The sequence below is a fragment of the Pleurodeles waltl genome, chromosome 1_2 (assembly GCF_031143425.1).
Source record: "Pleurodeles waltl isolate 20211129_DDA chromosome 1_2, aPleWal1.hap1.20221129, whole genome shotgun sequence".
In the NCBI taxonomy this organism is placed as follows: Eukaryota; Metazoa; Chordata; class Amphibia; order Caudata; family Salamandridae; genus Pleurodeles; species Pleurodeles waltl.
Window position 1 is genome coordinate 828,578,601 of NC_090437.1, and position 144,179 is coordinate 828,722,779.

Here is a 144,179-nt window from a genome sequence, read left to right on the forward strand (position 1 = left end):
GTTGGCGTCTCCTTGCGACATTTTACAAAAAAAAATTTTGGGGGAGGTTTTTTTTTGGGCATCTGTTGATCGTTGCGTGTGAGGCAACTGCGCGCGATCCTGTTTCGTGACACAGTTGTCTGCCTTCTTCCGATGCACTCGTGTTGCCTAGCAACCTCCTGGAAGCACTGTAGAGTCTCCGCATTCAACTGCTTGAAACTTTATTCCTGTTACCACAGGAACTGGAAGAGGAAACTAGACTGCTGACCTCTGTGAGCTTCTTTATTATTGGAATTTGTTAGGGATTTTAGTGACTGTTACAATGATGAGTGCAACCACGATGTCTCAACCTCCTCCTTTTCTCTCTGATAAAGGTGAGCCCATTTTACCCTCGAAGTGTTGGAAAAATCTTTTTGACTCATATTTAATAGCAATAGGTGGGTAAAAATTTTCCCCAGCTAGGAAACAAGCTGTTCTTTTACACAATTTGGGCATTGAAGGGAGGAACATCTATGACAGTCTTGAAACATTACCCATTGGAGGGGTGGAAGGTGAACCAAGAGATATTTATGACATGTCTATAACTATGTTGGCAGCTCATTTTGAATCCAAACATGGGGCCAGATGTAGCAAAGGGTTTGCGCCTCGCAAACGGTGAAAAACGCCGTTTGCGAGGCGCAAAAGCCTCTTTGCTATGCAGAAATGCATTTTGCGAGTCGGATCCGACTCGCAAAATGCATTTCCGACTCGCAAATAGGAAGGGGTGTTCCCTTCCTATTTGCGACTCGCAATGCTATGCAATTTCATTTGCGCCCGCGAAAGCGGTCGCAAATGAAATCGCTGTTACCATCCACTTGAAGTGGATGGTAACCCATTCGCAAACGGGAAGGGGTCCCCACGGGACCCCTTCCCCTTTGTGAATGATCACAAAAACTATTTTTCAGAGCAGGTAGTGGTCCTATGGACCACTACCTGCTCTGAAAAATACCGAAACAAAAGGTTTCGTTTTTTTTTCTAAGTGCAGCTCGTTTTCCTTTAAGGAAAACGGGCTGCAGATAGAAAAAAAAAAACTGCTTTATTAAAAAGCAGTCACGGACATGGTGGTCTGCTGTCTCCAGCAGGCCACCATCCCCGTGAGTGCCCATCCTCGCAATGGGGTCGCAAACTGCGACCCACCTCATAAATATTTATGAGGTGGGTCTTTGCGACCCCATTGCGAGTTGCAGAAGGTGTCTGAGACACCTTTCTGCATAGCAAATTGCGACTTGCAATTTGCGAGTCGCACGGACTCGCAAATTGCAAGTCGCAATTTGCTTTTTTCCTACATCTGGCCCTTAATGTGGTGTTAGAGAGACACAAATTCTTTGCGAGATCTCAAGGTAAATTGGAGAGTGTTGGAAATTTTGTTGCTGCCTTACGTACTCTAGCACGTACCTGTGACTTTGGAGACATCTCTGATTCTCTTATCCGCGACCAATTAGTCCGCTGTACTAACAGCAAACGGGTTCAGGAAAAGCTTTTAACAAAGAATCCCAATTTGCGAGAAGCTATTTCAATTGTAGAAGGTATGGAGAGCACCAATAGCTGGATCAAAGAAATGAAAAATCACAAAGGAGATAATTTGTGCATAGCAAAAGCGACACGAGTTCAGGAGGAGATTTCAAGAGTTGGTTTTGATGACAAGGTTACTGTACCATCCCAGGAGAAGAAGAAACATTCAGGACTACGGTGTTATCGATGTGGCAATACTGGGCACACAGCGAATATCCCAAACTGTTTTGCATGCAACTCAACGTGTAGGAAATGTGGAAAAAAGGGCCATTATGCGAGAATTTGTAATAGTGACAAACAAAGTACGGTGGATGCTGTTACTGAAAATATCAACAAGATGGTCCTATGTGTCGAGCCAAATATTAATCATGAAGGAATTAGCACTGGTATGGTTGATGATGGGCCCATTATTTTGCCTGAATGCACCATTCGCCTTGATGGCAAGGTTATTAAAGTTTTAGCAGACTCAGGTTCCCCGTACACCATGGTAGGCGACAAGAATTGGCAAGCAGTATTTGGTGAGAACTGTAATTCCTTAATTGAACCGGGCATTAACCCCGTCAGTTATGGTGGTACGAAAATAGATGTAATTGGTTATAAGGTTATAGAAATCCAGTTTCAGAATAAATCCACTATGGGTAAAGTTTATGTAGCCAAGCGAGGGAATAATCTTCTGGGTTGGCGTCACCAGCGTGACATGGGAATTAGATTGGATCCCAACTCTGATTCTCAAGTTTCAGTGGTGAGTGATGATAATACTGACCTAGAGATTTTTAAAGAATTTCCTGAAGTTTTCAGTGACATGTTAGGGTGTTTAACCAATTTCGAGCACATAATAATACTCAAAAGGGGTGCAGTTCCATCAGTGCACAAGGCAAGGAGGGTTCCGAGACTGATGATGGAGCCTCTCAAGGCTGAATTGAATAAGTTGTTGGACGCGGGAATAATTGAGGAGATAGAATCTTCAGCATGGCTTGCCCCTGTGGTTTTGGCTCCCAAGGATAATGGAAAACAGATTCGCATGTGCGTAGATCTTAGAGATCTAAACAGGCATATTTGGGTAGATCGTCAACCTCTTCCGAACATATCTGAAGAATTATCGCGGTTGGGAGGGTCGAAAATCTTCAGTGTGTTAGACTTATCCTCTGTTTATCATCAGATTGTCTTACATCCCGAATCTAGGCATCTCACCTCCTTTGTAAACCAGTGGGAGCATATCAATTCTTAAGAATGCCATTTGGGTTGGCTTCAGCAGCTGCATGTTTTCAGAGGGTTATGAAGAAAACCCTTGAAGGGATCTCTGGGATTTTATTTTTCCAAGACGACATTTTGATCCATGGTAAGACTGTAAGTGATCATGATGAAATCCTCAGGAAGGTGTTGAGAAAGCTTGCCCAGTCAGGTCTCACTGTTAAAAAAGAGACGTGCAAATTCAGGGTCACTTCAGTAGCTTACCTTGGTCACACTATATCGGGTGAAGGAATTAAGCCCAAGTTAGAATTAGTTGATTCCATCATCCGAGCACCTGAGCCCAGGGATAAAGATGGCGACAGATCCATTTTTGGGGTTAGCAGAATATTACTCCAAGTTCATTGCTAACTTTTCTAGTGTAACTCAACCCCTAAGATCACTTCTGAAGAAAGGGTGTGAGTTTACTTGGACTGCTGATTGCATTTCTGCTTTCACGTCTGTCAAAGATAGTATCAGTAAAATGCCCACTTTGGGGCATTTTAATGCCTTCACAAAAACTTTCTTGTACACGGATGCAAGTGTCAAGGGTTTAGGAGCTGTTTTGATTCAAAGGATAGACCAGGAAGAAAAGGTCATTGCCTTTGCGTCTCGCTCTCTTAAAGAAGCTGAACAACACTATTCGGTTATAGAGAGAGAGGCACTAGCGTGTATGTGGGCAATCAAACATTTTAGGTTTTGCTTATGGGGTTTACCTTTTGTGGTCAGATCAGATCATAGACCCATTGTCCAAATTTTTTCTGCAAAAAAAGGAGATGACCTCACACCTAGGATAAGAAGATGGGTGGAAGGGCTGATGGAATATAATGTTTTGGTGGAATATATACCAGGACCAAAGAATGTGGTAGCAGATTTCTTGTCCCGTGCTTCTGTCAACTGTAATGATGATTCCATTGATGATTCTTCTGATGTATCGATGGTGATCAATTGGGTGAGAGAAATGGCTATAACTCAAGATGAGTGGAAGTTTGTCAGTAGAGCAGGATTCTGACAGGAAATCTCTTGTAGAGTTCATTGTGAAAGGTTGGCCAGAGTATAAAGATATCTCTGATTCTTTGAGGAAATATTGGAATGTAAGAGATGAGCTGAGTTTGAGTGAAGGTGGATTATCTAGGGGTTCTAAGTCCATACCTCCAGTTGCTTTGAGAGGTAAAATAATTAACTTAGCTCATGAAAGACACCTGGGCAGAAGTTTGACCAAATCTAGACTGAGAGCTGTGTACTGGTGGCCTGGGCTTGACCGCGATGCAGAGGCTGTTGTGAAGGATTGTGTATCTTGCGCATGCAGTGACAAAAGTAAGGTTATAATGAAAGCTCCACTGTACCCTGTAAAACCCCCCGAGAAGCCTTGGTTGAAATTGGGTCTTGATTTCATGGGACCATTTCATCTTTTGCCTGCCATTGAACGGTATGTATTGTTGTTGGTTGATTATGCGTCGAAATGGGTGGTAACGAAGTGTGTGTGTTCGATAGACACCAGAACGGTTATTGAGTTTCTGAGGGAAGAATTCTCTCGGGAAGGTGTGCCAAGTCATTTGGTCACGGACAATGGGGTGCAGCTGACATCTCAAGAAATGAAACTTTTCTTGGAATCTTTGGCTGTGGTACATTTAAGTACAGCTCTCTATTTACCTCAGGCTAACGGTCTTGCAGAGCGTATGAATAGGATGGTTAAATCATGTGTACAAGAGGCTGTTGTGACCAGAGCTTCATTGGCTGGTTTACTCAGAGACTTGTGGTGGGCACATCGGAATACCCCTAATAGTATCACCAAGATTGCTCCTTTCGAGTATATGAGAGGCAGGTCAGGGTGCACCAAAATGTTTCCAGCTTGGATGAAAAACAGATTGGGGCTGGAGGATTTTGATCATTTTGACCTTAAGAGGGTTAATAAGACGTATGACCGTAAGAGAAACTATCAGTGTAAATACAAATTGCGTTATGACTCAAAATGGGGCGTTTCCAATGTTAAATGGAAGATTGGTGACATGGTGTTGGTAAAAGATCCTACTTTTGTAACAAAGGGAAGATCAAGTTTCAAGGGTCCTTACAGTATTAAGGAAGTAATTTTTTTCCCCGTTGTTTTGGATAATGGAGATGTATGGAGTATGTCCAGGATTGTGAAGGATTCCACTTCTCCAGAGAACCGACGAATGAAAAATAGTCATGAGTCCGAGGCCGGGGTTCAGACCAAGGTTTCTTCCAGGTTACGCTCTGAACCGAAATGGTTAAAAGACTTTGGTGGTCATTCCAACAGGCTGGCGGTGCTTCAGTGCCCATTCTGACCGCGGCGGTAAAGCCGCGGTCAGAAAAGGGGAGCCGGCGGTTTCCCGCCGGATTTCCCCTGGCTGGGCTGAACCTCCATGGCGGCGCTGGGATTACGACCACCTTCCCGCCAGCCTGTTTCTGGCGGTTTTGACCGCCATGAACAGGATGGCGGGAACGGGTGTTGTGGGGCCCCTGGGGGCCCCTGCACTGCCCATGCCAATGCCACTGGCATGGGCAGTGCAGGGGCCCCCTAACAGGGCCCCAGCATGATTTTCACTGTCTGCATAGCAAACAGTGAAAATCGCGACGGGTGCAACTGCACCCGTCGCACCCCTGCAACACCGCCGGCTCCATTCGGAGCCGGCCTCTGTGTTGCAGGGCCTTTCCCGCTGGGCCGGCGGGCGCTCCCTTGGCGGGCGCCCGCCGGCCCAGCGGGAAAGTCAGAATGGCCTCCGCGGTCTTCTGACCGCGGAGCGGCTATTAGGCGGTTCCCGCCAGGGGGGCGGCGTCTGCCGCCCGCCCGGGTCAGAATGACCCCCTTTGTGTATCAAAATGTATTGGTACTGTGCTTAACACATGGTGCCTTGCATATAATCGCAACATAGTATAATCTGTATGGTAACATGTAGTAGGTTTGCATATTTTTGCATCACAGTGGAAACCTGTTTAGCAATATGTAGTAAGTAATTTTTCTTCCTAGTATGTAAATATTATTTTCCTTTCTTCTTAAAACTGGTTCCCTATCTTTTCTTTTAGTGTTTGATTTTGGGTAAGGGGGATGTGTTATGTTTACCTGGTTATAATTCTGTCAATGTTAAGGCACATATTAGAACCCTCACTTCATCAGGGTTCCTTGTGCGAGTGATGAGCAAAGGAGGTTCTTTGGCAGTTGGACAGAGTGAGCGTCGAGTGTATCCGCTCTGTCCTGGGTTGGTGGCAATAAAATAAAGCTGTGGTTATATCTTACCTGTTTCCGCATCTTAACACACATCTGTCGGAGGGCCTGGCAATGGACATCATACATACCACAGCACCCAAATACATCCATCAAAGTAGTACTAAACAGTGTTGGTACTCACTCCCTTGTGGCTGCTGTGCTTCCTTCAAGCGCCTATCCAAATCCAGCTAGGCTACCGCCAGAATGGGGGCCATTGGGGGTGGGTCAGGGTCTGACGGGCACACCTTCCTCATTGAGAGGCCTTCCCCAGCTGGGCTTCGCAGATCTTCATGGCCCAGCGCCTCAGGTCCTCCCACCGCTTCCTGCAGTGGGTGCTCTGCCGGTTGCAGGCCCACAGGGTCCGCATCTCCTTGGCGATGGCTCGCCACAGTCCTCTCTTCTGATGGGCGCTGACCTGTATGGGACACACAGAGCAGAAAAACAGGCGTCAGGATGTGGGCATCTTATACAGATGACATGTCGTCCCCTGTATAACGGACATTTCCAAAAGACATGTAACCAACTCACAAACAGTACATGCCACACAATCTACAGCTGTGCAGTTACAAATCAAACACACATTCATACAGTCATCATCCACCATCACAGACATCCAAGCAAGGCATCCACCAACTCATCTGCTCCTCTGGTCACCTATCTAACTTGGCATACAGGGATAGGACCCCGTCCACCAGCTTCTCGAGCTCCTCCGTGGTGAAGGCCAGGGCCCGTTCCCCTGTGACTTGTCCCATCGGAGTAACCAGAGTCAGGACACAGCAGCACATGCAGTGGAGTACTTGCTTGCACAGGAATCAGGAGTCAAGTGTCATGGGTGTGACGACATGGCGTACGTTCCCCGGCGGTGTGTACCGTCACTGCCGACGGCTATCATGATAGGCCCAGGTTCCCCATTGACAACCATGTAATCCAATGAGTGGGTGCACAGCGGTGAACACCGCTTTCCACCATGACGGCTACCGCCAGCGGAATGATGCCACTTCCACTCCCTCAGACCTGGTTGGCAGGAGGCTGCCATCTTGCTAGCACCACGTACATATATCCTGACCAGGGTCCCCGTTCAGGGCATCCAAATCTCAGCCCTAGTCGCTTGCTCACATGAGTGACTGATCCTCACATGCACCCATCTTATGAAATGTGTCCACACTGGGATGCCATTACAACAGACTTGACCCTGCACACATGTGCCTAACGTTGTACATAATCCATAGCGTCTGTCTGTGTAACCTACTTATTGCACATCCATCAATACGTTTACAACCTGTTTGGACCATGTATGTGTGGCCCTCATATGGGTTCATTCGGCGCCCATAGGTACAGACCAATATGGCGAGGGAGGGTCCCATCTGTGTACCGACCTCTTGTCGATTTGGAAACCATGGATGAATGTCACATCATTGTCACCTACAGACTGAATTCTGCTACAATCCATGACCTATGTGCCTTACTGGATCCTGTACTTAGACTGTCTAATCGGAATCAGCATGTCTTCCCTACTACAGTGCAAGTGCTATCTGCACTCCATTTTTTTGGCTACAGACTCATTTCAGGTGACAGTGGGCATGGGTGCAGGGTTCTCACAGCCAATGTTCAGCCTCATCTTGTTGAAATTCCTGGATACATTCGTCCAACGTCTGCAGGCATATGTCCAGTTTCCCCAAATGGCTGAGCTACCTGCTATCAAGTCTGGATTTTATGCCTTTGCTAACATTCCCATGTGATAGGTGCCATTGATGGAACCCACATTGCTCTCATCCCCCCAAGACAGAATGAACAGGTGTACAGGAATCAAAAGAACTTCCACTCCATGAACATACAATTGGTGTGTACTGCTGACCAGTACATATCACATGTAAATGCCAGGTTTCCAGGATCAGTCCATGATTCCTTTGCCCTGAGGAACAGCAGTGTGCCACACATGATGGAACAACTACAAGGCAACAGAGGTTGGCTCATAGGTGAGTGTGTATGACACTGGATCTGTACATAGCTGACAGCCAGGCTCTATGCAAGTAATGGCAGTTTGTTAAAGTCCTCTTTCGCCCACTTTTGCAGGTTATTCTGGCTACCTCAACTTGCAATGGCTCCTGACACCAATGGGGAATCCCAGGACAGATGCAGAGAGGAATTATAATGAGGCCCTTGGACATACTAGGAGGGTGATTGAGTGCACTATAGGTCTCCTGAAGGCTAGATGTTGTTGCCTCCATCTCTTTGGGGGATCCCTGTGCTATGGACCTGAGAAGGTGTGTAGAATAATGGTGGCCTGGTGCATACTGCACAACTTGGCTATGAGGAAGGCTATCCCCCTTCTAGAGGAGGAGGGTGCTGATCAACCAGACCTGCAACCTCTGAGAGGGGATGAGAGTAATGGTGAGGATGAAGAGGACCCAGCTGATCCACCTATACTTTCAGTGACTATGAGGTACTGTTCACTGATGCTGTTGTCTTCACTGTATAGTGTAGGTCTGACTCATGTGATTGGTGTTGTGGTGTCTGTAGTCATTGACAATGTTAACTGAAGATTGAAGTGGCATGTGCCAAGGAACTCGAAATGGTGCACATACTAACTTACTTCAGACACTACAGTGTGTGGGATTTCCTTCCTGCGATAAAGGTATGATTATCAAATTGACTGGCTAATGCACACACAGTCACAATTATATACTCATAATGACAGAGGACATACGATTTGGTGTAGATGTGTTTTATTAAGTGTCACAAATTTGTAATTTTGAGGTACAGTGATATGGAGTGGTGCATATCCATACTCTGGTGCATGGGCTCAGCTGTTGGTGGCAGTGGGTATTGGTCCATTTGTCCCTTGGTAGATAATGTATTGGTATTTGCTGGTCAACATGGTGGCATAGTGTCACACTTGGGCGACAGTTCAGGGCAGAGTCACTCCTTAGCGGGGGTCTTGGTCTTGGCAGGTGTTCCAGTGCCATATCTGGGTCTGAGGTCATGTTTGAGTGACTGGTGCTGGGCTGCAGGGCTAGGGGTGCTGGTCTCCTGTGTGTCCTCTGGCAGTGCCACCAGTCCAGAGCTGCTGCAGATGTAGATGGCAGGGCAGTAGGTGAAGGTCTCAGGCTGGCTAGCACCCCTGCAATATTGGCCATGGTGGCATTGAGTTGTTTCCATTGATCCATGGCCTCTTGGTGTTGTGCTATCTGCAGCCTTTGATTCTGGTCCAGGGTGGCCAGGATCTGGCCCATCCTGTCCTGGGTATGGTGGTATGCTCCATCCTTTGGCCTCCCACCTGGGCCACTGATGCCCTCCCACTGGCCCTTGTCCCCTGTGCCTGTGTACCCTGCACAGTTCTGGCAGTCCCACTTGCACTGGGGCCATCATCATCCTGCCTGTTGGTGGGTGGACACTCTGGCCTCTGTACATGTGGTCCATCAGTCTGGGGCCTGGAGACACTGGTGTTGGGTTGTTTGGCCTGAGCTGATGGTGTTGGTTGGATGGTAGGGCTGTCAGTGGTATCCTGGGTGGGGCTGCTGGAGGGAGACAGTTCAGGACTGTGTGACGGGCCAGGGTATTCCTCACTGTCCATACATCCCTCTCCAGTCTCCTGAGTGGGGCCTCTATCTCCATGTGGGGTGCTGGCATTCCTTGGCCTTTCCGTCCGGGTGGTATGGGTGGTGGTGCCTGGGGGGGGATGGAAATGTATGTTACATGTACTAATTCTGAAATAGATGCACAGCTCTGCCCTATTTTGTGTTTTTATTCCCCTGTCGGGCCATGCAGGGTCCTTTTGTGAAATCATCCTTTCATTTTGCATGGGGGTGTAGGTGCATTGTGGGTGCAGCAGTGCCATTGTGAATCATTGCAGGGGTAGGTGACTGTGCACAGGGGGAGGGATGTGGGCCTCTTAGTGGGTTTGTGGGCATGCAGGGTGACTAGATGTAGATGTTGTGGACTGGGTGGGGATGTGGTCCTGGTGGTGTTGGGAGGGTTGGGGTGGTACATGCATTACAGGTGTAGTGGATATGTAGTAATTGGAGTTGACTTACCCGAGTCCAGTCCTTCAGTGAGTCCAGTGAGGCCCTCCCGGTGCAGGATAGCCAGTACCTTCTCCTCCCAGTTGGTACAGTCAGGGGTGTAGGTGGGGGTTCTCCCCCAATCTTCTGTACCCAATGTTGTGCCTGGATGCCATTGACCTCACCCTCCCGCGTAGGTCGTTCCATCTCTTGCGGATGTCGTCCCTTGTGCGTGGATGGTTTCCCACTGCGTTGACCTTGTTGACAATCATCTGCCATAACTCCATTTTCCTGACGATGGTTGTCTGCTGCACCTCTGCCCTGAAAGGTTGTGGCTCAACCTTCAGTATTCCATCCACCATTGCCCTTAGCTCCCTATTTCTGAAGCGGGGGTGCCATGGTGTGTGTTATGGGTGTGGTGTTTTGGGTGTATTGGTGAGAGTGCTGTTGTGTATTTGTGCGTGTGAGTTTTGTTGTGTTGAGTTCAGTGAATGCATGTTATGTTGTCACTCTCATTCATGCAATTGGCTTTGCAAAGGATTACTGGGGTGTGTTTTATAGTGTTGTGGATGTGTGTCAGGTGTGTGGGTTTCAAACTTGCCAATGTGTGGATTTCTTGTTGTTGGGTCCCATTGCTGGCTGTGGGGGTCCGTACCACCAATGGACGTTCGACATCACCTATCCGATGCAGTGATTTGTGCATCAATATTTGGTGGGCGGAGGATCTGTCTGCATGGTGGTGGCGGGTGGAGTGTTCAGCCTTTCTGCCATCATGGGCCCTGGTGGTGGCTGGAGGTTGCAGGATATTTGGAGGTTTTAGTTTTTGGCATCATTTGGTGGTGTGCTGTTCACCGCCACTGGCGGACTTCTGGCCTTCCAACAACAGTATGGTGAGTGCCCTAGGTGGGCAGCAGGACACCCACCTTTAAGTGTGAGGGCTCCATTGTATGGGGTTCCTGAGGCCGCATGACCCTCTCCCCCTGAAAGTCATGCTGAACCTCAGGGATGACATCCCTGGGGCTGAATTCAGCCTGGGGATGGGGGCTGTGTGCCCCCTCCCCCTAAAAGCCATGCTGGACCCTGTTGGACGAAGTCTCCAGGAACAAAATCAGCTTGGAGAGAGGGGATGAAAGCCCCTCACCACCTGAAAATGATACCGGGCCCTGGGGGATTTAGTCCTGGGGGCCAAAAGTGGCCTGGGGAGAGGGGCCACGTGTGCCCCCTTCCTATTTTTTTTTCCAAGAGTTACCCTGGGTGATGTGGTCCCCAGGGCCTAATAAGGCTTTTGGGAAGGGGGTCACATGTCCCCCTCCCCTGTTTTTAAGTAGTGGCCCTCGGGGATGGGTTCCTCAGGACCTAACAAAGCTCTAGTAAGGGACGGTCCTTGAAGATGGGTCCACAAGGCCTAATAAGGCTTCGGCAGAGGGGCCATGCTGAACCCCCTCTGTTTATTTTAAGCAGTGGCCCTACTGAATGGAACCCAATTATGCCATCAGTGATGTCACTGACTTTGTTATGAGTGATATAATATGTGATGTCATAAACAGTGCATTACAGGGGGGGCAAGTTATAGTTAACTCAGGTAACTATAACTGCTGAATTTCTCTGGTTTTGTGGAAATAAATTCAGGACCTAACTATAACGTGCCTGTAACCTTTGGTGTTTTCAGTGAATTTCTACGTTTTTTAAACTCTATTTCCTAACTATAACGTCCCTGTAACCTTTCATTTTTTTCAGTGAATTTCTATGTTTCTTTTTAACGTATAGTAATTTTCATTATTATATATCAATCCAACTATATATATATAACCCACTGGCTATAGTTAGGACCTAGTTTCCATAGGAAATGTTTTGACATTTAACAAATCTTCACACAATTCTGAAACTGGTATGTCTGCCACTTTAGCAGTTTAAGGGTGATTCATCAAGCAGGAGCCGAGAAAAGGGGGCGGGTGTCCCAAAACATGTATCTCCCTGTGTAATTTCCCAAAGGGATAGTGGACACAACTACAGTCTGAACCACTGAATGGAATCATGCCATATTTGGCGGAAAGCTAGTTCTTGGTCCAGAAAGAGCTCGTTTTGTTTTTTGGTGTAAATCTATCTAGTAGTTTTCGAGTTATTAAAGGAAAATGAAATGTATATATATATATAGGAACCCTTCACAGATCCACTCTCAAATGATCTATGGATCATTGGGAAAAGCAAAGCCCTGAACCCTGATTGGGTGGCCGCACACTGAGAGGAAAGTTGCGGCCACCATTTTCTTTCTTGTATCGAGCCAGGGAGAGGACAAAACACTAAACTCAGTGTCCCCCCCCATGTAAACTCACAAAGGATCCATGTATCCAAAAAACAATGGGATAAAAACCTTCTCACACACCAACACATGCTGCGCACAGCCATAGGCTATGTGCAGAGCAGGATAGGGAGCAAGCAAGGGGAAAGAGGTCTGGGCGCAGCAGTGGTTTTATTAATATGTGATAGTTAGATATTACTTTACATTACAAAAACATAGAAACATAGAAATTCACTGACGTTATAGTTAGATTGAAGTTCCACCATGCAAAGTTCAACAGTTAAGTTATACTTGTTGTTATATTTATCTGAAGAAAAAATAACTTCTGTCGTTAAGTAGCTTTAGGCCACAAGTTATAGTTCATAAGTATAACTTTAAGTATTACTGTAACTGCTGAATTTCTATGGTTTTGTATGTAACCCTTGTTAATTTCAGTGAATATATTCAAATATATTTATATTTATCCAACCAAACAGTTTCACACTTATGTCTGTAGACATTAATTCATTTTAAAACGTATTTATTCAACACAATTGAGAGACATAAAAGAATACTATAAGAAAATTACGCATGTACAATACACTTGTATCAACATCCCACTAAATACAACAACTGAAAAGCTGATAGTCAGGGAAATTCAGTAAAATATCATCATATATTATACCAGTAAAAGATGTTTCCGAATTTTCTTAACTTGGCAAAAATGAAAGGAAACCATAATTTCTTGCAAATAGGTAAGAGCATGTGTACATTGTACAAACACTTTATTTGTTAACAATGGTATAACATATGAGACCTTTGGTGATTGGTAAACACTACAGAAAAACATTAGATGTAGTGTATTCTGCTCTGAAAAATTATGACATTTGCACCATGGTAAATGACCCTCTTCTGTATCTTTATAATTAAAACCACCAACTTGGGAACTTTTTGCATTCTGAATCTGCTAAACAGAAAATGATGTGAGGCGCAGTCGCTGCTCGCAGCTCTTAAAAGGGGTAGGTGGGTGCGGAGCAACAGGGAGGGGAAGGGGGAAAGGAGGAGAGCAGAGGGATACATTAAATTATTTAAATAAACAAAATAAGAAAAACTTACCTGAATGCAGGCCGCACCGCTCCTCTGTCTCTGCTGCCTTCCGCTGCAGGCGCAGGCTTCCAGCCTGCCCTGTGCCAATCTTGACGCTGTTCAAAGGAGCATCAGGATTGGCTGGGAGCACCCTGTTCAGGCGCCCTGTGCAGGCAACTGTGTTGCCGGGCTGGAGACAGCCTACTGCGCTTGTGTGTTTGGCCGGCCCAGGACGGCCAGCCAAACACACATGTGTTCTAAGGGGGAGTGCCGAGCACTCTCCCTTAGTGCACGTCACACCGGTGGCCCCGCCACTTTCAGAACGAAAGGATAATAAACATAGTTTATTATCCTTTCGTTCTGAATGGTTTGCAGCTTCTGCTGCTAGCGGGGGGCACGCTCCTCTGCCCTTATGGAGGAGGCGACCCTAGTTAGGCATTCGTCACCAAGTTTGAATGCCCGGTTTGATGAGCTGAACACTTCACAACTAAAACAACTTATATCAATATGTTGGCTCCTTCCAACTGATGTCCACCACAGCTTCTGGTTCAGATAAATATTGCACTTGCACTACCTTACAACAAACCCTCTTAATAATAGCTAACCACTGAATATTGGACCCCCCCTGCAGTGACAAACAGTCCAATATAAATTCCCTGTTTACCAAATTTTCCGGCTTTGTCCAGACTGCATGTCGCTATAGCAGTGGTGCTGCATGTAAATAATCTTCAAGAAAAAGCTCTTCTAGCTCCTCATGACAGACAACATTAGAACAACCAGGAAGAACTTCTTACAGTTTCTCCAAGAACCTTTTTTCAACTATTTGCAAAGACTTACATTTTGTGTACATCATACACCCACCCCATAACTCACTCCTGCTATACGCTTACCATTATACATCATCAAGAGTTCATTTAAGGTTTGCTACTTAATTTTGCAACAACACTATCCACTGCTTGGATATTTTTTTTTAAATATAATTTCCTATGCTGTACTAAGGGCACCCACGTATTTAATGAGTTGAATAACAGTCCCAAGTAGAAAAAGGTATTTATGTATAAAATCTTTTCTTATTTCAGGAACAATGAGTGTGGCTTCCTCTTGCCCGTGCCCAGCATAATAATAAAAGTCTTCCCTCGATTGGCTTTCAAGCCTAATTTATCTATAAAAATTGCTAAATTATCAAGGAGACACTGTAATACATTCCCTGTCTGAGCCATTAAAACAACATCATCTGCATATAATAGAGTTGCAACTGGGCAACCTCTGACACAAAGTAAATCTGTAGCCCACTTAATAGAAAAGTTCTCAATTTCACTCATATAAAATATACAAAAGGTGACCAGAATGCATCCCTGTCTCACCGCTCTTCAAAACCCTAAAGTGCTTCATGTATTCTACCTGTAGCTATAGCAAACCGAGGCTTCTGTATCTGAACACAATTGTTGAATAAAATAAATTAAACCCTTATCCACTCCCATGTTTGATTAAATGTCCCATAAATGGGAGCACTTGACACAATCAAAGGCAATGGAGAGACCCATAAAAGATATGTTAAAATACTTCTCCCTTTTTGCCTAAGTATAATTAGCGATTAATTGATGATGATGATTAATAAATTAAGATTCAAGCATTGTTTGACTGTCAATACGTTTTCAAAAACCATATTGCACATCATTAATTACTGTGTTCTTCTCAACCCATACTTCTAACTGTGATAAATTTCTTACTGCAACCTTTAAGACAAATCTATGAATCTAAAAGAGAAATTGGCCTATAACAGCTAGGGTCTACCTTATTCCCTTTTTAAAAATAGGAACAATCATTGAGATCCTCCAAATATTAGGCAGCCCTAGATTTGCCACAGCATTTAAACCATTCGTTAATATGGGCACCCATAACTCCATGTTATGCAAAAAAGGAGTTTTCATTTTCTGAGAGCACTCCAGCACTAACACCAAGTCCCCTAATTCCATTATCTTAGACCTGGCTTCCTTGACATAGTTTCTCTTAACTTTTCTACCTTCTGAACTCCTGTTTGGCTGACCTCCTTTCTACTGTCTTTAGGACTCTGCGTTCTTTATCAATGATAACCAGTGCTAAAGTGCTTGTGCTGTCTGCTTAAAACGTGGTAACATTGGTTTAGCCACAATTGGCATATCTAATTTACTTATAAGTCCCTAGTAACGTGCATTACCTGTGCCCAGGGCCTGTAAATTAAATGCTGCTGGTGGGCCTGCACTTGTGCCGCCCACTTCAGTAGCCATTTGAACATGACTCATGCCTACCACTGAAGAGCCTGTGTGTGCAGTTTTAAACTGCCATGTCAACCTGCAAGCTAATCCTCTTGCCAGGCCCAAACCTTCCTTTTTATTACATATACGTCACCCCTAATGTAGGCCCTGGACAGCCCCAAAGGCAGAGTGCAGTGTATTTAAAAAGTTGGAGATGTACTTTTTGGTTTTACATGTCCAGGTAGTGATAAACTCTTAAATGTGTTTTTCCTACTGGAAGGCCTCTCTCTCCCATAGGCTTATATTTGGATTGCCTTATTACATTTTGTAAGTGTAGTTTCCACCTGGGAAGAAAAGGGACCCTCAAGTCTGGTGTCTATGGAATCATAATTTAAAATCACGCCCAATAGTAAAGTTAGATTTTAAATTGTATTCTGAAAATGCCACTTTTAGAAAGTTGCCCCTTTTTTATTTTAATTCATCTAGTGCCTTCCGCCTGTCTCTGAGTGCTGATCTGTGTTGGTGATAGCTGGGCTCTCATGTATTCCCTCCAGACAACCACACACAAAGTGAGTTTAGGTGTGACTGATGGATCATCAACATCCTGATGGCCCATCCTGGGCAGGATGGAAGGGAGGAGCTGACACACCTGAATGGGCTGTGACCTGATCCCACCACAAAGGGCTACATAAATCCCTGTAGTGAGTCTGGAGACAGAGCAGGAAGGGTAGGGGCCAGGAGTTTATAAATGTAAAAACTGTGTGGCATCTAAAAACACCCCAAACATACAGACCTTTTGCATCCCTAACAAAAGCAAGGATTTCCACATTTCAAAAAGATTATCTTGCAATTCAGATTATTGTGTATATGGCCCTATGTGTCCTTGTGAGAGAATGTACAGTGACAGTGCAATTCATCCGTCAAGAAAAGAATCATGGAACAAATAAGAGCAACTGAAAAACATGATACCCAGTAATCTGTAGCCAGACATTTCTTCTAACCTCATGGTCAGAATGCAGATTTGCTGAGATTGTTCCCATTTGACAGAGTCCCGTAAGAATGAGAGATGGAAACGGTGCATTAGAATAGCGCAGAATTGAACTGAAATATACCAGATATGATACCCCAATCCCCAAAGGGTTGAAGTCAGATAAAGAAATGTCTGTACATCTAGGTTAATAATGATGAGTTATGAGAACTGAGTAAAAACATTTACTGCTTTTTGATTGTTTCTTCTAAATTGGAAGATTAAGATGTAGCATTTTAATTGGTTTTATTTTTTTATCTACACTGGTGCACAGGTTGATTCAGCAGAACAAAGATCAGGCAGTCAGCCAGTACACAGCTATGACTAAATAATGTGTTTGTCATTTAAGCCTTAGTTGTACAGTCATAAATTGAAAATTTGTGGTGACACATCTTTTGAACAGGACAGAACAATTATAAAAAGTGACTGTATCTATACAATGGTTTTTGTATATTTCATAGAGATGTTTCATAAGCTTTGTTATGAATTAATATGAGCCACCTCTAGTATGAAACGGTAGATCCATTACCAGCCGCCTTACATGGGGCTCATATGTGTCAATAGATCTGAGCATTGGTAATATTTTGTGCTTTCACACATTGTAAAAGGATAAGATTTGTTCAACATATTAGAAGACTTTTTAGTTGCTGATGGCCAATAAATACTGGTAATGTTATATGGTAAACTTATTTTGACTTTGATGTTGAAATTTAACATTCTAAGATGGCTGCTGTTTAAATGTGGGCTGGATAACTCCCAGATGAAGTCCTTTTTATTTGTTTATATCACTAAAAGAGTATGTAAATGTTATGTGATGCCTGCCTTCTTAGGTGCTTTAATATTTATTTATCTTAAATACTTACATCATGAGTGGTAAAGGCTTTTTCCCCTTTCTTGCTTTGGGTGCTTCAAGCACCCACTAAAGAGGAAACTGTATATCCATTATTTACCTTACATTTACTTACCATGCTTGGTACAAGCTGTTCCTGTTTATTGGGTGATTCACGAAAAGCTCTGGTATGTGGTACCAGAATATCATGTTTGAAATATCATGCGACAGAAATATAGGCTCCTAAATATAATTTACAAACATTTCACCCTATTGGAGTATTGTGGTAGATTGGACCCTGAATGAATGTGTAGCCAGACAGGTTAGGGTTAATGATGGGTGTTTTATTTTTATTTTATTTTTTGAATGTCACATAAGTGTCCTTATTATTTCTCATCATCTACATCCTCTTCGGAATACATGTAGGAATTTTCCTCTTTTCCTCTTATCTCCTTAGGCTAGGAGGTGTAGTCTGGGGTCCCCGCTTTACTCCCGCCACTCCAACTCGGAGGAAGAGCGAGAGTCAACAAAGAGCCTGGTTCAGGTAAGTGCTTCAAGGCTTAGGGATATGGGGTGGGAAACTGGGAAGTGTTCGTGAGGGACAGGTGGGGTCTTCAACTTCCTGTGTGGTGAACAATCATGTGGTTGCACCGTGCCTGAGTGACTTTGAAGGGTGCCCTCCACCGGAACCCAAATTGCCACCCTTAAGGTCTGGTCTCCTGCCCCTTTCTCTTCACCAGACTCCCCCGCCAATTTTATAGTTGTGTCTCTGTGCCAAAAAGACCCTACCTTGTCCAGCCACGCTCCTCCAGGAACGTGGCGTGGTTGTCGGGTCTGAATTCCTCCTCCATCGCTTTTCCAGCCCGGCTCACACACTGTTACTCCTTCATCCTTGTCATTGGCCTTGTTAGGCTCATCTTCTTCCCCGTCTCAGGTCCTGCGTCTTCTCTGTTGCTCGTCCCGGATTCCGCTGATTCTGGTCCCGCATCTTCTTTGCTGGGCAACCTTGGTCCTGCTGCCTCTGGTCCCACGTCTTCTTTTCCATCTCACTGTACACCATCATCTCTCTCCTCTTTCCCAGGCTGCCCATTTTCTTGACCACGTCGACTCCGGAAGCAATTCTTGTTTCCGACTCTCCAAGGTCTCCCCGGGGCACCAAGAGGGGATACAAAACAGATAGAAAACAGCAAAGAATTCTGGGATTAGTGTCTTTATTATGTAAAAGCCGTGTTAAAGGTGCTTGATCAGCGAGTACAGTGAAGGATCGTCCCGACAAATAGTATTGAAGAGCTTCCACCGCCCATTCGGTACCTCAACATTCCTTTTCTATGACCAGATAACACTGTTCTCGGGGCAACAGTTTACATCTTATATACACTACTGGGTGGAGTTAATTTTGGTTGCCTGGCTGTAGTAGAACAGCTCCCAATCCTAGATTAGAAGCATCAGTCTGTCGGATAAAAGGCTCAAAAAAGTCAGGACAGCATAGAACTGGGTTAGTACAGAGAATATCCCTAAGAATGTCAAAACCATCCTTTTGCTGGGACATCAGGGCTAATATTTTGTTGGGGCTTTCGACTTGCAGTAGATCGGGGGGATGGGCCACCTTTTCAGCAAAATGAGGAATTAATCTTCAGTAGTACCTGACCAATCCTAAAAATTATCAAATCTGTCTTTTTGTATTGGGGTATGGGATTTCATGAATGGCCTTTACTTTAGCCACTTGGGGACTGATAGTACCCTGTCTGATATTATATTCTAAGTATTATAGAGATTCCAGGGCACTCTGCACTTGCTGTGATTTGCAGTCAGATTAGCTTCCCTGAGGGTCCATACAACTGCCTCTAGGTGTATCAGAGGTGAGTCGCATGATGGACTGTAGAGGATAATGTCATTGAGATAAGCAGCGACATGGGCTTTATGGTTTCTAAAAAGATTATCCATTAATCTCTGGAATGTAGCAGGGGCTCTGTGTAACCCGAAAGGCATTACTTTGAAATGATAAAGACCAAATGGGGCAGAAAAAGCAGTCTTTTCTTGATCTTCTGGGAATAAAGGTGTTTGCCAATACCCCTCTGTGAGATCTAAGGTGGTGAGGTACCTCCCCGATCCTAATTGTTCAATCATTTCATTCACTCTGGGCATGGGATATGTATCAAAGGTGGATATGGAAGTTAACTGATGGGAGTCTATGCAGAACTGGATAGCACCATCCGGCTTAGGGACCAGTACGATCAGGGAACACCAGGGACTTGTGGAAGGTTTGATGATATTCCTTTCTAACATTTTGTTTACCTCATCCTCCACTGTTTTTCTGCGAGCCTCGGGAATGCGATAGTGTCTTAAGTGAATATGTTTTCCCTCTTTGATGTGGATACGATGTTGTGCGAGTGGTGTTCACCCTGACTTTGTAGAGAAAACATCCATATGACGGTTTATTAAGTATACTACTTGTGTCTTTTGCTCCTGTAAGATAATCATTTATGTCAGGTAAGAGTTCTTTCACTTCCAGAACTTTTAGGGGAAATTGTATGTCAAGAGAATCATTGTTGTTTACTAGGGACACCAGGGTATGTACACTACTAGTTGTCTCTCTCTCCTTCCATTCTTTAATAACTTGATGTGGTATATCTGTTAATTTTTCCGTACATGGTGTACCCCTACTTTGTACATGACAGGGGACACTCTTTCTATCACGGTATAGAGTCCCTGCCACTTCGCAAGGAGTTTATCTGAGGAGGGGCGCAATATGAATACTTTACTCCCGACACAGAGTTCCCGTAATTTGCCGTTCTGGTCATAATATTGTTTTTGTCTGTTTTGGGTTGTCTCCATCTGATTATGGACCTCTGCCCATAAAGAGTGTAGATTTTCTTTAAGGTTATAGGCATATTCCAGTAGGTTCCTGCCCTCATCCTTCTCCTCTTCCCACTATTCTGAAGCCATGTCTAAGAGAGTTCTAGGTTGTTGTCCGAAGACCAGTTCGAAAGGACTGTGGCCGGAGGAGGACTGAATATGTGTGCAAATAGCATATAGGACGAGAGGTCGTCTTTTGTCCCAATCTCTACCAGCATCAGTAATGGTCTTCTTTAGGAGTGATGTAATTGTGTGATTACATCTCTCTACAAGGCCATCAGTCTCGGGGTGATATACGGTGGATTTTTAGTTGTTTAATTACTAGCAGGACACATATCTGGTCCATTCGTTTTGACATGACGGGACTACCTTGATCAGTCAGTAATTCCTTAGGAAAACCGATTCTAGAAAAGAATTCAATCATGGCTTGAGCCACCAGATGAGCAGTCATGCTCTTAAGTGGAAGAGCCTCCAGGTATCTGGTTTTGTAATCGACGACTAGCAATACATAACAGTATCCGTGGGAGGAGGTGGCTCATGGACCTACAATATCCACACCAACCCTGGAAAATGGGATATCAATAATAGGTAGGGGGTGCAATGGGGCTTTGGGGAGTTGTGGAGTATTGGTGAGTTGACATCGTGAGCAGGAGGCACAAAATCTGCGGATATCAGAATAGACTCCTGGCCAATAGAAACGGCTGAGAAGATATGTCTCTGTTTTTTCCATACCATAGTGATCCCCCTGTTTGACTATGGGCTAAGTGTAGGACTTGGGATCTAAAAGGAGCTGGCACTACCATTTGGGTTTGTGATTTATTGGAGCTTTTTAAATTCTGGTACAGCAACCCCTTTTTGGTCGTAAAGAAGATTCCTACTGTGTCCGGCACCTCTGAGATTACCTGCACCCATGCATTTTGGAGTGGGGGATCTTCCCTCTGACATGCCCGAAAGCTCCCCGCATGTGTCTCTCCACTGGGTACTGTGAGGGAGAATGAAAGTACATGTGGTAGAGCTGAAGTAGAGTATTTCTTCCTATTTTCCCCTTTCTCCCTATGACTCATTTTCCTCCTTTCCCTACTGCTCTCTAGAGTTTCACCATCAAAGGGTGCCTTGGATAACCATCTTGAGGCTGTTTCCTGACTGACTGCTTTACTCAAAAGGAGTGAGAAATCACTATAATCGGTTCCTATGATAAGGTCTTCTATCAAGTCAGGAATGCCCCATACGTTGAGTAACTCCATGAATCCTTTCCATTCTAACTCCACCTAGGTATGGGGTATATTCGGGACTCCCCATGCACGCATGCAATGACTGTTTTGTTTTCTGTCCTCCATTGGTGAGGAGACACACTCTCTGCCTTGATAACTGACTGTCGACACCCAGAATCTATCAGAACCTGGGTGGGTTGACCATTTATCTTCATTTCATGAACATATTTGGAGGCTCTATCAGTGGTACATAGTTACATAGTACTCACCCTTTTGGCAGTCCTACTTCCATTGGTTCCGGATTATGGACCCGCTGGGGACTATTCTGGGCTATGTGTACCACTCTACACAGTTATAACACTGGGGCTGTTGTACTACTTCTATTCCCTGAGGTTGGGGAAGCCTAGGGGTCTCTAGGAGTCCTCTCTGATTGGTTTTTCCAGTAGGGGTCTTTTCTCCTGCATAGGGGGCAAGGGTATCCTCTGTTCTCCGTTGTCCGATAATATGCACTAGCTAATTCAATAGCATCAGGCACTGTTGCATTTGGATATTGTCTGATCCAGTGCCTGGTAGAACTGGGGGGAGCCTCCAAGTACTGTTCCAATTATATTTTGTTTACCAATTCTTCCTTGTTGTATTCCTCCAGTTTTAACCACCGTAGGCCGAGGTCCTAAATTCTTACAAACAGTGCCCTTGGGTTTTCGTGATTGCCCCATTTCTCCCTTTGGAAATTCAGTTGATAATGTTTACTGTCATAACCAAGTCGTTCTAATATTGCCCTTTTTATTTCATCATAGGGAGTGGTCACTCCTGGATTGGTGGCCTGATAAGTTGTCTGCATCTCTCCCGATAACAAAGATGCTCTATATTGGTCCCATTGTTCCTTAGGCAAGGTGGCCGAAGTGGCTACCGTCTCAAAGTTAGTAAAGAAGGAATCAAGATCTTCCCCTGTCTGATACCTCTGTAGTGCAGAGCTTGGTACTTTGGAGTCATCCCTAGAACTCACAATGGTCTCAGTTAACTTTTGTAGCGCTGTTTCGTGAACGAGTTGGTTATTGGCTGTTATGGTCATCTGGATCTATAGGACTTCCTGTAAATGTTCTCGATCTCTTTGCGATGTTTTTGCTTGTTCTTCTATCAGCAACTGCAGGTGACTCTGTTTCTCTGCCAATTGGCATATCATCTCATCCATCGTAGTGTCGGTCTCCAGGAACATGGCGTGGTTGTCAGGTCTGAATTCCTCCTCCATAGGTTTTCCACCCTGGCTTGCACACCGTTGGCCTTGTTAGGCTCCTCTTCTTCCTATGTCTCGGATCCCATGTCTTCTCTGTTGCATGTCCTGGATTCCGCTGGTTGGGTCCAGAGTCTTCTTCGGTGGTCGTCCTTGGTCCTGCTGCTTCAGGTCCCGCATCTTCTTTTCCGTCTCGCTGTCCACCTTCATCCCCCTCCTCTTCTTCGGCCTGCCTGTTTTCTTGACCGCATCGACTCCAGAAGCAGTTCTTGTTTATGGAGGTTCGGCTCTCCAAGGTTCCCCCGGGCCACCAAGAGGGGTTATAGCCGGACCATGCCGGAGCCACACCTGGAAACCCATCACAAGTGTATAATAGAACATTTTCACTCATTAGGACATGGGGTAAATTTTGTGTTTGGCAGACAGTATACTCCATCACAAAACTCAGAGTATCCTGTCATCCAAAATGACGGTCCTCATGGGAGGAATGTTAGCTTTATGTCAATGTAGCCTCAGTTGATTTCTTCGATGGATAGCTTCATCCTAATGCCGAAGAGAGTAGAGGCCATCGGAAGAAGGGGAATTCACCCCTCTTCCTATAGGAGGGACAGTGCAATGTCCTTTTTTCTGCCTTGTGAGGGATAATAATAACACACTAATACAGGGTAAAACAAATTGGGTGTGTGGGCTGCGAGGTTGGGGATCATTTGTTTTTTTGCTTTTCATAACTAGCCCCCATTCAAATATTTTGTTCTTGAAAAACAAAAACGTTGTTATAGTTTGGTGGACAGGTATCAAATCCAGCAGTGGCCATGCACCAAATTTGTTATACTTTGACAGGAACTGCCATGACTGCAGTTCCTCCATTTGGCAGAACGTAATACGCCAGGGTGACAGCGATAGTGTCATCCACCCCCTGACAGACTGTACTCCCAATACTCTAGATCAGTTTCTAATTTGTTTAATGATGATTAGGAGACAATGTTTATGTCAGATGAGACTTTTGTTAATGATATTCTGACATACACCCAGTGTAATCCAGTGGGCATTGCGCTTCCAAGTGACTTCAGGCAACCCAGGTGAGAAAATAATTATGGCCTCTGGTCTCTTGCCACGGTGCAGGGTTGGGAACACACCCAATTGATGCTGCTGTAGAAACCAGTAAATTACTCCTAGACTTGATTTTCGGCATTGTCTAAAATACTCTGACCACAAAGGCACACTTGCAAACACATTGCAAATAATTCTCAAAGTCAAAATGTTTATTCATTAAAAATGAATAAAACAACATCAGTATAAACATATATGGCATCTAATCTTAATCACTTCAAATTATACAAGTGCATTCTAGCATATGCCAGCCCTGCTTTAAGCTCCATAAATCTGCATTTTGGGCACTATCAGTGCTTCATGCTCTCACGTTGAAATGCAGAACAGCGAGCCTGTGCTCCTTTGTTTGTAAACTGATGTGCCTCTCAAGCTAAAACATAAAAAAGAGAATTTGGAATGCAATGTACAAATGGTGCTTCGTTTGATCTCATATAGGACAATTTTTGTGTGCGGATGGCGTTGAAACCTGTTTTTGCATTATGTAACAGAACCAAATGCCATGCTAGCCTTGTAAAAGTGAAATGAGTTTTCTATTTGATGCTGCACGATGTTCATTCTATTCTGGGTATTTTTCAAATTTTAGCATTTATGATATCTTTTTTTTTGTATCAGTATACAGTCGTGGTGCTTCTTCAGCGTGTGAAGTGGCGTGGTGACAAAATAGAAACAATAAGGCAAGGCAACCGATACAGTAAGTGCCTCACTGCCCAAGACATAGCCTATAAGCATCCATTCTTTGTCACACGGACACTTTAGTTTGAATACTGATTTTACTGTATTATATTTTTTTTGTACAGCACCATCATAGCCACTGTAACAAGCAGGCTTTGTATATTAACGCCAAATGAGCAGAATAGTGGTCTGTACAGTAACTGCTTTGAAACACGAGAACCTATGATGTCATGTTATTTTATGGTACATATGGTGTCTTATGTATGTTACTGCATATTTGGAGCGTTTGTCAATTACTTAGCATCTTGGTGCTCGATGGTAGTGAATGCCTCCACTGGTCTATTAAACATATTTATGTTTAAGATGTGCAAGGATGTTATCTTGGTGAGCAATGGTTCTGGCACTCTGGTTACTGGAATGTATCTAGACTCCTTAACCTTTTTTTAAAAAAATCTGGCGCTTTGTGATTTTCAGAAATATATAAATCGATTTTAAATCCAAGTTTTCACAGGGGCATTTAGTGGAATGTATACTATTTTGAGCATTGTTCCTTTTTTTGCTCTCGCCTGTGCGGGGGATAATCCCAGGTGTAACAGCTATTCATGCGATGAAAACGGGCTTTCCAAAAGCCTCAAAGTCTGTCATCTTTCTCTGTAAAATCACTTCATTAAAGATTTTACAACTTGCACTGGGGTTTGCAATGTTTGAGCTACAAAATTACTGTCCTGACAGATTTAGACAATAAAAGAGGCACATTATTGTGAGAATGCTTTTTCAGAGGCTGTTGCTGTAACACACACTTTTCCTGATATTGATGCACCTGGGCGATAAATGCAATATCTGTAGCAGATGTTAGTCTCACAGGCAGAAAAAAAAAACTACTTCAGGCCACATAAGAGTAACATGCTACTTCAAGCCACTAGAACACAAGCACTCACAGAGTAAACGTTTGACATAAGAGAAAGCGTCTCAGCAAATGCAACGATTTTCTGCATTTTACGTCTGATCTGAGAGAGCGCATTTGAAAACCTGATTTTAGTATAAAAACATATGTTACAAGCACTCAGTTTGTGGTGCTTACATGCATACCACTCAAATTGCATAATTTGCTCTGCGGGCACGCAAAATGCTTAGCAGTCAAAGGCAGCGGCGAATCTGCACTTCAAACAGAGCACGGTAAAATTTGCCCACAAACTCTTCCCTACCAAGTGCAGAACAGGTGTAGGGTTGTCTGAATGCCCGCCACATGCATCACACTGAAATGTATATCTAACTATTGCCATTTAAAGGTACTTAACAACACGCACTTGTCAGTGTGGTCCTATGGTTGACATGGGCACAGAACGAGAGCATTCTCACATCACCTGGCTCCTTTCATCATGCACACTTGGCACGTGGGAGACAATGCATAACTGAGCGGTTTACTATAGAGGCACATCACCAAACTGCAAGTTCAGTGGCTACGTTCTCTGATGACCGTCCTCCTGCCTGCAGGTTCTGTTTGAACAATCAGTAGTTACTGGGCTCAATCATAGGTATTAACCCCTTCGCTGCCAGGCCTTTTCCCCCTCTTGTGCCGAGCCTTTTTTTGGCTATTTGGTGCAGTTCGTGCTTGGGCCCTCATAACTTTTTGTTCACATAAGCTACCCACGCCAAATTTGCGTCCTTTTTTTCCAACATCCTAGGGATTCTAGAGGTATCCAGACTTTGTGGGTTCCCCAGAAGGAGGCCAAGAAATTAGCCAAAATACAGTGAAAATTTCGGTTTTTTCAAAAACATTGGAAAAAGGGGCTGCAGAAGAAGGCTTGTGTTTTTTTCCCTGAAAATGGCATCAAAAAAGGGTTTGCGGTGCTAAAATCACCAGCTTCCCAGCTTTCAGGAACAGGCAGACTTGAATCAGAAAACCCAATTTTTCAACACAATTTTGGCATTTTACTGGGAAATACCCAATTTTTACGACTTTTTGTGCTTTCAGCCTTTTCCAGTCAGTGACAGAAATGGTCATGAAACCAATGCTGGATCCTAGTAAGCGCAACATTTCTGAAAAGTAGACAAAATTCTGAATTCAGCAAGGGGTAATTTGTGTAGATCCTACAAGGGTTTCCTACAGAAAATAACAACTGAAAAATAAAAATATTGAAATTGAAGTGAAAAAAACATAAATTTTTCTCTACATTTTACTCTGTAACTTTTTCCTGCAATGTCAGATTTTCGAAAGCAATATACCGTTACATCTGCTGGACTCCTCTGGTTGCGGGGATAAATAGGGCTTGTAGGCTCATTAAGAACCCTAGGTATCCATAGCCAATAAATAAGCTGCACCCTGCAGTGCGTTTTCATTCTATACCGGGTATACAGCAATTCATTTGCTGAAATTTAGAGAGTGAAAAATAGCTATCAAGAAAACCTTTATATTTCCAAAAAGGGCACAAGATAAGGTGTTGAGGAGCAGTGGTTATTTGCACATCTCTGAATTCCGGGGTGACCATACTAGCATGTGAATTACAGGGCATTTCTCAAATAGATGTCTTTTTTATACACTCTCATATATTTGGAAGGAAAAAATGTAGAGAAAGACAAGGGGAAATAACACTTGTTTTGCTAATATGTGTTCCCCCAAGTCTCCCGATAAAAATTATACCTCACTTGTGTGGGTAGGCCTAGCACCCGTGACAGGAAACGCCCCAAAACGCAACGTGGACACATCACATTTTTTGAAAGAAAACAGAGGTGTTTTTTGCAAAGTGTCTACCTGTAGATTTTGGCCTCTAGCTCAGCCGGCACCTAGGGAAACCTACCAAACCTGTGCATTTTTGAAAACTAGAGACCTAGGGGAATCCCAGATGGGGTGACTTGTGGGGCTCTGACCAGGTTCTGTTACCCAGAATCCTTTGCAAACCTCAAAATTTGGCTAAAAAAACACATTTTCCTCACATTTCGGTGACAGAAAGTTCTGGATTCTGAGAGGAGCCACAATTTTCCTTCCACCCAGCGTTCCCCCAAGTCTCCTGATAAAAATGATACCTCACTTGTGTGGGTAGGCCTAGCGCCCGTGACAGGAAACGCCCCAAAACACAACGTGGCCACATCACATTTTTTTAGAGAAAACAGAGGTGTTTTTTGCAAAGTGCCTACCTGTAGATTTTGGCCTCTAGCTCAGCCGGCAAATAGGGAAACCTACCAAACCTGTGCATTTCTGAAAACTAGAGACCTAGGGGAACCCAAGATGGGGTGACTTGTGGGGCTCTGACCAGGTTCTGTTACCCAGAATCCTTTGCAAACCTCATAATTTGGCTAAAAAAACACATTTTCCTCACATTTCGGTGACAGAAAGTTCTGGAATCTGAGAGGAGCCACAGATTTCCTTCCACCCAGAGTTCCCCCAAGTCTCCCGATAAAAATGATACCTCACTTGTGTGGGTAGGCCTAGCGCCCGTGACAGGAAACGCCCCAAAACACAATGTGGACACATCACATTTTTTGAAAGAAAACAGAGGTGTTTTTTGCAAAGTGCCTACCTGTAGATTTTGGCCTCTAGCTCAGCCGGCACCTAGGAAACCTACCAAACCTGTGCATTTTTGAAAACTAGAGACCTAGGGGAATCCAAGATGGGGTGACTTGTGGGGCTCTGACCAGGTTCTGTTACCCAGAATCCTTTGCAAACCTCAACATTTGGCTAAAAAAACACATTTTCCTCACATTTCGGTGACAGAAAGTTCTGGAATCTGAGAGGAGCCACAGATTTCCTTCCACCCAGCGTTCCCCCAAGTCTCCCGATAACAATGATACCTCACTTGTGTGGGTAGGCCTAGCGCCCGTGACAGGAAACGCCCCAAAACACAACGTGGCCACATCACATTTTTTTAGAGAAAACAGAGGTGTTTTTTGCAAAGTGTCTACCTGTAGATTTTGGCCTTTAGCTCAGCCGGCACCTAGGGAAACCTACCAAACCTGTGCATTTTTGAAAACTAGAGACCTAGGGGAATCCCAGATGGGGTGACTTGTGGGGCTCTGACCAGGTTCTGTTACCCAGAATCCTTTGCAAACCTCAAAATTTGGCTAAAAAAACACATTTTCCTCACATTTCGGTGACAGAAAGTTCTGGATTCTGAGAGGAGCCACAATTTTCCTTCCACCCAGCGTTCCCCCAAGTCTCCTGATAAAAATGATACCTCACTTGTGTGGGTAGGCCTAGCGCCTGTGACAGGAAACGCCCCAAAACACAACGTGGCCACATCACATTTTTTTAGAGAAAACAGAGGTGTTTTTTGCAAAGTGCCTACCTGTAGATTTTGGCCTCTAGCTCAGCCGGCAAATAGGGAAACCTACCAAACCTGTGCATTTCTGAAAACTAGAGACCTAGGGGAACCCAAGATGGGGTGACTTGTGGGGCTCTGACCAGGTTCTGTTACCCAGAATCCTTTGCAAACCTCATAATTTGGCTAAAAAAACACATTTTCCTCACATTTCGGTGACAGAAAGTTCTGGAATCTGAGAGGAGCCACAGATTTCCTTCCACCCAGAGTTCCCCCAAGTCTCCCGATAAAAATGATACCTCACTTGTGTGGGTAGGCCTAGCGCCCGTGACAGGAAACGCCCCAAAACACAATGTGGACACATCACATTTTTTGAAAGAAAACAGAGGTGTTTTTTGCAAAGTGCCTACCTGTAGATTTTGGCCTCTAGCTCAGCCGGCACCTAGGAAACCTACCAAACCTGTGCATTTTTGAAAACTAGAGACCTAGGGGAATCCAAGATGGGGTGACTTGTGGGGCTCTGACCAGGTTCTGTTACCCAGAATCCTTTGCAAACCTCAACATTTGGCTAAAAAAACACATTTTCCTCACATTTCGGTGACAGAAAGTTCTGGAATCTGAGAGGAGCCACAGATTTCCTTCCACCCAGCGTTCCCCCAAGTCTCCCGATAACAATGATACCTCACTTGTGTGGGTAGGCCTAGCGCCCGTGACAGGAAACGCCCCAAAACACAACGTGGCCACATCACATTTTTTTAGAGAAAACAGAGGTGTTTTTTGCAAAGTGTCTACCTGTAGATTTTGGCCTTTAGCTCAGCCGGCACCTAGGGAAACCTACCAAACCTGTGCATTTTTGAAAACTAGAGACCTAGTGGAATCCCAGATGGGGTGACTTGTGGGGCTCTGACCAGGTTCTGTTACCCAGAATCCTTTGCAAACCTCAAAATTTGGCTAAAAAAACACATTTTCCTCACATTTCGGTGACAGAAAGTTCTGGATTCTGAGAGGAGCCACAATTTTCCTTCCACCCAGCGTTCCCCCAATTCTCCTGATAAAAATGATACCTCACTTGTGTGGGTAGGCCTAGCGCCCGTGACAGGAAACGCCCCAAAACACAACGTGGCCACATCACATTTTTTTTAGAGAAAACAGAGGTGTTTTTTGCAAAGTGCCTACCTGTAGATTTTGGCCTCTAGCTCAGCCGGCAAATAGGGAAACCTACCAAACCTGTGCATTTCTGAAAACTAGAGACCTAGGGGAATCCAAGATGGGGTGACTTGTGGGGCTCTGACCAGGTTCTGTTACCCAGAATCCTTTGCAAACCTCATAATTTGGCTAAAAAAACACATTCTCCTCACATTTCGGTGACAGAAAGTTCTGGAATCTGAGAGGAGCCACAGATTTCCTTCCACCCAGAGTTCCCCCAAGTCTCCCGATAAAAATGATACCTCACTTGTGTGGGTAGGCCTAGCGCCCATGAAAGGAACCGCCCCAAAACACAATGTGGACACATCACATTTTTTGAAAGAAAACAGAGGTGTTTTTTGCAAAGTGCCTACCTGTAGATTTTGGCCTCCAGCTCAGCCGGCACCTAGGGAAACCTACCAAACCTGTGCATTTCTGAAAACTAGAGACCTAGGGAAATCCAAGATGGGGTGACTTGTGGGGCTCTGACCAGGTTTTGTTATACAGAATCCTTTGGAAACCTCAAAATTTGGCAAAAAAAAAAAAAATTCCTCACATTTCGGTGACAGAAAGTTCTGGAATCTGAGAGGAGCCACAAATTTCCTTCCACCCAGCGTTCCCCCAAGTCTCCCGATAAAAATTATACCTCACTTGTGTGGGTAGGCCTAGGGCCCGCGACAGGAAATGGCCCAAAACACAACGTGGACACATCAAATTTTTTCATAGAAAACAGTGCCTACCTGTGGATTTTGGCCTCTAGCACAGCCGGCACCTGGGGAAACCTAGCAAACCAGCGCATTTTTGAAAACTAGAAACCTAGGGGAATCGAGGATGGGGTGACTTGTGGGGCTCTGACCAGGTTCTGTTACCCAGAATCCTTTGCAAACCTCAAAATCTGGCTAAAAAAACACATTTTCCTCACATTTCGGTGACAGAAAGTTCTTGAATCTGAGAGGAGCCACAGATTTCCTTCCACCCAGCGTTCCCCCAAGTCTCCCGATAAAAATGATACCTCACTTGTGTGGGTAGGCCTAGCGCCCGTGACAGGAAACGCCCCAAAACACAACGTGGACTCATCACATTTTTTTAAAGAAAACAAAGGTGTTTTTTGCAAAGTGCCTACCTGTAGGTTTTGGCCTCTAGCACAGCCGGCACCTGGGGAAACCTAGCAAACCAGCGCATTTTTGAAAACTAGAAACCTAGGGAAATCCAAGATGGGGTGACTTGTGGGGCTCTGACCAGGTTCTGTTACACAGAATCCTTTGGAAACCTCAAAATTTGGCTAAAAAAAACACATTTTCCTCATATTTCGGTGACAGAAAGTTCTGGAATCTGAGAGGAGCCACAAATTTCCTTCCACCCAGCGTTCCCCAAGTCTCCCGATAAAAATGATACCTCACTTGTGTGGGTAGGCCTAGCGCCCCTCGACAGGAAATGGCCCAAAACACAAAGTGGACACATCACATTTTTTCATAGAAAACAGTGCCTACCTGTGGATTTTGGCCTCTAGCTCAGCCGGCACCTGGGGAAACCTAGGAAACCAGCGCATTTTTGAAAACTAGAAACCCAGGGGAATCGAGGATGGGGTGACTTGTGGGGCTCTGACCTGGTTCTGTTACCCAGAATCCTTGGCAAACCTCAAAATTTGGCTAAAAAACACGTTTTCCTCACAGTTCGGTGACAGAATGTTCTGGAATCTGAGAGGAGCCACAAATTTCCTTCCACCCAGCATTCCCTCAAGTCTCCCGATAAAAATGATACCTCACTTGTGTGGGTAGGCCTAGCGCCCGTGGCAGGAAACGCCCCAAAACACAATGTGGACACATCACATTTTTTCATAGAAAACAGTGCCTACCTGTGGATTTTGGCCTCTAGCTCAGCCGGCCCCAGGGGGGGAAGAAATGGCCTAAAATAAATTTGTCCCCCCCCCCGGGGAGCGACCCTTGCCTATGGGGACGCTACCCCTGGGTGACATTGGCGCCAAAAAAAAAATCCCCGGTGCCTAGTGGTTTCTGCCCCCTTGGGGGCAGATTGACCTAAAATCGGCCAATCAGCCCCCAAGGGGGGCAGAAATGGTCTAAATACAATTTGCCCCCCTAGGGGAGCAACCCTTGCCTAATTGGTCGCTCCCCATCTCTAAAAAAACAAACAAACAAAAAAAAAACACAAAAAAACAATTTTCCCTGGCGCCTAGAAATTTCCGCACCCCCTGGGGGCAGATCGGCCTAATACCAATAGGCCGATCTGCCCCCAGGGGGGGCAGAAATGGCCTAAAATAAATTCCCCCCCACCACCCCTCCTTTGGAGCGACCCTTGCCTACAAGGTCGCTCCCCTTGTGTGACGGCGCAAAAAAAAGATCCCTGGTGCCTAGTGGTTTCTGCCCCCTTGGGGGCAGATTGACCTACAATCGGCCAATCTGCCCCTAAGGGGGGCAGAAATGGTCTAAATACAATTTGCCCCTCAGGGGAGCGACCCTTGCCTAATGGGTCGCTCCCAATCTCTAAAAAAACAAACAAACACAAAAAAACAATTTGCCCTGGCGCCTAGAGGTTTCTGCCCCCCCTGGGGGCAGAAATGGCCTAAAATAAATTTGCCCCACGCACCCCATGGGGAGTGACCCTTGCCTACAAGGTCGCTCCCCTTGTGTGACGGCGCAAAAAAAAAAAGATCCCTGGTGCCGAGTGGCGCCTAGAAATTTCCGCACCCCCTGGGGGCAGATCGGCCTAATACCAATAGGCCGATCTGCCCCCAGGGGGGGCAGAAATGGCCTAAAATAAATTCCCCCCCACCACCCCTCCTTTGGAGCGACCCTTGCCTACAAGGTCGCTCCCCTTGTGTGACGGCGCAAAAAAAAGATCCCTGGTGCCTAGTGGTTTCTGCCCCCTTGGGGGCAGATTGACCTACAATCGGCCAATCTGCCCCTAAGGGGGGCAGAAATGGTCTAAATACAATTTGCCCCTCAGGGGAGCGACCCTTGCCTAATGGGTCGCTCCCAATCTCTAAAAGAACAAACAAACAAAAAAAAAAAACACAATTTGCCCTGGCGCCTAGAGGTTTCTGCCCCCGGGGGGCCAGAAATGGCCTAAAATAAATTTGCCCCCCCACCCCTCCCCGGGGAGCGACCCTTGCCTACAAGGTCGCTCCCATTGCGTGACGGCGCAAAAAAAAGATCCCTGGTGCCTAGTGGTTTCTGCCCCCCTTGGGGGCAGATTGACCTAAAATAGGCCGATCTGCCCCCAAAGCAGGCAGAAATGGCCTAAATACAATTTGCCCCTCCAGGGGAGCGACCCTTGCCTAAGGGGTCGCACCCCACCTCAAAAAAAAAAAACTAAACAAAAAAAATGTAACCCTGGTGCCTAGAGGTTTCTGCCCCCCCCTGGGGGCAGATCGGCCTAATAATAGGCAGAAAAGGCCTTAAAAAAAGTGCCCCCCCTGGGAGCGACCCTTGCCCAAGGGGTTGTTCCCTTTTGTCTGTTTCATAAATAAAAAAGACATCCCTGGTGTCTAGTGGGCGTTTTGACAGCTGGATTGCTTTACAATCCGGCTGCCAAAACGCAGAGAGAGACTTCAAAGGGAAGGAAATACATTTCCTTCCCTTTGAAGCCTCTCTGCCTCCTCCCCGTGCTCGGAAGAGAAATGCTTTGCCTTTCTCTTCTGTTCATCGTGCTGGAAGCTGAGCTTCCAGCACGAAGGAGGAGGCATTGTGATTGTCAGCGCGCGCGCTGACATCACAGGGGGGGTGGGGGATTGGGCGGGGGGGGGGCTTCCCCTTCCATCCCTGACTTGGGGAGGTGGGGGGAACCCCAAAGAGGGAGCGCTAGCGCTCCCTCTGGGCTGGGTGCCCAGGACGTAATGGTTACGTCCTGGGCACAGCAGCACTGTGCCGCAGGACATAACCGTTACGTCCTCGGCACAGAAGGGGTTAAGTCCTTCTACTCCTGATGTCCACGGGCCCGACGTACTATGGATCTTGAGCAACTGTGCAAAATACCCTCCCAGTGATAGCGCAGGATAAGCAGTCCAAGGCTTCTCAGGAGGAAGGTAGACACAGGGGGATGAACACAGACTCACAAGCCAAAGTAAGTTCAGCAGACGCAGTAAATTAATATTCAGTTGAATACTTACTTTTATGAAAAAATTGTAAAATACTCAAAATAAAAATATTGCATTCACAAAAAAATACACACAGTCCCCCGAGGTGAAGCATGCTGGGCCCGAATCACAAAGGGAAACTTAGATGTTTGGTCTAAACTTAGACCAAACATCTAAGTGTACAACTTTGGGAATTCACAAAGGGCATTTACGAGTAGTATCTTTAGGTCTGCACTCCGGGTGGATCTCTGCCCCAAGTGCCGAACTAATGATACTTAGGGCCTGATTTAGATATTGGTGGAGGGGTTACTCTGTCACAATGGGAATGGATATTCTGTCTGCCGAAATCTAAATCCCATTGTATACTACGGGATTTAGATGTCGGCAGATGGAACATCCATCAATGCTGTGACGGAGTAACCCCTCTGCCAATATCTAAATCAGGCCCTAAGTCTTTACCGAGAAGGGGGACATGAGTAACCCCTCCAAGTATGGGCTTATAAGCCTCTTAGATGTTTCCGTGTAGGTTTTTTCTAAATTATTGTTGGAAAAACTTGAGAGTGGGTTTCTGCAAATAATTGCTTAACTATAGAACAAAAAGGGTTTCGGGCAGGTGACTCCACAACAGATCACAGTTTTGCATTGAAGGCAATTGTGAGGAAGTCCACTGAGATGAATAAAGGATTGTGCTGCTGTTTCCATTATTTCCAAATAGAGATCAATAATGTATTCCCTATTTCCTTAATAAATGGAGACGCTAAGCTATATGCAAAAGTGTTGGCGGCTAGTCTGAGCTGAGTAATTGGTAGCTAGGTTTCTCCATGGCAGCATTGTTTCATCCCGGGGCGAGGGACCACTGATCATGTGAAGCAGGTCATCGCTATGATAGATGCATCTCACGTCATTGAAACGCCTATGTCTATAATCTTATTAGATTCCGAAAAGGCTTTTCATCTGGTGAATTTGGTGTATTTATTGGCAGTGTTGGCTAAGTATAATTTAGACCCTGCCTTTATTAAGGCTGTTCAGGGTCTGTATCAGAATCCGTTGGCATGAATACAGACGGCAAGGGCGTGCTCCGAACCTATTTCGATAACTAGGGGTACGAGGTAGGGATGTCCCTGCTCGCCTCTATTATTTGCACTTTATATAGCTCCTTTAATTAGAAGGCTAATAAGTAATACGATAATTGCCCCTATGAAGATGCTGGAGGGTACCTGTAAGGTACTGGCGTATGCAGATGACATAGCTATCACCTCACCAGATCCGAGGTTATCAGTAGAAGAGATAGAGAAGTTAACAGCGGAGTTTGGGGAGGTGTCGGGATATCTATTAAATAAGTCTAAGTGCCAAATAATTGTCAATGAGTGGGCCTCCTTTCAAGATAGTAGGAAAGTAGATCAGGTAACGTATTTCGGGGTTAGAATAATGTCTAATCTCGATCGGATTGTCGAGAGCAATTTTGCTCCGGTATTCGGCAAAACTAGAAAGGAGTTGCAGCGTATAAATAATCTGCACTTAACGATCATAGGACGGTGTAATCTTATTAAAATGCTTTGTTTGCCCAGGGTTTTGTATCTTTTTAGAACTATTCCATTGGAAATTAGTAATAGCTGGTTTAATTGTATGAAAAATATAGCTAATGGTTTTATATGATCCTTATCCAAGACGCGTCAAGCATATAAATATTTAGTTCTCCCCAGAAAGAAAGGGGGTTGGGCAGCCCCTAATTTCCAACTATATTATTGGGCAGCTGCCCTTCAGTATATTCAGCCTTGAATTATTTATAAAGATTCAGGCAATAATGAGGATGGAGATGTTTGCCCAACCATTTATAGTATGATATAGGGTAGGAGTGCTAATGCTGCGCTGCTGAGAATAGTGGAGCCAAGTTATTTTGAAAAGGTCAAATTCAAGACGGTTTGGGCTGCGTTTAAGGTTTGGTCTTGTATTAACGCAGATTGGGAATTGGTAGGTTTAATTTTTATACGCCTATCTTGAATATGCCCAGCCTCCCCGAGATTGTTAAGGATAAATATTGTGCTAAATGGATTCAACAGGGTGCCTGACGCATTGGGGATTTTTATAGAGATGGGCACTTAAAGTCATTTGATGAACTGAAAGTGATTTTCTACTTGATAGTAAAGATTTATTTTTAATATTTGCAAATTAGGGATTTTTTGCTGTCCTCTGCTATCGGTGGGCCACTTGGGGAAAGAAATCTAGTTTTGGAGGTCTTGGATAAGTCAGTGGGCTGGCGGGTGGGTGCTGTATACCCACTCCTCTTAGAGTTAATGCCTGATGATCTAGGGAGACAAGTTGAGAGGTGGGGATGTAACACCGTCACTTCAGAAGCTTCCATCGTGGCTTCCTTGGATATGGCTCAACGCTTTCCGTTGTCTGCCGGACCACAAGCCCAACATTATAAAACATTATTTCAGCTATAGTATACCCCCGCTAGGCTATTTAAATGGGGAAAGATGATAGGGGTGGTATGCCCCCGTTGTAATAGCACATCAGCAGATCTAATGCATATGTTTTTTATCTGTGATAAGCTTCAATAGTTTTTTCATGATATTGTGAAGTATTTAACAAGGATGGTGCAGCAAGAAATAGTTATAACCCCACAACTGGTTTTATTAGGGGTTGATGAAGCAGTGTGTGCTGATCCGTTTCAGAGCTTTGTGTTTTTAGCTATGTCAGTGGCTCGCTGTTGTATAGCCTCAGACTGGCTAAAAACAGCACCACCGACTTCTAAACAATGGTTAGCTGGTCTTTGCTCAACTTTTTATCTTTAAATGGGTCTGTATGCGTTTAAGGGCCATGCACCCAGGAAACTGGGTAATGCAATTTGGGCCCTGCTAGCATAGTGGTTAGGCAGTAAACAACTTTGTCTCTAAGATGTTTAAATGTTTGCACTTTAGTAGCACTTTATTCTTGAGATGGTTTTAGGAGGATTGCAATATTGCTTGGATGTGTGTCCTTTTTAAATCATTCTGTTCTATATGCAGGAGGGTCATTTATATGTTTTGTAAAAGTATTCGTTTATGTTTATACTGTGCATCTTTAATAATAAAAAAAAAAGAAAAAGAAAAAAAGAAAGAAACATCTAACAGGCTTATAAGCCCATACTTGGAGGGGTACTCCTGTCCCCCTTCTCAGTAAAGACTGTGGGCCGTATTTATACTTTTTGGCGCACAACTGCGCCAACGCAGTTGTGCGTCAAAACCTTTAACGCCGGCTAACGCCATTCCAAAGCGCCATGCGGGCGCCTTATTTATGGAATGACGTTAGCCGGTGGAGCTGCCTGATGTGCGTAAAAAAAAATGACTTACACCAGGCAGCGCCGGCGTAGGGGAAAATGGAGCTTGGGCGTCAAAAAATGGGGCAAGTCAGGCTGAGGCAAAATTTTCGCTTCAACCCGATTAGCGCCATTTTTTTTTACTCCGAACCCCCATTGAAATGACTCCTGTCTTAGCAAAGACAGGAGTCATGCCCCCATGCCCAGGGGACTTATGTCCCTGGGCATGGCCATTGGGCATAGTGGCATGTTGGGGGGCACAAATCAGGCCCCCCTATGCCACCCAAAAAAAAAAAAAAAATACTTACCTGAACTTACCTTAAGTTCCCTGGGATGGGTCCCTCCATCCTTGGGCGTCCTCCTGGGGTGGGCAAGGGTGGCAGGGGGTGTCCCTGGGGGCATGGGAGGGCACCTCTGGGCTCCTTCCGAGCCCACAGGTCCCTTAACGCCTGCCCTGACCATGCGTTAAAAAATGACGCAAAAGCGGCTGGACGTCATTTTTTTTGACCCGCCCACTCCCGGGCGTCATTTTTGCCCGGGAGTGTAAATACGGCGCACATGCCTCGGAGTCATTTTTTAGAAGGGAACGCCTACCTTGCATATCATTAACGCAAGGAAGGTGTCCACGCTAAAAAATTAGGCAAACTCCAAAATCTTTGGCGCTAGACGGGTCTAACGCCAAAGTATAAATATGGAGTTAGTTTTGCGTAAAAAAAAACGACGCAAATCCGTCACAAACAGAGTATAAATATGTCCCTTAGAGCCTGATTTAGATATTGGTGGAGAGGTTACTCTGTCACAATGGGGATGGATATCCTGTCTGCCGAAATCTAAATGCCATTATATCCTACGGTATTTAGATTTCAGCAGTTGGAACATCCATCAACGCTGTGACGGAGTAACCCCTCTGTCAATATCTAAATCAGGTCTTTAAAAATTGATCCCGAACAGGATTTGGGGGCAGTTCCACTAAAAAAAGTGTTCAAATTTTTCACCCACCATTGTGTGTTTACCTTTATCATGGCTATTGGTATGTTATCGGATCAAACAGCTCTGCTTGAATTTTCAGTGATGATATTGTTTCTTTTATCATTTTCAAGGAGAAAAAATCAATTACCTGAAAATCCTTTGCATGTTTCAGTTTTGGCGTACCGGAGGAGGGTGGGGGCATAAAGATTTTTTAATTATAAGGCCCAAGCTTCTTCCGTTAACATATGAGAGGCAGACCCAGAATGAGTGCCACATATATCATTTACCAATCCTGAAAAATTTGTTTGGTCCCCTAATTGTTTCACTTTAAAGCATTTCATTCCATCTAAGTTTGTAAAAAAGCATCTTTCTAAATTTTAATATTTTACACTTTTTTTAACTTGCCTACAAATTTACAGACCTTGTACCACTTGTAAAAGCAGATTGTATTTAACTTAACATTCTCTATTATACCTACAATCATTATCTAAAAACTGCAAAAGGGGCCTACTAGACAGAATTCCCTCTTTGTTCCTAACTGTGCCTGCCTGAAGTTCCCTGCAAGGAAGTACACTATCAACAAGGGAGGAAAACCATCAAAATTTGTCCTTGTGAAAGAAGCAACTATTGTGTGGCTGAGCAATCAACTGAAGTTCATTTACAGCCTGAAGATGCCTATCCCCAAGGTGAGTTTTTAATTTTCTTGAGAAAGCTATATGAAATATTAACATGTTTTCACCAGGAGCTGTTTCTTTTAGACAAAAGGTACCCTGTAGTGCCCAGTGATCATTGCCTTCATATTGCTTTATATTTAAATCAAAAAAAGGTTAAAAACTACATAAGGTACAAATACATAGGGGGTCATTACAACCCTGGCGGTCAGAGACCGCCAGGGCTGTTGTGGCGATTGCACCGCCAACAGGCTGGTGGTGCAATCCCGGGAATTATGACCGCGGCGGAAGCGCCGCGGTCGCACCGCCGGGGCCGGCGGTTTCCAGCCACATTTGCCCCGGCTGTGATAATCCGCCTGGGCAGCGCTGCCCAGGGGATTACGAGTTCCCGACCGCCAGCCTTTTCCTGGCGGTTTGAACCGCCAGGAAAAGGCTGGCCTTACGGGGAGTCACGTGCCCCTGGGGGCCCTTTACAGGGCCCCATGCAGCTTTTCAAAAGCGCGACAGGTGCAACTGCACCCGTCGCATGGCCGCAACACCACCGGCTCCAATTGGAGCGGGCTCCTGTGTTGCGGCTGAGATCCCTGCTGGGCCGGTTGGCGGAAACCAGGTTTCTGCCCGCCGGCCCAGCGGGGATCTCATAATGACCGCGGCGGGAGTGCGGCTACATTGGCGGCCGCCCGGCGGTCAGGTCTTGGCGGGCGGCGGAAGGCGCCCAACAAGGTCATAATGAGGGCCATAATCTGTTGGGCCTAGGTGAGACCAAGCCCAAAATGGTTTTCCGGCCAACTTATCCAGCTAGAATTCCCATTTATACTTAGCCACACACCCTTAACATTGAAATGGGTAGAAAATGGCACTGTCTTGAAAACTCCATTTGGAATATTGTGCAATTTAAGGATATCAAATAATACTTTATCTACTCTCATCTGATCATTTTTTATATTGCAATCACCCACCATAATCAATATACCACCCCTGTGTTATGTCCTTAGCTCAAATAGACAATGTTCAAGTTTCTCCAAGAAAGATAGCAAACTTTATTTTAACTCTTTATGAAGATAGTCACTAATATTAGGTTTACTTTGCCCTCTGCATTTGCTTGTACTTTTGTACCCATTCACTTTCTCAGTCAACCTTTCTCACATCGCCTATCATCCTTTTGGAAGTCGTTGTAAAGAGACCCTACATAATCTCTCCTTTCCAGAGGCGCATGGACTGGTTTACCAATAATCTAGAAACCCTCAATATTTGGATTTTTTTGCAACCACGTCTTCTGGAGAAGAACAATATGGTACTATGAAACAAAATATTAAAAATTGTCGGTTCTTACACAATACTGGAACCTGTTATTTCAACTGCTGAATCTTATATTGTGAGGGGCCTCATAATTCAACCTGAGTTCATCATCAGCAAAATCGTACAAACAATAATAACAATTGGATAAGTCAGGCCTACTTTGTAGGACTTCATTGAGGTTTCCGTCATTTACTCTATTTGTTCTAGATTGTAACCCCGTATTTTCTTGATGTACACCACTATATTAGAGAGTGTCTAATTCAGAATGATTACTGATTTTCCACAAAGTCACAATGATGTGATAGAAACTCGGGTCCCTGGTAATTTAGAACATATACTTCAGGTTCCAAATCTATTGTTGGGCTCAACTTATTAATTTCCTCTTTCACTTTAAAAAGTATATTTCTGCTGAGACAGGTGGAATACTCCACTTTTGTCACTTTCCTCTCTTCCTCTGAGACCATAAATCCAACTGCTTTTGGGTCGAATGAACAGATATCTGTTAGGCTTCTAATTTGTTTAAACATAAAAAGCAGCTATTCAAAGGGTGTTTTTTCTTTTCTTTTTTCCATTTGTGATTAATATCAAGGACCAGATAACATGATACTTGTCTGCCTGGTATCAGGCAACAACCTCCCCTTCGATTTCTGGTTGTTTTTCCATTTAAGGTTAGATTTTGTGACATTGCCTTGCTGCTTCAAACATGCAACATCCTATTAGGAGTAATCATATTCCAATTGTGCTTAATCTCAAACACTTTCTACTTAGGGAGTTACTTAGTACAGGTGCTATAAATAATTTTCTATGTGCCTGACAACTTAGCCTCTTTTGATGTCTCCAGTAAGATAAGTTGCACTTCAAAGATAATTTTAAACCTCCCCTGTGTTGGAACATCCATTTGACTATCTTTGATCAGCTAGATATGTAAACTTACCCCATCCCATCGTCTTGTCTTGTAAGGGGAGTCAATACATCATGAGGTCTCTCACAGGGAAGATCCACATCCTATTCCACATAACACCTCCTATTGCACTGACCATCTGCCTAAGACTCACTTACAGGTCTAATTCATTTTGGTAAGCAAATGGTCACTTTTTGTAGCTCTCCTGTTATGCTCCATAATAGGTGTGAATGTGTTTGTTGGTTTTTATTTACCAGTACCAGTGCCTCTAGGATACCTTCAAGAACAACAAAACTTTTAAAGCTGATGTTGTTGTTGGATTTAGGCTCAAAGTAGATTACAGTGGTATACTGTGATTATTTTGGGGCAATTGAACACCGTTTAGATTGCCCCCTGCTGAAAACAATTACTGACTTTTCAGCCTAGAGTTATTCCCAGTTGCATTAATTGTTTACCTTATCCTCAAGGATTATCCTCCGTAAGCAGGGGGATGACGAAAGTCCGGGATTAATTTAAACATTAAAAGGGCTGGATGAAACTGAAACCCCCAAGTCACAAATCACACAATGGCCATGACTTTTGTCCATATCCTGAGTACTGCCCCTAACAACGTCTGACTGAATAGGTGCTGGAGCACAATTAACCCCTTCTGTGCCGGGGACATAATGGTTACGTCCACCGTCCCTGTGCTCCTGGGCAGAGGGCGTAACCATTACGTCCTCTGCCTGGAGTTCGGAGGGAGCGCTAGCGCTCCCTCCATGGGCTTCCCTCCCACTCACCCAATGCAGGGATGGAAGGGGAGGCCCTTCCACATCCGACACCCCCCCAGTGACGTCTGATGACATCAGCTTGCATTTGCGCGCTGACCTCATCAGAGGCCACTTCCCCATTGTGCTGGTAGCTCAGCTTCCAGCGCAATCGGAAGAGAAATGCTCAGCATTCTCTTCTGATCATGTGATGGGGGCCTGAGAGGCTTCAAAAGGAAGGAAAGGAATTTCCTTCCCTTTGAAGTCTCTCAGAGCATTTTGAAAGCCGGATCGTGAAGCGAAATGCCCACTAGACATCAGGTACTTATTGTAAAAAGGAAAGTGAGCAAGGGTCACTCCCCAGGGGGGCAAGTTTTTTCAAGGCTTTTTCTGCTCCCATGGGGGCAGTTCGGCCTATTGTTATTAGGCCGATCTGCCCCGGGGGGCAGAAACCTCTAAGCGCCAGGCATAATTTTTTTTTTTTAGTTTTTTTTTTTAGAGGTGGGGAGCGACCCCTTAGGCAAGGGTCGCTCCCCTGGGTGGCAAATTGTATTTAGACCATTTCTGCCCCTTTTGGGCAGATCAGCTGATTTTTGTTAGGCCACTCTGCCCCCAAAGGGGGCAGAAACCACTAGGCACCTGGGATTTTTTTTTGCACCAATTTCACGGAAGGGGAGCAACCCCTTAGGCAAGGGTAGCTCCCCTAGGGGGGCAAATTTATTTTAGGCCATTTCTGCTCCCCTTGGAGGCAGATCAGCATATTCCTATTAGGCCAATCTGCTCCCAAGGGGGGGCAGAAACCACTAGGCACCAGGGATTTTTTTTGGTGCCAATTTCACCCAAGGGGAGTGACCCCTCAATCAAGGGTCGCTCTCCTTGGGGGGCCAATTTATATTTGGCCATTTCTGCTCCCCTTGGGGGCAGCTCGGCGTATTTCTATTAGGCTGATCTGCCCGGGGGGGGGGGCAGAATCCTCTAAGTGCCAAGGATCTTTTTTTTTTTTTTTTTCTTTTTTCAGAGGTGGGGAGTGACCCCTTAGGCAAAGGTCGCTCCCCTAGGTGGCAAATTATATTTAGGCCATTTCTGTCCCCTTTGAGGGCAGATCGGCCTATTTTTATGAGGCCAATGTGCCCCCACGGGGGCAGAAACCACTAGACACTGGGGAGTTTTTTTTTATGGCAAATTCACACAAGGGGAGCGACCCCTTAGGCAAGGGTCGCTTCCCGGGGGGGGGGAATTTATTTTAGGCCATTTCTGCCCCAGGGGGCAGATCAGCCTATTGTTGTTAGGCCAATCTGCCCCCGGGGCGGCAGAAACCACTTAAGCACCAGGGATTGGTGTGTGTGTATGTGTGTGTTTTCTTTAGGGGGGGCGGCCCCTTGGGTAAGGGTCGCTCCCCATGGGGGGCACATTACTGTTGGCCATATCTGCCCCCCTTGGGGGCAGATTGGCCTATTTTTGGAAGGCCCGTCTGCCCCCAAGGGGGGGCAGAAAGCCTACCAGAGACCAGGGAAGTTTATTTTTCCAAAATAAGAGGGTGAGGGTATGGCCATACCCCTTCCCCAAATAAATGGAGCCAAAGTTGTTCTGCCCACTTGTGGGCAGATGGGGCAATTACCCCTGATCCACACGCCGGGGGCAAAAAGTCTACTAGATGCCGGGGAATTAAAAAAAAAAAAAAAAAAACTAGTCGGGTGGTGGCTACCAACCAGTATGGCCCTGGTTATGCCCCCACCCCAACTGAAGGGGGTAACAGTCTTTCAGCTCTTCCCCGCACACTAAAACATCTTATCCCACAGCAAGCAAGAAGACATTTGATTATTTTGGGTTTTAGTTTTACATTTGGGCCATGAAAGCTTGGCTAACTATCAAAATCATCCCACTTGGAATGGTGAGGGCTGCACTTTATGGACTTTGGGGCGCTGCCATGTAGAAAAATCCACAAGAACTAGACCTATCTGAAAACTAAACATCTGGGTGAGCCCAGGGTCGTGTGTTTCACATGCACACTGCTCCATTTTCTTACCCACAATGTCCTGCAAACCTCCAACTTTGCTGGAAATCACACATTTTTCCCACATTTTTGTGATGGAACCTTCCGGAATCTGCAGGAATCCACAAAATTCCTACTACCCAGCATTGTCTCATCTATACCGATAAAAATTCTGCTGCACCTGTCAGCCTAAAAATGTTTTTTTTCAAACTGCCCTTTTGGACCCACATTGGTTCCTCCTCAATTTTGACATGTTTTTGGCTCTTCCCTGTCACAAGCACTTGGCCCACCTACACAAATGAGGTATCATTTTTACCGGGAGACTGAGGGGAATGCTGGGTGGTATGAAATTTGTCCCAGTGCGGTGATCTCACACAGAAATGTGGGGAAAATGCGTTTTTTTTAGCTAAATTTGCGGTTTACTGAGGATTCTGGGTGAAAAAACATTGAGGGATCCACGCAAGTCACACCTCCCTGGACTCCCTCGGGTGTCTAGTTTTAAGAAATGTCTGGGTTTGGTAGGTTTCCCTAGATGGCTGCCATGCCCAGGACCAGAAATGCAGGTGCCCCCTTTCCCCCGCAAAAACAGGCAGTTTTGTATTTGAAAATGTTGATGTGTCCTGATAGTGTTTTGGGGCATTTCCTTTTGCGGGCAGTAGGCCTACCCACAAAAGTGAGGTAGCATTTTTATCGGGAGACTTGGGGGAATGCTGGGTGGAAGGACATTTGGGGCTCCTCTCTGATTCCAGAACTTTCTGTTACCGAAATGAGAGGAAAAATTGTTTTTTTTGCCAAATTTTGAGGTTTGCAAAGGATTCTGGGTGGCAGAACCTGGTCAGAGCCCCACAAGTCACCCCATCTTGGATTCCCCTAGGTGTCCAGTTTTCAAAACTGCACAGGTTTGCTAGGTTTCCCTAGGTGCCGGCTGAGTTAGAGGCCAAAATCCACAGCTAGGCACTTTGCAGAAAACAGCTCTGCTTTCTTTGTGAAAATGTGATGTGTCCATGTTGTGTTTTGGGGCATTTCCTGTTGCGGGTGCTAGGCCTACCCACACAAGTGAGGTGCCATTTTTATCGGGAGACTTGGGGAAACGCTGGGTGGAAGGAAATTAGTGGCTCCTCTCTGATTCCAGAACTTTCTGTTACCTAAATGAGAGGAAAAAGTTTTTTTTTTTTTTTTTGGCCAAAGCTTGAGGTTTGCAAAGGATTCTGGGTAACAGAACCTAGTCATAGCCCCACAAGTCACCCCGTCTTGGATTCTCCTAGGTGTCTAGTTTTCACAACTGCACAGATTTGCTAGGTTTCCCAAGATGCCGGCTGAGCTAGAGGCCAAAAACCACAGCTAGGCACTTTGCAAAAAAACAGCTCTGTTTTCTTTGTGAAAATGTGATGTGTCCATGTTGTGTTTTGGGGCATTTCCTGTTGCGGGTGCTAGGCCTACCCACACAAGTGAGGTACCATTTTTATTGGGAGACTTGGGGGAATGCTGAGTGGAAGGAAATTTGTGGCTCCTCTCATATTCCAGAACTTTCTGTCACCGAAATAAGAGGAAAAAGTTTTTTGGGGGAAAAATATTAGGTTTGCAAAGGATTCTGGGTAACAGAACCTGGTCAGAGCCCCACAAGTCACCCCATCTTGCATTCCTCTAGGTGTCTAGTTTTCAAAACTGCACAGGTTTGCTTGGTTTTCATAGGTGACGGCTGAGCTAGAGGCCAAAGTCCACAGCTAGGCACTTAGCAAAAAACAGCTGATTTCTTTGTGAAAATGTAATGTGTCCACGTTGTGGTTTGGGGCATTTCCTGTCGCGGGCGCTAGGCCTACCCAAGCAAGTGAGGTACCATTTTTATTGGGAGACTTGGGGGAACACAGAATAGCAAAACAAGTATTATTGCCCCTTGTCTTTCTCTACATTTTTTCCTTCCAAATGTAAGACAGTGTGTAAAAAAGACGTCTATTTGAGAAATGCCCTGTAATTCACATGCTAGTATGGGCACCCCAGAATTCAGAGATGTGCAAATAGCCACTGCTTCTCAACACCTTATCTTGTGGACATTTTGGAAATACAAAGGTTTTCTTGATACCTATTTTTCACTTTTTATATTTCAGCAAATTAATTGCTGTATACCCGGTGTAGAATGAAAACCCATTGCAAGGTGCAGCTCATTTATTGGCTTTGAGTACCTAGGGTTCTTGATGAACCTACAAGCCCTATATATCCCCGCAACCAGAGGAGTCCAGCAGACGTAACAGTATATTGCTTTCAAAAATCTGAGATTGCAGGTAAAGGTTACAGAGTAAAACGTGGAGAAAAATGGCTGTTTTGTTCACCTTAATTTCAATATTCTTTTATTTCAGCTGTTATTTTCTGTAGGAAACACTTGTAGGATCTACACAAATGACCCTTTGCTGAATTCAGAACTTTATGTACTTTTTAGAAATGTTTAGCTTTCTGGGATCCAGCACTGGTTTCTCACCCATTTTTGTCACTATGTCACTAACTGGAAGGAGGCTGAAAGCACAAAAATAGTAAAAATGGGGTGTGTCCCAGTAAAATGTCAAAATTGTGTTGAAAAATTGGGTTTTCTAATTCAAGTCGGCCTGTTCCTGAAAGCTGGGAAGATGGTGATTTTACCACCACAAACCGTTTGTTGATGCCATTTTCAGGGGAAAAACCACAAGCCTTCTTCTGCAGCCTTTCTTTCCCTTTTATGTAAAAAAATCAAAGTTTTGCCTGTATTTTGGCTCATTTCTTGGTCTCCTTCAGGGGAACCCACAAAGACTGGGTACCTCTAGAATCCCTAGGATGTTGGGGGAAAAAGGGACACAAATTTGGCATGGGTAGCTTATGTGGAGAAAAAGTTATGAGGGCCTAAGCGCGAACTGCCCCAAATAGCCAAAAAAAGGCTCGGCACAGGAGAGGAAAAGGCATGGCAGCAAAGGGGTTAATAGGTGATTTTTCACCTTTTGCAGAGTGGAAATTTCCTAATAGAGTTTGACAATGGAGATATCTTATCCAAATCATTTAAAGTGCACATATTAATCTGCAGTTCGAGTTCTCTATTTATTAATGAAGCATCAGGGCCCTTTATATGTTGCTTCATGGGTTTCCCTTTTACTTTTTGATCATTACAAGTTTTATTTGACCTAAGCGTGCAAGTTGAATTTTGAGCTTTCTCCATTTTTTGACACTTAAATGGTAAGGAGGTACATTTTCTAACTGCTGCAAGCTGCACCACCGTTGCCTTCGCTAGATGCTAGGTTCTAAACCACCCAGTCACACAGCTATCCTTGCCCTACTTCCCAAGGGCTACCAAAGCTGCTACCCAAACTTAGAAGCCACTCAAGTGGTGGGGGAAGGGCAAGCCCACATGCCTACCAAGGTGGAAGCCTTTATCTCCAGGTGAAAGAGCACTCCGGATGCTTCATCAGCGCACTCAGTTTCCGATCTTCACAGAATACCTCCCCTGATGCTGGCCTTCTTGCGGGGAGTTTCCTCTCTACCAACAGGAGCCAATGTACAGTCTCCATTGGCTATTTTCCACAAAGGCACACTCGAGTAACCAAAGGTATTTGCCTCCTTTTCCGTTCCATGTACTGGATACTGACAGAATATGTAGTCCTCAAGGGACTTTGACACAGCCAGTTATTACTCTAGGAGCTCCTGGGCTGTCACTTCACAACATTTCATACATAAGACTGAAGCTTTAGCTTTAACTCCAAGGAGGATTGGTGCATGCACTGCTCAGATGTAGGCCAGGCTGTGCATAGAGGAAGTTGCTTTCAATGAAGGTGGATGTACTACATCATAAAGAAACTCGTAAATTAACTGATAAAACTTCTTCAAAAGTAACTTACCCACCAAATGTACTGCTTAGAGAATCTCAATATGTATACCCATACATAACTACAATCTACCATCCTTAAATCTCATCACTTTTCCAAAGACAGAAATTACACAGAATCATAGTGACATAATCCATAATGCCAGTGCTAACGTGGTATGTAATATAATGGATACCATCAATATTATTTGTATTACTATCGATCACATTTTGTAGGGGGTTATGAGTGGTGCATCTGATGGGTGAGTTGTAGTTTTTATAGAAGGAGCTTGTGTCATGTAATATGCAGTTGGCCATAACTGGTCAGTTTTTTTTTCTATTTCATTCATAACCACAGCTTTGCTTTCGCTGTGTTTTGATGGTATTTCTGAGATTTCCGACTACTTATAAACTTATGCCACATGTTAAGGAATTATCAACAACAGAAACCATAGGCAAAATACTCCGCCCTATTCACTAATGTAAATTTGATACTAAACATATATTTACGACTGAACCCACCTTCTTTATGCCTGCAGAAAACTCACTGTGGGATTCCACGGAGTCGAACATCTGTGTGCATTCCAAAACTCCGATCAGACCTTTACCCATCCTGGAAATGTTCAGAGACATATTCCACTACAGGGCTGGAGAAACCCCCCCCCCCTTCCAGAATGGGAAATGGAACAGATTGGTGGGAAGGGCTTTCTGATATGGAAAATATTTTTCCCACAGTCTAAAAAAATGTGAATTAACACACATTTCCCCTTTGTAAATATCTCCACTATGGATTACTGCACACAGTCGGAATAAGACCCAGCTGTAAAGGTCAACTGACCTTCCCATGAGCATGCCTGGAAAACCTGAACCTGGCGAAACTTTCCAGCGCTGTTAACTGTTAAGGAATTGCATAAAGTTGGAAAAGTACATTCAGGTGGAGCTGGAGATCTCTGCTCGTAGTTTAACTCTGTTGTGAAAAGGATCCTACACTGACTTGGTTTGTTAATTTTGGTTATGGCTGTAGTAAAAGCTCCTTTATCTGCATGTACTGGTCTCCACTGGCTAATAGACTTACATTGTTTTTTTAATTAACATTATGATTTAATTAGTGAGGAACTCAGAGATGTTAAGGGCAAATTAGGACCTCCAGGCTCAATTCCTATGTCCTTTTGCCTTGCTTCATTTAACCAAAAAGCCTCTAGCTAGCCTCCAAAGATACTATTATGCTTTTATCACAGTGACAGATCCGTAGGTATGTATCTAAATATTTATTAGTTACAGATTAGAACCACCAAGCCCACCTATCTTGCCCATTTCCCCACCGTCTGTAGCTAATTAGACTCTACTTAGGCTACAACTCTGTCTTTGCCCTGACACTACACTTCCATTAGCATAACTGTGTAGAGGAGTGTGCTTGTGTCTACTTGTGTGTGTATTCATGCACATACACACCAGTACACTCACTCGTACCCAGTCTATTTTCCTGTCCATTGCAACACTATTTACAGTAACCACTCCTACAGAATAAATCAATACTTCTATTTCTCTTGCCACCTCAGCATCTTTACATTCACCATCACTCCTCCCCCCTCAGTTCACCTGAAATTCTTGACTTTTAAGAGGCGTTGGTCATATCATGATGAGCAGCACTGGTTCAGTACAGAGCCCAGGGCCGTACTGGGAACCCAAAGCAGTCCTGGCAAATTTTATCAGACCAGCCCCCATAGGGTGCAAAACAAGAAAGCTTGATCACTACAGGGGAGCTTGGAGGGTGCTCCCCTCACCCCCAAGAAAATGTGGGGAAAATGGCAAAAGCAGTACATTCTGCACCACATTTTCACTATATATTCAATTGTATTCGTTTTTAAAGCATAGTAAATGATGACCTTACAGTGGTCCAGGATACAGTAATCTTTATTAGGCTTCTTCAATGGTTGCCTCACCATTACCCTCTAACAGTGCCTCTCATCTCTTCATAACCCCTTTCTCACATGTATTTCGTTGGTTTTACAGTGCCTCTCTTACCAACGTAGGGTGTTGGAGCACTTTACATCACACACACCGCTTGCTCAGAGCCAGCAGATGAAAAATAAATCAATATTTTGTTTTATTTTTCAGGTGCTGACTCTGAGCCAGCATATGCAGGTAGGGGTTGGGGCTGGGCCATAGGAGGGGGGAGGAGGAGGAGTGGAGTGCACTAAAGTGGGCATGTCTGTTTGGCTGACCGATCTAGGCCGGCCAAACAGACATGCTCACTTAGATTTCTCCAACCCAACTAAATTTGACAGCCGGTTTGGAGAAACAGCAGAGACTCCCTGTGCCAGAGTGAGCAGTAAACCAGTGCATGCCAATACCCGTGCTGCTCTCATGCTTGGTGAAAGCATGAGAGCAGCGCGGGAATGCACACAGAGTCCCTCAAGCTGTGGGGAGCGGGAAGGGTGGCGTAAGGCAGCTGGCAGCACCAGGTATCTTTATTTTTTTTTTTATGTTAAAACCCTCCCACGCCGACCACGTGCCTCCCCCTCCTTGCACCCTCTCCCCTTTGCCCCCACCATTTAAATCTGTGTCGGCCGCCCCTGCATTTAACCCGTTAATTCTCGGAGTTAGTACATTATTTGGGACAGCACAAACAAAAAGTCGCAAACGATGCTGATTGTTTCTATAAAGAAATATTGGGATAAACAAATTTACATTCACACTGCATTAACTTTGACTTTGCAAGTGCATAAAAACAGGCGATGAACTCTGTGTTGCGCACCCATGATATGGCCCTTTTAGCCCTCGACTGGAGAGCTTGGACATGGGAGAGAGGAAGACGTCTCGTTGGCATTAGTAAACAGTGCATCGTTCCACTCTGAGTGCACTCGATATCCCCTTCAATAATTTTACTTAGATGAGCGGCTATTCTGCATTTTGTGACTCAGTAAACAATGGGAGACACTGCACAACTAGGTAACGTCATTGCTGCATATCTGTGCACAGAGAAATATAATATTCGCCTATTTCTCCTCTTGTACTCTCGTAACATGGTTAAAAATGATTTAGTGGCATGATTTTTTTTTTTTTTTTTTTTACAAAGCATACTTTGCACTTTGCCTCCCCCTAGTTCTAGAGGAGCTGAGAGCTAAGATGTCAAAGATAAGAGTCATAAAATAATATGAGAAACAAAAAAGGATAACAGAATGGCATGAAGGTTTATGTTAAAGCATAAGTTGCGCAATCATAACAACTTTACAATCTTTTTAGTTATTTGGAACAAGACTTTAAGAAAGCTCCCCTGCGGCAGCCATTTTCTCACCTTACAAATAACTGGCCATTATAGTATCAGGCAACACCCCCGATTGCACAAGAGCCCCTCTTATGCAAGAAAAAACACTGGAGTGCCACTCCGAAAAATAACACAAAAGTCACCTTTTGGATTGAAACGGTTTGAATGTTCGATAGATGGTACAAAGGAAATAACCTACAAATAATAGGTGTGAATTATTGTGCCAAATATCCCAAATGTGTAAGTTCAGATCTAGTGAATTCAAATTTCCTGAGGGCTACAACAAAAACAGCTTTTGGACAAAGTAAGTAAACCTGTCTGACATTTTGTGTTTAACATTTGCTTTTGTATAAATTATTTTGTTTAAACAAACTTCATTTGTGTGTCTACCATTTTATAATAGAAAACAGGAATTCGTTCAATAATGGGGGCTATTCAGTGCAGATCACCTACTTCGGATGAGAAGTAGCTGGAAACAGCTTGGCATGCCGCAGTTAATAAGTCACTCGCCACGAGTTATCTGGAGTCAATATGCTTAACTGAACCTCAAACTGTGAGCTCTTAATATGTGACAAACCACTTGATGAATGGTAGGGGCAAGTAATACGGGTAACGACTTGTGGCATTTTGAAAACTCTACCTAAATCACGTGGGGGAGAAAAGCAGACATGCCTGAAAAATTTATCTGAGCCCACTTTGGTGGCATGTTGGCACGCCATAAATTAGTGTAACATAAAATAACAAAACATAATTGTTGCAATAAGTATGGTTCTCAATGTCAGCTCAATGACGAGCATGAACAAATGTTCGTGGAAATAAGAAAGAGAAATTGCGGAGAAAAAGAAGGGCGTATTTCACTCCTTTACACACTCAAAACATTTTCAGTCCTTAACAGGAAAACAAGACCCTGGTGCAGGCGCAGCATTACAACACGTGCACTGTTCTTCCAAATTCAGTTTTAGGTCTTCAACCCTCCCTCCACGTATCTTGGAAATCTTTTAGCAAGAACGCAAAGAGACATTGTAGTCCGATAAAGCTGGTCAGCATGACATACTGAAATGCCTTAGCCAGAGCCAGAAGAGTCATCTCCTGAACATTGCAATAATTAAATGTTAAGAATGTATTTCACCCAAGCTCATTGCAGAGCACAATCTCAGGAATATATGAAGTAGGCAATATCACATCTTTCTGCTCTGGGTGGAGTGGGTTGTTGGAAATCCATCTGCACCTTGCTCATATTTTGTTGTAAAATGTTTTCTTTCGTCTCAAATGAGCTGAGATGCTGGCAGCAAACAGGATAGTCAGCGAACATTAATTTTACTTATGCGTACTTCCTTTATAAATGGCTTTTTCACTTTTATTAGCTCTGAAACCAAAATAGAACCTTGCTTCCTCAAACAGTATAATTGGTCTTTTTTCTCTGACCAAGGCAGTGCCAAGATTCTTCGTGAGCCCTATTTCCCTGCCGCCTTGTCTTCTTTTCCTGAGTGAGTCAATGTACCACCATTCAAGTGCGGCACTGGGCCGAGCCAACACCACGCTGATATGTTCAAGTCATGGAGCCAATAGGTGCCCAACCCATCATAGTAGGTGGTGCCCAGCCTACTGGACATCATACTAGTCTGCACAGACACCAGGAGGACTAGAGCAGCCAGTGGCCCATAGCATCCGTTGCCACATGCCGATTCCGGCCAAGTGCACATTGGTGACACCCGCACATTATTGCCCCAGCTCCACTGCATGACAAGGTTCTTCCCAACCATGCCACCTAATGGACAGAACACACTTTTGGACTGTATGGTTGGAAAGATTTTGGATGTAGTATATTCTGTATGTGAAGTATCGGTTAAGGTGCTAGAGTCTCAAAGAGATTGTTAAATTATGTTTCACTGTACACCACTGTTAGTAAGACCTGTGTAATTAATATTCTGGTTATGTATAATATATGCATATTTACTCTGCTCTGCCAATGCGTCTCTTTCCTGTTGTAGCTCCCTCTTGGTCTGTACTCTGACTCTCAGGCCTGCATTTATCTTAATTAAGAAATAGATCACTCATCTTTCACTCTCAGCGAGAGCCATCAGATTATACACCATGCAGCATCAGTCATGAAGATGAGGGTTTATAGCCCAACCATCCCAAGGGAGATCTAGTCACAGAGTGTTTTTGTTATCCAAAAGGTTCCTCAAAGGCCAATCAACAGCTCCTCGGATTTGTCCTCCTTTACACAGGTGTGCAGAAAGTCCCTTTACTATCAACCAGTCAGACTGAGTCAGCCTGCCACAAAGGAAACCTACGGAACATTATTAAGCATAAAGTAAGGATTGTTTACAAATGAAGACCATTTCTGATGCACAGAAGCACATGACTTTACTCCTATAAATGCACATCAGACATTGGAGCGAAATAATTTTGGGGGGGCGTTGTAAAAAATCCAAATACTACTCCTTGAAAATGTAACAGGTGCAGCTTTATTGTAGTATTGAGAACTGTAATCATTGACAAATGTATAAATGAGAGGAAATCATAAACATAGTTTTAAAGGAATTTGTGTCAAAAATAGATAAAAGGGTAAATCCTGATTTTAGTATTATGTTTAACAATTCATTATAAGTAAGGGCCTATAAAAAACGTGATTGTTCAGATGCAACATTTTCTTTGTAAATTTGAATTTACTGCACTTGTCCAATAATCCATCATCTGTTGCAAACATTTGCTGAACTTAATAGAAAATGCCCTACCATCCTTTTTGTGAAAGTGAACTCAACATGTTCAGCTGCTAATTGGTTTAATCATGAGGTCCTGGCAGAAAACTCCTCTCCGCTCTTGGAGCTTTCAGAATTCAGGCACTGTGAGCTAAGCAGAGTAGAGTGGAGTTCCCAAATTCCACCATCTGCCACGAAGCAGAGTTTTTTTTCCATTCATGCACTTGAGATTTTTTTTTGCTGCTCGCTCGCTCAAGCCACAATACTCTCAGGCTGCTAGCGAGCGTGCACCACATTTCGTGCCCACTTGTGTGGCTTCCTGCCGCAATAGTGCCAATGTAGTGCAACTTGCGAACACACCTCAAGTAGATTTTCAACTCAAGAAGCAGCAGATTTTCTTCTCCAATGGGCCATTCAAGTTGTTTTTTATGCAAGAAGCCTTTTTTTTCACTTTGTTTCCGACAGGAAAGTGCCCCGGGGACTCCAACTTTCTGTTCCTATCCATCAGGCTCCTCCCAGTGCTTTGTCTTTCTCCTGGTCACTTTTCACTTGGATTTTGAGGTGTAAAGATCACTCTCTTTGTCTCTGAGATATACTTTTGGATTTAAGAACTTTGTTTCTGTGATATCACACAAGTTAAAAAAACTATTGTATAAGGTTATTGTTTGTTTGATAGGGCATACACCGTTATTTCTTTGTACTTTTATTTGATTTTTGAATTTCATTATGGTAGGTACCCTGGAGTTTAATAAGGGACCTAGTTATTTTTTTTGCATTTCATTGATTTTTCATTTTTTTGTAAAGGAAAATTGCTGCACAGCTCAGTACCTTTTCTCCATGTAAGTTACATTTGAAATATTCATTTATTTTACTATGTGGCCTAGACCTCCAATGCCCCACAAGCCAGTAGGCCCAGTACTAGTCACTGGTACATGAAAGAAATGTTTCTGAGGTATATGGTTTTAAAACATTATTTAAGGCATGGATAGCATTGGATAAAATTACAAATGTTCGCTGTTTTTTGCATTTCATTTTTTTCACAGATGGCATGGGAGGATGTGTGTTGTAAAACTTTTTATAGCTCAGTTAATTTTCGAGTTTTGCATTACTGAACTAATGTTAGTGTTTTCTTCAGTGTTACCACCTTCCCTTATTTTTTCTGGCCTGTGTGTGTGTTTGCCATTGGCCACCATTTGTCTTTGTTCTCCATGCCATGTGGCCAGGGGCCATTTTGTGTAGTGTTTGTCAGGAGGCCTGAATGTGTTCTTTGTTCCTCATGCCTCATTGCTCTCTGTTATTGTTTGACCATGTGGCTGGCAGCCATTTTGTGCATTCAGACAGTGTTTTTTTGCCATAGGCTTGCATTCCTTCTTTGTTCCCCATGCCTCCTGGCTCTCTGTTGTTTTTGAGCAGGTGGCTGAAGAACATTTTGTGCATCCAGCCGGGGTGTTTTTGCCATAGGCTTGCATGTTTTTTTGTTACCCATACTTCCTTGCTCTTTGTTGTTATTTGAGCGTGTGGCTGGCAGACATTTTGTGCATCCAGTCAGGGTGCTGTTGCAATAGGCTTGCATGTGTTCTTTGCATGCCATGCCTCCTTACTTGCTGTTATTGTTTGACCATGGGCCTGGCGGCCATTGTGTGCATCCAACCAGTGTTTTTTTGCCATAGGCTTGCATTCATTATTTGTTCCCCATGCCTCCTGGCTCTCTGTTGTTTTTTTAGCATGTGGCTGGAGGACATTTTGTGCATCCAGCTAGGGTGTTTTTGCCATAGACTTGCATGTGTTGTTTGTTCCCCATGCCTCCTTTTACGTGGTTGTTTTTTGACCATGTGGATGGTGGCCAATTTGTGCATTCAGCCAGTGTGCCTTTGCCATAGTTTTGCAAGGATGGATGTGATATCAGTTTTCTGTGGATCATTGTAGTCTATGTATAATAAGAATATGATTTTGAAGAACAATGCTTATATTATTGAATTTTTTTTTTTTGCATTTTTTATTTTGCAGTTCCTTACCTCACAATTGGTTTATTTCTTCTCGTCCTCCTTTGCAAACATCAGCAACTTGGGATTCATCTTTAAATTCTTTTTTTTTTTTAACATTTATTACGTAATATTTTCATTTTCATTTTTTATTTCAGTTTTGGATTTTTTTTTAAAATAATTTTTCTTTCATATTTTTTATGTGTATTTTTTACTGTTTGTTTTACATTTTAAATTGTTTTTCATTTCTTCATTTGCTTTTTGCCTGATCCATCCATCCATCCACCAGAGGTGCACAGCCACACAACAGCATTCAGTTTTTCTAGGTATAATAATTACATTTCCTCCTGGAAACTGTTGCTGTGCTGCACTGCACAAACGTCAGCATTATTAATTTTTTATGATTATTTATTCCATTTCCCTCTGGACCAAATTGCCTGCCATAGGCACACACTAACCTTCATTTTTTTAAAGATTATTCCATTTGCCCATGCACTTCCCTGACTGCTACAGGTGTCTCCTTTAGAATAGATGGGCATAAAGCAAAGAGCTATATTTGTATGTTGTGCTCTCATGATTGGAAATTTACATTTTATGGTATGGTGGTGTGGTTTGACTTTAAAGCGGTTGATTTATTATTACCTAAGTAACCAACCACACTAATATTGCCTTTTTCAGTACTAATTCAAACTGCAACAAAGCCACTTTTAACTAAATGTTTTTGCTTGTTTGCTTTTAAGTGTACAAGAGAAGAAGAGTCATCACCAGCAGTACTGCCAAACACAAGGCCTGTACAATCACATCAGTCTTCCAGTCTCTTCTGTGGCTTAGTGCCAGTGCCAACAGAGAGCTTTAAGATGGCTCCAAAGGAAGTTGTACCCAAGAAAGTGGTGAGTGAGATGAAGCAACTTTCTACTAGTGGTGTGCCAACCACACCTTTTTGTGGGAGAAATGTGCCTGATGCACCTGCCTCTAGGGAGGAACCTGGAAGCAGCACTTCTGCATCAACACAATCACCCCAGTTTAACCCCAAGTACATGTCTGTCAGCAAAGCAGCCATTGCAATCATGGCAACACCAGCAAGTAGTGATGTTGAATTAGATTTGTCCCTTTTTCAAAGTAGTACCCAATTGTTTCAGGAAACAGAGCAAAGAGGAGGGCAGCCACAGTCAGCAATAGTAGATTATCCTGAAGTTGGAGCAGAAAAGGAGGTTGAGCTTCCTGCCGAACAAGAACCCCCTCTTTTAGAATCATTGGCTCCCAGATCTCCAGCAAGCGAAATGAAGGGAACTACTCCACCATCTTCTCCAAGCACCACTTCTGATAACGATGATGATAGAGTCATGGAATGGACCCCCGCAGAGTCCAGGAGATGCCAGGAGAGGCATGGGAAAAGAAAAGTTCCTGAAAGCCTTAGAATTCTGGAAAGGGATGATGAGGAGGATAATGACAATGAGTCAGACATTGTGGAACATTAATTGCTCCAAGGGATGTGGCATAGATAGCATTGCCAGCACCCATATTTTTGAGACCCCATCTGAGATCTGCAACAACCCCTACCTCAGTAGAAGTATGCACTGCAGAGAGGCAATCACTGACATACCCACCTACCTCCAATTAATCTTCAGGCATTAGCAGTGGCCCACTAAGTAAGTATTCCTCCCCAGTTTGGAACTTTTTTATGCTAAGCAAACAGGAGGACAACATTGCAATATGCTCCATTTGCCACACAAGTGTTTATCAAGGAAAGCCTAGTTCATATTATGGTGCTCGAGGCCAAACAACCCCCATGAAAAAACATCATGCAATCCGGTGGGAGGAGCACCTTAAAAAAAAGTTGATCAACCTGTTTGTGGGGTCGAAGCTGAGGAGAGCCAGGAAACATCAGCATGAAGGCCAATCACAGGGGGAGGTAATGAAGAAGAGGGTAGCATATTCACACAAAGCAGCCCTGTCCTCAGCAGTGTGCCAGAATCACCTGCATCAACAACCTCGCAATGGCACAAGAAGGCTCAGTGGCAGATGGAGACACCATGGCATACAGTGACAGCCCCGCAGCACACATTGAGTCTACCACCGCCTACTACTCGAACGTCACCTGCATCAGTAGCCCCAGAAAAGAAGAAAATCAAGGCTACTATTACGGGCATGTTTAGACAGGAGAGACCCTACCACGCAACAGCAAGCTTGTACAATGGGAAGCTGGCAAAAATGTTAGTGCTGGACCGCCTCTGTTTTTCTTCTGTGGAAGGAGTGGAATTCTTAGAATTTGTGCCATCCATCTGCCCGAAATGAAAGCTTCCAGGTTGGACCTATTTTACCAGAGTTGCTGTTCCAGCGATGCATCACGCTGTGCTGCAATTGTTTGGACAAGGTTTGCAGAAAAGTGTTGTCCACACTCTCCATCTGACAACAGACATGTGGACCAGTTGTCAGGCGACTGATTACATGTGCACCACTGCACACTGGATCTCTTATGGGGTGTAAAGCAAAAGCTATCTATGGGTCTTGGCCCTGAAGAAAGTTTTAAGAGCCTTCGGAGGCATGCACCAGTAGCCATGTTCACCATGAAGAAATCACATACCACTGCAAACATCTTGGATACATTTAACAGAAAAGTGTCTGAATGGCTGTGAATCAGAGGTCTCCAAATTGGATTTGTTACCATGGACAATGGCAGTAACATAGTCAAGGCCATGGCAGATGCTGCCTATTTCAGGGTCCTGTGTTAGGTGTACTGAATCAACCTGGTTGTGCAAGACTTTCTTTGTAACTTACATGGAGAAGATATAGTCAGCACATGACCACCTGCAGAGAAATCTGCACTCATTTCAGCCATTCTTTTCAAGTCCAGAAGCAGTTGTGGATTAATCAGCATGCTAACAGAGTACCAGTTAAAGCCTTGATACAGAAGGTGCCAGCACATTCGAACTTGACCTATTATATTTTGCAACAGCTGTTAGAGCAGTACAGACAAATCAACGATTGTCATTCAAAGAGGAGGGTGTGCCATTGGGAAAGATATGACCATATATGCTGTCAAATGGGACCCTATCAAATGCCTGACACAGATGCTACTTCCTTTTTAGATTTTCACATGGGAAGTTACGAAGGCGGACAGTACAAAGGGTCGAGCTATCCTGTTGCTGCATCTTCTACGGGACCAGTTAAACAAGTTATCTAGAAAAATCACACTCAGAGGTGTGAACGAAAACCCAGCAGCGCATGCCTTGGTTGAGAGCTTAATCCTTTGCTTATAAAGCACAGTTGCAGAATGTTGTCCAAAGAATACACCATGTTACCCAAACATACATCTGTGCCATACTACTTGATCCACAGTACACAAAAATTCTGCGCACTTTCAAACCTTTTTCTTAAGGGGATGTTTCACAAGACAAGTGGTAGATTGTTAAGCAAGCTATACACTAGGAAGAAGAATGGCTGGAACTTAGAGCTCTACTCCACAGGTTCTGGGGTGCCGCCTTCAACTTCCAGAGAGGGCAGACTTGTCTCATCATAACAGCCAATATCTGCAACAAGAATACCAGCAATAACAGTAACAGAAGAATGAGACCCAACTTCTGCATTGGCTTGGTTTCAAGTGGCAGGTCTGAAGTCAAGTGCAGACGTAAAGGCAAAAGTGGTCAAGCAAATAGCAGCACCAATGACAATTCATAGGTCATTCCAGGAGTATCTAGATAACCCAAAAGAGGTGTATGTGGATCAAAATCCATGGGTGTGTTGGTATGGGAAGATCCACCATTGGCCAGAGCTCAGCAGACTGCCAAGAAAGTATCCGTCTTGTCCTGTAGCCAGTGTCTACTGAGCATGTTTTCAGTGCAGCTTGCACAGTTGTTACAGTGAGAAGGACCAGTCTCTCACCTCAAAATATCATGGAATTGACCAGTATCAAAATCAACCAACATTTCATACCACCTGATTACACCATTTCTGAAATACCACAGAAGGAGGAAGACTGGTTTGAATCAAGTGTTTTAGCTCACCAGCTTCTGGGTGAACTACCTGAGTTTTGAGGATGAACTCTACTTCCCAGACTGAGTATGCTAGTGCCACCATAGAACGTTTAAATGATTTCTTGTTGAACTTATTTCTTTGCAAAAAAAAGGAGCTAATGGAACATTGTTTGCATCTAATTTATTTTATGCTGCCCCGCAATAGTATAGTCACATAAGTGTCTGGATTGGAGTTGGACCAGTGAAGAAGCCTGCACAATACCTTCATGATATTGGAGACAATGCCTGCCTCCCTTGCATGCCTGTCCTATTTCACCACTTAGCAGGGCTGCCCCAGAAGATCAATTATTTACAAGAGTGCCAATACCAACTTCCAATGTGTTGCTTACATCAAGATACTATTGCTACCCTTGTTTGGATTGAAGGAGGCAACTATAACCATGTACAACTTTTGCAACAATGAGTGAGTGATTGTGAGAGATGATTGATGATTTATGTGATTTATGTGGTGGCAGACAGTGAGGGAGGGTGTTAAATTAATAGTAAACATTGATCAATCTTTAGTGCCTAATGGGTGATCATTTTTCCTGAAGGTGATTATCATTTTCAAACTTACTAAGCAAAATGTACCTGTACGGTCTACTCCTTTTTGTGGGTTCTTCAGAGACCAGACCAGTCACTTTAGTTAACAAACACACATCTATACAACATAAGTCAATTCCATTTCTCTACTTGTTCTTCAACAGCAGTGAACTACATGTCTATCTTGCTTGGGTCTAAACTGGAACAGAGTTTCTCTGAGTCAGGCAGAGGATGGGGGACTCAGGATGGGACTATCTCATCAACAGCTAAAAGAAGGGAGCTATCGACTTCAAATTGGACCCCTGACTCTGAGGCCTAGTACTCCACCATGTGGAATGGAGAGAGGTGTGTTGATTTTGGAAATGCTGATGAGTATGTGTGTTTCACTGGTGGCAAAAGTGAAACTCTGAGTCCTCTTGTTTTTTCCTCTGTCTCAGAGTCTTCTTGGTTCACTCCTTATAAAACTTAACTTCTTTCAGTCCTCCTCCTTGACTCTACAAAACAGTTTCTGTTTTACAATTCACAAGTCTTCCCCTCTCCTGCAAGAACAAAAGGCAAAAGGTGAGGTTAACACTCCTGTTTACCTACCAGACCGGTCTTGAGGCAGGTACCCAAGAGTGACGGATATTCAAAGGAGAATGCAGATGCACTGCCCAAATTGCAAAACAGTATCATTTTTCTTTTAACAATTATATATTTTTTAGAACTGGGTAGATTCAATTCACTCCTCTATAATTTGATGTTTTCAAACCTAGACAACAGAACGTTTATATATCTATACCTTGGGTCTGCGGCAGAAATACTGTTTGCAATGCATTTAATAGAACTATGTCATATTCATCCCTTAATTTCCTTCCATAACAGATTAATGATAGTAATGTGCCACTCATCACCCTGATGAATGCTGTTGTTGTGTTTGTCTTTGTCACAACTTCCCCTAATCCCTTTTCCCATCCCTTCATCAGACCCCTAACCCTCTTCCCCTGGGTTGTGTGACTTAATGAGGTGTGACTTAATTTACACCAAATAGATGCCACACTTGGAGAGGCAGATGTGGTTAAATGTGACACTAACTCACGACAGGGTCTTCTATTACTTTAGCAATAACCCACACCAGTCCCACGTACCCTTGCATAAGCATGAAAGAACGTAATTTCTGAAAGTCAACATCATCATTCAGGCATTTGTTATGTGTAAATAAACTGCTTAACCTTGCCGACTACAGAGCACAGACTTTGAGTACATTTTGCATGACTTGAGGATTTCATAACTTATGTTTTCAAGTTCCTTGCTCACCATTGCACAGAAAAAATTACTATTGCTAGTTTTTGATATGGGCTATTCTTTGATGTGTTATGGTGGTAATAGTCTGTCCTCAGGCTTTCTAAAGCTATAATATAAATGTATATGTATAACCTACTAACTCTCCGTTTTATTTGCCTCCGATCCTTTTTTATTAATCATACAGTTGGAGGTCATCTAGGTGGGAGTGGGTCTTTGCTGTGATGTCTTCCCTGTTAGCACACTTCCACTACCATAAAGAAGGCACCTTGAGAAACCCTTCAGTAAGGTGTTGGAACTTTGAATATTGACAGAGTGAGCAGCTGCCAGCCATCACCACATCTTTTCAGGTAGGAGAATTATGGGGAGAAGTAAACTACTTTAGTTAGACCGTAACTAACTGTGGCTGCAGATGAGATAAGTGCTGGTCATTTCTGTAGGCAATATAGGGGATGGCAGCATACCCTCCTAACCGGCATACACTTAGAAAAATACATTAATATGAATTAAAAGAAATTCCCCTTTACTAACATATAGAATATAAATAATAAAATGTAAGCCCCACAGCCACCCACAACAGACCCACCCCTATCCCACATCATTCCCCATTCCAAACCAATATTATGTCCAAGTCCAAATTAAGGGCATGATTTAGATCTTGGTGATCACACTGCAAAACTGTGTTGATGGTAGACTCGAAAGGACCGTCAAGTCAACTGTGTTCCACCTGCCGTATTTAGATGCAACAGTTCTGCAAGTGGATTGAATGGTAACGGATTGGTGATGAGGAAATGGTGGCAGAACCCAATGGACTACGTATAATGGCAGGGCTATGGAAGAAAGGTAAGTGACACACATACAATGTCCCTTAGCCACATGCGTACCCCTGCACTACAAACTACACAACACACCACATTCACACAATAACACATTCAGTCCAACACAACACATCCCGTAAATGCCGTAAACCCACATTGACATACATCCACGATGCAACACCCATTGAAATTGCAGCCACGGAGGACACAACATGACAACCAACACAACTACACACTCATCTATACAAACATACTCACACATATGCACGACTACACACATCACAACAACATCCACCACACAACAATCATACTCACCTCAATGGATCACACGGCAACACAACAACATTGGTTTCATGTGCAAGTGACACACATACAGAACCACATCACCCACTTCCAGTCCCTCCACTTGAACCAACCAATCCACACACACACACACACACACACACACACACTGTACTGACACACACAACTCACAGCACAACATGACAGGCACAGGTCCCCTTGCAATGTGCACACATTGACACAGTTGACAGGTGTGAATGTACCATCATTGTGGTGCCAGCATTCATTTGCTCATGAATACTGGCACCATAATGACAGTTGTGTATGCGTGCAATATGTGTTGTGTACCTATGTGGCCCTATCTATGTCTACGCCACTTGTGTCCCTGACACATGCATGTCACAGTGATTAAAAAAGTTACTGTGACATGTATTTGTCTGCGGTGGCGCTAACCTCCCATGCAGTGCCAACCCAACGTACCTTGGCTATGCAGCATCCCTACCTTCGAGACGGATGGCAGAGGATTTGTGTTTTCTCCATAGGTTGGGGCAGCAGTGATGGCAGGTGTTGTCCAGTAGTGTCCAGTCAAAGATGGGGTGGAATGTGGTAAAAAGGTGAGTTTTTATCCCCTAACCTCCAATCATCCAACTCAAGCATGGAGGGCAGGCAGCAATTTTTGTCTTGGTGGTAAAGCACATCCAAATCTGCAAGGTGGGAAGCGTGTCTGGAGTTCTGCCATCAGCCAATTTTCCTTACTGTGCTGTCAACACGGGCGGTCTTCCTTGGTGGAATGAGGGGGGTTTGAATGAGGGCTAAATACAGCTGGCAGACCGTTGCTGAGGCGGACAGTTTTTCAGTCAAAAAGTCAACGTCGGAACTGTTACTGCCAATATCTAAATGAGGCCCAAGTGTCCAATGTTCATAATAAAAATGCCCTTCCTGAATTCCCACCCTCTCAACTCACAAGTCCATAGCACACAGAAAAACTATTAAAAAAGGGCTGAAAGAGGGCATTTATACAATGTTCTCCAGATGTTCAATGCAGCTTTCGGGGTGTGACATCCGACAGTCCATTTGAGCCAGTTGACACAGCACATGGCGATGGTAGCGCCGGTATAAAATGGGGTGTGGAACAGGAATGGTAACGGGCAGGTCCAGGCTGTCGATGGCACTGGTGTGGCCCGGATGCTGGAGGTGCAGCCAGTTGGCTGGTGGAACTGGGCCCAGGTCTAAGGGCAGCGGCATGTGCCAGGCCCACCTCGTCCACCAGCCTCTGGTAATGTACCCTGGTGGGCCACAGCCTCTGCCGCCCGAGTCAGGCTGTGATCTCCTCCCAGGTTGGTGATGGGCCAGCAGGAGTAGCTATATCAAGAAAGAAAAAAAAGAAGGAAAAATAAATTGTAAAGAATGTTCTGTGCAAGTACTTGTTTTTTCAAATTACTTAGTGGCACAGAATAAGTACATTGCTGCTGGTTCTCTAGGGCCATTACAATTTTGAATGTGATGATTAGGAAAGTCAGTCACAGGGAGGGACATGATTACAACGCATGCCTCAGAAAACTGCTGACTGGTTGAAAGGAAGCAATATAATATTAACAAAAAGAGTGTTTTTTTATAGTAAAGGATTTCCTACAAAATAAACCACACCAACACTTTGTGTGGAAAAAAAACTCTGTTTAATGAGTGAGGCATCATCCGCTATAGAGTACAAGTATTTTATTCTTGCTGTGCTATATGACTAAAAGCATGCTAATTAGCACTTCAGATACACTACAAATTTGCTACTCTCTATTATCTTTGTTTCCAATGGTCCTGCTCTTCTCCAAATGCCGTTCAATTCTACCCAGACTACAAAGAGGCAAATGATGAATGAATGAGTGAAGCAGTACTTATCGAGCGCACAAATAACCAAAGGTGTCTTGGCACTGAAAAATCTAGGCACACCTATAACAGCATCCTAAGGATGATATCAACCCACCTGAAATAATATTTTGACAAGGGAGCAAGTGTGAAAATTACCCTTAGCCAGAGCTACATAAATAATCTAGTGAAGAGAATATATGAATAACCAGGATTTTAAAGGCTTGCAAAATTTCTGATGCCTCGATTGATTTCTCAGAAATCCAGTGCCATTTTATTCCATAGTTGATTAGCCATGTAGACAAAACCATGGCCACCCCACAAAGATTTATTTATCTTTCTAGCCGATACCAGGTGGGATGCTGACGATTTCAGATGTTAAACTGGATTGTACCACCTATTATTTTGGCTAGGCAACCAGATTTGACACCGTGTAAAGCTTTGTGGGCCAGGCACAGTGCTTTAAAAGCCACCGTCACTTTAATTGGAAGCCAGTGGCAGTCTTTTAAAGCATTGTCTGTTGACATAAACATTGGCACTTTCTTGAGAAAACGTGCAGCTGCATTTTCCAGTATCTGTAGCTGTTTAAGTACTGCTTGTCTCGCTCCCATATATAAGGCATTACAATAATCGATCTTAGACATGACCCCAGCCAGCATTACAGATTTTCGATGCTCGAAGGAAATGTAAAGAAGCACCTTCTTTATAGTCTTCAGTTGAAAGAAGCAGGTAGATGAAAGCTTGTTAACATACTCCTTATAAGATAGATCAGTATAAAAAAAGACCGCAAGATTCCTTTCTTAGAAGTCGGGATTGGAGGTGACCCAAATCTGGGGGCCACCAAGAGTAGCCCCCAAAAATTGGATCATTACCAAACATGGGCACTTCAGTTTTATCTGAATTAAGTTTTAGAGAATTAGAGGTCATCCTTTGAGCTATAGCCTTCAACCGGGTATTAAACCTCTCAAATACTTCTTCGGCATTACTAGGTACAGAGACTACGATCTGTGTATCATCAGCATAGGTCTGCTGAGGCAAAACCAAAACCAAAGGATAGAATTAGTTTAGCCAAGTAAATATTAAAAAGGGTAGAACTAAGTGATGATCCCTGGGGGACCCCAGAGGGGAGGGAAAAGACTTAGATTGAAATTCCCCGAGGGCCACTGTCTGTTTTCTTTCCTTCAGGAAGGAAGCAATAAGCTTGTTAGCAGAACCTGAAATTCCAATATTTGTTAACCTGTTTAACAGTACAGAGTGACTGATCATATCAAATATGGTGGAGAGGTCGAGCAAGATCACTGCTGCTATCCTTCCTTTATACTTTATAGTTTAAATTTCTTCAGAGATGGCAATTAAAGCTGTTTCTGTACTGAGACTGGGTCTAAAGCCATGTTGAACTGTTTCCAGTAGAGTATTTTCTTCAAGATAGTCTGATATACATACATTTACATGTTTTTTCAACAATTTAGCCGGAAAAGAGAGTCTAGAAATAGGGTGCTAGTTTTTCTCAAAGCTAGGATCTAATGAGGGTTTTTTTTTAACAAGGGCAAAATAGATATCTTTTTCCAGCTAGCTGGGAAAGTGCTAGTCGAGAGGACCAGATTATATAATGTACTGAGAACAAGCGCAATGCAATCCGCAGAGGCCTGCACAACTTTGGGTGGGCACAGATCTGATGGCACCCCAGATTTTACTTCATTAATGAGCTTGACCATTTGGTCAATGCTCAATTGGGGAAAGTGATCTAGGCTGGCTAGTTGAGAATTGTAGGCGGGTGTTGAACTGGGGTCAAAGATGGAGGTAGTTGAATCAAAATCTTTGTAGACTGCTTCAACCTTATTTTTTTTTTTTAATTGGCTAATTTATTGCAAAAAATCTTGACTAGGAGGAAGACCAGGAATATCGTGTGGCGTGGAAAGAGATTGTACCACTTTAAAAAGCTCCTTAGGAGTTTAAGGCCATTTCTCTCTCACACACCTCATGTATAACATGTGTATAATAGATATCCTGTCTGGCTTAAGTAGATGGTGGGAAAAAGCATGCACTGCAGTACAGGGAAAGGAACATGATATATAGAATTTTTGGGGCATGTTCATCACAGAGTGTCCCATCTGCAAAAAATGACATCACAGACACCTATTCCCACTTTACTTTGTGGCCTCACTCTCAAACACAAATTATTTAAATCAAATAAATTCACTTGGCAGCAAGGGAAGGAAAAGGACAGGAAACTCAACTTGAGGACTGACTTAGACTAGAGTTTGGTGGAGGGGTTATTCTATCAAATGTGACAGATATCCTGTCTGTCGTATTGCAATTCATAATATGATGAACCTTTTTTCTGTCACGTTAGTGGTGGAGTATTCCCTCTACCAAGATCTAAAACAGGTCCTCAGTCTGCTGCAGCAGTGTAAGATACAGGGATATGTTTGGGTAGGTATGGTAGAGATTTTGCTATAAAATACTAGGGGTGGTGGTTCACTGATGATGTAGCTTAAGCTTAGTCTGTCACTGTAGTTGAAACTAAAAGTTGATGAATGTCAAATTTAAACAGACATAAATCCATTATGTAAGCCATATGAAGTATGAACGTCTTGTCTGGGCTGTAACAGCTGGCACATGCTAAAAATGTTTCTTTTTTCAATGTGGACAGAAGTTAGACTGAATAAAGGAGTGCAGTACTAGGGGAGGTGACTGAGTGGCCCCTGGGAGGGAAGAGAATTACATATTGTTTTTGTTTCGGTTTGCATTCCAATGAAAGCTTTGTAAATGCTACATTAACAGAAGCAGACACACATTGCACAGCCAACACTGCAGTGCTGGATTGCAGTTGGGTGGGGTCATCATCATCATGGCCCATGGGTCATGAGTTGTGACTAGTGAAGTGCCATGGGCATGGAGGTCATGGATGATGATGGATGAGTGGGATCTACCTGACTTAACAAATACAATGGGTATACTAGTAATTGTTAATAGCCGAGCAATGTGGCTTACCATCACCCATCCCTGCCATCGCAGAGTCTCCGCCTTCAGGTGCTGCATCTGGCGCACTGGTGCTGGCCCCAGCACTGGTGGTCTGTGCAGGTAGAAAAAACAACATTACACATTTAGATACCATACACCCCCTCTTTTTTTTAACAAAATACAACTGCAACACATGAGTACAGTTAGGGTTCATAGTACCTCCTCTCCCAATTAAAATATCACTTTTTGCTGGTTGACAATGTTCGAAAAGCCAGTGCTCAAGCCAACCGCAATAATGGGGCAGAGACAGGATGATGACTGTGTGTCACTTGAAGCACAATGAAGGGGTAGAATAAATTGGTCAATGAAGGACATATGCTGTGGTTTGCAATTTTGGCAAATGTAATAGGACAATCCTCATAATACTTTACTACCATATGTCATATGCCAGGGACACGAGGGGGTTAGACACAGATGGGGACACTTTGGTACACAACCCATATTGCACACATACACAACTGTCATTATCATGCCAGTATTCATGAGCAAATGAATGCTGACACCACAATGATGGTACATTCACACCTGTCAACTGTGCTGCACTGTCATAGAAACTGCTGAGGATAATACAACACAGCATCGGGGTGGAGGAGGTTCACCATAACTTTAGCCACTCTCTCGTCATTTGAGTATGAGCAAGAAATAGAAAAACTTCTCAACAAACAAGCATAGAATAGCTTGCTTGGGTCTGCCAACCCTGAAATCTTCACAGTAGACTACCTAATCTAGTGTCTTAGTCATACAGTACCAGTCCACAGGGTATAATGAAGTTAGGGAAGACTGGCAGTACAACCAAGCAGAAGAAAGCGTAAGCTACAGATACGTACATAAGCAGGAGAAAGTCAGTTACAAAAACACGATATATAGAAAAAAGTATAATGCAGGGTAGGATAAAAGAATAAACATTGAATAGAATGGTGAGCATTTGAAAAAAAAAAAACCAGGAACTTACTGGGGCCAGCAGAGCTGTCTTTTGCGGCTGCAGCACTGATGGTGACGGTGGAACTTCCAACCGCCGTGGAACTGCTGGTGGCACCCTACTCTGCCCGACCCTCTAATGCCCTCTTCTTGCCCTTGGGTGCTGATGTAAGAAATGAATAAGATAACAAAAATAAATTAGTGGAAGTGGTACACTTAATATCCTAGAAAACATTTTGACAGGCAAAGGTAAAAACAGTAATTTATTGACATTGTGCTTTTCTGAATCAGATTGCCTAATGCCTATGTGATCGACTTGACCTATTCCTTATTTCCGACACCTTATCTAAGCCCTATTTTAAATTTCCTTAACTACAATTTGGAAATACTAATGCATTGCAGTGAATGATCATTGCTTCACTAATCGCATTTGCGAATCGCAACCCGCTTTGATGGGTAAATTCAATCTGTTGCCTTTTTTAATACATAGATGCATGCATACATCAATAGAAGATTGCTTGGGATGGTGTGAGTTACATAAAAAGAAAGACACAGTGAAGGCTACCTCACTGATAGATTTCTTACTACTACCACCACAGTAGTTCCACTATCTTAGTGACAGGAGGACAGAGGAGTCAGCAAGCATAACTTCTTAAATAATCACTCAGCCCAAGCAAACAGCTACAGCAATGAGAAGAACTAGATAGAACCGATCCTGGCTTGCTCAAATTTGATCACACATAATATTTGTAACATTATGTTACGTGAACTTAATTTACCTCTGAGTGTGAGCAGCATGCTATTTAAAAATTGCATTATAGGACAGAACACAACAAAATTAGTAACTACTCACCAAGCCCTGCAACCTGGACACCTAACATGGCAAGCAGGTCCCTCTACTGGTCAAAGATATCGACCCAGCCATGCATCAGTTGTTGAAGGGTGTGACGAACCCCAGTGCATCGGCTGACGCAATGGCGCACCCTCCCCCACAGTAGCCAACGGTCCCATAGGCCGTACATACACCAAAGCCTGTCACCAGCTGCCAGCATGGAGGGGAGGAGGCACTACAGAAAATACACGTACAGCCACCTCCTCCTTGCTAAAAATGGCTTGAAGCAGCAGCCCTTAGGGGCGCATGTGCACTCCCTGCACTGGCACCGCCTCAACCCCCATGTACTGCCATGGTGCTGGGTGGAAGAATATAAAATAAAGAGGGGAGGAAAGAAGGAATAGAGAGAGAGAAATTAAGTTAGGAGAAGTTGGGCAAAAGTAATAAAGGAACAAAAATGCACAAATAAACACACTAAGGAAATACATTTAAAACGGGGATAAATAATTGGGTAATGTAAGAATGGCTAAGATAAACAAGGAATTGAAAAGTAGGCCCAGCACCATACATAGAATAGGAAAACAAGATGGCTGCATGTGCAGGCGACTGCGTGGTGCCGTATGCGCTCACATTGCAATGCGGAGTGTGCAACTTGCACCAATCAGTGCAAACAGGTGGCCGAGCACATGTCTAGCCACTGGTGCAGAGTTAGGTGGAGTTCACTGACTTTTTAATTCATGTGTAGTGGAATTCTGTGAACTCCACCTCCCCAAGTAATCATATATTTTAAAAAGTAACAATGTTGCTCAGATAGTGTAAATGTTCCCATTTCATCTGCTCAAGGAAGGGCCTTTCTCTGCAGAATTAGAGGGAAACATTATATTAAAAACTGAGGACCTGATTTACTGTCAAAAACCTTATGGATATTTTGTTTTATTAAATGTGCCATAGATTATAATGCACTTGTAATAAGGCTGATGGTATAGCTGTTGCATTGGTGATGAAATAAATTTGTCCTCCAGAGTCGAAATCCATTTGTAATTCAACCACTTGAAAATAATCTTTCTCATGGTTTTATTTGCTTCACTTTTCACTCAAATACTTGTCCATATGGCAAATGCTGTTTGCAGTACAACAGTTGTTTCAACAGTGCATTCAGATTATGGAAGAAACCCAGACACAAGGTACCTCTTTTAAATGTTCCATTTCTTCAATTTATTGAATCCTAAAGTGCTGTCTAGTCAGGCATGTGTATATTAGGTGTTTATTCTATGCCTTGTTGCAGACCTGCTTTTAATTAAACAACATGTTTCCAGAGGCTGTTTCATATGAACACTGAGTAACAAGTATTGGCAAAGCCAATCGATCCTGAGTGCGCGGAGCTGGAGAGCAGACAAAGCAGGCACAGGAAGAGGGAAGGGAGGGCGAGCACTGACAGAAGCAAAGAGATCCAGAATGAAGGAAGGAGAGGGCTGATCCAGTCAGTTCCTGACTGAGAGAAATGAGCAACAGAGTTCACTGCTTGGATCGTAAACAAATAGTGAAGTCTGATTTAAGTTAATTTTGCAGTGCAAATGTTGAACAACAAACAAGCTAATTTAAATTTGAGTCATTAGCAAATGCAAAATAGCAAAGCACCAGGCAAATAAAACACTGGCACTCATTACATAACCACTTGATCAGGGCTGGCTCCAGCAAGGACCTAAGGGTTAAACAAACAGCTGGGATTACTGCCATGGAAATAAACAGCTGTTAGACAAAGAAAAAAGTAGTTCCTAAAACTGATGCTAAAAAGATGAACAGTTGATTGATGTAGTACTTGGTCTCTGCTCTCGGGGAGGGCTAAACCTAGGAAGAGGCATGACAAATGCATGTCATGGACAAATGGGGAGAAAGAATATGAGCGAGACAATGGGTACAGCAAATGGGAAGCATATGAGTGGTTAGAAGACCTTCTCTTGAAGAGACACCAGAAGCCCGGTCTAGCTGAGACCTAAAAAAAACAGTCCTACACACACTGAACCATCCATACAATTGTGTGCATAAGCTTATCATGTGTGACTACTTTCATCATCTGGCCAAGAAATGAAGGATCTCTGGTGCTGCTTGACAACCCCGCAGTCTGATTTGTTACTACTGGAAACATCAGCTTTCATCAAAAATGCACATCCAACTTTTGTCTTGATGTGTGCCCAGAGTTTATAACTCACACCCACCACCCATTCACACCACTTCATCTCTACCCACCTTTATAAAGCAACTCAGGGCTCATTACAAACAAGTTATGAATAGAACAGTCTTCATAGAAGTTACCATGAACACCACATCATTTTGAAATAGAACACTCTCTCAACACATGTTTAATGCCAGTACTGCTAGTATCTTTATTCCTAGATTAAAGCAGATAGTCTCAGTTGACAAACTTTGGACAACCCCTGTGATATAACTGAATTGTTACATGCGAGGAGATTAAAAATGTCCCTAAGGGCTGTGGATTGAAATCTTCTCTCATCATGTATTAACATGTGTATCTAACCTTAAACCAGTGTGGTTTTACCACCATTGTCATAAGATACATTGTTTGTATCTTTCTACACTGTGAGTACTGGTTCTTTTATGTAGTCTGATATTTTTACTGACACATAATATATACTAATGATTTGGCCAGATATTTGGAATGGTCTTCCTTTCCACAGGGCCTGCCATTTTACTTTTTTGGTCAACCCTTGGAACTGCAGTTATTGGCCACCCATAGTTATAGCACACCATTGACCACACACTTTTCCAAATGAAGGGATCCCATTGCCTGAGTTCTTGCTCCTATGCTGACACATGCACAAAGGCAAAGATGGCCTGGACAGTGCCTAGGGCACATTTAGCTTTTCCTCAGAGTGGGGGTAGCTTCTAATGGTTCTAGAGAGCCATAGTTGCCCCACAGTTGCACAGTAGTCATAGAATGAACCCAGAGGAATCGTGGCAATGTCTCAGGCCCCTTTACTGATAGTGGAGTAAGGACAACTCTGTCAGTATTTTCAAGAATCTGATGGTCAGCACAAAGATGAGTACAGTGTGGGTGACTCCCCCTGCAGCAAAACTCAGAGTTCTAGGCTCAAATGCAACTCTCTGTCTGGTACAAGCTCTTTTTTGCATATTCAGTCACAGTAAGCACGTGCGTGCCCTTGTTTGTCGCTATACAGAATTCACATACATTTAGAAACCAATATATAGAGCCCGCTATGGCACTTTACTCAAAATACCACTAGAGGCAATAATGTTTCTTTAAGCTTAGACTAAGAGTTAGTATATTAATCCTAAACCCCACCATCAATGTTAAAAGGTAACTTTCAGTAATTTTGGTCTTTTGATACTATTGTCTGAGCTCCATTTACCATGATAGATCCCACTGATGAACATCAACAGACATTTATAGATATGATATTGCACTCCCAAGAGAGGGTAAGTACCGGACTGTGTGACTGTCTCTGATCATTGTGAGCTCACAAGTCCCCCGATGCACCTTATCCAACATATCCAAGACAGGCCAAAGAACATACTTTCAACCATGCACCCCAAAGGGCACCCAGGAGCCCAATGAAAATCAGATTACTTCACAAACCCACTAGGGGTACTAAGCACTATATCATGCAACTGGGCAAACCAGTTAACCATTTTGAGCCTTACATGGGATACAGCAAGCTCTATATCAATGCACTACAATACAATGTGACCTTAGCTGAAATTTAAAGTTAAATATAATCAGCAATTTAAACGTGAACCTGACACTGGTCTAACACTAAGACTAAATTTAAATCTTACCTCTTGCTCTAACGATAAAGCTAAGTGTACCCCACTCCTAAACCTTAGCAAATCCATAACACTACCTCTAATGCTAAACCTAAAACAATTCTTTACACTCACTCTAAAACTAAGCCTACACCTCCCACAACCTGAAATATGACCTAAACCCTAAACCTACCCCATTCTATAAACTGTGGTGTTACAGAGTTAGTGTGTGTGCTGTATAAATAGCAATTACTTCTAAAACAGATGGAAAACTCCTACTGTGCCTGTACAGGGGATCAGAATATGATCATGATACAGCTCCTTATGTGCATGTATTGGTTTTCTTTTGGGTGTGTGTACACAAAGTCCAGGACTGTGGTCCCATTCTAATAATCTGACCAAGGTGTTTTTCAGCGGAAATCACAATAAACTTGCCTGACAACAGCACTTATAGGTTCTAACAAGCAGAGACTCACTGGTCATTTACAGCTTTTTTTCTGCATGGTTCTGACAACATACTTCTCACTATTTAGGCATCTTCCTATGACTTTGATTTTTGCCACATATTCTTTCACCTGTCATAATGATTTTACCTGTTATATTGGTTCTCTGTTCCCATCATGCAGCTGAGAAAGGTTTATGGTTAGATACGCAGGTGTTAAGTACTGATTGAGAGTCGGACAGGAAAGGGCTGTGTTCTGTTTCTTTTCCGTCTAATTAGGTGAAAATTGGATTTGCCTGCAGTGTAAATCCATTCCTAAAGAGACCTAGGGTAACTAATGTGTAATCTTGTCAAAAGTGTGTTGGTTTATTTGCGAGTTATTTTACTCTCATGAACATACAGCACATATTTTAGAACTCCCATGCGTGTGGTTTGAGGGTCCCGCTCATTTCTAGAGCTTGAGAACATAGTTGGAGTCAAAAGTGCTTATGCAATACTTGTCTTACAGTTTCCTGGCAACCAGCCCTAAGTATGTCATGGACAGGGAATAGAGAGACTCAAAAGAGTAAGTGAATGTCTTAATATAATCGTCGTTGCGGGACTGTGGAAACATGTGTCTATTTTTGCACTTCTATCGATGTAATCATATTTTGCAGTGATAAATGAAAATGTTTAATTTAAGAAAAGAGTGTTTATGGAGCAGCGTGATCCCCTCAGCCTTAAAAATGGGTGAAATAATTGTGTCTAGTGTCACCATTGCAGGTGTTCATCTCGCATTCACAGCTTCTATCTCGTTAATGATGCATGATTTCCATGAATCATTGTGAGCAGCCTTTTGGCATAGAAAACATTATGGGCCTGGTCACATTACTGACACTGCTCAATGAGTGCTGGTATGTGTCCCCACAATAGAATATCCGGCCCCTTATTTTTTATCATGGGTTCCAGGTTCTTATTTGATTTATAACGTTCCAAATTAGTTTCAATTCAACTATCTAAACAAAATTAAATAATTAATTCAATTAAAAATAGTAACATTTGTGAAAAACAGTTTTAAAGCCAGGGACTAGATGTGTTGTTGCATTTTGATGTCACGAAGTTTAAGTTTCACAAAACTTAAAGGCGTTGTGTCTGCATTCTTCAAGGACGCAATGCATCAAAGGCATTTTATGAGTTGAAACACATCGCTGAAGACATGAAGAAATTGCAGGGGGTGTTCCATCTTCAAAAGATTATTCGAAAGAATCTTTACAAAGCCGCATGCAGGGGTGGACTTCAAGCTTTCCCCAAATATTCTGGATGGGCAAACTCTAAAAATCTGAGATAGAGCATCATCAAATATTATGTAAACAAGGAAGTTAGTTTTCGAAAAGCCTTTGTTTTCTCACTCGACATGTTTATTCTTATGTAGGGTTCACCTGTGAGTAGTTCCTTGCCCAAAATGTTATAGAAGACTCACAGATGCTTTTATGTGAGGGCTGAGAACCATTGTTATTCTTCTTGAGGTCAGACTAGTCTGGTATGTTCCTTACCCCATGCAGACATCCCTCAACAACCCAATGTTCATTCAACACTGATTAGTGTATTTAGATTTATATGACCGTGACTTGACAACCCTGCAGTCCTCGTTATATAGTTAACTACTTTCTACGTCAGAGCAGAGGTTAAGAAGTCAGTTAATATAATTTTCCATTAACAAATGTTTAGAATATAATCTCATTTATGGAATATAAGGGGCTCTCTATATAAACTAACAATGTTCATTGTTTACATTTAGCAGGGGTTCCTTTTCTTTTCCCAGCTCTGAAAGTCCTTCACAGTTTTTGATTTAATACATCATTCTCATAAACCCCAGCAATAACAAAATATTCTCCCTATCAAATATCATTTGATGCAGATAAGGGATTTTCAAGTGTACTTGTGCCAGCACACACAAAACCTACCGTAGACCCCTTAGTTCGTATCAAAATCATTAACATAATAACTCTATTTTCCTCATTCTTCACAGTGCTCTCTATTGTTTAGCCACATATCTTTTTATTGATTTTTGGACACTATAATTGTACTTATTGTTCTTGTGTGGACGCGTCGAGTGGTTATTCAGTATGATCTAAGTCCTGAAGAGAAGTAAATTGCTACAAATACATCTGAGAAACATATGCAAGCCGCGCTGCATTTCACATTAAGAACACTAGTCACGCCAGCAACGTGCAGACAATCCGCTTTCCTCGTGACATTGGTAAAAATGCAAAAAAAGAATGTTTCGCTCTATTCATCACATTTTGTCAATGATAATACAGCCTGCTCCCAGTTTTTATTGAACAGGGTTGCTGGCATCACAATGCTGTTTCATAAGTCATTCCTACCTGTGTACTTCTCCAGTCTTTCGCAAGAAGAATACACATGAGCTCTATAGAATTACTTTAAGTACCTCAGGGTAATTAATAGTGGGAAAATGAAAATATACATGCATGGTTTTTCTTGTGCCCCTTTTATGCATATTCCTCCATCTTACACAGTATTAACCTATGGGGAAGAAGAAAACTCTGGAATTGATTAATTCATGATGAACCTATCACTATCCAAAAGAACATTTATGGACATTCCTACTGCTACCTTTCATAAGCTTGCTGATGTCCACAGTAGATTGCAACATAAGGTATAGATATTTATTCAACAGTACAAAGAGGGCAGACATACAGTGCACCTTGAGAAGTAAATCAGCTACATTGGACAATCTGACTGATAAAATGATGGAATGAACACATGAAGATGTGGTTCAAATCTCAGCTTGTGCACGATATTGTGAAGGAAAAATATTGGCTACTCAGTATGCAAGCAATGAAAAAACACATATACAATACTTTTCTCCTGTTGGTTCAAACAAAACGAGGTCTCCTACTCATGACAGAAACTGGTTAGGAGAAAATATGGGACCAGTACTTCATGAAGGAATGCAATCAGGGTATTAAAGTATAACTCACAAGGTTGTGACTTGGTCAACATAAGTAGCAGTCAATATATACCAGATTACATATTCTGAAACAGGGACATAAAATTTTTTCATGAAAACGTCACTTTGCTCTGGACAGGTGGCCATCTGATCTCCTTCTCACGTAGGACCCCTTCACGACCCCAACTAGTACATTTAATTTGGCAACAAAATAGATCTTTTGGATTAAGTTAAACATGGAATAATTGGAATCTCAACTAAGTTTAAACATTCAAATGGAGATTAGAAAAAGTCAATGAAGAAGGTGTAGGCTTGATGACCTCAGCCTTTTATGTAATAGTCCCACCAGAAACCTAAAAACAATCCAAAAGACAAAAAACAGGTTCCTAGAATTAACAAAGACTTTAAAAGGATCAAATGACAGTTTAAACTCTTCAGGGGATCTGGTAGAAACACCCTGCTGATAACATGTGTCTACACAGACACAACAGAATGCACTAATCTTAAATCATTCATCAAAAGGCAAGGAAAGCAAACCCAGTACACAAGCAGAATCCACAACCCCAAAAGCCCAAAATGTCCTCTATATACTCAGAATTCTGCAGTCCTAAAAATGGTCAAGCAACCACTCCTTTCTCACAAGATATCTGCAACTACTATATGAGACATTACTTCACCAAAGCAGACACATTGATTTCTTATCTTGAAAACAAAAACCTATCTACAGGAGAATCCACTCAAGGCAATGGCTCCAGAAAGATCTGTCTGTTTCTGTCATCCTTCCAAGAAATGTCAATGATAGACTCTCTGAATCAGGCAGCTGCCCTGCCTCTCACATCCATGTCCTAAACAAACATGATAACATGATATATGCCGCCCCATTCATCAAGACATACCAGACCAGAAACACAGGAGTTCCTCGGGGATATATCAACTCTTTTCTAGTTTTGAACGTATAAATGAAACCACCACCAGAATTTTTGAACAACATTTGATATGACCTGCTACAGCTATGAAAATAATACTCAAACTGTAAAACCCTAAAGCCACAGAAAGCTCATAACTCAATAGCTATCCCAAAGCTGCAGTCTAATGGATGCCATGGAATCCTCTAAAACTAAATGCATTAAAAATGGAAGCACTCACTTGCAGAGAAAGGGAAAGTTATGACTCAATAACTCTCTGAAAGGTGCAAAGAATTGTAATATGTGGAAGTATCACAGACTCGTGATCTTGGCACTATTTATGGACACCCAAGTGGACAACTAACTTAATCTGCCTTTTACATGATGATGACACTTTGTTGCATTTTCCACGTTTTGTAATTCCACAAATAGTTCAAGTAAAAACGTCATTCATTCTCTTAAAACAGAATTATTCAAGTGGATTATGTCAAGGGAATCCACCATATTGAAAAGACTCCAGACATTTCAGATCTCAACTGCACTACTTTTTACATATAGGTGAACCCAGTATTATTAACTCCAGACACACTATTTCCTTTTACTGCAAACCAATCATGTATGACAAAGCACATAACAGCATATCTCCAACAAGTTAGGAGGATGAGAGACCATTTAAGGACCACTTGAGTTAAACCAATTGGCTTATTTACAGTCCATCACCCTTCCCATGACTGTACAAATTCATGGATTGCTTCAAATAACTTAGGGGGAATTTTAAGGGATTACCAACATGGCTACACAGAAATTGTGCGATGTTCCAATCAAACTGAAAGCTGTTCAGCAGAAAATACTAAAAAAAAAAAGATTAACATTGCTTCCCTGTTTATAATGACGTTTTTAAAAATATTTATATTCACTTAGTGTTCCACTCTCATTTAACTTTATTATGTATTTTTATTTTTACAGATTAAAACATGCTGATAAAAAAGTACATTTTCTTCATCTGAAGATAGTCACTTTGTTATGAATATACATAAGTGCCTTTTAGTGGCAGTGTTAGTAGGAAAATGTTCACTATGACAAACTTGCTTTTTCTGTACAGACCACAAGTGATTGATTTTAATTTGTCATTTCATAATGATGCCTTGTTCTGGATGTCTGATTGCTTTATTCAGCTATATAGCACTGTTCAATATTCACAAGGTTATTCCAAGATAATCATTGATCATCATTATATTGTACTGTTTCTGTTACAGGCACTTGTACCCATCTATTGATAGGTGATACACATCCTTTGTTCATTAACTAATGCTCATGCCTTTAAAGAGAGGTCAGTTCATGATGTTTTCCCTTGCATGTGTTCTTGATTTAAGTTTGGTCCACACATTGAATTCCCTGGTCCAGCTCCTTTCTTCAATCTGCCTTCTTCAATACTGTGTCTCCATTTTCTCACTGGGAATGTGACTAAAACAATCTTTTCTGATGTTCTTGCATGCAATGTGTCTTCTTGTTGTTTGTTTTAAACGTTTGCCATCTGGATCATGTCATGAATATTAAGCCGAACATTCATGTGGACAATGAGGTTGTGGCTTATTTCCAATTACTATGTGAACATTATTAAGACATATAGGGGGTTATTCTAACTTTGGAGGAGTGTTAATCCGTCCCAAAAGTGACGGTAAAGTGACGGATATACCACCAGCCGTATTACGAGTTCCATAGGATATAATGGACTCGTAATACGGCTGTGGTAAATCCGTCACTTTTCCGTCACTTTTGGGACGGATTAACACCTCCTCCAAAGTTAGAATAACCCCCATATTTTTTTTTATCGAACAAAAAGAAACTTGGGATTCTAATCACAAAAAAACATGAATGTTCAGGTCATGATATACATCTTCACTTTAGCACACTTGTACATTTCTTTCTATTCACAAATATCCCAGTGGTACTCCTAGAAAGCTTCATCACATGCAGACTTCCATGACATAGTTCTGGGATTGTCATGTGCCATCTCCAGTGTGGTCCTATTCTCTCAGTACATAAATATGCTTTGTTTTCCATTGTCTCTGTGTCTAAAACATTGTCTCTATGGAGAAAGCCCTTCCTGAATACCTCACAAAATGTGGGGATGATCCATTCATCTGTCTCTTCCTAGATAAACTTTAACAACTATTTCCAAGGCAAGAAAGAGTCGGTTCAGTGTTTACAACTGCCCAAAAATATACATGTTTGTGAGAGTTGCTTTACTTGAAAAATGAACCACACTTGGAACACTCCACATTACACCCATTGAACGGGATTTATGAATTCAAATTTTCAGAGAAAGCCTTAATAGTACATGCATTTAAGCCTGTCAGGAATCCTTTTGTGGAATGCTGGCAGATGTGAATGGAGGTATGCAAATACCATTGTAAATAGGGCTGTCAGTTTAAAATGACTGAAAACATAAATAAAAATGTATACAGTTAATGATTCCAATGCACCTTTAATTTACATAACCATACATTTCCAGAACAAATAATGACAATATGGAATATTAAAGGAAGAATCACCACAATGTTTTAAAGCTATAACTAGTAATTAATACCATTACAATAAAGCTTGTCCTACAGGTGTCTTTTATTTTACTTTAAAATCGCTCAGGTGAAGATAGTAGTGACAATAATAATACAACGACAGGATGTTGAGAGTGTTCTATTTAGAACTTCATAAATGATAAACAGTACCTTCAGCAATATTCTTTTCCTATAACTGCTCGATTAAACCACAAACATTAGCCCATGTCTTTTAAAGTGTTTTCCAGAGCTCAGTTCCACCATTGACTATTTAATTCCACTACGAAATTTGCTATATTTTAATACCTAGTCTTGGAAAGTAGGTGGATCACTATCTTTCAAATGTTCTAAAACGACTGATCTCTCAACTAGGCAACACATCCAACTAAGACTCAAAACTTGTGCTGACCAGTAATGCTAGCTTTAGAAACTTATTCTGCTTCTCAGCCATATCCATAGCACTATTTATTAATTGGAAAATGCAGTGCCAAAACTCAGAAAGCCACAGGCAATGAAAACACACATCAGTCTTGAATGCACACCTGGCGCAAGTCTGATATTGCCTGTGAGGTTTTGTGCATCCGTAGAGCCATATAATATAGTGGATTCATGTCATAATCTTGCTTCCTATGAAAATGTGTGCTAATGGTGAGCCAGTATAATATGGTGCCAAAATCTCTCCATTCAGAACCGGGGCATGATAAACCTTCCTCTTCAACCCAACTTTTTATAATCAGCAGAGATTTTGACCTAAACAAAGGGGTATGGAGGGGACAACTAACCCAGGCATCACACCTCCCTCCCACCCTAGAATAGGTGCATCAATCTTTCTGCCCTCCACAGGTGGATTGAGAGGGGTTACCCTAAATCTGATTCCATGGGGCAGAAAGGCCACTAGACAGCAGGGAAAAAATATTCCCAGGAATAAAACAAGGGGGTGGGATGGCTCTCCCAGGCATCGTGCCACGCTCCCATCCCAGAACAGGTGCATCAGTCTTTCTGTCCCCTGAGGGTGGATTGAGGGTGTTTAACAAAAATCGGCCTAGGGGAAAGATAGGTGACTAAACACCAGGCAAAAATATTTCCAAAAACAAGAAAAGTGGGTTGGGGTGACTCACCAAGGCATCATGCCGTGCTCCCACCCCATTACGGATGCATCAGTATTTCTAATCCCTGGCAGGTGGAATGAGAGTGTTTACCCAAAATCTGCCCCCAGGGAACAGAAAGGCCATGACACACCAGGGTAATAAAGGCAGAAAACATGGGGGTGGGTGGCTCACTCATGCTTACCCCTAGTCCAAAATGGCCAAACAGTTTTTCTGACACCCTGGAGAAGATTGTGGGTAAACACACCAACCCCTTTTTTACATGAAACATAAAAACTCCAGGGTGTCTAATGGTAAAGACCTCTGACCTGCCCCCCCTCCACACCCCAGAGGTGGGCAGAAAGACTAATGTGATCATTTTGGGAGGGCAGGCTTGGCCTGACATGTGGGAGTGCCATCCCTATCACTTGATATAGGGCAACAAACAAATCCCTGAGCTCTAGTCGGTGTTCTGCCTGGGGGAGGGGGGGAAGGCTGTTGAGGCTTACCTGGGAATGGGGGCTAGGCTCAATGCTTGGGTGGGCCAACCCCCACCCATTCTTGTAAAAATAAACTATACCTAATATTTATTGGGCTTTCTGCCCATCCAGGGCAGATTGGAGGTACTAAGCTCCAATCTGCACCCTGGGGGGGAGGCTTTTGTGACATGGAGAGCACTAGCCCAAAGAAGAAGGACGCTACCCCTCCACAAAAATAGCCCCTAGTGTCCAGTTGGTGGAGCCCTCCTTGGTTTCACCCTTCTGCTACAATCCCCAAACATGGATCCAGTGGGGAAGGATACAACTGGAAAGGGGGGATTCTTCCAATTACAATTAAACCTTCCTGTCTCAATCAAGACATGACTCTGAGCACTGATGTAATAAAAGTGAAGTAAGCTGATCGACTCATTTCACTTTCTCTGTAATTATGTCAGTGCACCCTGGGCGCTGATCGCAATTACAGAGAAAAAAGAAACAACTTTGGTTGCTGGGGAACACCAGAGAGTCCTTTGAAACCCTCCACAGTGAGGGACAATGGTCGTCCGATGCACTAGGGAGGGAGTTTGGGCATTTTCACTTGAAGAGTTAAACACAGTCCCAGGTACTGCTTTTGGAATGGTTAGATTGTTCCATGATGGTGTAGCGTCATTCAAAATTGGAATCTCTCTTGAGCCACAGATAATACAAATGGTAGAGTAAGTAATCCTAACCTTAAATAGTTGTCAATAAAATAAGTTTAAGAAAATCTTGGATTTTTTAATTTCTAGGGAGAAATACTCACTGAGTACCTTCTTTATGAATCTTGAAAGAGGCATGTCAATATTCCTCACCTTATGGAAACCCCAGCTTCAGCTCACAGGATTCCTGTGTTTATTTCACGTTCTATTTCCCAGGCTATTTCCGATGAAGTGCTCCTTCAGTCTTCACTTTGTTCTTATTTGACTATGTTTGCTGTTCCTTAGTGAAAATCTTTTGTGTTTCCTTAAAAATATGGCAATTTTGGGGGTTATTACAACTTTGGAGGATGTGTTAATCCGTCCCAAAAGTGACGATAAAGTGACGGATATACCACCAGCCGTATTACGAGTCCATTATATCCTATGGAACTCGTAATACGGCTGGTGGTATATCCGTCACTTTACCGTCACTTTTGGGACGGATTAACACCTCCTCCAAAGTTGTAATAACCCCCTTTGAGAGGACCCTGTTTTTGAGAATATTGTTGGTACACAATATTCTTCAATGAACGTTCTGTCTTCCTCAAAAGAAGGGAAACTCTTGATATAAATAAGGACATGTGATCCAGTGCAGAATACAATTTTCTTAGGATTATTCCCTTAACGTTATGCAAGGACGGTACATATCTACATTTTGTATCATATTATCCACCTCATAATGGGCCGTTTCTGACATTGGCATTATTTCTGAACCTTCTCAGTTCACCTTTGAGGTGTTGTAGATTTACAAAAGCAGAAAGATTTAGGGGTCATTCTGAGTTTGGCAGGCGGCGGATACCGCCCGCCAAACTCAACCCGCCACCTGACCACTGGTGCCGTCAGGACACCGTCAGCCCTATTACAACTTCACCTTAGGGCCAGCGGGCAGAAACAGTGTTTTCACCCACCAGCCCTGCGGTGAAGAGGGCCTTAACATTGAAGCTGGCTCAGGTTCGAGCTGGCGCCAATGTGGCGGTGCACAGGGCAGCAGCACTCATCGTGCATTTCACTGTCTGTAATTCGGGCAGTGAAATGCGTGGTAGGGCTGTGCATGGGGCCCCTGCACTGCCCTTGCCAAGGGCATAGGGAGGCAGGGGCCCCCCATAACCCCATTCCGCCAGATTTTCCACAGTGGTGTAAACTTCCATGGAAAGGCTGGCAGAATGGGGCTCGTAATCTGAAGGGCAGCGCTGCTAGCAGCTCTGCCCTGGGGGATTACAACTGTCAGGACCGCCAGGCTGGCAGCTAACTGCAGCCTAGCGGTGTCAGCGGTTTGACCGCGGCATTGCAGCCACAGTCAGAATGTGGCAGATCGGACCCCCACTACCGGGACGGTCCGATGGCCACCCCGAGTCTGATCTTAGGGCATGATTTAGAGTTTGGCGGGTAGGTTACTGCGTCAGAAACGTTATGGAAATCCCGTTCACCATATTATGATCTCCATCGGCTATTATGGGATCGTAATACAGTGGACAGGATGTTCATCACATTTATGATGGAGTAACCCCCTCCACCAAACTCCAAATTAGGCCTTTACTGTTACATTTTTTATCTAGGAAAGACCGGGTAGAACCATACCAGAAATGAAGAATGATATGCAACCTTACAACAGCTAGCAGAACAGAGGTTTTGTGATGGAAAATGTTGTCCTTCACACCTTAGCCAAAGAATTTGTTACCGCAATAAGTAAATGCAATGCCCAATAGGAAGTCATTTTGGGTAAGATGGTTAATTTTCATGTCAGGAATAGATGGATTTGTTTCTGGTACTAGGCACTGCTATCAGTGTTTTTAATTAGATATGATTCTGAAACACATGCTTGATGTACTCATTACAAATGGCATAAAAAGCCTTTTACCATGCATGATAAGGATTTTGCAGTTGGTGAGGAGTTCTGTAACCTTATAGGTGAAAGAGACCAAAATCTGAGTTGCTTTATAGAGCCACAAAACTATCCTAGAGGACATCTCAATCCTTTTGACAGAGATATTGTGGCTATAATTATGCAGAATAAACATGCCTGGAATGTGAAAATAACGATTACAACACTTAGCTTTAAATTGCCTGGAATATATATTTTACGCAGTTTATATGTCACTTTAACCCCTTCGCTGCCAAGCCTTTTCCTCCTCCTGTGCCAGGCCTTTTTTTGGCTATTTGGGGCAGTTCGCGCTTAGGCCCTCATAACTTTTTGTCCACATAAGCTAGCCAAGCCAAATTTGCGTCCTTTTTTTCCAACATCCTAGGGATTCTAGAGGTACCCAGACTTTGTGGGTTCCCCTGAAGGAGGCCAAGAAATAAGCCAAAATACAGTGAAAATTTCGTTTTTTTTAAAAAAATGGGAAAATGTGGCTGCAGAAGAAGGCTTGTGGTTTTTTCCCTGAAAACGGCATCAACAAAGGGTTTGCGGTGATAAAATCATCAGCTTCCCAGCTTTCAGGAACAGCAGACTTGAATCAGAAACTCCAATTTTTCAACACAAATTTGGCATTTTACTGGGACATACCCCATTTTTACAATTTGTTGTGCTTTCAGCCTCCTTCCAGTCAGTGACAGAAATGGGGGTGAAAACAATAGTGGACACCAGAAACCTAAACATTTCTGAAAAGTAGACAAAATTCTGAATTTATCAAGGGGTCATTTGTGTAGATCCTACAAGGGTTTCCTACAGAAAATAGCAAATAAAAAAGAAAAATATTGAAATTGAGGTAAAAAAACAGCAGTTTTTTTCTACGTTTTACTCTGTAACTTTATCCTGCAATGTCATATTTTCAAAAGCAATATACCGTTACGTCTGCTGGACTCCTCTGGTTGCGGGGATATATAGGGCTTGTAGGTTCATCAAGAACCCTAGGTTCCCAGAGGCAATAAATGAGCTGCACCCTGCAGTGCGTTTTCATTCTATACCGGGTATACAGCAATTCATTTGCTGAAATATAAAGAGTGAAAAATAGCTATCAAGAAAACCTTTGTATTCCCAAAATGGGCACAGGATACGGTGTTGAAGAGCAGTGGTTATTTGCACATCTCTGAATTCCGGGGTGACCATACTTGCATGTGAATTACAGGGCATTTCTCAAATAGACGTCTTTTTTACACACTCTCTTATATTTGGAAGGAAAAAATGTAGGGAAAGACAAGGAGCAATAACACCTGTTTTGCTATTCTATGTTACCCCAAGTCTCCCGATAACAATGATACCTCGCCCGCGACAGGAAATGCTCCAAAACACAACGTGCAAAGTGCCTACCTGTAGATTTTGGCCTCTACTCAGACGGCACCTAGGGAAACCTACCAAACCTGTGCATTTCTGAAAACTAGAGACCTAGGGGAATCCAAGATGGGGTGAGTTGTGGGGGCTCCGACCAGGTTCTGTTACCCAGAATCCTTTGCAAACCTCAAAATTTGGCTAAAAAAACACGTTTTCCTCACATTTCGGTGACAGAAAGTTCTGGAATCTGAGAGGAGTCACAAATTACCTTCCACCCAGCATTCCCCCAAGTCTCCCGATAAAAATAATACCTCACTTGTTTGGGTAGGCCTAGCACCCGTGACAGGAAATGCCCCAAAAAACAACGTGGACACATCACATTTTTTGAAAGAAAACAGAGGTGTTTTTTGCAAAGTGCCTACCTGTGGACTTTGGCCTCTAGCTCAGCCGGCCCCAGGCGGGGCAGAAATGGCCTAAAATAAATTTTTCCCCCCAACCCCTCCCCGGGAGCGACCCTTGCCTATGGGGTCGCTCCCCTTGCGTGACATTGGCGCAAAAAAAAAGAAATCCCCGGTGCCTACCTGTAGCTTTTGACCTCTAGCTCAGCCGGCACCTAGGGAAACCTACCAAACCTGTGCATTTTTGAAAACTAGAGACCTAGGGGAATCCAAGATGGGGTGACTTGTGGGGCTCTGACCAGGTTCTCTTACCCAGAATCCTTTGCAAACCTTAAAATCGGGCTAAAAAAACAAGTTGTCCTCACATTTCGGTGACAGAAAGTTCTGGAATCTGAGAGGAGCCACAAATTTCCTTCCACCCAGCGTTCCCCCAACTCTCCTGATAAAAATGATACCTCACTTGTGTGGGTAGGCCTAGCGCCCGCGACAGGAAATGCCCCTAAACACAACGTGGACACATCACAGTTTTTGACAGAAAACTGAGGTGTTTTTTGCAAAGTGCCTACCTGTAGATTTTGGCCTCTAGCTCAGCCGGCACCTAGGGAAACCTACCAAACCTGTGCATTTTTGAAAACTAGAGACCTAGGGGAATCCAAGATGGGGTTGACTTGTGGGGCTCTGACCAGGTTCTGTTACCCAGAATCCTTTGCAAACCTCAAAATTTGGCTAAAAAAACAAGTTGTCCTCACATTTCGGTGACAGAAAGTTCTGGAATCTGAGAGGAGCCACAAATTTCCTTCCACCCAGCGTTCCCCCAAGACTCCCGATAAAAATGCTACTTCACTTGTGTGGGTAGGCCTAGCACCCGTGACAGGAAATGCCCCAAAACACAACGTGGACACATCACATTTTTTCACAGAAAACAGAGGTGTTTTTTGCAAAGTGCCTACCTGTGGACTTTGGCCTCTAGCTCAGCCGGCCCCAGGCGGAGCAGAAATGGCCTAAAACAAATTCCCCCCCCAACCCCTCCCCAGGAGCGACCCTTGCCTACGGGGTCGCGCCCCTTGCGTGACATTGGCGCAAAAAAAAGAAATCCCCGGTGCCTAGTGGTTTCTGCCCCCTTGGGGGCAGATTGACCAAAAATTTGCCAATCTGCCCTCAAGGAGGGCAGAAATGGTCTAAATACAATTTGCCCCCCCCAGGGGAGCGACCCTTGCCTAATGAGTCGCTCCCCATCTCTAAAAAAACAAACAAACAAACAAAAAAAAACACACAAAAAAAATTTGGCCTGGTGTCTAGAGGTTTCTGCCCCCCCAGGGTGGGCAGAAATGGACTAAATAAATTTGCCCCCCACCCCCCAAAAAGCAATCCGGCTTTTGAAATGCTCAGAGAGACTTCAAAGGGAAGGAAATTCCTTTCCTTCCCTTTGAAGCCTCTCTGGGCCTCCCCCACGTGATCGAAAGAGAAATGCTTTGCATTTCTCTATCGATCGCGCTGGAAGCTGAGCTTCCAGCGCGATGGGAGGAGGCCCTCTGTGATTGTCAGCGCGAGATGCGCGCTGACGTCACGGGGGTGGGTGGGGAGCACAGGGGGGGAGCGCTAGTGCTCCCCCCAGTTCCCGGTTGTAGGACGAGGTGACCTCTTCCAAGGCACCCGGGAACCTGTGCCTTGGACGAGGTGACCTCGTCCAAGGCACCCGAGAGGTTAAAAAGCTACTGTATTTCAAAATGTGTGTAGTAACTTGCATTCAGCTTCCTGCTTTACTCCTAAAAGGGAATTGCTTATATTGTTTAAACCATTAGTCTAATTCAGCTCTTTGGCCTTTCGATCACCACAGCATTGTAACACCACAACTGAAATGTAGGAACCTATTATAGTAGAGTAGTGAAGTCATTTTCTAAATTCAGATTATCAGTGAGAACGGGATCTGAGCGGGTTATTACAGTCATCTTTCAAAGCTCAATGGCCAATGAGATATTCTGCAGCAGTCTCAAAATCTTACACATGGCAACATTTGGGCCAGATATAAGGTCAGACAAATTGTTAATTCTTGTGATTTCTTTTTACATGAGGCTTCGGATAAAATGGAAATGAGTGTGTTTTAGATGTATGAATGCCATCCTAAGCTCAGGTAGTTAACACTTTATATGGATAAATAGTTATATTAAATAATGTACTAGGTGATAAAGCCTGGCACAACAGGGACACAGTCATTAAATCTCACACTGTACTTGTTCTAGTTATTATATTTTACTGGTGGTCTTGTTTTGGTAGTTTATATAGGGAAGTTTAGAGGAAATGAATTGGTATGAAGTGCAGGTAGTATATTAAAAGAAAACCCATCAACAACTGCCAAAAGCCCTGGAGGACCGAGGTTTAAGATTATTAGGAATAAGGCTTGCATGCTTTTTTTATTGAAATGTTACCATAGAGCATATCACCCCACATTTTACAGTTAACTGCACCTCTGATCCCAGTTTATGTGACTGCTAATATCCGACTGATGGTCAACTATTAAACAAGTGCATATTCGAGAACAGTAGGCAGTAAACATGGAGGAAATGTATATAGAAGGTGGCATGTGTGGCTCTCTATATTTTATTAAAGATAGTTCTTCCATGATGGAATCCTTATAATTCTTTATGGGATCAAACCCATTCTATGGTCAAGGTAATGTGTTTTCCTAAGGCGTCAAAGTTGATGGACTGATTCAGATTAAGGTACTTTATACATTTGATATGTTCCCTTAAGAAAACATTCATGATTCTGCACTGAAGTCATTCCTGTGTGTTTTTTTAAGTATGTGATGTATAAACTGTACTCTTCCAATAAATCTATGAATTCTATTTTCTTACTACATGAACATTGTGATGTTAAAACATGCCTGTAATATACAAATGACATACCTGTGAACAGAGTGTCAATGTGTCTCTGGACCCTAGATATACCTGACTAATGAGCCCTAACTAGGATTAAACTGGTTCTGGGTTGAATGTGTTCTGGTTCAGGAAGGATTGGGCCTGGCATTTCGGGCTGTACTGTTCCCACTGGAGCAGGGTCAAGACTGATTTGCATATAGCTGAGTCCAAATTAAGGTGGTATGGTGTACAAAATAAGGATGCATCGGGATGTGGTCCGAGTAATTATCAGTGGCTGAGATTAATGAAAACATTCCATCCATCACCTTTATGCATACTCCAGGATAACTCACAGCAGTCTCTTCAACATGACTTACTTCCTGCTAGTCTCCATCCTGTTAAACTTGTCTGTAAACACATTTGAAGCTGTCTCTGCACAAATGGATTACTCTGGCACACTTGTCTCTTCTGCATGTCTCTGACCTTGCACTTCCCCAGTCCTTCTTGCTTTGCGTGCAGGGATGTACTAAATGTCACTCTCCTATTCAGGTCTCTTTATCCCTAGATTAATATTACTACTTACTCTGCACTTATGGAGTTGCCAGTTACCCTTTTTCACTTCCGTGTTTGATATTTCTTTGACCCACAAGCCTCAAACATCCTTCTTGGAACGTGTTGTCCATCTTCATCAGTCACTCTGTGCTGTTGTCTTCACCCCTGCATCTCTTTTTCATTAATCCTTATTTCTGGAGATCATGTCAATTTACAACACAGCAATCGAGCATGTTTCCACTCAAGCAGGTGCAAGGAATGTGATTTATATTCTGAAATCAGTGGAATATTTTGAGGAGTGCTCATATTGCAGACACTTCACTGTTTTCCCACGAGGAAGATTCTTCCCAGGAGTTTTTGGCATGCTTCCTACCTCACAGGCCTCTCATTCAGAAATACGAAGAGTCACTAAATAACGTCACAAGGAAGGATATCATGTTATATGCTATGAGCCCTCATTTCACTACTGAGTTTCCAAAATCCTTATATTATTTCTTCTATTTTTATACTCTAGATCATCAACCTTACCAGTACCCTTCTTAATTTGGTTGGGTCATGCAGTGGCATGAAATGGGACTGTCTAGATGAACATTTGATTATACAAAAGCATACATTTCAGCAAAGTAAAATGTTTTGAAAGAGGAAATGTAAGAGTTCTTTCAAGGTGTGATTTCATGATGAAAGCAACATGAGATTTAGATTGTGTCCTTCCATTAAGAAGCTGCTAAAATTTTAAAACAAAAATGCAGTGAGACATTGTATGAGTATATAACAAATCGTAGAAATGGAAATTGTACATTTGCTCCAATATGTGCATTTGCAGATGTAGTTGCAACTGTCTGCATCAGGGTCTGTGTTACTGGATCAGTTGGTACATTTTGGGTTACGGTCTGTGCAGGTTCCTCAACTGAATGATATGGTGGGGGACGATTCATCAGAAGCTAATTTATGAACTCATCTTCCAAATCACTTTCACATGTGACTCTCTTTTTACTCTCATCTGCCATCTGTTCTGCTTTTGATGTCTGCTTCTTTCTTGTCTTAGGTTTTGTACTCCCATTACCTTCCTCTGTGATAGTTGGAAACATTCTCACTCCATCTAGAATGGCTGCTCTCCACAATTTTTGTTCTTCATCCCATCTACCTTCTGCTGTCTTAACTGCTTTCTGCATTCTACTCTCAAATGTTGCTGTTTCTTTCTGTCTTGCAACAAGTTCCCACATAGCAAGAGCTTCAAATTGTGTGGGTCTTGGAGGAGGCTTTGATTCACACAGTACTCTCCTCAAATTGTCTAAAATTTTCAGAATAAATATGCCATAACAAGGAAAAGCTAGTGGACCTTCATACTTAGTGATCTTACACCATTGTTGAAGCCATAGGCATGCTGAAACTCCTTTTGCTTGTGACACTTCATAAGCTGGTGTTCCCTCGGGTGCTACCTTTTCACGCTTTCTAACTGGAATAAACACATCTCCTCTCAGTGCACTTCTTAAAGCTTTGAACTATTTTATTTTGCTCAAGTTGAATTTACCACAATGATTTTCAATGAAACCAGGAAGCAATTTCAATCCCACAATCCTTTTCGCAAGCAGTTCTCAGCCAATAGCAATACTGTACTATCGACCTATACCAGAGCAGCTTCACACTAACCAATATATCTCAATGCAGCACAAAATGAGATCACATTCACTTCACTCAGCAACAATTGCTTCATAATGGTCTCTCGCTTAATCACTCACTCAAACCTAAGGCAAAGTATCAAAAACAAAAATCAACAACCTGTCTGCACACTATGGGTAGGAACTCAAATGCTTTGAAAGCTGTACAGGCTACATTTATGACTGTAGCTTTTGCAACTACATAACAAGTGAAATTGCCCAGCAGTTCTCACTCCGGTTGTTATAGATCTTCCATAGGCCTTTCGGATTCACCAAATACCAACCACAACTCAAACTCACTCAAGGAACTCTACTGCCACTGCCAATGGTGCCTCATGACACATACCTCACTGCAGACAATAGATTACCAAGGGTCTTCTACACTTGTGCCTTATCCCAGGATCTTAGGTCTTGACAGACCCGTCAACAACAACAGCAACATTTATTAGCATAAAACACCACAATCACTTTGAGTACGATTCCACAAAACACTTCATAACATCACATCTCACTGCAGTCTTTAAACAAAAGCATTGCAAGTGCAAATCCCTATTGATACTCAGACAACGCTGGAACTTCATCAATCTCTGGAACGGATGATGAGACAAATTATAGGGTGGGCAAAATTTGGACTGGGCAGTGACAAAGGATTGGCCCTATTTTCCTACCACTAAACTAAAATATGGTTTCCCCCTCTTATGAGGCGAAACAGTGACTCAGCTACCAGATTTGTGAATCCTAACTTCCTAACATTCACCTAAATTATGGTTCCTCCTCTTATGGGATGAAACCATCCTCTGCTACCAAACCTGCAAGGGTGTTTTTGTCCTTCACAGGAATCAAACACTTCACCAGGGTTGACAAACCTTTTGACCCAGTGGTGAACCATATACAAATTTACAATAACACTACCCCAGCTATTTAGACACCATGGCCAATGTGGCCATGGAAAGAAAACTCCAATGAGGAATAAAGTTCAAAGCTTTATTTTACAACCACAAGGTTAGTGTCAAAAAGACACTGTGTGAAATCAAATTATCAAGGTATATAAGCACCATAGGTTGCCCAAAGCAGCGAAACAAGTTCAAATGAATTAGCATCAATACAACTAAGCATCCAAGTAGAATTATGCATATCATTAATTAAATTATCTGATATACTGAAAAATGTTTCAGGTCAGATTGTACTAACATTTGTCAAGTTCAATTAAGCAGAGTATGCAAATGTAGACTGTACATAGGTTGTCCCTACAGCTAACCAAATTAGGAAAAGTACGTGAGGGGACAAACACATGTGTGCAATAATAAAAAAAGGAGACAAATAATTTGAGAAAAATATATCTTTGACTATAGAATAGTAGCTAGAAAAATAAAAAAGTGAGTGTCAGCATGATAAATTATATTCTATAAAAAGGGACATGTCAAGGGAAATGGAAATCAGCTGAGAGAGCTATACCTTTCTAATGGACAGCATTCAGGGATTCTTCATCAGCACAACATCTAGATCAGCAGCAAAGTTCAGTCAGGCATGTCATCAGGCAAGGTGCAGGGAGAGAATCTCATCTGACTAGGGTCAAGGAATCTCAAGATCTGCTCTAAACTTTTAAAGTCCATCGCTAATACCAAACATGTAAATCAAATTGATTTGTCAGTTTAATGGCATCATGTCATGCAAAAGGGGCATCATCCAATAAAAAGAAATTGACAGCTTAACTTTGCAACATTTCAGTATTCTGTCAAGTCTGTCATGAGAACATCTCCTTTTTCTGTGTGACTCCAATCAGTTGAAACAAAAGTAGTCCTTTGAAACAGTTTGTTTGGTTCCCAGGGTTACTCAATTCCATGTGAATCCATACACTAGTGGCAAGATTTTATTTCATTTAATTTATAACATTTAGATCACTAAACTAAAAGTCTTTATGTAATTGGACAACAAACCTAATGCTACTTGCAAAGCTTCTCATGAGAACAGAACCTAAAGAAAAACATGTTAGAAAGAACAATGATTCATCACTTTTACATGACAGCAAAATATGAGCTCTGCAGGCAGTGGTTAATTTGTAAATTAATGTGTGCCAGTGCCCAAGGCTCTCCTCTGAAAAAGGTGGCTGCTGCATTCAAATGTGCCAGCAAGGAATACAGAGGCAGCATAGTCCTAAAGCTATCTCGGGCCCCTCTAATCCATTTATGGCCACTCACCGCCCCTTCAACTCACTCTTGCAACTTTCTGATTTTTCCCTTTGTGAGCTTTGCCGTCTTTCTTTGCTCTGTCTTTCCCATACGTGTCTTTTGCTTGCAGTAATTGCGTGATGCAGAAAAATAAGGCTGTTGCTAAAAAATAAATGCTGGTGACCCCCCATTGGCAACCACCGGCTCAAATCAAGCACTGTCTGCAGGTCTCATTTAAGCTAACCTCAGAAAAATAATTTGTGTTACAGTTAACCATTGCCGTTTAATAAACATGTAACATATAAATGTATAAACTCGTCAATATTAATACTTCATTTGTATGAACAATACATTTTACTTTGAATGATAACTTTGACAGTGCATTTCAATAAATGTGGCAGAGAAGTACAATTGTTTAATTTTTGCATATGACTTAGAACTCATAAATCACATGTTAAACATTAAAAAAGTAAATTAGTTTTGATTCTAGCAATTATTCTAGAGTCTAAAACACACTTTATCATTATTATTTTACTAACATATTGTTTAACAAGGAAGGCACAATTGTGACCACCAACAAATGAAAACGTAAGCACATTAAAAATGCATGTCAGCACAGCTGTCTCCCTTAGGCTGCCAAACGTGGGACATAGCTCATCACCTTCTGCTGACACCTGGATCACTGAAAGCATTACTAAAATTTAGCTGGAACAATAGCCTTCCTAACTTTAGAATAAGGGAATCAAATACATGAACACAACTTTACTTGGATCATCATACATTCAGTAGCACAGGGAGCGAAATATCACATCTCGTCTACATTTGTGCATATTAAGATAATATAACTCCAACAGCATTTGCAAGTTGCAACTCATTGTCCAGCAAAGCTTAGTGCTAAAAATGTTAATTATAGACAGATATGTTAATATTCACCCTGACATTTTAAACATATTGTAAATATCAGGTAAAAAAAAAAACACGTGCCACCGCTACTTCAGGTCGATGCAAAGTAACAAGCTGCAATAATCCTCCCTAAACCAGGTCATTTGGCTGCTCTTGTTTTTCTTCTGTTTCACACTTTATTAATACAGGGTTACAAAGCAGGCTTGTATGCCTTTTTCTTAAAGTAGGCTATTCTGGGCGTTTGCCAAATGGATTTAATGCGAAATTATGGGGAGTCTTTATTGTGGTCAGAAAAAAAACAACCTAACGACTACAAACAATCATTGTCACTTGTTGCAGCTTATAAATAAGGGCTTAACATATAGAAAAACACGTCTCTAATCGATGTTACACAAAACATTCTTTATGAATTAAAGTACGGTCAGTTGCAACATTCCAGGCCTTTTCATTTTGCCCTCGGGCCGTGTTTGTGAAAGTATCTGTTGGGGTCGTTTAGAAAACCTGCAACGTCGTTAAATTCATGGTATGTGACCACAAACTTATAGAAATTAACTTTAGTAACATGAGTAAGTCAAATGCTGGTTATGAAACTCCTTCCGTATTTTCGCCAAATTGGTTGTCTGACAGGCATTCAGAAGAATAGGGCTGTTTAGCTTTACCGTCTTACATCAATGTGTAAAACATGGCTTTTCATGAGGTACAAGGATGGCGAAGGATGGCCCAATCTCGATTCTGGTCGAGAGCCTGGCCAGTCTCGAGCCTGGTCGTTTAGCACACATTCAAATAGGAAGGGGCACGCCCCTAACTGACTGAGATGTGGTCCATGCTACTGTTAAGACTGCAGGTTTATAAGAGATAAATCTCGCGAATGCACCGTAGTTTCCTAATAATATAATGAGTGTTGCCCAATTTTATCGACTTTAACAGACAAAAACTCTGACTCAGCTCTGAAAGAATGTGCTGCCTGTGATAGTTTATTACTTTTTCGTGTTACCTAGGAATCGGTATGCTTCAAGTAAAACAATAATTTAACATGAAAACTTCAAGAACAGGAAACAACAGAAAAACACCTTATTTAAGCTTTCGATTTCATCAGTATTCTTTTCAGTTTTTGAGTCGGATAAAATGAGAAATGTCCTGCAGGGATAATTTCAAATCTCACTGCTCTATTACCTTAACCCACCGAGCTATCTTCTTAGTTTACTAAGCACGTAAAGACTGAAATTGTGAACAGGGTCATATTGTGTCATCCTCTTTATTAGGGATTTTCCGACCCTGATGCATCAACCAGTCCTAATCATCTTCTCAATTTACAGGTCATATCAACTGAACATTAAATAGGTACAGAAGTATGTGTTAAATGTTTAGATCAAAATATTCATCCGTACTATTGAATGTCTGCTTCGCTTCGCTTCACGTCACGACTGCCATTTGCAACCTATTGAACCTGCAATCGTATCTTAAAGCATTATTAATTGTGTAAGTATAGGTCCTTTAGTTCATGCTGTTTAATTGGCGGCAGCGTATCAATGGAGCCCCGGTTATAGCAGGCAGAGTTTGACTCCACGAAGCAAGCACTAGTTAGAATACATGCAGTAGCCTCCTTGGAATCCATTTAATGTGGCGCAGAAACACAACCAACCGCATTTGCACATAAAAAGATGTTTTCAGTCTGCATGTACTTCATTAACAATTATCCAGTTCATCAGTGGCAAATATAATGGGGCATGGGGCTTTTATTTGTAAGCTTATAAAAGTTAAAATATTATACAACAGAATTTTGTGATTCATTACATTGAAGGTTTGCCGTGGCCATTAACTACAGAATTCAGTCCGATTTTCTCTGCCTTAGGTATAATTTAATGCAGAATGTTTAAGACTCCATTTTCTTCCTATTCACTAGTACACTAGTATAAGTCTGGACCTGCCCCTGTGGCTAGGGTGGGTAGATTACGAGCACGACGAACCGGGATGGGCACAGACATAGAAATAACACTAAAGGTCTTATGAGATCACAGGTCTTTCTCTCTCTCTGTCTCTCTCTCTCTAGAAATTATATATATATATATATATACATATATATATATATATTTATATATATTTTTTTTTTTTTTACTGAAACACCCAAAGGTTACAGGGACGTTATAGTTAGGCTCACATTTTAAAACATACAAAACCATAGAAATTCACCAGTTGTAGATAGTTACCTCAAGTAACTATAACTCGTGCCCTAAGGTAATTATATCTTGCGACCCCGCCATAAAACAGTTTTTTTGTCTAGTTTGTGGGGTAATTAGCAGTGCATGGCAAGAGTGCAAGTTATAGTTACCTTAAGCTAACCCCCTATAAGCACCAACCTTGCACAGTGCAGCCTTCACCCGTGTGCAGGGGAGGTTGACCACAGGACATGACCTGCAGCTAGACTTTGCAGCCAACACTCCCTAACCACCCAACCCCATGCTGTGCATGGGCCTTTGTTCATGCGCCAGCAGGAGTTAGCCGCGTCCTCCCTTGGTGTGAGAATAGGTGCGAGAGGGGTGGTATCTGGAGCCGCAACTTTCACACTGAGCTATGAGTTTGCTTATATTTTTTGTTTTCATAGCCCTTTATGGGCTATCTGGGACTGCGAGGGAGCACTCAGGGGCTCCTCTGTGGTCCCTATATATATACATATTTTTTTCAAAATAAATATATTGCCCTTACGGCCTACCTGGCACTGCGTGGGAAGCATTAAGGCTTCCCTTGCAGTGCCATTGCTAACAGCCTGCACGGAGCTGCTTTAACAGCAGCTCCGTGCTTGCTGAAGCACTTCATCCTCTAGATGAAAGCTTCGGATCTTGACAGCGGAACAGGTCCCACTGTCAAAAGCTGAAGTGTTTGGTGTGGCTTGGCTGCAGAGCTGCAGCCTAGCCATAGCAAACAGCTATGTCCCCGGGGCAGGCACCCAGGACGTAGCAGGAGCCGGCCCTGGGACATCCCAAGCCATCTTTGGCTCTATGAGGGGGGCCCTCGCAGCCCCCTCTAACGTTACAATAGCCCCAGAGAGGTAGTGGTCCCCAAGGCCAATGGGGGTCCAAAATGGACCCCCTTTACATTATTAGGTATGTGCCCGGGGTGGTTATTTTTTTTTATGTTTGCCCTAGGAGTTTGTGGTCCACATGGCAGAGGGGGAGCACGACCCCCCAGCAGTAAATTACATTATGGCCCAGGGGGTGTGGGGGCGTGCGGGAGCCACAGCCCCCACACATTATTTCCTAAGTGCCCCAGGGTATTATAACACAGTTCTGGGGAGATGGTGGACCCCAGGGCAGGTGGGGGGCACACACCCCCCACATATACATGGTAAGCCCCAGGGAGATGGCAGTTCCCTGGGGCAGCAGGAAGCAGCAAGGAGGCACCCCTGCATTTCTAAATAAATGCCCCCGGAACTTAGCCCACTCTGGGGCTTTATGATAACGAAACGTGGGAGACCGCGCTTCATTTTTGTAATTTTTGTAATTTTATTATTTTACAGCAGATCCATGGATCCGCCGTGGATCTGACCATAGAATAAAAAATAAATGCTTTTTAGCCTGGGAGGTATCTTTGGGATCCCACCGCCAGAGCTAAGGGGTCAGGGTGTTCGTACCATGGCTCCTTATGTGTTTTTCATTATTTGTTTCTGGGACCCGCGCTTCAGCCAATTAGATCTCAGCACGTCATCGGGAGGGTTGCGAATCCTTCGCATCCCTATATATATTTATAAATAAATATATATATATATATATATATATATATATATATATATATATATATATATATCTTGCAAAACGATGAAATCTGCTCACCGGGGCCAGCTGCACCATATCGTCGCATACCATCAGTCACCATCCCGAAAAAAGGAAGGGAAAAAATTATTTCCAAAGGTTTCATCTGCTTTATTGTGCGCATTAATTACAGGAAATGCTAACACCCATGGAAACTGTCAACACGTTTCGGCAAACGCCTTCGGCCGGACATGTTCTCCCCCTGCACCAACTACCATTTTAAGGATTCAACCCGTGAGCCGTCAATTATTTCCATGATACCCTTCGTATTCACAAAGGTGGCAAGCCATCTTTAAAGTAGGGATATCTATGGTTCTCTGACCATACAAATCTAACATGTACTGTTCATTTCAGCTGGTTCATTAAATTTGTGTACATTTATATTCATATCAGTCCAATAATACTCGTGAATGGAACCCCCTAAAATAATGATACTAAACATATATCATATCACATAATTAACATGTACAGACTTATTTTATACAAACACCTTTTCAAACATTTGTGTATCACTGTAAGAAAATGTATTAAAATGTATTATCATATAAAATCACTTTTCCTTTAAGTCTCAAGACAATGGTACCACATAAATATATCTATTTCTCTCACATGTAAAAAAAACATGATCATATTTGAAAGGTTTAAATAGCAAAATATAATTCTACGCTAAAAATCTATATAAATACATACAATATCCTAAAACCTTATCATAATATATCACATAATCTATTTTATCATGTGAATCTTATGTTGGGTACACCAATATATCAATCACTGTACATGAGGGGCATCAGAATTAAATTTTCTGGAGTCAACTGAAAACCAATGTACCACACCATGATTTTACATCAAAATGTTATCATGAACCACAGCGCTGACTAAATTTCTTATAGCTGCTATATGGAAAAAAGATCACCACTTGTTTGTAAATAGACTCACTGGCAATACCCAAAGTCAACGTGCAAATAAAGTGCTAATGTGTGTAGAAGTAATGACACTAATGTAAAAAAAATGCAAATGCAAAGACAATGGCACGAAGATGTTGTAAAAATATACTTTGAGTTTATGAATGGTTCTGCCAACATATTTCTTGTTGCAGCCACATTCAATCACGTATATGACATATTGAGTGTCACATGTGATTCTTTCTTTAATCTCACATTTTCTCCCATCAAATGTGAGATATTCTTGTGTGTTCTGTGCAAAATTACATGCCTTGCAATGGCCACATTTGAAAAATCCTCAGCTCTTCTTAGACAACCAGAACCTGTTATCCTTTGGACTAAACAAGCTTCTTGTCAAATAATCTCCCAAGGAATTAGTTTTACGAAAGGTGATTTGTGGATGTTGACCAATCCTCCCCTTAATTTCTGGGTCTTGTTGTAAAATGTGCCAATTACGCTGTAAGATCTTTCTTAAAATAGTATGTTGTTGATTAAATTCCCAAAACAGTCTGGGAGGAGACAGATCCGAATTAGAATTATCTTGTTTAGCTATGTTCTTAAAAAGTAATTCATCTCTGTTCTTACTCTTAACCCTGTTGTTGGCATCAATAAAAAATGTATATGGATAACCCCTCTTCATAAATCTTTGAATCATATTCTCAACAGCTACCCTAAAGCCTTCATCATCTGAACATATTCTGCACGCCCGTAGAAATTGACTGTAGGGTATACTCCACTTAAGAGCTTTTGGATGGCCACTATTCCCATGCAGTATAGAGTTGCATGATTTCGGTTTACGGTAAACAGTAGTTACTAATGTATTATTTTTAATGAACAGTTGGACATCCAAAAACTCAATGGATTCTCTGCTACAGACTGTTTGAAGACAAATATTTACCTTGTTGTTGTTAAGCATATCAACAAATTCAAGTAACTCTTCTTCTTCACCATCCCAAATCAAAAACAGGTCATCGATATACCGTACCCATAGTACTACCTTGTCCATGAACCTATCATAAATATCTGACCAAGCTATCTCCTTCTCCTACCATCCCATGTAGAGATTGAGAGATTGGCATAAGTGGGAGCATAAATATATATATATACAAATTCGGATTTCCTTACATTTCTCAAAAACTACTGAATGGATTCACACCAAATAACAAAACGGGCTCTTTCTGGACCAAGAGCTGCCTTTCTACTAAATTTGGTGAAATTACGTCCAGTGTTTTACATGCTATCTCTGTTAAATTTTTCTGTCCATATTTTTCATATGGGAATTAACATCGGAAACGCTCTAAATTTAATCCCCCCTTTAGCTTGGGTCCCACTTCACGGATCACCCCCAAAAATTTCCAGACAACAGCTCACATGACTGTTGAAATGTTTTGGAAAATTTTGTGAAGATTCGTCAAGCAGCGCAAAGATATAGGCATGCAAAAAATATCTTTTTCTATAGGAACTAGGTCCTAACTATAACTACCTACTGGCGAACAACAGTAGGTTGTGTATATATATATATAAATAAATATATATATATATATATATATATTAGACATATTATTTCAAATTTCCTGCAATTTCTATGAAAAAGGTCCTAAGTCCTGCAGATGGGCCTGGCCTTGATGCACGGGCCCTGCAGCCCTAGTTCACACCTCATTGAATCATGTTGTGCTGTTTGAATGAGGCAATGCAGCACAGCAGGAGAGTCTAAACAGCTGTACTTCTGTCCCAGTTTTCTGATAGGGGCAGTTGAAATGTGAGCCTGCACACCACTATTACGAATGTGCAGGTTCACTCGACCCTTCATTAAAAACTGGGACATTTTTTGATTTCAGGATTCTGGTACAGTCTTTAAAAAAGAAAAAGGGACTTTCTGGGCAAATCTGGGTCGTCTGGTCATCCTACCTGTGGCACTTGCTTAATTTTTTGTCTGACTCCTTCTCAGTGGCTAATCGGAGCACACAAAACCCAGAGTGCTCTCTGAATCAAAATTAAATCAATAACCAATTAAAATGAGGACTAAACATCAGGTTCTGAGTATGAGCTCTACGTTGCTGCCTATACCACAATTGATAAGTTTATTTCAAATAAACACACAGCACAGATTGGCTCAAGGTTGTGTTTCGGAATATCCACAAAAATATAGTGATACAAACATATTGGCTCTTAAATAACAATAACAATATAATGAGTTTATAGACTTATAATGTAAATGGCACAGCCATTGAACACAGAAGTATCGACAGTAAAAATATATAAAATACTAAAAAATCGGTTAGCAAAAATATAGTGTCTTTAAAAAAACTTTTGATTTAAGCATAATCTTTTGCAAAAACAATGAACAAAATGTTTGCATTTATTTTTAAATTATTTTCAATTAAGGCAATATATTTATTTAGTAGTTTTCTAAATTACAATATGTTATATTTTCAAAGCTATTGCAAAGCAAACCAAAAAAACTTTCTATACAAACATCTTCAAAACATTAAAATATAGATATTACATTTTAAATCAAGTATTTAATTAAAAATACATTTAAAAGTACATTGCAAGTCACCTTGGAGTTCTGTAACTTTTTTAGAGACACTTGGCCTGTCTCCTTACACGTTTATATCAACTCTTTAGTGTCTTGCAATGATCCTATACTTTACAGTTGGGGTACATTAGCTGATACTCAATGCTCATGGAAGTGCAGACCAGTATGTAGTATGAATGTATTTACAGGTGTAGTTTGTATATTAGTGTATTACTCACAAGCTATACTTGCACTGAATGGTATTCCGTGGATTGTTACAAGTTGTTTTATTGTTAGCAATTTTACAGAATTTCTACTAGGGATAGGTTAAAGAGCAATTACAGTTCTCATGTGAAAAATGTATACCGGCTTGTTACTATGTACACCACTTTGGTTCAAAAGGCTTCCAAATCACTGTAAATATCAATAAAAAGATGCATCATTTTAACTGTTTTGTGTGAAAGCCTAGGCATGAATTTTTAATTAGCTAGTGGATTGTCTGGAGCAAATAGGAGTTGGGTGGAGAGGTATATCTGTCAGGTATACTGCTTCCCTGATTCTGAGATGCCTGGGTTTCGCTGGCGCCTGATATTTCTGATTATGTTTCTGCACTGAAGTACCTCTTGGTGGAGAAGGAGGAATTCTTGCATAGAAATGTCCCCTGAATAAGGCCCCAAACATGCAGAAAATAAGTGGTCATTTTGGGACATACGTTAGTCCCATTTCGAGTTTGTAATTGTACATTGTAGAAGTGGGAATGCGGGCCAGGAATAATAATTACAGGCCCAGTATTCCTGTGCTTCATGCACCATACATCTTATAACCAAGACCACAGAAGGATATTAAATATGCACATGTGGCTCTTCCAGTGAAAAAAACAGACATATGTTGGTAAAGCTTTTCAGTGATGATAGAAAATCCAAATGTTGCTTTGGGGAGCTTCTCACAAACTGGCATATTGAGGGAATACCTTGGGCTACAACAATAGGAAAGAAGAAGTATGGCCCCATTAATGGATATCCTTTATCAGAAGAGTTAGGCTGTGCCCCAAATAACTATGCCATAATACCTGGGATGCTATAACCTCTGCACAAATGCCGGTCTCTAATTTCTTTATATCAGTGACTAGTGATGCACCTGTTCTTCGATATAAAGAAAAGATGTCAGGACTCAACTGTTATAATTAATTACAATCAAGTTCAGATGTCACAATGCCTGCCCAGAGCCAGCAGCTGAGGTGAAAGGCAGGTCAGGTCATGGGGCATAATTGAAGTGTTTTAGAGCAACAAAAATGCAACCTTGCACTCCGTTTTTCTCCTTTATTTTTCTAGCTTATAATGAAAAGCAGAGACACATGTTTGTTTTTTGCACACCTTAATTATTGGAAAAAAATCTAAAATCTTTCTGTATGTTTCTACACACTCCCTCTACTGGAACTTAAAAACTTGCGTTGAACTGTTTCTAATATCTGTTCGCAACAAATTTTTTAAATGTTTATTTTTGCACTAGAGGTTTTATTTTTATTCTTCATGCTTCAAACATGCTCACTCTTTTATATGAAAGAGCTATGCACCAAGGTTTTAAGTACTTTGTGGAAAAGATGATGGTGTGATCATGTATCCTATGGAATAAAGTACCACAGGGCATACATGATAAGGTTATTACAAGTCACTTCGGAGTTCCAAAACCTTATAAAGGAACTCCTCTGTGACTTGATATATGCTTATAATGTACAGCAGGAGGTACTTTATCCCTTATATTAAAAGGAACGAGTATTTTAAAATTTGCTTTGTATAGCAAAACCGGCACTGGATGATTCCCAATTTTGGGCATGTCCTGCATGTGGCCATTTAGTGTAGTTTCCAGGCAATTAATATACAAAAAAAATAAAAAGGGTTCCAGTATACATCCCTGCATTACTCCCTTCACCACTTTAATTGGGGCTGTACAATCACCATCCCTTGAATAAAGAACTCTAGTGGCAGTCTCCCAGAGAAGTAATTTTATGAGACCCAATAAGGGGGTGTCTATGCACGCCTTCTCCAGCACGGCTCATAATCACTCTTTATCCACTGTGTCGAAGGCACAAGAGAGGTCCATGAAGGCCATAAACAAGGCCCCTCCTTTGGCCTTCATATATTTTCCTATGATTAGTGTGAGGTTCAGTGCCTTTTCTACCATCCCCAGGCTCAGACGGAAACCATATTGTATTGGAATAAAAAAGGAAGTCTCCTCTGCCCAAGACTATAACTTCCCCAGGATCATCCGGCCCAAGGTCTTCATCATTGAATCATCAATGAGATTGGGCGATAACTTGTGGGTGAGGTCCAGTCTGCGTTCTTACAGATAGGGACTATTATCAATTCCCTCTAAGATGCAGGAGGTCCATTTTGTACTGCAGCTCTCACAAAATTAGTAGTCAGTGGTGCCCAGAGGTCTAAATTTGCTTTGAACTGGTCAACTTTGACCCCATCTGGGCCGGGGGCCTTACCGCAGATTGCGCTCTTGATGGCACTAATAACAGAAGTTAGATCTACAAGGTGTATGACCCAACCTTCCGCACACTCCTGCCCAGTCTCCTCACACCATATACTTTCCATGTTTTCAGGATTAAAAACTGTTATAAAGTAGTCAACCGACTCCTGCTCCATGATACAACATATAATTTCATTCAACGTGGTGGATTTAAAAAAAGGAATGGTTAACAATACTCTAAAATAATTCAGGGTCTTTTAACTGGACGGCCTTCTGCAAGTCTTCCCATGCCCTCACCCCTATCTCCTGTGTCCTCTGCTTAAGGGCTTGAGTATAAATATGCCTTGATGGTCTAATATTCTTGCTAATTTGCAGAATACTACTTGTTGCCACATTAAGTGCTTAGAGGGAGGCTGGAGATTCGTGGGAAAACCATGAGTTAATTGGCCGAACACTTGTAGATCTTGTTTTAGTCAACCCTCTTGATATAGTGTTAACGTGACCCTTTATGTTAATTTATACACATTAGGACTCGTTTTAGGCCATTGAATCTTGTGACCCAGTGGTGAGACACCGTAGGACGAGATAACTGATCAATATATCGAGCAATATATCAATAATGTCATCAATATTCACCACCATAATGCACTTTATTTTGGTTAAAGACATTAATCAAATTTTCGATGCAACCATGACCTTTCAGCCATGAATAACCACACTTTTGATAGAATTTTATGAATTTTATTCCCTATTGATTACAATCTACGAGCAGAAGAGTTAGTCTCAAAACCAAGAAGCATAAGAGCATAGTCACAATATGGCAACTTTGATATGATTTCATTAATGCAAGAATCACAAACATAAGAACATAGCACGGCGTAAACATAGAGCAGAATGCAAAGAATATCACGTATGTCCCAGTTCAGCATAGCGCAACGTCAGTCTTTGTCTATTTGCGTCAGTCAGAGAGATCACCTATCGTAACCAGTAATTAGCATCAGCATGTTGGGCCTCATGCAAAATAATTTAGAACACAATTTAAAAAATATCTAACTATGACCTCTATTAAAAAATGAGCAGTTGGTACCTAGAAAGGAAAAGCAAACAGACAAATTACAAATCACATTGTCATAATTACCCTCCAAGGATTAGGTCAGCACACAGGATCAGTCTTTGTCTTCAGGGCATCAGTCAGAAAGCCATCAGTCTAAACTCATCTAAAGGACAGGGGACACTTCCCTCATAAGGAGGAGAAGTACATAGGGCAGTCTATGGGAGAGGATGGTTTATTAAGTCTCAAAGTCACCAAACAAAGTGACAGAGTTTCTGGATAAAATCGACAGCATTCCCTACCTAGTTCTAACGACCCTTCTGTGACATGGGTTTTTATCCCTTTTTCGTAATACCTGCCCCCAAAATTCCATTGGACATTTGCTATACCCCACTATCTTTAACCTATCAAATTATACATTAGGTAATTCCAATTGTCACCCCACGATAATTCATAACATTTTGATTGGTCTTCATAATTGACGCCTTCGGAGGTGGCACATCCGGATTTTGCTTCACCATTTGGCACGTCTTCTCGGGTCATGAGTTTCCTTTGTCCATGGTTAAACGTCCTTGTACATTACATTAATCTACTTTTGTTTCAACTTTTGTACATAACTCATACTAAACAACGAGCATGCGAGTGAGAACAGAATCTAGGTTGGTACATAAAATGAAGGAAAGGAACAAATGCAGGGTCATGGCCCTTTGCGAGTCAGCACATTGAAAAACAGAGAAAAATGCTTTAATATGAGAGCTAGGCAGCTAAATCTACAACTCACACTAACTTAAGGCCTATGAGATTTTTAATACAAAATGCAATATCGTAAATGTTAATATAAATCATAGCACTAGCAATTTTTACTCATTATTGTTAGTTCACGTATATTGGTGACCTCACACATTATAGTCGTAATTCAAATGCGTGTTTTAAGCAAAACACTAATTATTGTCATTTTCCATGCAGCATCATTAAGCATTTCACTTTTAGTACATGTAATATTTAAACTACGCTCTCTCAATAGCTTTACGAAGGGCCTCAAATTTCTCTAAAATGTTAACCAGGCCATCTGACACCAAGAGACACCATAGGGTCTCCTCACGGTTTTCTGAAATCAAGTTTTCCATGAAACTACTATGGTCAATAGAACCCCACTGAAGCCGGACCCCTGTGCTTTCTGAATTGGTAACTGGAATAGACTTGTCCCCAGGAGGCCTTATTAAGTGGAGAGAGTGAAGTTTTAAGCTGACCAAGTTGTGAACGCTAAAAGGGAGGGATAACACCTCATGGTCTACAGGGTGCTGGACCAGGTCCCTTGATTAGAAAATCCCTCTCTCACTGCAATCTGCAATTTTCCTACCTAACTCCTCAATAGTATGAATGAGGTGTGATGTAAAATAATTAAAATAGAAATGTATTAAAAGAATATGGAACTTTCTGGGAGAATTAAATATTAAGATTTGATAATTCGGGTTTAAATCTATTTGTTTAATCTCCACGTTCCTGATTGAATTGGATACAAAGATGGCAAGCCCTCCCTTAGTTCTACCTGCAGCCTCTTGGATTGCTTCAACACACTAAAACTTAAAACCATTTATAGAAATATTGTTAGTAGTAACCCGTGTTACCAGACAACAAATCACATTAGAAGACCCAATGAGAGTCAACCAATCCTTTTTTGCACTCTATTCTGGAGTCCTGCAATGTTCCAAGATGGCAGGTGCATGCCTGTACTATGCCTATTTGGGTCAGATGCATTCATGCTTTCTAGAGCACATTTTTGGGTAGCAGTTGAATCACTGTAAGTAACCCCTTCCTTATCCATTTTACTTGGTGAGGCATCAGCCCCTTCTTGGGTAAGTCAATCGTTCTACTCTAGATCATTCAATGGCAAAATGAATTTGAGGTCGGGATTGGGAAATCTACGAGGCTATAGGTCTGGGTGTAATTTGGGTTCATTAATCCATTTTTCTGTTGGATAACAGGCTGTAAGTGTCAATAGAAATATCCTAGCGGCAAAATCACCAGGAGATTGGGCTTGAACGCTCACACATGTACTTGAAACAAAATGTCACCCACAAGCCTTGGTTACTGGAAATTGCTGTGACACCCATATAATTCTTCCTTAAAGGACCGATACCACCCACTCTCCCCACATGTAGAATCTCATTTGCAAGAGTGCTGGAGATGTTCCCTGTTCTCTTTAACAAATACAGCACCTTGTTCTTGAGGGACGTCATTCAAAGAGCACACAAGAAAAAAGGCATAAATCGGCAAATAAAATGTAATTGTGCCAGCAAAGTAAATAAATACAAGAATGTACACTGGGTCTCAATTACAAGTGATGTCATACATCTGCAGTCTAAAAAAACACTACTTAATATCCCCTTAATCCAAACCTGATAGGAACGCAAATAGGATGTCCTCAAAATGCTACAGCCTTGACGGAAAGACCATCTAAGCAAAAACAAACCAAGGAAAATAAATTAAAGCCAATACCTGAAAGGGGCTAACACAAAGCCCACAAGCCAGCTGTACATCGGATTGTGCTTTTTATTTTTTAGAAACAATGATTTTATTTGTGTTGTATATATTTCGCTTTTTCAAAGAAATGACCAGACGAATAACGTGTTCTGTAGCCAGAACAGTAGCTAGAATAAAAACTGGCTTTTGTGGTAGAATTGTAAGGCTGTCCTCTTTGAAATCACACACAGTACAAAATTGAACCTGATACAGCTTCTAATTTGGAGTAAAGTAACTTTTCTGGTGTTCAGTTAAATGAACTTTAATTGGTTAGGGTACATGAAAACTGGTGTTATTTAAGGATATATGTCTGATTGCTTTGTTACCAGATATTACTTTGTGGGGAAGCTCGTCTACGCAAATGATCTTGACTCTTTCTGTCTTGAGTGTGTTTGCTCTAGCGCATTGCAGAGCAACTCGTGGTGTTAGATGCAATATTTTGTTCTTGACTTGGTAGAATATGAATCACTTCACACGTTTATTCCCCCGAACCGCTTTCATTCCAAAGATTAGTACTTGAAATTGTTTGGGCATCAGTGGTTTATAAAGGTGTGTCAAAACTCAGAAGCAATGCTTTAACCCTTCGCACACACATTTGTGAACGCGTTCATCTAATTCTTTCCAGCAAACGTGTATGTTAAGAGCTCTTTGTGTTTAGTGTCTACCTGGAATCTCCCACTGTGCGTGTACTGTGCCTGAACTGGGCCCACTCTCATTAATCTGAGGCATCTTGGGAGGCAGACGTGTGGCGCGGCTTTTAAATGCTCGGATAAGTCAGGTCTGCAGAGATCTCTTTTTTTGAATGCTACTTCTTGCAGTTACTTCCAATTAGGGTTCAATGTAGGGCGTGACAGAGCCAGGCCAGGCTTGTTAAGGAGAGAAAAAGGCCCAGCCGTGCAGAACTAAACACCCTAAAAATTACAGAGATACTCTGACACGGCTGCCGAAGGGCATTGCATCCCAGTGGGTCCCTGTAGTGTAGAGAACAGTGGAGACCTCATGAAGGGTATGGTTCAAAAGGACAATGATGCACTTTTACTAATGGATAGTGAAGATTGATTTTATTATTCCTAGCTGCACATTTGTTTAACTACTCTTTGGTGTATAATCTTAATTTTTCACTTTTTGTTGTAGTTCTATCAGCACTTGTATACATATCCATGATGGGTTTCGTTCATAAACAAGCATTGGCGGAGCCAAAAAAACTCCCAGAAGATGACTGGGTATCATGAAAACACAATACTCTCGTCGTCAGTTTTTGCTCAATCATTTGCATTCTGGTTGTAGGGTTTAAGTAATACGCCCGAAACAATTATGTGTGAAAACGAAGGCAAGGTTCGGAGTGTTGCGTCTTTTGTGACATGGAATCATCTTTTAACCTTAAAAAAAGTTGCCCTTTTCTACAAGACAGCAATAGACTGCAGATTCTAAGATTGCTCCCAGCAGCACTGCTTTCAAAGAAACTACCTCACAGTGACAACCCTTTCTACACAAGCCCACAAGTAGAACCTCTTTCGTACAAGAAGCAGCACCACATTACAAATAGAATAACAAAGTCATACCGTTTACGAAGGAGCACAGTAGCAAGTATTTTGACAAAAGCTCAGAGAACACTCTCTTTTCATATGTAGCAACAGAGTAGCACCAAGGTTCTCAAGTTTTCAAGTTGCATGCCACACTAGTTCGTCCCCTGCCATGGTTTCCCTTTGAATTATGGGATGTGTAGTCCTGCTTATCACTTATAAAAGCAGAACTTCAACTCCTTTAATTTAAAGAAAGAGACTACAGTGGATGGCCTAGTCACGTGCGGACTTGGGAAACTCTGCAAGAAAACATTGTATGCTGAGAGAAAGGCTGGTCTCTGCAGTAGGTGGGCATTAGAGCAATAGGGCTGCAGAAAAAGCAGAAGCTTACCGTCTGTATCTGAAAGGTTGGTAAGTACCAGACTGCAAAAGACATTAAAATGGAGGGGGCAATTTCTGTGGTTTATGGTAAAAAGACGACTTAAGTGATTCAGCTGCATTCAGCACCTGTGAGAACAGGAGTGAAGGAGGTGAAAGCAGGGGACAGGGGGTGCCGGAGCCCTGGAGTCAGAGAAATAATGACGCAGCGTTGTGCTGCTGTTCCTTTTCGGATGGGGGAGCATAGGATAGACTGGCGGGTGGTGCGGCAGAAAACCCGTGCACGTACAGAACTACTATGTCCCTTTACCAAATAAGAAACTGTCTCCTTTCACGAAATGCCATGGTATTGAAGGACAGACAGCCCATCCAATCAAAAACCGTCCTTGAAAACTACATAGGAGACTTTGCTGAAGTACACGGACACCAACCTACTCCCTGTACACTTCTTGTAGGTATGTTCTCTTACGTACTCTATTAATAACATGCCGCCTTCTCGACTGTTTTCCTGGTGGTGCATGCTGTGGGGGTAGTCTGCCTTCTCTCTGCACTAGAAGCTCCGAAGAAATCTCCTGTGGGTCGACGGAATCTTCCCCCTGCAACCGCAGGCACCAAAGAACTGCATCACCGGTCCCCTGGGTCTCCTCTCAGCATGACGAGCGAGGTCCCTTGAATCCAGCAACTCTGTCCAAGTGACTCCCACAGTCCAGTGACTCTTCAGTCCAAGTTTGGTGGAGGTAAATCCTTGCCTCCCCACGCCAGACTGCATTGCTGGGAACTGCGACTTTTGCAGCTACTCCAGCCTCTGTGCACTTCCGGCGGAAATTCTTTGTGCACAGCCATGCCTGTATCCACGTCACTCTAACCTGCATTGCACGACTTTCTAAGTTGTCCTCTGGCGACGTGGGACTCCTTTGTGCGACTTCGGGTGAGCACCATTTCACTCCTCTTTGTAGTGCCTGTTTTGGCACTTCTGCGGGTGCTGCCTGCTTCTGAGAGGGCTCCTTGTCTTGCTGGGCGCCCCCTCTGTTACCTGACGCAATTGGCGATATCCTGGTCCCTCCTGGGCTACAGCAGCATCCAAAAACGCTAACCGCACGACTTGCAGCTAGCAAGGCTTGTTGGTGGTCTTTCTTCAGGAAAACACTTCTGCACAACTCTCCACGGCGTGGGGGATCTATCCTCCAAAGGGGAAGTCTCTAGCCCTTGTCGTTCCTGCAGAATCCTCAGCTTCTACTGTCCAGTAGCAGCTTCTTTGCACCCACAGCTGGCATTTCCTGGGCATCTGTCCATCTCCGACTTGCTTGTGACTTTTGGACTTGGTCCCCTTTTTCCACAGGTACCCTCGACTGGAAATCCATTGTTGTTGCATTGCTGGTTTGTGTCTTTCCTGCAGAATTCCCCTATCACGACTTCTATGTCCTTTGGGGAACTTTAGTGCACTTTGCACTCACTTTTCAGGGTCTTGGGGTGGGCTATTTTTCTAACCCTAACTGTTTTCTTACAGTCCCAGCGACCCTCTACAAGGTCACATAGGTTTGGGGTCCATTCGTGGTTCGCATTCCACTTTTGGAGTATATGGTTTGTGTTGTCCCTATCCCTATGTGTCCCCATTGCATCCTATTGTAACTATACATTGTTTGCACTGTTTTCTAATACTATACTGCATATTTTTGGTATTGTGTACATATATCTTGTGTATATTTGCCATCCTCATACTGAGGGTACTCACTGAGATACTTTGGCATATTGTCATAAAAATAAAGTACCTTTATTTTTAGTATATCTGTGTATTGTGTTTTCTTATGATATTGTGCATATGACACTAGTGGTACTGTAGGAGCTTCACTCGTCTCCTAGTTCAGCCTAAGCTGCTCTGCTAAGCTACCATTATCTATCAGCCTAAGCTGCTAGACACCCTATACACTAATAAGGGATACCTGGGCCTGGTGCAAGGTGTAAGTAACCCTTGGTACTCACTACAAGCCTGTCCAGCCTCCTACACTGACTGAGCCACTCACACACCCACTCATACAACCACTTACACAACAATGCAACCACACGGATACCCTGTCATACAGACATGCAGCCACCCAGACAATGAGTCACTCACACATACAACTACTTGTACACCCACTTACTCACCGGTACAACAAATAATACAACCAGTCACTCACCCACACGGTTAAACACCCACTCACTTAGTCATATAGATACTAACACATATACTCACTCTCCTATGCAGTCACTGAAAACAAATGTACACTCACCCATACATTCACTGGCACATTCACTCACACATACAGCCACCTACACTCCCACTAACTTGCCCATTTGGATACTGACACAGCTTCTAACTCACTCAAAGAGCCATTCACACAGCCACTAAGTCATGTATAGAAGCACTCAGGGCCTTATTTATACTTTTTGGTGCAAAACTGCACTAAGGCAGTTTTGCCCCAAAAAGTTTTGCACCGGCTTGCACCATTTTTTAGCACCAGCTGGGCACCATATTTATGGAATGGTGCAAGCCGGTGCAAAGGGTAGGCTCGCTTAAAACAAAATGACGTTAGGCAGTTTCGAGTCAAAATAAATGATTCTGACCAGATTAGCATCATTTTTTTACGCTAAGGGGCATATTTATACTCTGTTTGCACTGAATTAGCGTCATTTAAAAAAAAAATCTAATTCAGTGCAAAACTAACTCCATATTTATACTTTGGTGCTAGACCCGTCTAGCACGAAATTTATGAAGTTAAAGTCATTTTTGGGAAGTGGAAACCTACCTTGCCTTAATGAGATGCAAGGTAGGCGTTCCCATGCAAAAAAATTACTCTATGGCCTTAACACCATATTTATACTCCCATGTAAAAATGGTGCAAGGGAGGGAGGAGGGGTCAAAAAATTGGGCAAAGCTTGCTTTGCCCCATTTTTTAAGACCTGGGTCAGGGCAGGCGTTAGGGGACCTGTGGTCCTATTTCCATAGTGGAACACCATGTATAAGCCCAGAGGTGCCCTCCCCTGTCCCTAGGGGCTCCCGCACCCACACTAGAGGGACTGCGAGGATGGGGACCCCATCCCAGGTAAGTACAGGTAAGTGCATTTTATTTTTGAAAGTGCCGTTGGGGGCCCTGAAATGGGCCCCCATACATGGCACAGGGTGCAATGGCCATGCCCACGGGACCCCTGTCCTCTGTGCTGGCCACTGGGGTGGTGGGCATGACTCCTGCCTTTTCTAGAGCAGGAGTCATGTGGCATGGTAGGTTTAGCACCATAAAATGACGCTAATCTGGTTAGAGTAATTTTTTTTACTCTAACCTGCCTAAAGCCATTTTTTGGTGCTAAACCCTCTTCTTCTATACTGCCAGCTCCACCCGACTAAAGTAATTTTTTAAAACTCTAGCCTACCCTTTGCACCGGCTTGCACCATTCCATAAATATGGTGCCCAGCTGGTGCACAGAAATGGTGCAAGCCGGTGCTAAACTTTTTGGTGCAAAACTGAGTTAATGCAGTTTTGCAGCAAAAAGTATAAATAAGGGCCAATATTTTGTAAGTTTGCGCCAGTTTTGTGTCATAAAATGAGGTTAATGCGGTGCAAAAAAATATTAAATCAGGGTCTTGGTGCTAGATGGGTCTAGAACCAAAGTATAAATATGGAGTTAGTTTTGCACCGAATTAGAGTAAAAAAAAAAAATGACACTAATTCGGTGCAAACAGAGTATAAATATGCCGCAGAGTATAAATATGCCCCTAAATATGGCGTTAAGGCCATAGAGTCATTTTTTGCACGGAAACGCCTACCTTGCATCTCATTAAGGCAAAGTAGGTCTCCACTTTCAAAAAATGACTTTAACTCCATAAATTTGGTGCTAGAGGGGTTTAGCACCAAAGTATAAATATGGAGTTCGTTTTGCACCGAATTAGAGTTAAAAAAAATGACACTAATTCGGTGCATACAGAGTATAAATATGCCCCTCAGTCACTCACCACTGCACATAGTGAGAAAACCACTCACTCACACAAATAACTACTCACACATCCACTTGTTGGCCCATATATTTACTAAGAAACCCACTCACTAAGTAAAACAGCCACTGACACAGCCAGTCACCCAACTGTACAGTCGGTCACACAACCACTCATGTACAAATGGAGACACATATATCCACTCAGGTGACATTCATTACAAATGTTATCACTGATCAGTAGCTCTGGAAGAGTACTAAATTAACTTATGCAGTACCTTATTATGCATTCTTAACTCACATAGACGTTTTTTTTACATACTTATACTGGATGATGTAATCAGTGATGTGTATGTATGTGTGTAAGGGATGTTAGTTAGGCTCACATTTTAAATGTATAAAACCATAGAAATTCCCCTGTTATAGTTAGTTATCTCAAGTAACTATAACTTCTGCCTTAAGGTATCTCATGCCCCCGTCTTGTTCGTAATTCTTTTTACTGCAAATATTACATTGATATTATCAGTGACGTTATCAAAGATGTCATGAGTGCTGTCATTTGTAGGGTAATTAGAAGTGCATGGTGACGGCGCAAACTATAGTTGCGATAGGGCAGGAGTTATACTTACTTGAGATAACTCTAACGTTACATAACATAAGATGTTTCCTAACTATAACGTCCATGTAACCTTTGGTTTTTTAAGTGAATTTCTGTTTTTTTAAATTCCATTTACTAACTTTAAAGCCCCTTGGGAGCCCTGCCTCAATCCCCACACATAATGTAGCAATCCAATGCTACAATATAAAACAAGCAGGAAGCACATATAGAATGTGGGAAAAAGGAAGGAGAAAGGTGGAGAAAATAGAAGAAATCGAGGATAAGGCAGGAAAAAAATGAGGAAAAAAGCAAGGAGAAAGCAGTAAAAATTAGGGAAAACGAAGGATGAGGCACACAAAATACGGGTGAAAAAGCAACCATTAAGCAGTGAAAATGAGAGAAAATCATGAAGCGAGGACACAAAAAATGGAGTAAAAAACAAGAAGGAATGAAAATGAGGTAAAAGCAGGGAGAAGGACACACAAAACACATAGCAGAAAGGAAGGAGGAAGCAATAAAAAGGAATGAAAAGAAAGGAGAGGGCCCACAGAGGAATGCCGATATGAGTAAGAATAAGTGTTTTATATTGAGTATGATATAAAAAAAAATGTTGAGAGTCACAAATCCATCATGAACCCGTCCCATTATGTATTTCTGGATCTGTGGGAGGGTTGCGTTCCTGGCAATATTTTTGACAATAGCTAAAAACATATATAGAGATCTAATACATATTATTTGAGATTAATAGTTTTCTACAATAGCAGTACCTTTTACAAAACATATTTTTAAAAAGTATTCAAGCTCATCCTAATACCTTCCAGGATTCATGATGATGCTGCGATGACCCAGAAACAAATTAATTCTAGTGATTGAAACAATTTTCAATCCCTTTAATAGGAAGTACCCTCCTTCTTTTTTGATGCTTGGGGTGTGGTTGCTATTTGTCACACTTTGGCATACAGAGCTTCAGTTTTTTTTGTTTTTTTTGTGTGGAGTTTTTCAGTTTATTTTCCTGTAATTAATGGCATCGGCTGCGGAAATCCCTACAGGTGCTACTGGATTGGAAAATCCTCTCCAGCAAGAAAGAAGCTCATCTTCTGATGAAGATGGACAGAAGACAGAGAGTATAGTTTGGAAGTTTTTTCCATACCTATTGGAGAGAAAAAAGTGAATGTAGAGAAGGTAACATGCAAGCTTTGCAAGAAGACACTGTCACATGCTACTAACAAGAAGTACTCTTGTGGTACTTCCAGCATGTGGAAATATGTAGTTACCATCCATCATTGACATCTGGCAAGAGCAGAGAGGGAGAGTGATGCCTGGGACAAACCCTTAACTGTGGCAGAAATTGTGATTCTCTGTACTTCAACAGCAATGTGTGCCTGGCTATGCTAGTATATATATGAGTGTGCGCTTGGATTTGTTAGTATATACGCCAGTGAATGTGTGGGTGTGTCAGGGTATGTATTAGAGTGTGCCTAGGGGTGTCAGTGTATGTATCAGTGTGTCCCTGGGTGGGTTAGTGTATGTATTAGTGTATGTCTTGCTGTGTCAGCGTATGCACAAGTGTGTGCCTGGTTGTCTTAGTGTATATATAACTGTGTGGCTGGGTTTGTTACCATATACATCAGTGTATATCTGGGTGTATTAGTGTATGCAACAGTGTGAGCCTGAGTATGTCAGTGTATGTATCAGTGTATGCCTGGGTGTGCTACTGTATGAATGAGTGAATGTATTAGTGTATAAGTGTATGTATTAGTGTGGCCTGAGTATTTAAGGGCACACTTCAGTGTGTGCCTGGGTATAACAGTGTATGTCTTAGTGTGTGCCTGGGAATGTTAGTTCTATGCATTAATGTATGCCTGGATATAGAAGGCTGTGTATCCATGTGTTGCTGTGTTTCTTAGTGCATGCATCATGTGTACATGGGTGTGTTAGTGTATGTATCATTGTGTGTCTGGGTGTGTTAGTGTGCATAAGTAAGTGCCTGAGTATGTTACCCAATGTATCAGTGTGTGCCTGAGTATGCTGGTGTATGTATCAGTGTGTGCCTGGTGGTGTTAGTGTACACATCAGTGTCAGTTCGGCTATGTTACTGTATGTATGAAAGTGTGTCTGGGAGTGTGTGTTACTACATACATCAGTGTTTCAATGGGTGTATCCATGTCTGCATTGATGTATGCTTGCGTGTCTTAATGTAGATTCATGTGTATATATCAATGTTTTCAACAGTGTGTATTAGTGTATCACTGCAATTATCTATGTCTGGTTGGGAATATTTATGGATGGTCTATGAGTGAAGAAAGATAAAATTAGTTACTTATATTACCACAATAAATGGGACTATTAATCTCTGTAAAAAGAAAGGATTCGTAAATAAAAGTTAAAGTTTCATATTATAAATTTGTTGTTTAAAGTTGCACAATCTGTAATGAAAAAGCTGTTGTTAATAATGAAACACAAGTGATTTACATCATTGTAAATAAACTTTAAATGTAATTTCAGCATTTTATTTTCCTTTTTTCACTGTTCTCAGCTTCAATATTTTCATACCATAAAAAGGTGTTGTATAGAGACTCATTACTAAACAGTGGGAGGGAAAACAATCATATAGACTGTAGAAAAGCCCTGTATGTGCATAGTACGCTATTTTAAACTAAAATGACTATGCATCGCACCCACTACAAACAAATACCTAACTGTTTTACCTATACATATTAAGTTATGTAAAATATATATACTTATGATTAAAAAAAAATTATATTAAGGTTATTATAATACAATTAATATGCATGAGGGATAGTTTTATATAATAAGCCTTGGCTGACCACATGATGTTATAGAATCTGATAATCCATTAAAAAGGTATGGCGTATGTCAGTATTCCTATTTTGCTTCTTATTATAATTTTGATGCTGTGATTGCAATTTCTCTTTGATTGTCTCTTTGATTGTGACAATCTTCTTATGATTTTCTGTCCATCTGCTTTTAACTTTCTTAAAAACAAGTTAAATATCTGCAAATATGTTTAACTTTAATAACTTTAGCAGTATTTCTTTCTGTATAAAACATTTTTTCTTAGTTTCTAGTTTGTGATCTCTATTTCCAACGTAGTGGTATCTCTGTTGTTTTGATCCAGGAGTAGGTGCATTTCCGTATTTGGAATCTGTTATGTACTTCACCCTTGGTAGGCCATATGATATCTCAACTTATTGTAATAGAAGTCGCAGAACTGTAATTTTCAATGTTTGAAGTAGTAACCCTCTTTAGAGTTTATGTTCAAGAAAGAGTAGATTTATAAGGTAATCTATGCTTGAATGTAAGGTCGCTGTTGTTACACTCTGTCCATCTGATTGAATTTTTCAAGTAGATGGTGTAGGGTCCAGATGTTATTCTTAGTCCTTTATGAAAAATAATGGCTATACAGCTATATGGTTTACCAGAAATAGAGAATTGTTCTGCTTTAAAATTTGTAATTTGAATTTCCAATATAGTTCCATCTGCTATGCATTGATGTTGCATTAGTATGACATATTTGCCAGTTCATCTTGTAGTCAAAGTAGATAGAAATTCTAAGTGGCATTTTGTGCATTTATTATTCTGTGAAGCATCTTTAAAAAAATTGTCAAAACTGAAAGTTTTACAGTTTGTTAGATTTAGGTAGATAAATCTTTCTAAATCGATTTCTGTTTTTGATGAAAAAAAACTATTTTCACATTCAAGTTGCCATGAGTAACGAAGTCCAACTAGGTCATCAATAGGTACCAACTCTTCTTCTAAAATACCAAGTACATCCATCAAAATTATTGTGCATCTTTTTGAATGTTTTGAGTGAAGTGTACAGATCCCGTACACAGATCTGCAAGATCTCTAATGCAAGATGTAGAATATGTCTTTGTTCTATCACTGCACAAGCGTTTTTAACAAAGTAAAGAGTGCAGAGCATAATCTTTTATCTTTTTTCTCTTCAATTGCGGGAACCAGATGGGGTAAAGAGAATAGAGCATTGAGAACTACATTGGCATAGCAGTTTACTCCGGAGGGTTGGACAGCTGATAGCCAACTATTTATTGCACTTTTTCTTAGGAATGTCACTGCTATTCTTTGAAGACTTTTGTTTCCCTAAGATTCAAGGCTTTTTGGAAACTGGATACTGTCCTAAATGAGGAGCTTACAGGCTTTTCAAACAATTATACTCTTTTACACAACTTGAAATAGTAATTCCTTTGCTGTCAACACACTCGATGAGATACAAACCAAACAAAGTTCTAAACCATGACAATGTTACATATGACATACATTCCTTAAAAACTGTACTACCATTGTTGATGAATGTTGCATCTACACTTAAACCTTGAGATTTATGGATTGTTACAGCATATGCTAGAGACACCATAAACTGTTTAATTCGAACATACAAACCTTTCACAGATCTTGCTGTCTGTTTCAAACCTTCAAGTTGATCAAACTTAACTGCTAGGTATTCAACCTAATTTCTGTTTGGATACAAAATGAAGCCAATTATTTTACCCATGATACCATTAATGAATCCTTCCTCAACATTTAAATTATGCCACAAAATTACCTACCAGTTTTCACAAAAACTGTACATTCCTGTACAGTAGGCATTAAACATACAGATGGATTTTTGTTGTTTATAAAGTCAAACATTAACTGTGCGGCAGAATTTTGTGAAGGAAATATGTTCTTTATATGTCCAATTTACAAGCAACTTTTTTTCTCTTGACAGCTCTCCTACTCTAATATCCTTCAGAACATTTGCATATTGCATATCAGATGCTTGACGCATGTTTCTAAGTAGTTCTCATTATTGGAAATTGGACCAAATGTTTACTATTTCAATACTTCCTAAAGATTTTTGAGTATCTTCATGTTGAAATGTCTTAAGCAGAGGCTGTCTTTTCCCATGGTTAAGTTGCAATAAATCACCTAAAATAATGACATGCATTTCTCTAAAAAGTACATCATTAAGTATCTGTTGCATTCCCAAATGATTAAAGGAAAGCATTACGTTTGAGACTATGATAACCTCATCAATGATTTAAAGTTTAAGGCCCATATTTACACTGTTTTAGCGCCACATTTGCGTATTTTTTAAGCAAAAGTGGCGCAAACTTACAAAATACCATTGTATTTTGTAAGTTTGCGATTCTTTTGCATCAAAAAGCGGCGCAAATGCGGTGCTATAAAAGTATAAATATGGGCCTAAATGTTTTCAAAACTCTGAAATCTTCATGACAAGCTTCACCAGATAACTCTTGGTACTCAAGATAATTATGGTGTTCAACAGGTAGCATAGGTAGTTAATGCAAGGTAATTTCTTTAATGTTGTGTGCATTGCTATGGCAGCTTCATTTTCAATTATTGGCTGTCCAAGAGGATATTGACTAAGAAGTCTGAAACTTTGGCTGCTTTGTAAACTATCCTTTGCTATCCCAGTAGCAATTGTTTCCTCTTGTTCAATTTCCTCATTTAACATTTTCAGGTAGTTGGGGAAGATAGAACATTAAATGCTGTCTTTTACAGCATTAAAAGAATCTTCATAGCAATCATACTGTCCAAGTAACTCTGCTTCAGAATGCCAAGGCTTGAATAGTTGGAGAAGTGCTTAGTAGAAAAACAATTTTTTTCTCAGCAGTCTGACAACTAAGTTTTCTGTAGTTTATTAAACTACTTTTTGCATGTCGAACCAATCAACGGTCACAACCAACTATAGCATATTTCCCTTCATCAATGTTTTTCATCACATTGTTTCTGTACCTATAGTTTTGCAGGATTTCATAAAGACACATGTTTTCGAGGAGTGAACTTCTTCTTGGATAGTAGGTATTCAACATTTTTGTTTTTGCAATAGCTGTACTCTTCAGATCAAACTCTGCTAAGTACTGTATTTTCCAAGAAATACTTCAAGACTCTCTTTCACGTATTGTTAAGGCCTAGATTAGCACAAAAATTTCTCCTAGACTTTGAGTACAAGCTAGCTGAACTCAACCAGTCACATCACTCGTAAGAACTTATCTCGCTATGTGAAAGCATTTTCAAGATGAAGCAGTACAATTTATTTGTTAGAGATTTTTTCAGCAGAAATCTCCTTCCACATTTCCGTCATCTCTGTCTTTTCTGATTTTGTAATGTGTGAAGTGATATAATGAGCAACAGTGATGAAGTTGCATGCAAAAAACTGTATGCCCAATGTTTGCATTCCATAATTTCAGAATGATAGGATTATAACCAATGATATACTTGGAAGCCTCTTGTCTTCTCACATTATATGTATGTTTTGGTGATTTTCATGTCAGTGTATGCCTGATTGCAGATAAAAAACTGTTCACTCTTCCTTTGGAAATGTAGGTCTTGGAAATCCAAAACAACACCTTGTATAAAATGGTCCTTTACATCTGCATCTTCGGTGACAGTTCTTGCCACATCTGTGTTTGGAAGGGTACAATTTGGTGTCTTGGGCCTTTGCCATCATTGTCTTTTGGAATCGTGCATGTAACATACTGTTCTATAAAGTACAGAGTCATTACTGCCAGTTCCAAATTTAGTTTATCTTTTATCCAAAAGAACATGTGTCTATGAAGAGCAACTCTTGCCTGGTACTCTTTACACCCCAAAAATCTGCAACCTCACCAAGAGGAGTATTTGTTTTATGGCATATGAATCTCTTGAATCTTGTGATTAAAATATCTACTCACATTAGCAAAGAGCAAAGTTCTCCTACTGTCTTCAAATTAGTATCCTTTCTGTTAGAGTTTGATTCTCTTTCTAAACTCACGTAAATCATCCTAAGCATGCTCTGCACAACTAAGTTTGACAAACCAAGTAGATTTCGCAGCATGCATTTAAGTTCTCCATGACAATGATACCAATATTGAGTACCATGTTGATATGCCATCCGATTAATTAAGTTGTATTTCAGGTTTCGTCCCTACCTTTTACTTTGCCAACAAACTCTCTTGCAGAGAGATTTTGCAGAGTAACTCCTGTTTTTAGAGTATCATTCGCAGTGTATGACAGCCCTGATAAATCACTCTCAAATAGTAGATGGAATATATAGAGAATACACTGGTGACACCTAGGCTCCTCTTAATATAGTCTTGTTGACCTGTATTCAGCTGCTGGTGGGTCATCGTATCGGCCACCTAATCAAGTGGAAATTCGTTGTAGAAAACAGCGAGCCACTAAACGTTTTTCCTCACACACACTCATTGGAGCTCTTTTAGATTATTTTACTTGAAACAGATCAATGGCACCCCCAACAGATTCTTAGGAATGAAGTGGATGAATACTGTAATGCTCATATATTTCTTCTGTTTATCCACTTTTTCAATTTGTCCACTTGATTGTAATGCTTCATCATCCAAACAACTTACATCTCCAATATTATCAACATTTGTGTAAAAAACATTATTTTGTTTCAAGTATGATGAGGTTGTTTTTCACTTTACTTACATCTACTAACTTGAAATATTTTTTATTTTTGGTGGGCACACCATTTACTAGAATGATGAGTGGTCCATCAATATCTATCTCAATTCCCACATTTTTTTAAAATATAAAGTTATGTAGGCATCTCTTCCTTTAATCCTTTCTGTAGCTCTGTTGGTGGTAGTTTCCCTGTTGTCGGTTCCATTCAAACTATTGCTTAGAATGGAAGTATAGTGTGAATGAGACTTGATTCATAAACATTTTATTCTTGAAGGTATACAGGGATCAAACCCAATTCTTATCTGTTATGCATTCCTTTAGCTGGCATTTTATTATCCTCTAATTTATCATAACAGTTCTTACATATTGTTTACTTTTTGGCTACATCAAAGTGTTCCTCTACAAATAGATATGCACCAAATATCTGCCAATTATCCCTGTTTACTTCCGCACTTTTAGAAAATGTAATTATTTTCCAACCTTGGATTTTGTAGTGAGCATGGTGACTACAAAAACAAACACTCTGGTTTCTCTGAAGATACTAGGTTGAACTTGGCTATCTCGTCTGCACATTTTTCAATGCTAATCTCTGTGTCCTGTTGCTCTTACCTCCTCATTTTCTCTACACTCCTCTTCAAGTCCAAAGAAACAAAACTGAACATCTTCACAAACGTTCTCTACCTTTTCTAACACAGTACCATGCAATAGAGCTCTATTCATCTCTCCTAAACATAAAGGTGGAGCTATTCTATAGTAAAGTCTCCCAACGAAATTTCAAATTTTTGAATGATGCACAGCTGACAGTCTACAGTAATGAGAAGTGCTTTTGCCCACTTTCTTAGAAAGGCATGCCAGTTAATGCCCTTGTAAGTTACTGTATTTCCTAACTTTGCATTGATCTAATCCTTGCAGCATTATAATTTTCTATTTTAGACTTATACATGAAAATTCTCTTAGGAAACTTCTCAATTTATCAATTGATTCCTGACAGACAGTGCAAATGCTACTACACAACACTTGTACACAGCTATCACCTCTTCTACATTCCTAGTAACTACCTCTTCTTTTACTGTGGGAGTACCGTTTTCTACTTCATAGCAATGACCAGTTGTGTCAACTGCATGCACTAAGGTGTTCTCTTGTAAGTAGCTCACTTCATTAAAAAACATACAATACTAGTTGTGCGCATCCATTCACCTTAAAATATTTTACAAAAATGACTTTTGTTAATATGCCTTTTCCTCAATGTTATTTTCCTCATACACAATACTGTTTTATCTAGTGTCTTCATTCTGTTCAATATGAGAAAAAAAAGTTTACTCTTCAGAGCAAATGTTTTGTCATCTATACTCTCAATATGCTGCTTTTGTTTAAGTACAAAACTTGTTATCTTATATTTCTTCATCTTCTTTAGCACATTTTGTGTTATTCTAGTTTGAAATCTCCTTAAACTGTTTCTGTCTCAAAGTCAAATTCTCTCTTTCCTTATTACATTTCCTGTTTTTAAAAGCATGTTGTCCTTGCTGTTTATCACTTGATTTTAAACTCCTGTTTTTACCAGACAAGTTTCTTTCAGTTTGCATTTTTTGACATACATTTTTCAGAAATTCCTTAGTGCTCTTACCAGCTGTTCTTTTTTTCTTCTCCTCATACACTACCATATCTGTCTTTTTACTCTCACTTTCAATTAAGTAGTATTGTTTTCTCTGTTTCTTTCTTCTGTGCCTCTTATCAGGCATTCTGAATCTTCTTTTTTCAGTACAAGTGTATGTCTTGAAATCAAATACAAATACATTTAGCTCTACAGAAAATAGTATTAAATTATATACTACAAACAATTAGGTATCTGAGTGTGTTCACTGCCATGTACGTGTGTCACTGACTGTTTAGCTTAGGGGTACCTTATTTGTAACAAAAGTAGAGTTTAAGGCTTGGCAAAGGAATTTTAATGGCATGTTGAGCTACCACTAAAACTGCACACTGAGGTTCTGCAGTAGTATGCCTGAGCTCTGTTTATAGAACTACTTGTGTGGATGGGTGAGTAGACTATGTCAGTACTTGGCTACATATATGACTGAGTGTATCAGCACCTCTATGGGTGTGCCACAAGATGTTTTGTGTTCAAGTAATTTTTATTGAAATAATTTGTAAATACAACGTACAAGAAAATCAAACAATTAGGAGACTTGATTAGTTAACAGTGATACATACTTCTGTCTGCAAATGAATACACATACATATCAAATTCTAAGCATAATTTGCAAGGTCTGTTAAGGTATTGATTTGGTTAAAGCATTGAGGGGATATAATATTGGGTTGGAAATCGAGTATTGTAATACTAAAAAAACTTCTTAGACTGTAACAGGCTATGTGTAATATTGTAAGGTATCACTGATGTGTGTGCCACCAAATGTTTAAGTAAATATGCAAGTATACCACTGGCTCTTTTAGTAAGTCTAAAGGCCTCTAAAAGGGTATGGAAGTGACTATATGAATCACTTCCTCGCTGTATTGGTGAGAATAGGGATATGTAACTCTATGTGCAACTGGATCTAATACTGCTGGATACATAACTGCTGTCTGGATATGTGCATGAGTGTATAAGTGGCTTTATGTTCCCTCTTTTAAGCACAAAGGCTGCTACTCTCTGGCCTACCTACTGCCTACCTGAGTAGTGAGGTTTGTGTAGTAAAAGGAAAGTTTAAGGCGTCTCAAGCAACTTTTCTAATGCCAAGCCTAGCTGACAGTAACACTGCACATTCAGGCTCTTAAGGAGTAGGCCTGAGCCATGTTTAAAGAACTATTTTTAGGATGGGTAAGTAGGTTGTCTCAGTTTTTGGTTACATATCTGACTGAGTGTACCAGTACCCCTATGAGTGTGCCACCAGATGTTTAAGTAAATATGCCAGTATATCACTGGCTCTTTTAGTAAGTCTATAGGTCTCTAAATGTGTAAGAGAGTAACTGCATGAATCACTTACTGACTGTGTTGGAGAGTACAGGGGTATGTACCTGTGTCTACAACTGGCTCCTATACTGCTGGAAACATAACTGCTGTCTAGATGTGTGCATGAATGTATAAGCAGTCCTCTCAGTATCTGACTGAGTGTGTGAGTGGCTCTATCCTTTTGTAAATAGATATATGAGTTGTGGTATGGGTGGGACACTGCATATTTAGGAGAGCATAGAAGTCTGCAAGTGCACAGCTAAGTCTGTGAAACTTTGTAGGACATATTTCATCTTTTAAGTGCAAAGCACCCTGCTCCATGGCCTTCCTGCTGCCTAGCCGAGTGGTGGGTTTTGTACAGTAAAGGGACAGTTTTTCTAATGCCAAGTCGAGCTGACAGTAAATGTGCACACTCTGGCTCTGCAGTATCAAGGCTAAGTCATGTATAAAGGACTATGTCTCTGGATGGGTAAGTAGGTTCTGTCAGTTCTTGGCTACAAATCTGACTGTGTGTAACAGTACCTCTTGAGTGTGCCACCAGATGTTGAACTAAACATTGCAGTATATCACTGCCTCTTTTAGAAAGTATCCAGGCCTCTAATTGTGTATGTAAGTGACTATATGAATCACTCACTGACTGCGTGGGTAAGTACAAGTGTATGTAACTGTGTGTGCAACTGGCTCCAATACTGCTGGTAACATTAGTGCTGTCTGGGTATGTGCATGAATGAATAAGCGGCCCTCTCAATGTCTGACTGGGTGTGTGAGTAGCTCTATCCTTTTGTTAATAAGTTTATAAGTTGCAGTGCTGGTGGGACATTGCATATATACCTGACCATAGGGGTCTGCAAGGGCACACCTAACTCTGTGAAACTTTGAAGGACATATTTCATCTTTTAAGACCAAAGCACCCTGCTCTATGGCCTACATATAGCCTACTTGAGTACTGAGTTTTGTGCAGTAAAAGGTCAGTTTAAGGCTTCTCAAGCAGGTTTTGTGATGTCAAGTTGAGCTGGCAGTAAAACTACACACACAAGCGCTGCATGAGTAGGCCTGAGCCATCTTTATATGACTATTTACTTGGATGGGTAAGTAGTTTGTGTCAGTTCTTGGTTACATATCTTACTTAGTGTATCAGTCCCTTTATGGGTGTGCCACCAGATGTTTAAGTAAATAAGTTGGTATATCCCTGGCTTTCTTAGGAAGTTTATAGGCCTCTAAATGTGTATAAGAGTGACTATATGAATCACTTACTGGCTCTGTTAGTGAGTACAGAGATATATAGCTGTGCATGCAACTGTGCATGAATATATAAGTGGCTCGTTCATTGTCTGGTTGGTATGTTTCACCTTTTAAACACAAGGCACCCTACTCTGTGGCCTAGCTACAATCTAGCTGAGGTGTGAGTTTTGTGCAGTGTAATTACACTTTAAGGCGTGATAGACGGGGTTTGTAACGCCAAATTGAGCTGACAGTAAACTATACACTCAGGGTGTTTATTAATAGGACTGTCATCTTTAAAGGACTATTTCTCACTTCACTACATATCAGAGTGACTGTCTCAGTAATCCACTGGCTTTGATAGTGCTTTAGACATACCTGCTGTCTGGGTGTGTGCACAAAGGTACAAGTGAGTCTTTCAATGTGTGACTGGGTGTATGAGTGGCTCTATCATTTTTTAATAGGTGTCTGACTTGCAGCGTGGGTAGCAGACTGCACATATAACTGGGCATAATGTTCTGCAAGTGTACATTCAACTCAGTGAAACTCAGAACCACATGTTTCAGTTTTTAGTCACAACGATCTCTGCTCCATGGACTACCTACAGTCTAGCTGAGCTGTAATATTCTGTACTAAAGGATACTTTAACACTTGGAAAAGGACATTTGAATGCTAGGTTGAGCTGGTACTAAAACTGCAAACAGGCTATGCAGTGGTATGCCATGTTTAAAGGACTACTTCTCCGAATGGGCAACTTGCTTGTCTGAGTAGTTCACTACATGCAGGAGTGACAGCATCAGACCCCCCCCAACTGGCTCTGGTACTACTGCATAAATACTTGCTGTTTGGGTGTGTGCATAAATGTATAAGTGGCTCTTTCAGTGTCTGGCTGAGTGTGTGAGTGTCTCCATGGTTGAATAAATAAGTATGTGAGTTACAGTTTGGGTGGGAAATTGCACATATAACTAGGCATTTAATCACAAAGCACCCTACTCTGTGGTCTGGCTACAACTGAGTGGTGAGTGTTGTATAGTAAAAGGACAGTTTAAAGCTTGTGAAGCAGGTTTTCTAATTCTAAGTTGAACCTTTAGTCCTTCCTTTGGTGATTATTCTACTTTTCCTTATTTTGTATCACCAATCCTCTATTTATATTAGTTTGCTACTTTTAATGGACATGCTTCTTACTTTCATTCACCTTATATACACCCATGCCTTTACTAATGCATTTTAATTTAAACTACATTTTAGTACATGTATCTTTTAAGTGTGTTTGCTGTTCTATATGTTTGTCTATGTGCATCAATTGGAATTTATTTTCACTGAAAATGCACAAAAACCAAGCAGAAAAATGGCACCCCACTCTCATAGAAGGCAACCATTAAAGTCAAACTTTTCAACTTTGCTTTCAAGGTTGCTTAATCACAAAGCCAATCACAAACTTTATTTCATACTTAACTTATGTTATACATCTTCTGGCTGGCTGTTATAGTTAACCCTTTACAATACACCTCAAAAGATTGTCCAATTTTGTAGGGGGTTTTAGCCAGATCCACCCCTCTGTGTAACTTGGCACTGGATCCACGTAGGAGTAAAGAATTTGTTTTTATTATCTATTCAAAACCGATGTTGATATATACAAACCTGTTTGCATAGAGAAATATATTGACACCACATTTCTCCCACTAGAACTGTGACTACAAAGCCACTGTCTAGTCTTTTCTATGCCCTTCCCCCATGCTCCTGTAGCCGTGCTGCCATGGTAATGCATTTTGAAACATTCTCTTGCAGCAGAAGGTCACAAGTTCATCACTGTTTTTGAGACCATCATGCTTCTAAACCAAATATAGCAGGTATGGTTGATTTGTTTAGACAATAAACACATCTCAAATGACAATACTTTTTCCAACTACTCCAAAGCTAACCTGCCATACACTTACTTTTCTCACATTATCACTACCTACTTTTAAGCACCAACATATTTATAATAACGAATCACATGTGTTCTTTCGAATTGTAAGTAATAGCCTCCATTTCAACTGCATTGCATTTGAAAGCTGCCTCATTCAACTGTAGTCTTGTCCTGTGTGGTACTTCAGCTTCTCTCCAGAATGCTCAGAGTCTGTATTGGGCCAGAGAGAGTGTTAGAAAAAGTGGCATTGACAGGGACCTGGGTTTATCTGATGTGGATAATTCTTGAGTTGGCCAGAGAGGGTTAAAGTGACATCAATTGCTGCTGTTGGTTGAAAGAATTAAAGGATTGCCAACATCCAGACCTCATGAGTGTGCACTGTGGTGGCAATGACCTGGGAACAGTTACTGTGATAGGATTGGAAATCCTAATGAACGATACCTATGGAAAATTAATGGCACTTTCCCCATACGCTGCCTTTGTTTTTCTAACATTTGCCAAAGGCAGTAGTGGAAGTTGTCAAGTGAATTGTGTCCACCAATAGACAAACCCAGGAAGCATGTTAATAAAACTGTTTCTGCATTTCTCAGAGATCGTAACATGGGCTATGTACACCACAATCATTTTCGGTTTGATATGGATGGTGTATATAGAAATTATGGAGTTCACATGACAAAGCAAGGCAACATGGTGTTCCTGTAGAACTTGAAAGACTTTATCCTGTTTCATATGTAGTTATCAACTACACACTATAAATACAAAGGCTCTTTTCAGAGACAACCCTTTTTTCCATAGACATTTTTTTATTTTTTTTATTCTTATTTCTTTTATGTATCATTCGGATTCATGGATCTATCCGTGGATCGCGAAAATGCCAAATAAAACACATTCTTGAAATTCTATATCCATTATTAAGTATTGTGCCACATTTAAATCAAGAACTTGAGGTCAGGGAACTTCTAACCTAACCCATTTATATCCTTTCCTGCCTACATTTTAGCTCCGGACCCTTTCCCAATGCAATAAAATGGCAGCCACTACTTTCCCTGTCAGGTTGCAGCCAGCCAACACTGTGTAAGTGTTTTTTTGACTGTGAGAGTGGCTGTAAGAGTGTGTGACCGGTTATGAAAGTAGCTGCGAGACTATCTTCCTGGGTGTGAGACTGGGTGTGAGAGTGTCAGCCTTGATGTCACAAAGGGTATGAGAGTGTCAGCCTGGGTTTCACAGTGGGTATTAGAGTGCCTGTCTGTGTGTGTTAGATTGTCTGTCTGGGTGTGACAATCAGTATAAGAGTGTCTGTGGGAGTATGTGCCTGGGTGTGAGAGTGAGAGTGTGTGCCTGGGTGTGAAAGGGGGTGTGCCAGTGTCTGTCTGGGTGTGAGAGTGGGTGTGCCAGTGGCTGTATGGGTGTGAGAGTGGATGTGACAGTGTCTGCCTGGGTGTGACAGTGGGTGTGAGGGTATGTCTCTGAGAGTGAGTGTGGGTGTGAGAGTGTCTGGGTGTGAGAGTAGGTGGCAGCGGCTGTCTGTCAGGGTGTAAGAGTGGATGTGAAAGGGTGTCTCTGGGTGTGAGAGTGGGTGTGGGAGTGTCTGGATGTGCGAGTGTGTCTCTGGATGCAAGAGTGGGTGTGAAAGAGTGTCTATAGGGGGTGTAAAAGTCTCTGAATGGGTGCAAGACTGAGTGTGAAAGGGTGTTTCTGGGTGTGAGATTGGGTATGAGATGGTGTGTTTGGGTGTGAGTGCATGTCGGAAAGTGTCTCCGGGTGTGAGTGTGGAAATGAGAGGGTGTGTCTGGGTGTGAGAGAGTGTCTCTGGGCATGAGAGTGGGTGTGAGTGGGTGTGAGAGTAGGTGTGAGAGTGTGTTTCTGGGTGTGAGAGTGTCTGTCAGGGTGTCAGAGTGAGTGTGAGAAGGTGTCTTCAAATGTAAAAGTGGGTGTGAGACCTTGTGTCTAGCTGTGTGAGTGGATATGAGAGTGCCTGTCTGGGTGTGTAGGTGATTGTGAGCCGTGTCTGTATTGGGTGTCTCAATGGATGTGAGAGTATATATATTTTTTGACAGTTTTTGAGATTTGCGGATCCACCAGTGGATTTGCACTGGTGGCCCCGTTCAGCTCTGTGATGAGATCCGCTGATCGCGAAAACCATAACAAAAATTTGACTAAATTCAAGCCCATACTTTTTTACTAAATTTATATCATCCCCATGGTATCATGGAAGCTCTACATTAACCCCTTCATCCATTGCAGCCCACATCTGAGCCCAGGGGACTGTTTCCCAATAAAAGAATAAAAGAAAATGTCAGCCAAAATCTCCCTGTCAGGTTGTGGCCCACCAATAAGATTCTTGTTTCATCATTTGAATCTGCAGATATCTATATTTAATTTTCCTTTAATATCTCTGAAATTACTGTACAGATTTACACCAAATCACAAGAAGGACTCTTTCTGGACCAAAAGCTAACTTTCTTCTAAATTTGTTATAATTCCGTCCAGTTGTTCAGGCTGTAGTCCTGTGCAAATTCCCTATGGGGAAATGCATGGGGAAACACATTTTAGGACCCTCCCTTTTTCATGGCCCTGCTTGACGAATTAACCCCAAACTTTCAAGACAGCAGCTAAACTGACTGTCATATTAGCTTTGAAAATTTCTAGAAGATTTGTCAAGTGGTGCCAAAGTTATTGGCAAAACCTATGGAAACTAGGCGACCACCAGAAGGATATATATATATATATATATATATATATATATATATATATATATATATATATATATATATATATATATATATATATATATATATATATATATATATATATACATATATATATATATATATATATAACAAAACAAACTTCGAATGCTCAAAATGAACTCATGTGGCCCAAGAGGGGTGGTGCAAAAACCGGCACGAGCAAGCCGGTAATTATAGATCCAACAAAACAAAAAATAAGGTTAGCAAGCTCAGGATTCAAGGAAAGTGAAAACAAGTTTAATCAAAGCACAACGCATTTCGGCTGACACAGCAGCCTTGGTCACGTGATATTCACCACCAATCCACCATTGCTAAATACTATTCATTCATAGACATAAAAATGAGACAAACAGCAGATATCAGATAAAAGATAAAGAACCTTAGAATCACAACATCATAGAAAATTACATCTAGGTTACAATAGCTACTAAAGTCTGTACCACTACACACAATTGTCACATATATAAGATAACTAAATAAATAAATAAATGTAAATATATAGATATATAAATATATAAATACATAATTATACAACCATGTAACCGTAAACATAGACATATAATGGGGTAAAGTGTCATGCAGAGACGGAAGGTGAAGTTATATCATATATTGGAAGTCCACCAGACTATTATATTATAATAAAATATTGTTACTTATAAGTCCAATGGTGAACTGCAACCACACGATGTAAAAGTTAATTCAAAACCTTAACCATACTAACTGCAATAGTGATACCCCTATATCACTTCTTATACAGTTGATGTTAGTGGGACAGATCAGTAATATCGAACAAATTCTTTTAACATTTTCTTATCTCATAATCTGCACTGACAACACCCAATAACGTGCAATGTAGAGAGAGCGGTAGCAGGTGGAAAGCAGCATTAATTCCATCCGACCCATTAAATCTGAAAAGACATATAAATGAATAAATACATTTAATAAATGACCATATATCCCCTGTCTAAAAAACATCCTCTTAAAACTATACTATTTACAGAAAATGAAATGAAAAAATATCTCCTATTTATACAAGCTGTTAGCATTCAAAACAGTTAATAAGTTCTTTTAAATACTTTTTATTCTTTTGAATTCAATAAATTTTGTCACTACGCACAGTCCTGTCTAAGATATTATACCCAATTATGATCGGTTTTCAATGATCATATAAATGGGTATTCAGTTCTTCCCCAATATTCAATCCTTTGGGTATCATAGTCTCCAAATCTAAAATGTATTTTGACTCTTTTTTCCTCAATGTTAGTTCCCTATTGCCCCCTCTATGGAATGGAGGGACATGTTCAATGCCAAAGTAAGTCAAATGGGTCCAATCAGAATTGTGTTTTTCTTTAAAGTGCCTTGCTACCGGATAATGATCGTCAACTGAAGTTATGGCACGCATGTGTTCCATAATCCGTTTCTTAACACTATGGGGGTCATTCTGACTCCCGCCGGCCGCGGTATTCGCAGGGCCGGCGGGAGCCGCCAGAATACCGCTGCGCGGTCACAAGACCGTCGCGGGTATTCTGGGTTTCCCGCTGGGCTGGCGGGCGACCGCCAGAAGGCCGCCCGCCAGCCCAGCGGGAACCACCCTTCCACAAGGATGCCGGCTCCGAATGGAGCCGGCGGAGTGGAAGGGGTGCGACGGGTGCAGTTGCACCCGTCGCGATTATCAGTGTCTGCATGGCAGACACTGAAAATCATGGTGGGGCCCTGTTACGGGGGCCCCTGCAGTGCCCATGCCATTGGCATGGGCACTGCAGGGGCCCCCAGGGGCCCCACGACACCCCATACCGCCATCCTGTTCCTGGCGGCCAAAACCGCCAGGAACAGGATGGCAGTATGGGGGTCGGAATCCCCATGGCGGCGCTGCAAGCTGCGCCGCCATGGAGGATTCCCCAGGGCAGCGGAAAACCGGCGGTACACCGCCGGTTTTCCGTTTCTGACCGCGGCTGTACCGCCGCGGTCGGAATGCCCTTGGGAGCACCGCCAGCCTGTTGGCGGTGCTCCCGCGGTCCCCGGCCCTGGCGGTCCATGACCGCCATGGTCGGAATGACCGCTTATGTTTGGTACTACCAACGTACCATCTTTGACAAGGGCACTCCAATATATAGATAACAAATGGAGTACTGCATGTTATAAATTGGTTAATTAACCTGTTTTTACCGGGTTTGCATAATGCATATTGTTTGCGCATAACACTGTTACAGCATGCTTTACAGTGCCCACAGGGAAAGAAACCTTGTAAGCCATGTTGTTTAAGTTGTGACATGATGGTAATGTCATTAGATCTTAGCATGTCCTGTAAACTGCGTCCTCTTCTGTACGTAATCTGAGATCTATTTAGTATTAAGTCACCAATAACAGGGTCACTTTTTAGTATCTTCCAATTCTTAGCAATGATATTCTTAATTTGTTTTGTATCATAATAAGTCTGGTGTCATCATTGTCATCAATCTTTTGTTTGGGAGTATTGCCAAATAAGATATCAGTTCTTTGTATAACCTTGATTTTATCAGTTGCTTTTTTGATAACCCAATCAGGGTATCCCCACTGTTTGAATCTCATGATCATCTCTTTTTGCTCAATTTCAAAGGCTTCATTGGTGCTGCTAACTCTTTTAGCCTTTAGCAGCTCTCCATAGGGGATACTCCACTTTATATTTTCTGGGTGTCCACTAGAAGCTTGTAATAAGCTGTTACCTGCTGTGCACTTGCGGAAGAGTTCAGTATTAACCTTGTATTCATCAATCTTTATCAGGGTATCCAAAAACTCAATTGAAGACCTACTCATTTTATACGTCAAACCTATATTCAAATCATTATTGTTTAGTTTACAAACAAAATGAGAAGCTTCTTCCTCAGAACCTTTCCAAATAATGAAAAGGTCATCAATATTTCTTAACCATAAAATTGCGTGACTGGTTTCTGGATATTTTTCTTCATCTTTAAAGATATTCTCTTCCCACCAGCCTAAGAAGAGGTAGGCAAAACTCGGAGCAAAGCAAGTGCCCATCGCAGTCCCAAGGATCTGCTGGTAAAGGACCCCATTAAACAAGAAAAAATTGTTCATCAAGCAATATCTTATCATGTCTATTATCATTCCAGTATGTGCCAGATATTTAAGTGATCTGGCATCTAAAAAATTTCTACAGGCTGCAATACCTTTTTTATGGTCGATAATAGTATACAGGGAATTGACATCCAAAGTTAATAACAGAAAATCATCTTCCCATACAATACCTTCAAGCTTACCCAAAAAGTCCTTAGTGTCACAGACATAAGAAGGAAGATTGACAACAAATTCCCTCAAAAAATAATCAACATATTTGGAGACATTTTCCAATACGCTACCACAAGAGGATACTATAGGTCTTCCTGGTGGATTGGTCCTATTTTTGTGAATCTTGGGAAGAATATACAGCACCGGTAGTTTGGGAAAGTCTCTTTTTAGGAAACAGTATTCTTCCCATAATAATAAGCCCTTATCTTTCCATTCCATAAGCAACTGCCAAATCCTTACATTACTGTTGGTATATGTTTCTTTGGTGGTAACCTTATAAAATTGTGTATTGTTAAGTTGACACATAACTTCATCAATGTACTTCTGTTTCTCCATAAGTACTATATTGCCGCCCTTATCAGCCGGGCAGACAATTTTGTCTGCATCACTTGCCAAAGTTGTAATCATTTTTTGGGGGGGATTGTGTTAAATTGTAATTACATTTAGATTTAAACCATGTTTTATGGCGAAATTGTGTCAAATCTTTTACCACCAAATCATAGAATGTATCAATATTATCATAGTTCATAATAGGAAAGAATGTAGATCTCGGCTTAAAACCGGTGGGAACAGACAGATCATACGTAATATTTAAATCATCAAGGATTTGATAAACATTCCTGGTTGTAGTGGAGTCTGCAACATTATTCTCCAATTCATACAGTGCAATCAAGGAGTCCACATCACTGATATTAAGCACATCATGAGAAACATCCCTGTGTGAACCCTCAACCCACAGGTCAGGGGAATTCTTTTGTTTGAACCATTTTCTCAACTTCAAATTTCTAATAAATTTAAAAAAGTCAATCCTTGTCTCAGCATAGTTAAATTGTTCTGTAGGGCAGAAAGAGAGGCCTAAACATAATGTAGATTTATCACTATCAGATAACACAAAGTTAGATAAATTAACAATAGTTTTATTCACCATATTTTCATCCATTATGTTTGTAAGTTGGAGCTTTTTATTGTTTTTCCCACTTGCCCCATGTCGAAATTTGTTCTTGTTACGATTTCTGACTCTCTCTCGCCTCTTCTGATTCCGCCCCGTCTTCCTCTTCGGCCTGATGTCTTGCCTTTGTAGTTGGAACTTTGTCCTTGTTGGTTCTTGGATACCTGCCTGTTGCGTCGCAGGCGATATTCGTCTAAAAAAGTTGCTGGTTTGTTGGTGACTTTTTCAATAGACTTCTCACTCTCAGTAGAACTGGGGATATCGGATTCCCTTGCACTTTCCACATTGGTTTCCAAAGAAGATTGTCTCTCCGCCATAGGAAGACAGACAGGGGATGATTTATATAAATGATCATATTTCCTGTTGAAGGTCAAAATTCTTCCGCTTTCATAGTCCCCTATGGCTCTATGTAATTTAAGTTTTTTTTTTGTTTTGATTTCCTCCTCATATTTCTTCAATCTAATATTCATTGTCTCCATAAATTTAGATATCACTTCCTTCTCAGAACGTGAGTCCAAATCATCTTTTATTCTCTTAATGTCCCCTAATAGGGTTTTCCGGTCCTGCCACGCATATTTTATAAGTATCTGAAGTATGGAGTATATATATATATTGAAAAAAACAAAGGCTACAGGGATGTAAGGTTCTAAATTTACACACACAAAACCATAGAAATTCAACGGTCAAGTAACTATAACTCTTGCCTTAAAGTAACTATAACTTTTGCCTTAAAGTAACTATAGCTCGTGTCCCCACCATGCACAGTTTTTTCAGCAGCAATTTTTCTTCAAATCTTGCACTGATATTATCAATGATGTTATCAAAGATGTCATTAGTGCTCTAATATAACCTACTGACACTCTCCAGTAGGTAGTTATAGTTAGGACCTAGCCTGGTTTCCATAGGATAAAGAGACAGGAAATGTAGGGTAGTGTGACAAAGATGCACAAAATAGAATCAAGACTAGACTGCCTTGATACTGGTCGACACCAATATTCAACAGCAGCAGGCTTCTGCGATGAAAAGGTTTAAGTCCCTTCACTTGTTTTTTTAAATGTTAAGCACTGGACGGGTCTGCATTACTTACTTACCTCAAAAGATTCCACTGGCTGCTAGTTGGCAAGAGAATTCAGTTCAAAGCAGCTATATAGTTACATAAATGTAATTCGATGCCATGCCTGAGTTTCCAGCTTGTGAGCATAGAGGGTGGCCCCTCCTAAGGGTAGAAACCTGCATTCACTTAGAGTAAACATTTGGAATGATCCCTCCATTGAGTATGAACGCAAATCTTCTGTGCTTCTAGAAAAAGCTAAAAACTGGTTTAATTCCTTAATATCTGAATAAGCCTAAGGCCAGTGTTGGAAGAGTGTACTGGCTGTGCAGGCCCAGTGCCATTGAGCCCAAATGGTACTGTCTGTACAGGCCCAGTGCTGATGGTGACAAAGGGTGCTGTCTGTATTGGCCCAGTGCTGGTAGTGACAGAGGGTGTGGGTTATACAGGTCCAGGTGCTGGTGGGGCAGAGGGTACTGTTTGTACCTGCCTGGTGACAGCAGTGACAGGGGGTGCATACGGTATAGGCCTGGTGTCAGGGATGGAAGAGGGTGCTGTTTGTACTGGCCCGTCCCGGAGATGACAGAGGGTTCTGGCTGTACAAGTCTGGTGCTGGCAAGGCAAAGGGTACTGTTTGTATATGTCCAGTGCTGGCAGTGATAGAGAGTGCTGGCAGAGGGTGCTGGCTGTAGAGTGCTAAATACTAAATGGCAGTCCTTTAGGTTTTATATGCCCATGAATTAGTGGCGTCAAGTCCGATTTTTCATAAAAGTACAAGCCCGCCTACACACAGGGAGTCGCAGAACCAAGAAATGGGCAGACCCATTTTTTTTAAACAGCTGAGACAGGGGCTACATTCATCACAAACCCACAATTCATAACTCATAAGCAATTAATGGTGGACTAAGAATGCACTCACTGTGTTGGGGAACCTTGTGTTTAACTGCTTTGAGTTCTGCACATTTTTGGAGGGCTTTTGGTAAAGAGAGAAAGCCCTTTTTATTTAAAAAATGCAATGCATTTCTTCTTCTCAAATGACTTTTATTGACATGCTTTCTTCTCTGCACAGGAAGCTGTTAATGCAGTATCAATGTACTGTGAAATGTTCTCAGTCAACATCTGTTTTGATGCTCCTTGCAGATTTAATGGATCGTTATATAATTTTGTGTTGGAGTCTAGGTGGTGGGTAAGCAGGTCCCTTTCAATAATGCCAGGACATCCACATACCAATGCAAGTGTGCCCAGGTCTCCACTACATAGTTATAGTTAGGACCTAGTTTCTATAGAGAACATGTTTTTTTGCTTGCCTATATCTTTGGCGCTGGGTGATGAATCTTCTCCAAAAATTCAAATCTCATGTCAGTTGCTGTCTGGAAGTTTTGGGGGTCCTAAAATGCATTTCCATGTGCATGGTTCCATAGGGATTTTGAACAGGAATAGCGCCCAAACCACTGGACAGGATTACACCAGATTTGGCAGAAAGGTAGCTCCTAGTCCAGAAACCGATGTTTTTGTTATTTGGTCTAAATCAATTCAGTAGTTTTAGAGACATTAAAGAAAATCCAAATTTCTATATAAACGGATGCAAAGGGTCACCAAACCCTCCAATATCCTGCTGAGATATGATTGGCTGCCAACACTTTAACAAGAAAATGTTGGTAGCCATATTGCAACTCAGCTTTACATAAGTCCCAAACACAAAGATAAAAATTAAAGAAAAGGGGCAGGGAATACATACCCTGACCACCAAGCCTAGGCCCGCCAAGATAAAAAAGCATTTTAAAAAAAGAAGTCACTGCTACTTCACTGCAAGAACTTTCAAGACACAAGTATATATATATTCATCAAAGCATTCGGTCTTGAAAATAACAAATGAGCCCCAGCACACTCCAGATCATGAAAGCATGGCTTTTATTTCCAGTTCATGAAGTAAATACAATTACAGGCTTGATGCGTTTCGGCTGACTAAGCAGCATTTCTCAAAAAACGCCATAATCACAAATTCAGTTTATTTTTTTGGGCGCCCATGTCTCACTAAGATGACTACTTGCCTGACCCACGCCTGATCAACAGACATATAAGATGTAAATATCCAGGCCAAACCCGGTAGTACTACTTTGCACAAAAAACATATGTTAATTCATAGAGGCTCTAAATCACTGGAATACTAATGACATGTAACATCACCCTTCAATGCAAAATTAAATAAAAATTAGAAACAATCAAAAAAACTTAAATGGTGCAATACTATCATGCATTCTCATCCAAGGCATCCCTATGCCCTCGAACCGACAGCCTCATTGGACGAGTGATTACCTAATCAAAGACACAGAGGGGCATATCATACTAACATTGGCATATCAGTGTTCCTAATGGACTGCTACAATGCTGAAGTACACTATATATGTTCTTCCTGAACATAAGCAAATGTGTCAATAAATATAAAAAGGAATATATAAGCAATTACACACAGCAATGAAAAAAGATGAGATGCTTAAAGCCCCAGTGGGCAATTTCTTCTTCAGTCAGTGAATCATATATGAATTACTAATGTTGTATACAGACAATGCCCTACATAAACCAAAATGCCTGACACAAAGTCAGAATCAGGGAATGTTTAAATTTGATCATACATATGTGTATTCACTGAATAAATCAAAGGTTACAGGGACATTATTATAGTTGGGAAATAGAGTTAAAGAACCATATAAATTTACTTTAAAAAAACCAAAGGGTCCAGGGGTGTTATAGATAGGTTCTGAATTTACTCATACAAAGCCATAGAAATTCAGCAGTTAAAATTAGAGTTATTTCAAATAACTGTAACTCATGCCCTAAGGTAACTACAACTTGTGCCCTCACCATGTCCTGCTAATTACCCCAGGTATTACAGCACTCATGACAACTTTTATAACATCAATGAAATTATTAGTGCAACATTAGCAATCAAATTATTAAAGAAAAAACTGTGCATGACGAGGCGTGAGTTATAGTTACTTGAAATAACTCTAACTATAACTGCTGAATTTCTATGATTTTGTATAAATACATTCAGAACCTAACTATAACGTCCCTGTAATCTTTGTTTTTTTAAGTGAATATAAATATATATATATATATTTATATATATATATATATATACATATATATTCACTGCACTTGAAAAACCAAAGGTTACAGGGAAGCTATAGTTAGGCTCACATTCTAAACGTACTAAACCATGGAAATTCCTCTGTTATAGTTAGAGTTTTCTCAAGTAGCAAGATCGAGATCAAGGGAATTTGCAAATTACTCATCCACCTAGATGTACAGATTTGAATTTCCTTTAATATCTCAAAAACTGCTGAATGGATTACACCACATAAGGAAACACATGCTTTCTGGACCAAGAGATACCTTTCTGCCGAATTTGGTGTATTTTCGTCCAGCGGTTTGGGTTGTAGTCGTGCAGAGATGTTAAGCCCATAGTCATTCACACAAAATTACTTTCCCAAGGTACATCACAGATTCTTCTTAAGAAATTACCTTTGTTTTGGAAATAAGAGAACAAATTGTAAACATACTCTTGCTAGAAAAAATCTGTGGACCTGGAGGTACTGTCGAATAAATCCCCAATGGTAGATATGATTAGCCACCTGAGGGCACAGTGGCATTTTTATGTATCTTTGGTTTAAGGTACAGGATTGGTATTGTAGGGAAATAATTTCTCAAAAACTGATACTCTTCCTGGGTGAGAAGGCCTATACCACACCGTTGTGACAGTTCTATGTGATATGCCACCCTAATATCAGTAATATCTGAGCATGACATTGTACCATAGCAGCCCGCATCATTTAATTGCTTCCTTGCTTCTGCTTTTTACATTGACAGTGGCCAAAACACAATGTTTCCTCTTTTATCCAACTGTCGGGTAACCACAGTGCTTCTTTTTGTCACATTTGCATTTGTTTGTAGAGTTTTCAGGTCTTGCGCCACCAGTTCAGAGAAGATGGTTTCAGGGTCCCTTGACGTAGTCAGTATAAAACATGACAGTGGTTTAAAGGGCGTAGGGGTGCTCTTGTAAACATTCAGATCCTGGACATTATTCAACTCCTGCTCAATTACAACTTCATAGGCCCTGCAATTTCCCTCTCTAGTTGGTCTAGTACCCAATGTCAGAAATTTGTAAATTAGAGCCTCCTTCCTTTGAATCTCATACACTGGCTTGGGAGACTAGTTGCTTGCTAGAATAGTATTTATGTAGTATTCTTCTGAACTTGAATAGATTAATTTTCATTTGACCATAATTGAATAATTGAATTTTGCTGGTGCACGGTATGAGAGTCCCAAAGATAGCATTCATATTTCCTCGTTAGACAGTTCAAAGTCAGATACATTCACCACAGTTTGAATATTTCTTGGTAAATTTGGTCTGTTTGGATTTGGCAGGCTGTTTCTGGTCTGTGCCACTTGTTTTTTCTTTTCCTCCTTCTTTTTGATTCCTGTCGCAGTTTGATGTAGAACTGAAATTTGGTGTCCTGTCCAGCTGTAAAAACGAAGCTCCTCAACAACCAAGGGAACAGATTTGCCAAACCCAACACTCCCAGATTTTCCTTTATCTCAATTGTTTTCAACTTCTGAGCTGAGTTCCGAACTAGCTTTCAATTACCTGGACTGAAAACTTTGCTTGGAGCTTCCACATAACGTTTGTCTGCGCATGTTGTCAAAGCATCTAGGGAAGGTAAATATTTGCCCTGTCTCAAAGTCCAGTTTGCCATACCTGAATTTAATCCTTTTTCAGACTTTTCTTGACTGCTCATACTTTACTTTACCTTTTATCTCTGTTTCAAATTTAATGATTAGTTCTTGTTCAGAACTCCTTCATGTCCTTCCTGAGAGACTCTATTTCTTTCAGTAGTAATACAGCTGAAAAGCATTGTATGGTGGGAACACAATGAAAAAATTGCTGAAACACAGATCCATAAAGCTGTGTCGGTACCTTCTCTGTGGATTTAGAATTGGCATTGGGAAATATTTAACGCAGCAGCTGGTGCTGGAAACCGTGCTCCCCCTTGGTCCCTTGTTCTGTATCACTGCTACCTCTAGCGAGAACATGGTTATTGTTTATCTATCTAATCACTTAAAAATCAAAGGTTACAGGGATGCTATAGTTATGTTTTGAATTTCCTGCTTCGCTCATCCTATGTGATTCAGAGTGTGAAATGTGGCAACAATAGTGCAAAAGACAAATAACCTTCAAGCAATATGACTTAAAAGCACAGCAACTCACTTATACTGACTCACTGAGCCATACTTCTCACCCAACAGATCCTACAGCAAAAACCTCAATTCCAGTATGTAATGTGCATTGCCAATATCCGACAGGTGCACTCCATCGTCCCTGAAGAGCACCGCCTCTTCTTCTTTAATCCCTTCATGAGTCAAAACTTTGATATCATATGCCCATCAAAAAACTCTCATCGCCCGATTGAGCTTCCTTCTTGCCCTGTCAATAGCTCCATGTTTCACTGCCCCCTCCATTTCCTTCACGCCACGAATTCTGTCCAGACCAGGCAAGTCAATTGCAAACATTGACATAGGAACGCCAGATCCTGTTCCATGTGTTGTAGTAGGGTGAGCCCCGACAGTCTCACCAGGTAATTCGCTCCTAGATGCATTAACAGCATGTCAGGGCAACCCCAATTCGGCAAAATTGATGTTATGAAAGGAGCAAATTGCCCCACCTCATTCCTCTTTTTCCCCACCACACGACCTCATGATGACTACTCGGCAGTTCGAGCAAACGTCCATATATCTGCTTCTCTGCGTATTTAGCTGCCCAAGGGATAAAGGAATGCCTGACTAGCCACGTGATCACCTCCACTCTGATGGAGCCCCTCACAGAATCTGCAAGAGAATAAACTTCAGTAGAGATATGAAACAACCACTCCCCCAATCCCTTCCCCCCCGCTTTCAGCCCCATTCTAGCACTCTTCTTTCACTCTTTCTGCGTGCCGCTAAGGAGCAATTCATGCCCTCACATATCGTTCACAGCATTGCGAGTGCCACCTTCCAATACTCATAATCTGTGCCCAATCCCACCTCAGCTGGGCAGCCACAGTTGCAGCCCCAATCTGTAATGAGTGGTTTCCGAAGGGATCTGCCTGATGCCCAATTCTTCGCAAAGCCATCTGCGAAATCAGCAACAACTGGAATGCTGTACGTTTTTTTCAGTTAACATGACAAAAAACTGCCCCCTCGCCCATCACCACCTGTGCTGTGAAACGTCCCCATTCACCCACTGGGCGTGCTGCATTGCCACCACCTTTGCTCACCCATACCTATTTACCCCTTCCAAGTTGGTCTGTCTTGGAATGGTGCAGCCAAATGCCCAGATGTTCCCCCTGCAAGCTCACATCTCCATACCTGACACCAACAGCCTTTCCTACCCCCAATAACTCAGACACACGGAAAGCCCCAAAAAACATCCATATCAGGCACTTCATATGCATTCATACAGCAAACGGGCAGTACATGTAGCAGCTCCAACAGCAACTCAAACGTAATCACCTCTCTCACCATAGTACTTGTTCCATTCCTTTCTTTGCCCCACCCAAACGTCGTCCTTCGCTGGGTCACATCCAAAGAACAACTTACCATAAAAAGACACTCCAGCCAATTTGCCTCCCATCGTAGCTGGTGACAAACCTTTCACAATCAAGAACAGCACAAAGCGCACCCCAATCCAGCAACCAAAATCTCCCATCATGAAACTCCAATCATGCCAGCAAATAACTTCTCCTGGTGGACTCCGTTAATTACTTCTCCACAAGCCTAACGACCATCAGTCCCCCCCACTCCCAAATATCTCCTGGGAAAGCCGTCTTGTGCTCATCTGTGCATGGTACCAAACCACAAAAACATTGCCACTGTGAACAAGACAGGGAATCCACAATGGCATTGTTTACCCCAGGAATGTGTGCTGTTTATGCTCCATTATACAATGGAGCATAAAACGCTGCGGGAGCCGCAGTATCCTGAGGTCCCTCGCCCTGTGCCTGTTAACTAGGTCCACCACTGTCATATTGTCCACGTGAAACATCACGGTTCTGTTTGCAAGTTTGTCTCCCCAAACAGTCAGAGCCACCACCAAAGGAAAGAATTCCAAAAAGGCCATACTTCTGTCTTGAGTCAACCACTGTTCCGGCCCCTCGTCCGCACACCACCGACCATCCCAAAACAGCCCAAAACCAGAGAATCCTGCAGTGTCTGAGAATATCTGCACTTACTACACCGTATCCAAACATCAGGGAGACCCCATTGAACTGCGGAAGGAAAAGCACCCATACTCTGATGCCTTCCCTCAAAGCATGAGACATCCTGATCCTGTGTTGAGGGAGGGACACTCCTGCCATTACCAGACCCATGCACCTGCAGAAAGTCCTTCCTCCCTGAAGCACCCTACAGGCAAAATTGAGAAACCCCAATAGCTGCCAGTCGGAACTCAATTTTATGCCGCCACCGAAGATGCTTATAGAAGGTCAAAATTTCATTGACCTTACCTGCCTGCAGTCTTGCCATGAGTGTCTGTGTGTCCACTTCAATGCCTAAAAAGGTTATTCTACAGCTAAGGCCCTCTATTTTTTCTGGTGCCATAGGAACCCCCAAGTCCGATGCCAGTCGCTTAAAGTACCGCAAGACCCTGTCACATGCCCCAGAAACAGCCCCAACTACAAAAAGGAAAGCATCCAAGTATTGTGGCACATCCCGATAGCCACTGACCTTCATTAAAACTCACTGAAGGATGTACTAAACGCTTCGAACAATGCACACGAGACAGCACAATCCAGGGATAACACCCTGTCTACAGCTATTGCTCAATCTAGCTGCATCCCCAACAATGAGAAATTCTCGGGGTGAATAGACGGGACTAGGAAAGCCGCTTAGATGTCACATTTAGCTAGCTCGGCTCCCTGACCACACATTTGAATCAGTCAAATGGCATTGTCTACCAAAGCATACACTACTTGAGTATCCTCAGGCGTGATGAAGTCATTCACCGATGTCCCCTTCGGCCATGAAAATTGGTGTATGAGCCAGAACTCCCCCTTTGTCCCGCTTTGGCACCACTCTAATAGGCGAGATTATAACATTTTCTATAGGCCACTCCCCAAGGGCCTACAATCCTACCTGCCTTCCACTTCTTTCCTCACTTTCGTACCCACCAAATCTGGCAAGTCCTTGTCTGACCACAAATTGTCAGCCCATCATCGCATCCTTGGACCTTGATACCCCTCCTGGAAACCTCTGAAATTCCATTCCAATTTGCGCACCATGTAAGTATTAGGGTACATGCGCAACCAAGGAAATAACTGGGCCAGCCTAATTGGTGTAGGAGCCGTTTGGCCCAGGAGCTCCCTGAGGTCCCCACTCCCTTGTAGTTTATCATTGCTCAGCCGGGCTGGCCACTGAAAAACATTGCAAGACCGGGTGTCTCCCGCTACATTTGGAGCACTCATGCTAAAACTTACATGGATGTCTGGAGCAAAACCTCTATCAAAGTTCCAACATGCCCCTCTACTGGGAGAGCGTTGAGTAGGCCTCACCCCACCTTGGGGCGAGGCCTACTCGCTTGCTGTGTGTTTAGATGCCCCACGCTTGCTAAGTGTGTAGATGCCGCTGACTGTGAAGACTCCATCCATTGCTTCCATAACTCTGAATCCACAACCCCTATGGTTTTTCCGGGTTCACGCTCACCCTGGCCCTAAACTCTTCAACAAAATTCAACCACGCAAGCCCCTAAAAAATGCAGCTGAGCATTACATATAATATCCACATACTTGAACATTGCAATGGCCCTGTCCGGATATTTAACGTAGTAAATGCTGG